At 51.8% G+C, this 144179-nt stretch overlaps 2 protein-coding genes across 2 annotated transcripts; one reads left to right on the top strand and one right to left on the bottom strand.

Annotated features, from left to right (window-relative positions):
• The first annotated feature begins 6490 nt into the window (after positions 1–6490).
• On the top strand, positions 6491–30600 carry LOC117438823 (hydrocephalus-inducing protein homolog). Its single transcript, XM_034074203.1, has 20 exons — positions 6491–6506; positions 10439–10659; positions 12325–12444; positions 13053–13187; positions 13738–13937; positions 14419–14543; positions 16014–16215; positions 17711–17882; positions 20877–20976; positions 22058–22131; positions 22543–22695; positions 23568–23705; positions 24534–24711; positions 25194–25324; positions 26052–26185; positions 26973–27109; positions 27958–28085; positions 29624–29680; positions 30121–30291; positions 30535–30600. Exons 2-20 carry the CDS (start codon positions 10453–10455, stop codon positions 30598–30600), a joined length of 2628 nt encoding a protein of 875 aa, XP_033930094.1. The 5' UTR covers positions 6491–6506; positions 10439–10452.
• Positions 30601–44189: 13589 nt separating this feature from the next.
• LOC117438833 (tenascin-X-like) lies at positions 44190–134563 on the bottom strand (the record flags this gene model as incomplete). The annotated part of the gene is given in 35 exon segments (XM_034074216.1): positions 44190–44270; positions 45642–45805; positions 47855–48016; positions 49130–49226; positions 49849–50000; positions 50497–50629; positions 50814–50879; positions 50881–50939; positions 52644–52934; positions 56877–57170; positions 58929–59222; positions 62058–62351; positions 64683–64970; positions 67332–67619; positions 69249–69542; positions 72668–72961; positions 76231–76518; positions 79650–79943; positions 83213–83506; positions 86962–87255; positions 89593–89880; positions 93372–93665; positions 98005–98298; positions 100659–100946; positions 103653–103946; positions 105379–105672; positions 108033–108320; positions 111055–111331; positions 113940–114253; positions 115903–115992; positions 116067–116927; positions 122292–122448; positions 130674–130786; positions 132433–132606; positions 134386–134563. Coding segments are annotated over 35 exon segments (8625 nt in total), but the record flags the coding sequence as incomplete, so codon positions are not given.
• Between the last annotated feature and the right edge of the window lie 9616 nt (positions 134564–144179).

The following is a 144179-nucleotide window of genomic DNA, read 5'->3' as shown; positions in this document are numbered from 1 at the left end:
CCCCAGCCCGGCCTGCGGCCTGCAGCTGGCCCTGGGCCTGCACAGGAGGAAAGGGGAGAGCACAGAGAGGCAGAGAAAGAAGGGCCTGGGCTGAAGAGGTTCCCTGGCAGGACGGAGAGCGGGAGCTGTGGTGAGTGCCCGGCCCTTGGGGCCGTGTCTGCCTCTCATCTCTCCAAGCTCCCGCTCCCTTTCCCCTTGCTGTCATTGTCTCCCTTCCCCAGACCTCTCTTCTATTCCTGTGCTGTCCTCCATGTCCCTCTCTTCTCCAAGTCCTTCTTTCTCTGTCTCTCTACCAGCCCCTTCTCCTGCTTGCAGCTCATTCTGTATCCCACCGTCTCTGTCTTTCTCCCTGCCTACTTCTCCTCTCTCTGGCTGTGTCTGCTGCTCCCAGACCCTTCCTCCATCACTCTGCAGGGCTTCTGATGCTTCTCTTTCTTTCTCCATCCCTCTGAGCTGCTCCTTGCTCCTGCACTTCTCTTTCTCTTAGTTGTTAGTCTTGTTTGTTGCTCTGGTTTTAGAATCCTAGAATAGTTAGGGTTGGAAAGGATGTTCAGATCATCCAGTTCCAAGCCTGTGCCATGGGCAGGAACACCTCACATTAAACCATGTCACCCAGGGCTCTGTCCAGGCTGGCCTTGAACACTGCCAGGGATGGAGCATTCCCAAGTTCCTTTGGCAGCCTGTGCCAGCCCCTCACCGCCCTCACAGGGAAGAACTTCTTCCTTATATCTAACCTAAACTTCCCCTGTTTCGGTTTGAACCCATCACCCCTTATCCTGTCACTCTGGTCCCTGATGAAGAGTTGCTCTCCCACATCCTTGTAGCCCCCCCTTCAGACACTGGAAGCTGCTCTGAGGTCTCCATGCAGCCTTCTCTTCTCCAGGCTGAAGACCCCAGTGTTCTCAGCCTGTCTCCATACAGGAGCTGCTCCAGCCCCTGATCGTTCTCGTGTCCTGCTCTGGACTTGTTCCAACAGCTCCGTGTCCTTTTGATGTTGGGAACACCAGAACTGCACCCAGTGCTGCAAGTGGGGTCTCAGAAGAGCAGAGCAGAGGAGCAGGATCACCTCCTTCGACCTGCTGGTCACACTCCTTTGGATGCAGCCCAGGACACAGTTGCTTTCTGGGCTGTGAGCACACACTCATGTTCATTTTCTCATTGACCGACACCCTCAAGTCCTTCTGGACAGGGCTGCTCTGAGTCTCCTCTCCACCCAACCTGTAGCTGGGATTGCTGGGATTGCTCTGACGCAGGTGTAGGAGCTTGCATTTGGCTTGGTTGAACTTCATGAGGTTGTCATTGGCCACCTCTCAGGCGTGTCAGGGTCCCTCTGGATGGCATTCCTTCCCTCCAGCGTATCGACCGAACCACACAGTTTGGTGTTGCTAGCAAGCTCTCCCTGCCCCTATTTGTTTTTTACCCACTCACCTTTCCTCTACCCACCACATCTTTTGATGATCTCTGTCAATCCTGTAGTCCTTACTTCTCTCTGCCCTGCTCCCTCTGCCACTGTTTGCCTCTCTTCCTCTTTCCCTGCTGCTTCTTTCTCCATCTCTGTGCAGATCCCTACTCTTTTATTCTTCTCATGTCTTTCTTTCTTTCTTTCTTTCTTTCTCTCTTTCTTTCTTTCTTTCTTTCTTTCTTTCTTTCTTTCTTTCTTTTTTCTTTCTTTCTTTCTTTCTTTCTTTCTTTCTTTCTTTCTTTCTTTCTTCTTTCTTTCTTTCTTTCTTTCTTTCTTTCTTTCTTTCTTTCTTTCTTTCTTTCTTTCTCCCTTTCTTTCTCCCTTTCTTTCTCCCTTTCTTTCTCCCTTTCTTTCTCCCTTTCTTTCTCCCTTTCTTTCTCCCTTTCTCTCCCTCCTTCCCTCCTTTCCCTTCCTTCCCTCCTTTCCCTTCCTTCCCTCCTTTCCCTTCCTTCCTTCCTTTTCCTTCCTGGAAAGCAGCAGCTGGATGTGATAAGGCTTGAAGTAGCTGAAGGTACTATTGGATTGTGTTTTCCCAGTGAGGTTCAGGCCCTGATGCAGCTGACAGAAATGTGGCAGGCCTGGCCATTGAGCAGCTAATGCAGTGCCTGCCCTCGGCTGCCCGGCAGCAGAGAGGGGCACGAACGCTTGGCCCCTGCACCCAGAGCCGAAGAGCCAGGAGGGGATACTTCCTGATGTGTCGGCCTTCCCTTTGCACATGAAGGCAGCACGGGCAAGTGGGGTGCCAGGAGGAGCTGTGCTTCAGTGCCCATCACTTGTGAAGCAGCTCGAAGCCCTTCAGAGCTGCCAGGATCTCTTTTTCAGGGGATATAACCAGCCTTGGATCCTGGGGATCCCCGACTCCGAAAGCCGAGGGGTCGACCTGGAGTCTGCGCTGGAGCTTTCTGCCAGAGGCTCCAGGTAAGCCCATTCTCCCCAGTGCGGTGCAGAGCACATTTCACATCTTGCCCAGTGCGCACTGCCCAAGGGCATGAACTATCTCCTGGTTCATTTGTTCAGAGGCTGTTGTTGCTCAGGGCCCCATCTGCAATTGTTCTTCCTTGGCTCACTTGCTGCAGTTTACAATCAGACTGTAATGTGGGTTGTGCACGGGCCCTGTGGGGCTCCTGAAGGGTGAGTGGGTCCTGCTGAGCACTCCTGGGCTCTCCAATCAATGCATCAGCTCATGGATGGCAATCAGGGAGTCTGGGTTGGTGCCATCTTGCCACCAGTGCACTGCTGTGGTAGTGATTGGCACTTGTTGTTCTTCTCCCTTCAGCAGCCCCAGCACAGAAGGATCCTGTGAGAGACCAGGCAAGGCAGAGCTGCTGCATTTCCTCTGTCTCCAAGACAGCTCTACCAACAGCTCCTCAGTCACCTTTGGGCAGTGCCTGTCACAGGGGTTGGAGCAGCCTCAGTGCCTGTTGCTGGCATTGAAATAGCTGTGCCACCTCGTGCTGAGGTAGCAGTTGCGGTGCCTGTTGTAGGGGTTGGAGTGGCTGCAGTGCCACATATCTTTTATTTGTATATGTGTGTCTGTATATTTCTGTGTACCCTGTAATGTGATGAGGTAGTGGATTTTTGCTGGAAGCTTCAGCCCAGCCCTGGATCTAGGGCTTTTCTTTAGGGTATCTTAGAGCTGCCTGTGAAGGAGAAGGGGTATTGCAGCACAGCAGAAATAATGGCAGAATCCCAGCCCCTCCAGCATGTCTGTGAAACCCTCCCACTGTCCCACACACCATTAGTCAGTGTCTCTTGCAGGACTGGTCCAGGGACATCTGAATCAATAGGCAGGAGCAGGACTGCAGCAGAAGTAGCATGAGCGCCTGGCAGGGTTTGACTAGGACTAATAATTGGTAGTGAGGGTGCTAGTGCTTGGTGCAAGTGTGTGGTACGTGACTGTTTGTATGGTGTGAGAACCCTGTGTAAAACCACATTTGGGGTTCCCCAGTGTGTCTGGGATACTCTGCTATCAGGGCAGTAGAATCTCCATGAAGGTTTCATACAACTTTAGGATAATACTGCACAAGAATGGGGAAAAAAGAAACGAAAACAAAGAAACCCCAACAAAACCAAACCACAAAACCTAAGTCAATGAAGAAATAATCGAAGCTTTTGTGCATTCTTTATAAAACAATCTGAACTCATTTGAGGTTGTCTGTTAAGAAGGAGGAAAAGAACTGTTAGAGCTGAACCCAGTGCAGTGATTGGGAGAAAACTCCAGGCACAAACTTGCCAACACAGTTTTCAAGCTGACAAGCAGGTATTCTTCATTGCGGCGCCGGGAGACACGGGGGAGAGCTCCTCCTGCCGTTGTGTCCCCCTGTTGCTCCACAGGCCATCCTTATGTAGTCCCTGGGCATACATACATAGTCATGAGGCTACGTGTGGATTATGTTGTTTTCCAGAAAGTTCCCTGCATGCGTACAAAAATGTGGTGGTCTCTGAGGGTATTTACTTCTTCCAACAATCTTCATCCCTTCTGGCAGAAGTTCTAATCCAGGTCCTGGAAGGATACCTGTCGGTAATAGTAAACTTGGGTATTACAGCACCTAAGGTGCCTGCCCCCTTCCAGCTGGGGGGGTAGAGTCTCATAAGCATTTTCTCCACATAACCAATACCATCCTTTCCCTTTAGGAATGGGCCACCACTGAACCAGGTTACCATCTATATTAATAGTGTGGTTGCAGTTTGAATGGTGACCCACATCTGTGGCATTTGAACAAGCATGATCTCCTGCCCTGGTTCCTGGTGTAATACATCTTTGTGCACAGGTGTGATATTTATTATCTGGATTAGGATTAACTGTTCCAAATGTTAACCTTTCGTTTGAATACAAATTGCTACTGTTCACCCACAGGTTTGTCCATGAAACAGTGTTAGGAATTGGAACTCCAGTTCATGGGAGTTCCAGGCTTTCTCCTGATTTAGGCAACTGTGCACACACCCAACAGCCACTACAATTAAAAACTTCAGTACCATTTTGCATTAATTTCAGGTATAAATTCTGGTCCCAAGCTTGTGCACCAGTTATCATACGAGTCCAAATTACGACTGACGCAAGTTCATACGTAAGGGTCCTGAAGGTTCCATCTGCCACGTCTTCTCTGGTTCTGGTGCTTTCTTTATTCTTGAATACTGTACCCGAGCAGGTTGTTCCTTTATCTTCCCTGCTGTAAAGGTGGTCAGTGATATCTGGTACGTTCCGCTCCACTTCTCCTGTAGAGCATCTCCTGAAAAATTCTTAACATAAACCCAGTCTCCAGATCTGAAAGGGTGAATGGGATAATCCAAACCTCTTGCTCTTGTCCCTGCTACTCTCTTATTTATCTCCTCCAATTCTTTTCCCAGATTGATCAAGAACTCACAGAGCTAGCTCTCTCCAACTTCCTGAAGACTTTCTGCTTTAAACTGGGACTGTTATGGTCTTCCATATAAAATTTCAAATGGGCTAACCTCTTCTTTTGACCGAGGTTTAGTTTGAATTCTTAATAGAGCCAGTGGTAAACCTTGGTACCAATAGAATTTCATTTCCTGACATATTTTCCTAATTTATTGTTTGATCAGATGGTTCATCTTTGTACGTGCTCACTGACCCGAGGCCTGTATGGAACATGTACTTGCCAATCAACTTCCCCCTGATCCCGGAGGATGGGAAGGAGAATGGAAAGAGTGTAACTCCCAGGGGCTGAGGTAAGTCAAGTAACTAAGGTATAACACAAACCACTGCTGCTACCACCAATAATAATAATGATAAGGGAAATAACAAGGGAAGAGAATACAGCTGCTCGTGAGGATCAATGTTTACAGATATGTAAAGGGTGGGTGTCAGAATGATGGTTTTTTTCAGTGATATCCATGATAGGACAAGGGGCAATGGGTGTAAACTGGAGCATAGGAGGTTCCATGTGAACATCAGGAAGAACTCCTTTACTGTGAGAGTGACAGAGCACTGGAAGAGGTTGCCCAGGGGGGTTGTGGAGTCTCCTCCACTGGAGATATTCAAGGCCTGCCTGGACAAGTTCCTGTGTGATGTACTCCAGGTTACCCTGCTCTTGCAGGGGGTTGGACTAGATGATCTTTTGAGGTCCCTTCCAACCCTTGGGATTCTGTGGAAAATGAAGATCTGCCCCTCTGCTCCCAGTGCCCAGAGGGGATGTGCTGGCAGTCAGCACAGAGGTCTCGATCCCATCAGAGCTGTAGAGTCTGACAGAACCTGCATGGCAGAGAGCAGAGGCTCTCGTAAGGGATGCACTGGCTGCCCTGTTTAAAAATCAAAGCCCTGGCTTGGGTTCCAGCCCAGGAGAGCCTCTGCACAGCTGTTGTTTGACAAAACTCACAGTGTTTTTGGCCAAAGACTTTCAGGTACAAATGCAGTCAAATAGTTGACTAAGCAAAAGGCAATCCAGTGGTCCATTCTTGAGCAGAGCAACGATTGCTTTGGGGTTTTGCTTGAGTTCAGACAGTTGTGGCTGTGACATGGTTGTAATGGGCCTGTGAAGGCACCTGCCCAGGGCAGGTAAAGCCACATTCATCTTTGCTTTTATTTCTTGGTGCCTGCTTCAGTTTGGAAGCTCCTTGCTCAGCAGGGCTTGTGCCTGCAGCCTGCCCAGCACCTCTGAGCACAGCGTGCGTGCTGCAGGGAGCTGCCCCAGCTGCCTGTCAGCAGCAAGAGATGGGCCTGTCCCTCCAGTGCTTCCCAAGTGATAAATAACCCAAGCTGCTCCTTTCACAGCTTCTGAAGAGCCTGTGGGGCTTCGTAGGTGCTGGGGTTGTGGCCGGTGCTCCTGTGGGCTCAGGTTGAAAGGCAGGTCACGGGCTGGGCTTGTCCCCTCCCTGTGTCTCCTGGTCTGATCTTTCTCTCCCTTGCTTCAAATCACAGACCCACGTGCCGGTGTTTGAAGGTGCCTCACAGGAGAAGTATTAGCCCTGCTGTGGATGACCAGCTTGCTGCAAAGGCAGGAGCCCAGGAGCCCAGTCCTGCTGCAAGTGGAGCTGCCATGGGATGTCTGAAGCTGCAGATGCCAACCAAGCTGTGGTGGAGCAGGTAAAGCACGTGAGGGCTGTTGTTTGTCTTGCTCAGGAGAAGGTGGAGGGAAGGAGTGCTTCTGGCAGCTGGTGTGGTCCTTGGAGCTGACCATGGGAGGATCCTGCTGGGCTGTGGGTGCTCGGGTGTAAGTGTGGTTTCAAATGTGTGTGATGCCAGGAAGTAAAGAGCTGCCATGTGCTCAGGCTCTGAAGGAAGCTCTGTATCTTGGGGGAGGAGAGGAGGAGCCTGTACTCCCTAGGCTGTGGTGTGTCTTGGTGCTGGGTGGCCTGGAGAAGTCCCTGGCAGGAGGGAGAGAAGAGCTGGGTGTGAGGGAAGAGAGACTGAGCCCTGCTCTGGCTGCGTGACTTTGACTAAGCCCTGGTCCTGCAGTGTGGGGGTACTGTAGGATGTTTCTGTCCTCAGTATCGTGGTGACTTTGATGGTTTTTAGCTGCCAGTGGAGACATGAGGCCAAGGCAGTTAGGATTAAGGCAGTGTCAGCCCCAGGAACGACTGTTGAACCATTCTGTAGCTGCTGCACAGTTATCAGTGCCCCTGACATCTGTCCCCTTTCCTGTTTAACCTGAGCCGTGGTGCCAGTACCTTGCTGAATTGGGCCCGAACCTCCATCCAGAATGCGCCCATCTTTCTGTGCCCTGTCTCCTGGCAGTCACAGCCTCGGTTGCTGCCCTGCTCGTGTCAGAGATTGCCCCTGAACTGTGAGTAACTTCTTGAATGTTCTGAAATCTGCAGCAAGGCAGCTGCTGGGTTAAATGGTTTCACAGTGTGAAGGGAGAAGAAGAGCAAGGAGGCATTACACTTGTTGGGCCCAAGTTACTTCTGTTTTGTTTTAAAAAGTGATGGAGGGAAAACAATTCCTCAGTTCAGATTTGACTGCACAGCTGACGTCAGGGTCTCCAAACTGGGGTATTTGAAATGCTGTCTGGATTTAGGAAAGGAGGAGAGAAGCCTTTGCTTGAGCTCTCCAGTTTTCACCTGGATTCGTGGCTGGACATGATGCGGGACATGTTTTGGAGTGTTTCCACAGACTGGCTGCCTGGAGAGCCAGTTAGCACTCGGGGCTCATTTCCTCCCTGGCTGGTTTGTAAACCCCCAGATGCTGAGTGTTGGTTTCAAAGTGAGGGCTCCACGATCCCCACCAAGCAGACGTGAGGATTTGCTTTGCCTGTGGCCGAGAGTCTCATGGGAAGCTTTTGTTTCTGGCAAAGGCTGTGCTGAAAACATGTGAGGCTCCTGGCAGCTGAGATGCCCCAGGAAGCTGGGTGGCCTTGGCTGGTGCGTGTGCCTGTGTGCGCAGGCTGAATGGGTACAAAGTGATGGATGGGTGCTCAGCAGGGACAGCAAGAGGGGTCACCCCAAAGGCAGCCTGGCCATGGCCCTGGTGTGAGTGGGCTCCTCCTGGGCCAGCGAAGTAGGAATTAAATGGTTGCTTTGTAGTCAGTGTGGAAGCTTTTTTCTTTACTCCTGCAGCAGGGAAATGATTGGCTCATGTGCAGTGTATAAACCAATTGATCTGCCGCTCACGGAGTGTGAACAACTGGTGCTGTAAGGTGCACTTTAATGGTGCTGCAGCCCTTCAGTGCGGGGCAGACATTGAAGGCGTAGGGGGGCTGCAGGGATCTGCAAGGCTGTAACTTTAGCAAGGCCCTGCAGTGGCCGTGGAAGCCAGCAGAGGAGAGACAAGGTGGCCGACAGTGATAGCGAGAGAGCTCAAGGCAGGAAGCAGCAGGGTCTCCACTCCAGCCTGGAGCTGGAGAAATCCCAGAGCCACAAGTGGTGGTGGCCTTGGTGTGGAAGTGGTGCGGGAGGGTGAGCACGTTCTTTCCGGGGGGTGTGGACCTCTCCTATTGTGACATAGAGGGAGCTGCTGCTGCTCAATGCACTGAGGCAGGAGCAGGCTTGAGCTACTGTCAGGCTCTGAGCTCTGCTTCGTGGAGGCGCTGGTGAAACCCTGCCCTAGCTGGCAAAGCCAGAGCGTTGAGGAGAGGGGCTGGGCAGCCCAGGTGCCAGCCCTGTCCTTTGGTGCCCAGGTTCCCCTGGCTGTTGGCAGCCCAGCTGCAGTTCCCTGCTGTGCTGGTGGGCAGCATCCCCACCGAGGCGGCTCCTGTCCCTCCAGCTGCCCACAGGTGCCGAGCAGCACGAGGGCATTGGGGAGCCAAGGCCCTGCGGGGAGGAATCCTCCAGGAGAAGCTGAATCAGCCGTGCTGAGGTAGCGTCTGGCCCTGGGCAGGGAGGAGGCAGCTCCGTTGGCAGCAGGGATGGGGCAGTTGTGTGATAGCCGCAGGATTTAAACATCCCTGGACTAAGAGCAGGGCTGGGCAGGTAGAAGGGCTTGAAGGGGCTGTGGAACTGCCGTGCAGCTTGCAGCGATGGTAGAGACTTGGAGCTAGGCTGTAGGTCCTGCAGCAAAGGGAGCCTTGTCTGTGTGAGGTGGGGAGCAGGGAGCCCCGGGGTGGTGGGCTGGAGGGGTGCTGTGTCCTGGGTGCTGGTTTGTCCTGCCCCTGCAGGGAGATGTGCCCGATTGCTCCGTTGTGCTCCTTTCCTGCTCCTCTGGGAGGCTGGTCCCTGCGGGCTCTGGGGCTGGGGAAGAGCCTTGCTCCAGGGCTCAGGGGAAGCTGCTGGGCTGGCCGGGCTGTGCAGGTTGGAAGCCCTCTGGAAATAAGCGTTGTGGGGGTGACGACAGGATTCGTTTCAAGTGAAGTGACATCACAGTTTGGAGAATTGGGACGAATAAGGCAGTTAAGAGCCGGTAATAAATCCTGAAATCAGATGAATGTTGGATCATCCCCATGAGGTTTCTCCCCTGACAAGCAGTTCTTTCCAGCTTTAAAGGCCAGCTCTTGCTGCAGCAGGTCCTCCTGAGCAGAGGCAGTGCAGAGCTCTGGTGTTTGTTGCAAGAACAAAAGGAACCGGTAGCCTTGTTTCCTGAAGCTGCCAAGGGCCCAGCACCACAAACACCGTTTGTGCCGTGCTGTAGCTGTCTTGGGCGTAAAGGCATGAAGTGATTGCCTAGCGTGCAGGGTGTGGGGGAGAGTCGAGGGGCAGGGAATGGCCATCTTTGCCTAGATGCTGTCTTGCTATGTAGAGCAAGTGCACACAACAGAGGTGCTGTGGAACACAGGGAAGCAGGAGGGAATATCCTCCTGGATTTTCCTTAGATTTGAGCTAATTGCTCCTGTGCCTTTGATGGTTTCCTGCTTCTTTCCTGCTGTGGCAGCCTGGAATGCCTGTAGGGAGCCTCGAGTTTGGGTGTTACCAAGTGACAATGAGGGCATCCTTCTGCATGGAGAAGTGCTCTTGGGCAGTGGGGTGGTTTCCTGCCTGGAAGGAGCCGTTTTTGCCAGCTAATCTTTGTAACTTCAAGCAGGCAAAGTAGCCTTGAGAAACTCTGGTTCTTAATCAGAGTCTTGAGCTCTGTGCTGAGTTAGTTAGAAACATCAGCAGGCTCCTTGCAGAAAGGGTGAGGAGTGCCAGCAGCCCCTGGTGTGTCTCCGTGGCTGGTGGGACTGCACCCAGAGCAAAAGGCTGTTTTGGCTCAGGGGCTGTCTGTTGTGGGGTTTTACGTCTATGAATGGAGCCTAAATGTGGTCTAATGATGAGTGAGGGTGGGGAGGGCCTGCGTTCTGCGCTTAGGAAGGATGCCAGAGGCTGGAGACATGTCTGTGTCCTTTGGGTGTGCCAGGAATGGCGAGGCCCTGGCACAGGTTGCCCAGAGAAGCTGTGGCTGCCCCAACCCTGGCAGTGTTCAAGGCCAGGTCAGATGGGCCTTGGAGCAAGCTGCTCTAGTGGAAGGTGTCTGTGGCCATGGCAGGGGGTTGGGAGTGGGTGAGTTTTAAGGGCCCTTCCCTAAGGTTGTGGGTTCCAGGCTTCCATGGGTGTGGGGTTTTAAGGTTCTGGGGTTGTGGATTGTCCAATTGTTGCTTCTTCCAGGTGAGCTCTGCGACATGGCCAGTGGCAAGACCCCCCGGCCCATGAGGTCCTCCAGAAGGGCGGATGGATTCCAGAGCAGAGTGGTAGCATCTCGTAATCCCAAGCTGGTCAGAGAGGCAGAAGAGTCTCTCAGCAGCAAGCAAAGGCTGGCGAGGCCTCGGGAGATGAGGCAGCCCCGGACTGCCCAGCTTCGGGACATGGGTGAAGTCTCCCATCAAAAGGTATCCTTTCCCTGGCCTTTTCCTTGCTGTTTGACGTGCTATTTGAAGAGGGCACGTGCTTGTGGCTGACTTGCCTCCAGCTCACCCAAGCAGCTTGGTGATTAGGTCCTGTTGTCATTTCCGAATGGTGATGGTGGAGTTCTTTCTGCTGGGGGAAAGGCAAAACATGTGTTTGCAGTGAGCCATTGAAGTCCTGATCTGCAGGAAGCCAATGGAACCTGTGCTGCAGTTGGTGGGTTTTGCTGGAGTTGAGCTACCGTCTCTAAAGCACGCTACTGGGGGTAGGGCTGGGGCAGGACACAAGGGCAGGAGCTGCTGTTTCTCACCCTGCTGTTCAAAGAGCCACCTCTGGCTTTGGTGTAGTCAACTGCCACGTGCTTGGGGTCACAGGACTCCCTCAATGGTGGCAGTAGTGGCCTTTGAAGGCTGAGGGCCTGTGACAAGTACTTAAGCTGTAAGAAACCCAATTGTGTCAATGCAAGAACGGGTTGGAAGAAGGCGTGGGAGCCTTCCAGGGTGTTTGAGTTTTCAGGCTGCTGGATAGCCGGGGAATCGCCCTGGGCAGAGGAGAGTGGATGCGCTTTCCCTGGATCAGTGCTCTCTTAGATGGATGTTTAAAGCTGCTTTTCTTGCAGGACTGCTCAGTGTAACAGCCAGTCCAGGTGGGTGGACGACTGAGGTAGGCTGTTGAGCAGAAAGTTGCCAGCAAGTGAGCTGTAGCACATCAGTTCAGGGTTGCCCCAGACAGCACACGAGGTGGGAACACGTAAGACGGGCGCCCAAATAACTGGCAGTGCTACAGCTTCTGGCCTCAGCCTGACCGTGGCTTTTGTGGGGCAGCAGGAGACCTGCCTGTGTGTCTCGAGTGGCAGCAGTGCAGCTGGGAGAGGGGAGACCAAGCAGGGAGGAATTATCTCCAAGTAAAGCCTCTGCTGGGTCAGCATTTGTTCTTTGTGTGTACTTTTCAGAGCTGCTTCTGCAGTGCTGTTAACTAAACCAGCAGTGATAGAATCCAGTGAAGCAGCAACTTTAAAGCTCCTGGGGAAAGGGGATACGAATTGCAGCCTAGCTCAAGTTGCCCAGTAATGCTGGGGAAAGAGCTGAATTTCATCCCCATCCAGCATTCACCTCATTTATCTGTTTCCCAACTGCCCTGTTACTTTCTTGTTGGCCTTTCCTCCCTGGTACTGGTGTCTTCCGCCTGGTTTCTTGGCTCTCCATCAAAAAAAGATATGTGGGATGTGTGGGACTCAGTGTCGCTGTCCCAGAGGGAAGTTCACCTGCAACTTGTTTCCTGTGGAGGCTCATGGAAACTGCTGGGTTTTGCTTGCTCCCCGAGTGCTGGTGGCTGTTCCAGCAAGTGTCTGGAGTTGAGCGAGCAGCTTAGCAGAGGGCTCTGCTGGAGGTGAGCGCTGCTTTGCCTTCTGGAGAAGGCAACCTGAAGAAAGAGCCTCCAAAAGAGCTTCTTAGCTTGAGGCTGCTCACCATGGTCCAGAACCCTTTGCTGAGCTGAGAGCAGAGGTGGGTGAGCTGCCATCTCCTAGCGTGAGCTGGGCAGATGTAGTCACCAAGAGACTGTATTTACTGGAGATGAGTGTGGGCTCTTCCTTCGTTAATCTTTCTCCCAGCAGCTGAAGCTCTCTCTGCTCTGTCTTGCATCTGCAGTTCTCAGCCGTTGAGCGGGACCAGAGGTCGTTCCAGCCTTTCCCATCCGAGGTGGTGTTTGAGAACTACATTCCCCACCAGTTCTACATAGCGTCGCTAGCTCTGAGGAACAAAGACAGGGTAAGTGCTGGGCTGTGGAGGTTGAGCACTGGGCTGGAAGAGGAGAGCAGTGGAATTCACATGGTGTGCAGCAGAGCAAGTTCCCTGCTGCAGGGCAGCGCATGCAGAATAAAATGTCTCACCAGCGTTATTCTGCAAGATGGGGAAATGTTCCCATGCTGGGGATTCTGGTTTTGGCCGTGCACTGGTGGTATCTACCCAAAGGAGCTCTTTGAGCCAGCATGCTTCCCCTTGAAAGCCCTGGACTGATGGGATTGTCGAGGGCTGTGCAGTTCTTGCCTGCTGTCATGCTTTACCTCGAGTGTGCACCATGTCCTGGTGGCTCTTTGGTCAGTCTTGGTTTCTGGCAGGCCATGTTTTCCTCTCTCAGCCTGTTCAGCCACCTGTGTGCAAGTGCCTGTCAAAGCACAGGGAAGAGCAGTGGAAAGAGGCTAGCTTAGCAGGAGCAGTTAAAGGGGATTCAAGTCCAGCCTTGTGTGTTCCGTGCGTGTACCTTCAGAGCTAAAAGTGTTTTGGGAAGGTGGTAAGGAGGCTGTCACGTGGCCTGTCCTGGTCCCTTCTCAAGTTTCCCCAAGTGACAAAATCATAGTTGTGTGTCTTTCGTGCAGGTTCCTCGTCTGCTGAACGTCATCCTGGGGAACTCTCCTTACTTTGAGTTGATCAGCCCGAGTGATGAGGACTATAAGGTAGCCCCGGGCACGTCTTCAACCTACCGCATCCTTTTCCGACCTGATGAGAACAAGGTGAGAGTGGAAGTCCCGAGAGATGGTGCCTTGAGGGGAAGGTGAACCTGCAGGGCTGGGTTCCAAAGCAGGCATCTGGTGTGGGTTTTGAAGAAGTGTCCTGGGTTCAGTGGGGTTGCACTGGATCTAGACCTGGGGGAGACTCTTTGCTGGTGCTGAAGGTTGTGCTCCCATAGGCTGGAGGCTCTTGCCTCTTTCAGGCTCTTTTGTCCTTCAGTGGTGGAATATTTCATGGAATGTCTGTTGGCTTGAGGGCTGAGAGTCTGCTGCCTGTGCATGGCCTTTTACTCATCTTGTGTTTGCTGCTTAAATGTAGTTGAATAGTCTGTCCTATCCTCAAGCAGCATGCCTCTAGAAAGGTACAGAGGATCTGCCCCATGGTCCCTGGCTGCCCCTGCTTGTGAAATAATCTGTAGTGAAAGGCCATGAAGGTAAAAAGTGCGAGTACATTATCGAATGCTACTGTGAGAGTCACAGAAACCAGCAGCAGTTCTTCTGGCACAGGCATGGTGCTAAAGGCACTGTGCTGAGCTTGTTTCTTTCCCTGCAGGATTATTTTGAGGAGCTTATCATCATCACAGAGAGGGAGAAGTTCTTTGTGCCTATCCGAGCCATAGGTGCCCGAGCCAGCCTGGACTTCCCTGAGCAGCTGAACTTCTCTGAGTGTCCAGTCAGGTTCAGCACCCAGAAGACTCTGCTGGTGCGCAACGTGGGGAAGCGGGAGGCTTGCTACAGCATCACCACTCTGAGGTAAAGGAGCTCATCTCTTGTGCAAAACACTGTTGCGTGCTTATGGAGTTGTAAACAGTGAGAAAAAGGAGGCAGAGCATGTGTTGAGAGCTCATTGGCAAGGGTTTTAAGAGCTCCCGAACTTCAGCAATGAACTATTTCAGTCCTGATTTGCAATAAAGAAATGGGAAGCATTACAAAAGTTTAAGTGAGCTACACAAAAACCGTAGAATTGTGAGTAACTGGATGGCAGAGGTGAAGAGCTGAGAAGTGTGTGCAGAGGATGGGGGGCTGAGGTCATGTTATACCACGGGATCCTCTGCAGGGTTCTTCTGCATGGGATTCTTCAGCAGGGAGAGTCACCCGCTCTGTTTCTGATCCTGGATGCTCTGGTTTTCTTGTGCCGCCTGTGGTTTGCTTGCTCCTTGCTTGCACAAGAGAGCTGAAGTGAACTAGACTGCAAAGTTAACGGAGGACCCAGATCTCTCTCTTTGTGTTGCAGCCCTTTCTCTGTGGATCCCTCCATTGGGACTCTTGGTGTTGGAGAAGCAATGCAAGTCACGGTGGAATTTCACCCACCAAAGACGGGTGTTTATACAAGTCCCATGATTGTTCACTATGACACAGGTAAGTGCTTGGTGCACCCTCGGTGTGTCCTTCCAAAGAGAGCAGTGTCTGCCATCATCGTCTGATGGCTTCATTGTCCTGTTGAATCCCTTCTGCAAGACTCCTTCACGCTGGGTAGAGCAAAGCTTCCATGCTGGCTCCCAGATATTGCTGTGCTGGAATATTTCAGCCTGTAACAAGGCAGCAGATCTTCCTAAGCACAGTGCACAGGGGGCGATGGGGAATATTCTGGGTGCTCCATTGGGGAAGAAGGCATAGCAAGGAGCCTGGTTGAAAAGGAGATGGCTTTTAACGTGCAAGAGAGCTGTCTGAAGAGCCTGCAACTTGTCCCATAGAGCTCTCCTGACTGGTCATTGCTTTTCATCCCGATGTGTTGTGTTACAGTTCCTGGCAAGGCCTTTGAGGTAGAGACCCTCTTCTTGTGATGTGATGCACGGGTACAGTGGGTGCTCTGCCGAGAGCTGGGCCACGCTGAGGTCTTGTGACTGTGAGGAACAGTAAGTGTGGCAGCGGTAGCCATTAGGGTGCTCTGAGCTTTGCTGTAGCCTGGGAATGATTCTGTAGAACCCCCCTTGTGAGCAGCAGTTATTTAATGGTGAGGTTTAGGAAGAAGCTGCTGCTAGGGCTGGAGTCAGTAATGTGAGGGTGTAATGATGTCTGCAGGTAGGTGGTGAACAGCACCTTGGAGAAACCCTTGGGAATGGCTGTGCTGCTGTGCGTGTTGCTCTGATGCTGGAAGTCTCCAGCTTTCCAGCGGACACTTACCCTAGTGAAGGGACTCACTTCTCCAGTGGTGAGGTGGTAACAGCAGCACATTTGACAAGGGAGAATGTGCTGGCAGTGGTGAGGCACTTGGCTGTGAGAGCAGCAGGAGCAAAAGAAGGAGTTGGCAGATGGATCCGAGGGCCCCATAGCACCCTGCTGAGTGCAGAGCTCAGCACAGAAGCTGCTCTGTACTTGCCATTGTTCTTTCTGCCCTTGTCCATTTCATTTCAAATGTTCCCGCTTGGTTTCTGAGATGAGAGCTATGGCCAATATTTGAGGAGCAGGAGATGAGGATGACACGAGAGTGGGGGCATCTCCTGCCTGCAGGAGAGCCTGGGCAAGCCATGACTGAGGTGGGCTCCTCAGCGTCACTGAGTGACTTGGATGTAGAATTCCCTATGACCTGAGTGGGATGGCAGCCCAAAGGGCACCCGGGCACATCTGCAAAGTCTCACTGTAAATGCTGTCACCTTGGGGATAAATCTCCACGAACACCCCCCAAAATAAGGTGCCTAAGGTGGTGCCAGGACATCCTCATGCCATCTCATGTGCAGCTGTCAGGATACGATAAATGTCCTGATCTGGGGAACTGCTGATGCAGCTCAGAACTGCAGCTCTTTCTCCTGTTGCCTGCAGATTGCCCTGTTCCTTGTACTTCCATCAGCAAGTGAGATGAGCCAAGACTTTGCCTTTGCTTTGTTCCAGGTGAAGATGTTCACAAAAGCCTCTGTGGAACAGCCGTAAATGCTGACATCAGGCTTGACAAGAGCTCCTTGACAGTTGAGAAGACTTCCCTCACGCTGTCAAAGCAAAGTTCCCTGGTCATCCACAATCAGAGTGGCATCACGGCCCACTTCCAGTGGAAGCGTTTTGTTGATGAGGAAGAGGAGGAGCGGCAGAAGCTGAGGTTTGTTTGAGAGATTCCTCCCAGCAAGATAGATGCCCCAGGGGAAAACTAACACACAGCCTCAGAGGGCTCTTGGGGCTTTTGAAGGGATTAGGGCAGACAGAGCCATGCACAGTGTGGAGCTTAACCCTTGCCATTCCAGTCCCACCCGTGCTACAGCTGAGGATGATGTTTTGGGGAGAGAAGGTTGATTGCAATCACTGGCTTGCCTCAGAGGGCAAATTCACGTTTGGGAGCCACAAACTATTGAGTTCAGAGCTGCGTGCACTGCGGAGGGTCCATGAGGCTGAGGCAGGTGTCAGCACTCGGTACCTGGGACTGCACTGAGCAGTAGCACTGAAGAGCTGCAGGTGGCACAACTCTTATGATACTCAAGCAGTTTCTTTGCTAAGGTGTCAGGCTCCTTTTCCAGCCACACGCAGGATACAGTGCTCGGTTGGCCCAGAAGGTGGAGGCCGTCCTGCTGTAGGCTGGGGAATTGCCTTCCAGTGTCCTGGTTTCTGGCCCAAGGAGGTGTTTCTGGCCTTGCTCCTCAGCTGGGCAGATGTGGAGGGGGAGGGCTGTGCAGGGAAGGGAGGGCAGCCAGGACTTGGAAGTGCTTTTGGGCTTCAGCAACCTGTGTCCTGGTGGTGAGAGATGGGGCAGGTTCTTCCAAGGGTGCCTCTGGTGAAGCTTTGAAATTGCCATTTCAGGCAGCAGAGAAACACTGACAGCCTGGGGGGATGAACTGGAAATGAGACTTAAAAGCTTCTGTGACTTGGGGAATCCTTGTGCGACTTTTCAGGCTCCCAGTAAGGAGCAACCACTGTGCAGCACTGCTCCCCTCTCATCTCCCGCTTGTGATCTCTAACCACTAGAATGATTTCTGCTGCAACCAGCAATAAAGGCAGAGGTTAACTGCATTGCAGCTCTGCAGAGGAGGCCAAAATGAGGGAAAAGATGAGGTGGTTCAAGTCTCAGCGTAGGGTTTGCATTCAGAGATGCTGGTCCTGACTTCTTTCCTGGGTGATGCTGGGCAAAGTCCCTTCCTCTCTTGGCACCTCTGTTTTCATGCACAGAAACACATTTGTGTCACTGAAGTGGTGGGATGCCAAACCCATTGGTTTGCTTTGGAAGTGCACCAGGATCCTCTGGCGCAAGGCAGTGCAGATACTGTCTCCTCATCCCTGTTGGGTGCAAAAGGGAAGGGGAAAAGTGTGCTGCTGGTAACGTGCAGCTGAAACCTGGTTGCTTCTCCCCTCCCAGTGCAGGAGGCTTTTTCTTGAGGGCTGCCAGCTTTAAGAAACCTCTGGTGAGCTTGTCAGTGAGGAGTAAAACTCGCTGCTGTGCTGGGAATAATGGGATCCATGGGGGAGCCTGTGTCTCAGGGTCAGCCCCGTGCTGAGCTGCTGCTCTTCCTCACCAAGTGCTTTGCTGGCCGTGCACGGACACGACAGGCTCTGCAAATCTGCTGCTTCTTCAATGATCTCCTTGGTTTGTCTCTCCCATGGCACAGGCTGCAGAGGCAGGAAGAGGACAAGCTGGTTGATGTTCCTAAGGAGCACGGGGTGGTCCCCCCTCTCAGAGAACACCCTTCCCTTCCCGTCTGCACCTCCCAGAGCCAGGGGACAGAGGTGCAGGGAGACTCCACGCCTTTCTGCAGTGATATTTTCACCATTGTGCCCATGGTAAGTGATGGCTGAGAACCTCCCTTCCTGCTCCTCGTCCTTCTCCTCTCTGAATGAGGTCCCTTGGCAGATCCCACCTCAGCTGCTCCATGTGCCAAGAGAGGAGGAGACATCAGGTTTCTGGTGAGGCTGGGGGCGCTTGTTGCAGAAAGCATTTCTGAGCAGCAGCAAGAGCCGACCCCAGGCTGGGCTCTGCTGCAAGGCCTGTGACTCAAGGGCACTTCATGAGTGTCCTCACAGTGTTCAGAGGTATCAGTTACTCTCTGTAAGGACACATTTCCATGTAGCGCATGGGGGTGAAGAAAGGCCACTGGTGCACTGTTAGTTCACATCCTGACCTGCAGAATGAAATGGTCTCCTGTGGAAAGGAGTCCAAATTGAGCCCAAGTTTAATCGGGGGGACAGCAATCCGTTCCTAAAACCTGGATGTATACCACATCTGAGTGTCCCTTCCAGTGCCGTCTGTGAGCCTGGACACGAGGCTGGCAGGTTTAAACAAGCTTTTTGAGTTCTACTGCAGATAGGTAGAGAAAACTGCTCACTTTCCTGGTGATGCAAGCAAAACCCCCATGTCCTTCAATCAGCCAGAGCCATTGTTGTGGGTATTCACATGGTCTGAGCTGAAGAATGGCTGCTGTCTGAGCAGTGCAACATCCCTTCTCATCTTGGAGTGAAGCCTGGAATAATCCCAACCTCTTCTTTCTTTTCCAGTGGGTGAAACTAGTTTATGTTTTGATTTTGTTTTTGAGGAAGGGGCTGCTGTTCTCTTCTTGCTTGCTCCTGCAGCGCATGTAAGGCTGAGAGCCACCAGTGCCAGCACAAGTGCGGTCTCACAGCACTGTAGCTGGCAGCAGCACGATGTGAGCAAGAGACTGTGTCAGAGCAGCAGGGATATTGGGGAGAGTGGGAGCTGCTGAGCTGAGCCTTCAGAGCATCCTGTGGTGTGTGAGCTGGTTCTGGAGTGTGCCCCAGGGCTCCTGCTTCATTCCAGTTGCTGTGTCTCCACAATGAGCTTAAGCTGCTCTTGAGCTCCTGAGGTGCATTAAGGGGAGGTCTGGAATTGTGGCTGAGTCCTGTCCACATCAAGATGCGATGATGCAGAGACGTGAAGTGTAGCTTGGCACCAAACTGTGAGTGGAAACCTTTCCTATATGGCCGTGTTCCTGTTAGACAGTTTGCTCTAGGGCTGAATCAAAGCAGGCTCCTACAGGAGTCTCTCCCCTGCTGTCTTGTGCAGTGTTATCAGTGTCTTGATTTCCATGAATTCCATTCTTTATGGAACAATCCTTTTCCCATGGAGAGTCTTGCTCTTGAGCCTGTTAAGTGTTGGGTCAGTTCTCTTGGGATAGAGGATATGAATGCAAGGCTCCAGTGGGGGTGCTGTATCAGGATTGTTCCTGAGAGCTGTGCCTATCCCTAGAAAAGGAGAGGCTTTAGTGCTAGCCCATAAGCTTTTTCCTCAGGTGCCTTAGAGAAGTCTAATCTGGCAGTGCCTTGGGACCCAGCAGCACCTTGGATGTATGGAGATGTGTCCCTTGTGATGATCGTGGTGCCTCACTGGATGGCTTCCTGGTGCTTGGTGGCCAGCAAGGCATCATCCCTGGCAAGGGGGTGTGTGTGCTGCACCCTCCTCTGATTAGCTTGTAAAGGAAGCAATGGCACGTGCCCAAAGCTCTAAGCTCCCTCCTGCACTAGTTAAAGAGTGTGTACAGAATGATGCCAGCAGTCAGTGTGGTCTCGGTATGGAGCAAATCATGCCCCCAGGGCCTTGGGCACTCGCAGTAACCCTGCCGGGCTCTCCTTTGCACTCCTCACTGTTTGAGATGCACCTTTGCAGTGTTCTCCAGGTTCTTGCTGAAGCTGTACTTTTTGGTGCAGTGGCAGCTCAGGGTTGTGATGTTGAGTTTGGGTTATCTGGGGCCGGGATCAACTGCAGAGTCAGACAGATGCCTTGAGGCCCTGAGCCAACTCCAGCTGCCCTGGCTAAGGAATGGGGATGCAGGAATGGGAGGAGGCTGGAGCAGCAAGGGCTTTGTGTCATGGGCAGTGTCTCCTGTCCCACATGAGGACTTGTGCAGGTTTTGAGAAGAATCCAAGTGACTTTACTCTTTCAGACTTTGCAGTTACTGGCGGTTGGTGTTTGAAAGGGTTCTTCTCTGCCCGTCCTTGCCTGTGTTCTCCTGACTCAGAGCAGGTTGTGCATCAGGGAACTACTTGCAGCTGCAGGCCAATAACTTCCCATGTTGTAGCTCTTTAATTTTTGTGGGGCTGTCCTCTAAGCTGTCAGTGCTGTGTCAGTGGCAGAACCGTAGCTAGTAAATACTGATGCTGCAGGAGTGCTGGAGGCTCCAGTCAGTTCAAGGCTCTTCTGGACAAATTCCTGAGAATAGCCAAGAGCAGAGTGGAATCAGAGCCTGGCTGTGCTGATAGAAAAATGACTCTGTTCTTTTTATCTGCTTCCATCAACTCAATATTGAATTCCTGTAGAGCGTTATTATGGTTGCCAGAGGTGTAGCTACTTACGTTAAGTGTATTTGTAATGCTGGGGCTGAAGGGCTGTACGAGGTGCCTTTGCTTCAGGCAGTTGGAGGAAGTGAGAGCAGATAGAAACCAGGGGTGCCTGCTGAAATGTGTGACAAAGCTTCCTGGGCCTGAGCACCAGTGCCAGGATCCTGTGGGAGAGCAGCAGAGAGAGAAGACCCTGAGGAAGCAGCAGACAGTTGCAGAAAGTGGTAGCGTGGCCCAGACTTAAATCCCTGAGCCAGAGCTCAGTCTCTTCTGAGGGTAACAAAAGCCCCTTCCGGGTGCCAGTAAAGGCGAGGGACTTTGGAAGGTGTTTCTGCAGCTGCTTCCAAGCTCTCCTCTAAATTCTGTTGACAAGTGTTGCTTGCTCCTTGCTCTTTGCTGATGCTCTAAATAAAGGCTTACAGGGCTGTAGTGACAACAAGAATGTGCTGTTTGAAGATAAATGGTTTGCTGTCACTTCTGTTTCAGGAGGGAGATATCTTGCCAAATTCTTCACTTGAAATCAATGTGATCTTTAAGCCCAAAGAAGCCAGAGTCTACCAAGAGGCAGCCTACTGTGACATCTCAGGTACAGCTCCTTCCTCCTGCTCCTGTACCCACAGAGGAGGTACAAACACTCTTCCAGCCCACTGGGATCTCGTGTAGCTCTGGAGGGCTCAAGAGGACAGTGCTGGCACATGCTGCTGTCCCTGCGGTTCCCAGTGGTCTCCTGTCCGAGGCCAGGGCTCAGGATGCCTGGCTCTGGCTTCCTGACCCCAGAAGAGACAAGGCAGTGAAGGAATAAGCTTTCCTGGCACGGGTTTGCCAGCATTTGCAACACACACAGCTTTAATGAAGGAGCACCAGGAGCCTGTAGACCATTTACCTCCAAGATGAGTCTTGGTTGCATGGCTCTCTCCTCCTCCTGGTGCTGCTCGCCTTGTGTGCAGAGTAGAATGGGATGGCAGTGAGATCTCGTCCAAAATTTGAGCCAGGATTCAGGCTTCAGTGGCTGAGAGCAGCTTTCAGACTGAAGGTCTTGTGCTCTGTCATCTCTAGCAAATCTAAGGGAAAGAAGCCACCCTGGAGTTTGGCTGTAAACCTTGAGGTCTCGGTTGCCTTTGCACCAAGGGATGTGCACGTTAGCAGTACATGTCTGGCTTATGTGATCTGCTCAGTGAGCGGGCTGGTTTTCCAGGGCTGGAGGGATGAGACAAGGGGTGATGGGTTTGAGCTTAAACAGGGGAGATTTAGTTTAGATATCCAGAAGGAATTGTTTGCTGTGAGAGTGGTGAGGCATTGGAACAGGCTGCCCAAGGACGTTGCTCCTTCCCTGGCAATGTTCAAGTTCAGGCTGGATGGGACTTGGAGCAGCCTGGTCTAGTGGAAGGTGTCGCTGTCCATGGCAAGGGGCTGGAAGTGGATGATCTTGAGGTCCTTTCCAACGCAAACCATTCTGTGGTTCTCTGAGACACCATCCCAGGGGGTTGGTTAGAAATGAGAAACCAGCCCCAAGGCTGATCTCCTGAGGGACGAGATGGGTCCCGTATCTTCTCCTGGAGCATCTGGAGGTGGTTCCATGCAGGCCAGGGACTGGCAGCAGCACTGAGACAACCTGGAAAGTGCCGGGTAGCAGAAGGAATTGCGCTCACAGAGATTTCCCTCCACAGGCTGTGAGACCAGGCTGCCCCTGTGCATCAGCGGGGAAGGCGTCGGGCCCCAGGTGGAACTCAGCTGCGACCAGGTGAGCGTCGGGAAGGTGTTTGTTGGCTCAAGCCACAGCTACGGGGTGAGCAGGACGGGTGGCAGGGCATGGGGTGGATCCGGATGGCTCGTGGGCAGCAGTGAGCCTGGTGGAGGTGTTGGATGGGTCTGAATCAGGTTGGTGGTGCTGAGCAGGTCCTTGCCACTGCAGGTCAAGTGGAGTGTTCTGTGTCAGGGGAATAAGGCCAGAGTGGCTCTGTTTGTGTGAAGTTATCCCTGCTTTGCATGAAAAAGCCCTGAGGCAGAACTTGTCCTGTTGTATTTGGCAGCAGCGCTCAGCATCTTCTGCCTTTTACAGATGTTAATTGCTAAAGTGGAAAAGAAGTGAGCCTTCAGTAAGTAAAGAGGATTCTTCATGTATTTCCATGTTGCTTTCTTGCTGCTGCTGCAGGTGCTCCTGCTCAACAGAGGAGTTCCTGAGGCTCCCTTCAGCGTGGTGTATCCGGAGAGAGCTCTGGACTCCTGCTACGAGGTGGCTCTGCGTGGGGAGGCCTCAGGCATCAGCTACCTCCTGGACACCACCGAGATCGACTGCGGGCTGCAGGTACCGCACGCTGCTCTTGTCAGAGCTCCTTGTCTCCAGCCATGACCGGTGGGCTGCTGCCCCCCCGGCTCGAGGGCTCTCCCCCCTTCCCAGCTGCTCTGCTGGCTCTGTGGCTCGGAAGTCCAGCGTTTGGGTGATAGCTCCAAGCTGGTGTTTAATGGCCATCTCCAGCCCAGCCCAAAGCTGGGAATCCCTCCTCTTGGAGGGAACTAACGCTGCCTCCTGGGACAGGCAGGATCCCAGTGGTGATCTCCAGAGGGACGTGTCCCTCAGATGTCCATCCGCTGATGGGCTCCTAAAGCCAGAGGTGCAAGGAGGTGCTCTCTTTTAATGCTCCTGATTCATCGGCCAAGGAGGCAGCTGACTTGGGCTTGCAGTCACTGTAGCTGGATAGAATGTCCCAGAATAACCCTCACTGTACTTCTTTCCAGTTACATCCCCACAGCTGTTTCCAGCTGTTGGCCATGTGTGTGTTGCCCTGTTTGTCTCCCTTTTGGCTTGTATTTTGCCCACAAATACTTGTGTGCAGGTGCTTTTCTCCTGAAATGCCTCAGTGTCTCCTCCTGTGTTTCAGCTCGCTGTTGGGTGACACCTTCAAGTGCAGAGGGCTTGTGTCCCCTACTTGGTTTCTTCCTGATCTTTCCATGGTTGTAATTGCACCTCTGCCACAAATACCTGTCCCTGTGTAGGGCTCAGAGGTACCCTGCAGTCGCGGGTTGCCCGGGTTAACCCAGAGAGCCCAGTGCCCATCTCTCCTGTGCGCTACCTGCTTCTGGGCTGTGTTCCTTTGCTTTCAACCCAATGGAAGAGGAATGAAATTGTGAGCAGCAGACGTGTGCCTGTAACTTCCTGCTCTTCTGTCCTCTCCTCAGGTGTTTAACAAAGTCTCGGAAGCAGCAGTGACCCTGCAGAACAGTGGGAAGCTGGGATTTGCCTTTGTGGTGCTGAGCCCCGGCACAGGCACTGCAGCCAGCCCTCTGCCTGGCGTGCCCCTGGTCGTGCCCAGCATGGTGAGTAGCACAAGGGCTTCACCCGGCCTGTGTCAGGCTGCCCAGGAGAGAGTTTTGGGGGAAAATAGGGGGAATGAGCACACAACCCCCGTCCAAAACCAGGCAGGAGAGACAGGGCTGTGAGCGATTGCTGCAGAGGCAGAGGAGGTGCATCGAGCACAATCCTAATGGAGCCCCTGACTGGCCTTGGCCGCTGCTGGCTCTGCTGTCCTACAGCAACCAGCAGTGGGAGGCACGATGGTTGCGGGAGCTCTTTGGAGCTGAGTGCTGAGCTCTCTGGTTGTGCCATCACTGGAGCATCACTCCATCCCAGTTGTCATCCTGCCTGGGTGTCTTAGAGCTGGAGCAGTGTTCCTGCCTTGGTGCCCTTCTGCAATGGGAAGAGGAAGCAAAGGGCCAAGTGGCTTCCACCTTCCTCAGTGCTTGTCCGCCTGAGGGATGACACACTGATGTCCTCTCCTGCAAGCTGCTGCCAGGAGCTGCTGGCCCTGCTGGAAGCGCAGGCCCTTCGGTGCTCTTCCAGAGCAGCTGGTGAAAGAGCTTTGGTTTGTTGTGCCTGGCTCTGGCTAGCAGAGGGTAAACCCTGTCAGCAGAAGAGCTGTGCTCATGCTGAGCAGAGAGCAGCCTTGCGAGGCCTCTGAAGGACATACTGCATCTTGGTGTAGGAGACTCGGGCGTTTGGGTACAAGAAAGTTGGAGGTGGTGATATCTGATGTTTCCTTATGTATGAGAAGCTGTCTTGTGTCCTCAGCGTGTCTGTGGTGTGAGCCATCCCTCCACTGAGTCCTCTTTGGTACACTACCTCCCTCCGTCTTCTGTGCCCCGCAGGGTTACATTGAACCTGGCAAGCAGCAAGTGCTGAAAGTCTATTACCTGCCAGGAGTGCCTGGAGTCTTCTGCAGGGCTTTCCAGATCCAAGTGGGTCACCTGGAGCCAGCAAAAATCTGCCTGAAAGGAGAAGGGACCTTTCCCAGGATCCACTTGGACCTGCCCAGGAACATCAAAGGTGAGCACTGCCTGTCTGCTCGCCAGGAAGGTCACCTGGCTTTCCCCCATGCCATATGCCCATAGGGCAGCTCACAGGCACCTGCGCCAGGCCTGGAGGTTTCAGGGCTGTCAGGCAAACTCAGCCCTCTGGTTGCTTCCTTGGTCTCTGGCAGACGAGCCCGTGTGGCTTTGCCGCAGGAACCATCCTGCACAGCTTGCCAGCGTATGGCAGAGGTCTGGGAAGATGAGGGCTGGGCAGAAAAGCACAGGGAAGCTGCAAGAGAGGCTGGCAGGGATTTTGACAGGGTTGGGTTTGCATCACGTTGTGGGGCTGAGATGCTCCTGTGTGGCGAGAAAGACGGCTGGGGGTGAGAAGCAGCAGGATCGCCTTTCTCTCCATTGCTGGAGCAGTTTGTGTCTGCGTGTTGGGGGAATGGGGCTTCCCGTCTTCCATGGGATTTGTGCTGCCCCACTGCTATTGGTGGTGTTCTGTGCTTTCAGGCAACGCCAAATATGAGAAGATCCTCCAAAAGGCCCAAGAAAAGCTGGACAAAGGCAGCCAGAGAGACGAGGCCATTGCTCTGGGGGAGGCTGTGGCAGCCGAGCCCCGCATGGACGACTCGGGCACCATGGTGAGTAGAGCTGCTGCCCTGTCCCACACGTGCCACCCTCCTGCGTGTCACTGGAGCCCCTGCGCCCCACGGCCCTGTGCCCAGGGCTCTGCTGGCACTGGGTGCCTCCCTGCACAGCCCTGGCCATGGACTGTGTCAGCTCAGCGTGCCCCATGGGCTGCCCACCTCTGGGAGTTGTCCCTCCTGGAGATGCACCAGCTCCTGACTACCCCAGGGAGATGCTAAGGGCTGTGCTCAAGCAGTTGGGTTTATGGTGCTCTGAAGGACATTCAGGTTGGTGCTGGGGGTTTTGTTGCTCACCGGCCAAGCCCTGCCAGCTTTACAGCGTGTAAAGCAGCAGCCTGAATGCACCCTGAGGCTGTGCTGTGTTCTGGATCTCCGAGAGGCTCCAGCTCTCTCATGGTTCCCTTTCCAGGAGAGCTTTTGTCCAAGCTGCTTTGGCACTAACTGGGGGCAGGGACATACTTGGAGCTTTGGAAGGTTTCTGGCTTGTCTGTCCATGTGTCCAGATCAGCTTTGATAACTGGGCAGGAAGAGACACTGGAGTTCATTTCTTTGGAGCTATGATCCTGCCTGAGAGAGCAGGAAGTGTCCCAGACACTGAGCAGTGAGACAGAATGACTCCATCGCCTCTCTCAACAAGAGCAGGGTCGGATCCTCCACCTGAGATAAGCTTGTGCCTTGGGAAGGACCTTTGCTAAGCAGCCCCTGTCTTTACTTTCCTCAGTGGGATGCTCAGCTGCAGATGCAGATGGAGGAGATGCTGATGGAGGAACATGCCGTGGAGCAGCAGAAAGCTCTCAGCTCCCGTCCCCCGGAGGACACTGCCTTTCACCAGCGTGTACATCGGAGGCTTCTCAAGTTAGTAGGGAGTCCTGTAGCCTGTGTGCAGGGGCCCCGAGGGTAGCAGCCAGCAGTGCAGGCCTGCTCCTGAGAGCTCCTTGTGTCTCAGAGCTGGGAACAGCTGAGGACTTCAGAAGGAGCCTGATGCTGAGAGCTATGATGTGCTCCCTGTGGGCAGCTCGGTGTCCTCGCTTGCACAGTGCTCCCCTGAGCTCTGGAGGTGCTCCCCTCCCCACAGTTGCTGGGTTCTGTTCTCAGAGCTGAGGGGTGCAGACGAGCAAGCCCTTGCAGACAGCACAGGCACCACCCCTGCTGACCAGCTCTGAAAGGGGCATCTCAAAGCTGGCGTCTTTGTGCCAAGAAACAGACCCCACTATGCAGGAAGAGCAGGGAATGGTCCAGATCCCTTATGCACTTTTCCAAATGGGATTGCCTGCCAAAGGCCTCTGCAAGGAAATGCTATGACAAGCCTGAAGCAGTTTCAGGCTTGGGCTGGACACCAGCTTAGCAGTTTGATTGAGATCAGTGGAGATGCAGTGGACTTCTCTGCAATGGCTTTTTGCAGCATAGGAACTGTGTCCAGTACCCACTTTAAAGTCACTTGAAGATCCCATTGGTGGCTGATAAATCCTAGGCCCTGCACTCCCCATGACTTAGCCAAGTGTTATTACTGGGTGCTCAGGCCTTGGGTTTCCTGGGCTTGGCTTGAGCTTTCAGAGCAGTGAATACAGAATTATCCACTCCATTTGCTTCTCCAGCCCACGCCATGCTGGGGTTTACAGAGTGTCCTTACTCCTCCTTTCAGAGCTGAGCTGCCCGAATACATCCTGGACCTTGGCTATGTCGTTCCCGGTGACATCCACACACACATGGTGAAGATCACCAACACCAGGCACTTCCCCGCATCTTTCCGTGTCGATGGATATGTCCTGTATAACACAGGTAACCTGTGGTGGAGAGGCTTCACGGGGGCTTGAAGGAGCTATCTCTGACACATCAGCTGAAGCCATTGGACACGGGGAGATTTGAGTACTTCCTTGGACAGCTTTTTCCTCCTTAGTACCCCCGTGCTGGGTGCCCTGTTCAAGAGCCTGACTTCTGGCGAGCAGTGCCCAGAGACCTGCTCTGCCTGTGGCTGCCCTACAATCTGATTGCAGGGGCCAGAAGGGCTGATCACCTTGATCGCCTCTCAGCATCTTCTGCTCTTGGCTCCCGTGAGCATCATCCCAGTTTCTTTGTGCACTCTGAGGGTTTATGTTGCAAACAGATGGACCCTCTGTGGTTCAGAAGTGCTTTGTTTAGAGTTCATAGTGCCAGAGCACTTCTGCTCAGCCTTTATTGACCAGTCTGTGGGATCCTCTGCTCTATGGAAACAGGCTTCCCAAAGAGGCCTTGAGGTAAGGCTGCAGCTCCACCACATGGTGACTGCTGTCTCTGCGGGGTGGCCAGTCGTCTCTTCTAACCTGCTGTCAGGGAACACCCCAGCATTTGGTATCTTAGGTGGCAATTCTCCTTTGGAGAGGTCTATGCATCCTTCCCTGAGACGCCTGATGAAGGAATTGCTGGAGTTCCTCAAGCAATGTGATTCCTTTTTACTATGTAACCCCTGGATTCTGGCTGTGAAAGTCCTTTTGCTTTGGGCAGTGCCAAAGGGAGAAGAGCAGCTTCTCTGGAGATGCAAAGGGGTCTTTCAGAGAGCTGCCAGCCAGGACACCCCTGTGGCCTTACCGTGCTTCTGAGCCATTTCCTGTTGCTTGCATATCTCAGCTGCTTTATTTTGCTGTGTTCAGGCTTCAGCGTGTGCCTGGAGCGTGTGAAGCGCCTGCCCTCCTGTGAGAGCAAGACATTTGAAGTGTGCTTCGACCCACAAAGTGCCAACGTGCCCCTGGGAAAAGTGGATGTGCTCCTGCCCATCAAGGTACTCCAGCTTCTGGGGCAGGTAGCAGGTTGGGCACAGCAGCGAGTATCGGGTAGGCTCTCAACTGGATGCTCTGTCCTTCTCTAGGTCAGAGGAGGCCCCACATTCCAGGTCCGCCTCCGTGCCATGGTGGCTGAGCCGTCCCTCTGCGTGTCCAGGGACAGGCTGGAGTTCTCTGCTGTCCAGTGTGGGCAGTGCCAGGAAGAAACCATCCAGCTCCACAACACGTTCCAGGTCCCCTGTAAATGGTCCATCAGCATGACTGATCCTGTTCAGGAGGTAAAGCACAGACAACGTGTAACACACAACTTCTCGGTTGGGTTCTCTTTGCCACTCTTGCCTTTTGTGCCCCTCTGGCTGCCTGAGCACTTGGGCTGCAGCTCGCTTGAGGAAGCTTTTGAGGGTACAGAGCAAGGCTGGTTCACCTGGGCCTGTTCACTAGCTGATGCTTCACTTCTCTGCCGTCTCACCCATTCCTCCTCCTCTGAGGACACTGCCTCCCCATCTGCCTGCCCTGCCAGCATGTTTGCCCTCCAGTTCTAGGCAGTGGTGGCCACGTCTGGGTGGGATGAAGGTGCTTCCTGCACCGTGCCAGCATCTCGGAGCACTGCAGGAACCGAGGGTCTGTCCTCACAGACCAAGGAGACCTCACGCCACTGGTTTCTGTGCGCAGGTGGACAAACATCTGCCAGGGAGCGAGCACCAGAAGCTGCTGGAGGAGATGAAGTCTGTGCCCTGTGGCTTTGAGGTGCTGCCCTCAGCTGGAAGCCTCGCTCCAGGACAGCAGTGCCACGTCCAAGTCCGTTTTTCACCCACGGAAGAGGTGAGATTGGTGGGTGTCACGCCAGGAGGTCTGGCAGGGCAGTGTGGTAAGGGGAGGCCAGCCCAGGGAGCGGGGGATGAGCTCTGCCTCCATGTGGAGCTTCCTGCACCTCAGTTTCCCCTGCACGTTCCCACGCAGTTCGGGAGTCAGCTTAAATGATGGAGCATTCCCAAAGGCAGTTTGCATGTGGCCACCGTGACTTGGAAACTGGTAGCGTGTGACAGGATGGACACAAGTGCTTCCATGCCTGGGGACAGTCCCAGGGATCTCAATTGCTCGTGGAGATTTCAGCGTCTCGTGTCTGGCTTTGACCAGAGGCAAGCACTGAGCAGAGAAGATGATCCTTATTTGTGTCCAGTGAGAGCTCAGGTGCCTCTTGCACACAGCTGATGTTTGCCTGGTGCTGCAGTGCCAGGACTGTGTCTGAGGAAGCAGACCTTTCTCATGAGCGTTGCGCTCCCCCGTGCCCAGGTGAAAACCTCTGAGAGCCCATTTTAGATCCACCTGGGAGCCAACTGTCCAGTTATGCTCCAGAGCAGGACTCGCTGCAGTTCCTGAGAGCCATGCAGATGCTGTAGCCCCTGCTCTAAGTAAATACCTGTTTTGGGTTCAGCTTGGAGGTGCTGACAAGACCCCTGACCCTGGGCGATTGTTGACTTGGAGATGCTGTCAGCTGGGGCTTCACGGAGGAGCTTTCTGTGCTGCTTCTTTGCAGAAGTGCTACCGGGGCGAGCTGCAGATCCAGATTTGCCAGAGCAGCCAACGCCTGCAGGTGCCGGTCTTGGGACGTGGTCTGGAGCCACGGCTGGAGTCCATCCCCGCAGAGCTGGAGCTGGGACCGCTGCTGCCCCAGAGCCATGGGGAAGAGGGGACAGTGGTGGTGAAGAAGCCCTGTGAGGTTTACTCAGTGCAGTTTGAGCAGCAGCACCTTGCTGAGGAGCAGGTGAGGGGGAAGGTCTGTGCACACTCTGTAGATTCCCAGCACTCCAGCATGGCCAGGCTTGTGCAGGGAGACGGGGGCAGTGCGCAGGGCAAAGCCTGGTGGCCTTCCAGGGTTAGCCAGCTCTGCTGGCAGGCTGCAGAGGGACTTGGATAATCCCTGCCCCTGGGGGGAAGGAATGTGGGAGGGGATGGCTTGGCTGGGGAGCCTGCTCACATGGTGAAGGTCAAGAAATTTATCCTGGCTACGGTTTCTCTTCCTTCTGTGCACAGCCCCTACAGACACCGAAAGATGACAACAGCCCCAACAGCTTGTTGCTGCCTCCGTGTGCCCCGGGAGAGAAGCTGACTGGTGAGGTCCAAGGTGGTCTCAAGCAGGCTGGTGGTCTCCTGCCCTGGGGGCTCCTGGATCTTCCACCTCCGGGGCCTGCCCTCCCCCCGCAAGTGAGCAGCTGCCCCCGGCCCTTCCTGCCATGTTCGTGCTCTCTGGAGCAAATAAATGTCATTTAACATCCTCCCACACGACGTCCTTGTCTCTAAATGGGAGAGACGTGAATTTGCTGGATGGACACCCGGTGGACAAGGAATTGGCTGGATGACTGCACGCAGAGAGCTGCGGTCAGTGGCTCTATGTCCAACTGGAGACCAGTGAGGAATGGTGTCTCTCAGGGGTCGGTGTTGGGGCAGACCCTTTTCAACGTCTTTGTCAGTGACACAGACAATGGGATCGAGCACCCTCAGCAGGTTTGCTGATGACACTGAGCTGTGTGGTGCAGTTAGCGTGCTGGAGGGAAGGGATGGCATCCAGAGGGACCTGGACATGCTGGAGAGGAGACCAACCTCCTGAAGTTCAGCAAAGCCGAGTGCAGCTCCTGCCCCTGGGTCAGGGCAATCCCAAGCACAGCTACAGGCTGCAGGGAGAAGTGATTCAGAGCAGCCCGAGGAGAAGGGCCTGGGGGTCGGAACATGAGCTGGCTTCAGCATGGGCTTGAGCCCAGAAACCCCCTGTGTCCTGGGCTGTATCACCACCAGCATGACCAGGTCAAGGGAGGTGATCCTGCTCCTCCACTCTGCTCTCATGAGACCCGCACTTGGAGCACTGGGTAGAGTTCTGGTGTCCTCACCAGAAGGACGTAGAGCTGTTGGAGCAAATCCAGAGGAGGGTCATGAGGATGCTAAGGGGGATGGAGCAGCTGCTGTACAAAGACAGGCTGAGAAAGTTGGGGCTGTTCAGCCTGGAGAAGAGAAGCTGCATGGAGACCTCATAGCAGCTTCCAGTATCTGAAGGGGGCCTATGAGGATACTGAGGAGGGACTCTTCATTAGGGACTGCAGTGACAGGACAAGGGGTAATGGGTTAAAACTTAAACAGGGGAAGTTTAGACTGGATATAAGGAAGAAATTCTTTCCTGTGAGGGTGCTGAGCACTGGAATGGGTTGCCCAGGGAGGTTGTGAATGCTCCATCCCTGGTAGTGTTCAAGGCCAGGCTGGACGTGGCTTGAGCACCATGATCTTGTGTGAGGTGTCCCTGCCTGTGGCAGGGTGTTGGAACTAGATGATCTTTAGGTCCTTTCCAATCCAAACAGTTCTATGATTCTGTTATTCTCTAAGATTCTTTGGGAAAGCATGGTTAAGACTTCAGGTGGTTCCCCTTAAAGGTAAAAAGTGGAGAATGAAGACCTTAGGCCCACTGTAGGAGAGGATCTGGTTCGAGACCATCTTAAGAACCTGACCGTGCACAAGTCCATGGGACCTGATGAAATCCGTCTGCGGGTCCTGAAGGAGCTGGCAAATGAAGCTGCTAAGGCACTGTCCATCATATTTGAACAATCATGGCAGTCAGGTGAAGCTCCCAACGACTGGAAAAAGGGAAATACAAGCCCCATGTTCAAGAAGGGGAAAATGGATGACCCAGGGAATTACAGACCAGTCAGTGTCACCTCTGTGCCTGGCAACATCTGGGAGCAGATTCTCTTGGAAGGCATGCTAGGGCACATGAAAAACAACCAGGTGCTTGGTGACAGCCAGCAGGGCTTCACTAGGGGGAAATCCTGTCTGATCAATAGGGTGGCCTTCTATGATGGGGCTACAGAACGAATGGACAGGGTTAGAGCAGTTGATGTCACCGACCTGGACTTGTGCAAAGCGTTCAACACTGTCCCACACGACATCCTTGTCTCTAAATTGGAGAGACATCAATTTGATAGGTGGAGCACTCGGTGGGTAAAGAACTGGCTGGATGGGCGCACGCAAAGAGTTGTGGTCAATGGCTCAGTGTCCAGCTGGAGAGCAGTAATGAGTGGTGTTCCTCAGGGATCGGTGTTGGGACCGGTCTTGATGGACATGGACAGTGGGATTGAGTGTGCCCTCAGCAAGTTTGCCAATGACACCAAGCTGTGTGGTTCGGCTGATCCACCAGAGGGAAGGAATGCCATCCAGAGGGACCTTGTGAGGTGAGCTGATGCCAACCTCATCAAGTTTAACCATGCCAAGTGCAAGGTCCTACACCTGGGTTGGAGCAATCCCAGGCACAGCTACAGGTTGGGCAGAGAAGAGATTCAGAGCAGCCCAAGGAGAAGGACTTGGGGGTGTTGGTTGATGAGAAAATGAACACGAGCCAGCTTCAGTGTGTGCTTACAGCCCAGAAAGCAACTGTATCCTGGGCTGTATCCAAAGGAGTGTGACCAGCAGGTGAAGGAGCTGATCCTGCCCCTCTACTCTGCTCTCGTGAGACCTCACCTGGAGCATTGTGCACAGTTCTGGTGTCCTCAGCATGAAAAGGACATGGAACTGTTGGAACAAGTCCAGAGGAGGTCACGAGGATGATCAGGGGCTGGAGCAGCTCCTGTATGGAGACAGGCTGAGAAAGTTGGGGCTGTTCAGCCTGGAGAAGAGAAGCTGCATGGAGACCTCATAGCAGCTTCCAGTATCTGAAGGGGGCCTATGAGGATACTGAGGAGGGACTCTTCATTAGGGACTGCAGTGACAGGACAAGGGGTAATGGGTTAAAACTTAAACAGGGGAAGTTTAGACTGGATATAAGGAAGAAATTCTTTCCTGTGAGGGTGCTGAGCACTGGAATGGGTTGCCCAGGGAGGTTGTGAATGCTCCATCCCTGGTAGTGTTCAAGGCCAGGCTGGACGTGGCTTGAGCACCATGATCTTGTGTGAGGTGTCCCTGCCTGTGGCAGGGTGTTGGAACTAGATGATCTTTAGGTCCTTTCCAATCCAAACAGTTCTATGATTCTGTTATTCTCTAAGATTCTTTGGGAAAGCATGGTTAAGACTTCAGGTGGTTCCCCTTAAAGGTAAAAAGTGGAGAATGAAGACCTTAGGCGCACTGTAGGAGAGGATCTGGTTCGAGACCATCTTAAGAACCTGAACGTGCACAAGTCCATGGGACCTGATGAAATCCATCTGTGGGTCCTGAAGGAGCTGGCAAATGAAGCTGCTAAGCCACTGTCCATCATATTTGAACAATCATGGCAGTCAGGTGAAGCTCCCGATGACTGTAAAAAGGGAAATATAACCCCCATGTTCAAGAAGGGGAAATGGATAACCCAGGGAATTACAGAGCAGTCAGTGTCACCTCTGTGCCTGGCAACATCTGGGAGCAGATTCTCTTGGAAGGCATGCTAGGGCACATGAAAAACAACCAGGTGCTTGGTGACAGCCAGCAGGGCTTCACTAGGGGGAAATCCTGTCTGATCAATAGGGTGGCCTTCTATGATGGGGCTACAGAACGAATGGACAGGGTTAGAGCTGTTGATGTCACCGACCTGGACTTGTGCAAAGCGTTCAACACTGTCCCACACGACATCCTTGTCTCTAAATTGGAGAGACATCAATTTGATAGGTGGAGCACTCGGTGGGTAAAGAACTGGCTGGATGGGCGCACGCAAAGAGTTGTGGTCAATGGCTCAGTGTCCAGCTGGAGAGCAGTAATGAGTGGTGTTCCTCAGGGATCGGTGTTGGGACCGGTCTTGATGGACATGGACAGTGGGATTGAGTGTGCCCTCAGCAAGTTTGCCAATGACACCAAGCTGTGTGGTTCGGCCGATCCACCAGAGGGAAGGAATGGCATCCAGAGGGACCTTGTGAGGTGGGCTGATGCCAACCTCATGAAGTTTAACCATGTCAAGTGCAAGGTCCTACACCTGGGTTGGAGCAATCCCAGGCACAGCTACAGGTTGGGCAGAGAAGAGATTCAGAGCAGCCCAAGGAGAAGGACTTGGGGGTGTTGGTTGATGAGAAAATGAACATGAGCAGCTTCAGTGTGTGCTTACAGCCCAGAAAGCAACCGTATCCTGGGCTGCATCAAAAGGAGCGTGACCAGCAGGTCAAAGGAGGTAATCCTGCCCCTCTACTCTGCTCTTGTGAGACCTCACTTGGAGCATTGTGTGCAGTTCTGGTGTCCTCAACACAGAAAAAGAACATGGAACAGTTGGAACAAGTCCAGAGGAGGCCACGAGGATGCTCAGGAACTGGAGCAGCTCCTGTATGGAGACAGGCTGAGAAAGTTGGGGCTGTTCAGCCTGGAGAAGAGAAGGCTGCGTGGAGACCTCATAGCAGCTTCCAGTATCTGAAGGGGGCCTATGAGGATACTGAGGAGGGACTCTTCATTAGGGACTGTAATGATAGGACAAGGGGTAATGGGTTAAAACTTAAACAGGGGAAGTTTAGATTGGATATAAGGAAGAAATTCTTTCCTGTGAGGGTGCTGAGCACTGGAATGGGTTGCCCAGGGAGGTTGTGAATGCTCCATCCCTGGCAGTGTTCAAGGCCAGGTTGGATGAAACCTTGGGTGCCATGGTTTAGTGTGAGATGTCCCTGCCCATGGCAGGGGGGTTAGAACTGGATGATCTTAAGCTCCTTTCCAACCCCAACTATTCTATGATTCTATGAAAGAGCTACATGGGGAAATAAATCTGATAGAGAAACTGGTCAAATAGGCTGCAGATCTCAATGTGTATTCTGTAATACCTGCTACTCCACTGATGAGCTGACTCTTACCGTGGTGGAAGTGATCTTGGAATGATAATGGAATGTCCTGAAAGCATCAGCTCAATGCTTCAAGAGCAGCTGAAGCAAATGAGGTGCTGGCAATCTTCAAAGCAGGAATTCAAGATAAAACAGAAGGCACTGGTATGCCACCAAACCAATAGTGTGCTCTCAGCTGGAGTGCAGCATGTCACTTGACTCCCTCATCTCACTTAAAGGGTACAGCTGGACAATGGGTACAATAAAGGGTACAACTGGACAATGGGTACAATAAAGGGTACAACTGGTACAATGGGTACAATAAAGGGTACAACTGGACAATGGGTACAATAAAGGGTACAACTGGTACAATGGGTACAATAAAGGGTACAACTGGACAATGGGTACAATAAAGGGTACAACTGGTAAAATGGGTACAATAAAGGGTACAACTGGTACAATGGGTACAATAAAGGGTACAGCTGGACAATGGGTACAATAAAGGGTACAACTGGTACAATGGGTACAATAAAGGGTACAACTGGTACAATGCAGTACAACTGGAAGGAGTCTGGAAAAGAGTGGCAGGGATTATTTTAGCCATGGGATAACTTCAGTAGGAGGAACCAACTTGTTTTCTTCATCCTGGATCTTTGCCCCATTTGGCCTGAGCAAGAAGGAGGAATGAAAAAGTCTGTTCCTCTTTCTCTGTAGTTTTAAGACAATAAGCAGCATACAAAAGTTAACAGCAACTGTTATTCACTGGCCCTCCCAGTAAGGAAACAAAGGAGTGTGGGATGCAGGTAATAAGTGGTGGGTGCAAAACAATAGTTATCCCATTTTATAGGAGGGGCTAGGAAAGTGCACATGAAGAGATGTCATAGGTAGTGACAATAAAGGGCCTTGAGCAGCAGGAATCCTAATTCAAAAGCACACAAAAGCTCTGAAAAATAAAAGAAAGTGGAGATTGAGGTTGTTCTTAATTATCCTTTAGTGTGTCCCGATAGACTAAATGGCATTTCTTTGTATTCTTAAAGACACAGCCCTTGAGTCTAGTGCTTTCAAACACTGTAGCCACTAACTGATGGCTTCCTTGTATGTGAAGTTGTACCTTTTGAAAGCATATTTTATTTTATTAGCATAGATTAGCATATAAAGCATATTTGATTAAAATCAAAACCTGTAAGTAACAGAAGGTAAAGGTGTCTTTAGTATTTAGTTGTTTATCTTCCTGGTTTACAGCTTTAGTTTACTGTTAACTGCTTTATGGGTAATCCTTGTCCCTGGCATTTGTGGAAAGAGATGGAGCTAACAGCTGTCACGTTTCCATTAGATAAGAACTGAAAGATCTGGAACAGAGGGCAAAGAAAAATCTTCTGCACTTATGGAAATAACACTTGTAGACATCATTTGTGATGTCTTGTTTCTTGCACTTGCAAAATGTTGTGTGGCTAGAAATGCCTCCTGTCAGTCATCGGTGTATAAGTTTGTAATAGTTTTGATAGCAGATTGTATTTACATGACGTGTTGCTTCTTCCCAGATTCTGCAGCAGGTGGTGCATGGGTGCAGTGAGAGCATGCTAGGGACAATGGCACTGACAGCTTGCCAGTTCATGGAAGAACCCGGAATGGCAGTGCAGAGGCATTAATCTAAACATCCTTCTAACAACAATAGCAAGTTTGAGGTAAGTTAGACCTGCAGTGTAGTACAGTGCATTTGCATGGCTTGAAGAGTTCTAAACCATCACGGTGGTTGGAGCAGAAATGTCAGTGGTCCATGTGTTTACCTGTGGGACTTGGTTCTTGAAGCCCCTATGAAATACCCATTCAGCCTTGCTTTTGGAAGGGCTGCTGCTGGATGAGTGGGGCCCTGCCCTGTAGAGAAATAGGTTCAATAAGTCTCTTTTATTTAATCTCCTTCAATCATGTGAAAAGTGCATAACTTCAGTGGTTTTGCTGTGTGTGTGTTTGCAGCAGATCATATTCTTAAATGGTCTCAGGGCCTTAATGAACAAATATTTCTACCCTTTCATCCCAAGGTTCATTTCCATTTGCCTGTTACTTCCTTGTGCTGTTATATGAAAGCTGGGAATGGAGTCTCATTTTTCTTGTCTTCTCATTTTAGGCTATCTTATCCTGACACAAACAAGTCTTATTTTCTTCTCTTGAGGTTGTTTGAAAGCCTTTTCCTAATACACTTTAGTGAGTAATTGTTGCCTCTGGGCAGTCTTGGGGTTGTTCATTTATCTGCAGCTCTGACCCTCCTGATTTTTGTTGTTTAAAATGCATAGAAACCTTTAGGTTGTGGCAGTGGAGATCAGTATCAGCCACAATTACCACTTCTAATAAAACCCTAGCAATTAGTTTTACATACATGATGTACATGGTAAGTGCATGGCAATGTCCTTGGCCCTTCAGGACAGAGCAAATGGCACCAGATTTCTGTATGAGGGCAACCAAACCTGACCTGGGGCATTTCACTGCATCTGTCTCCTTCCTTGCTACTTAAGGGACAGTTTCCACCACCACTTACAGGAAAACATGTAAAAAATGTGGTTTTTTAGTTCATAAATTATCTTTTTTTTTTTCCTTTATAAAGTTTTAGTCCAACTGAGAGGAAAACTAAAATAAAGCTTCTAAGACTGTTGGAAGGAGGGATTAGATCTGAAATAGTTTAATCTTCTTAAAATTCAGATGAACAAAAGTTGAGTCCTTAAAATCAGAGTTTTGTGCCTCCATCTGTGCTCATGAAGGTGTTTCTATATCTCTAGTATTTGTTCAGATAAAGAGCACAGTTTCAAGAGTCCAAGTTCTGCACATGTCATGAAGACAAGGATGTCTCTTTAAAGAGAGAGTATGACCAAGCTTATACGGGCACAGAAAGCCCTCCAGCAGCCCTGAGATCCAGGCTTTCACAACACAAACAGTCACAGCTATTTCCATCCCAAGTGATGCTGCTCACTTCCCCAAAGCAGGAACTGCTCAGGAGTCATCAGCTTTAACAAGATCTTCTGGGCTTTACCAAGGAAGTTTCCTAATCACCACAAAAGCCTCTCAGAAGACTTGGATGCCACTTGCTCATTCTTCATAACAAGCCATCAGAGATTAAATAGCTGGGGATAACAAGAAAGAAACTTTCTTCTTTGTTAACAAAGTTCACTTCTACAGCTGCCTTGCTTGACAAAGACAGCTCATGCCCAAAGCCAATGAGTTGGAGGGTCAGTGTGTTGGCATGTCTCTGTAGGAAGGACAATTCCATGGGCCTGGATCATAGAAACCCAGGCTGGTTTGTACTGGAAGGGACCTTAAAGCTCATCCAGTTCCAACCCCTGCCACAGGCAGGGGCACCTTCATCTAGAGCAGGATGCTCCAAGCTGTGTCCAACCTGGCCTTGAGCACTGCCAGGGATGGGGCAGCCACAGCTTCTCTGGGCACCCTGTGCCAGCGCCTCTGCACCCTCACAGGGAACAGCTTCTGCCTCAGAGCTCAGCTCAGTCTCCCCTTGGGCAGGTTCAAGCCATTCCCCTTGGCCTGGCCCTCCAGGCCCCTCTCCATCTTTCTTTTAGCCCTTAAGGCACAGCCAGGTTTATGGAGAAAGGTTTCTCTCTTATTGCTCTCAAAAGAGCAAACCAACACTGGTATTTTCTAAGGAGTAATTCCCTATCCTTTTATGCAGAATATAAGCCCTGTTTTCAGGAAGTCAGTATCTGCTACCAGCAGCCTTTAGAAAAGCAAAAGCACAGCCAGGACACTGCCTACATTCATTTTGCTTTCCTATTCTGGCCAGAAAGTGGTTTTTCTACTGCATTAGAAATTACTGTTCAATAGAATTGATTGAGGCCAGGTTGGACACAGGGGCTTGGAGCAAGCTGCTCTAGTGGAATGTGTCCCTGCCTGTGGCAGGGGCTGCAACTGGGGGAGCTTTAAGCTCCCTTCCAACCCAAACTATTCCATGGTTGTATGAAAAGCTGCTTTCACCTTCCCACTTTTGAATGGGGTTTCCGAAGGATCCCAAACCATGAGCATGGTGAGCTGATGTTTCCCATTAGAGGCTTAAACTGGCTCTTCAGGCTGTGGCCTGTGTCTGCTCTGAACACAACCCACATTGGAGCTGTGTCTGCCCATCACTCTTCACTGCAAGTAGAGAGAACCATCCACTTTTCCCCAGAAGAAACCCCTGATATAGATGTTTAAAACAGAGCCAAGCTCAATCAAAGCCCCCAGATGCATCCTTGACTCTTTAAGGGGAACCTTCAGTGAATAATGAGTCAGCTGCAGCTGGGGTGGAAAAGAAGCTTTGCCTGGATGGACAGACATAAGGAGAAGAGGAAGTGATGGGGGAGTTCTAGACAACACTGGGAGTCTTTGAGCCATGAAACATGTTGGGCACATCTGAATACAACACAGGGTCAGAAGCATGGAGCATCTGTGTCATCAGCACCAGATGACATCCAAGGAAAAGCCAGCACTGCTCAGACAGGGTCTTGAAAGGCTGTTCCTGGACCAAGCTGCTTATCACAGGGCATGAAATTCCACTGTTCTTAGGTCGCATGGTGGCAACTTTCCATGGGGCAAGCCCATCCAGGAAGGCAAGATGCCCAGCTACATCCTAGGGAGGAAATAAGTAGATGGGCACATGAAGCTGAGAGCTGGTCTTGATAAGGTTCCCACCACCATGGTGATGGAGATGAGGAAACCAGGCACAAAGAGAAGCTTCTGCAGGTTGGTGACTTGAGTGTGACCACATTTGTCACACTCAAGTGGTTTCCTCCAGTCACTCTCTTGGCAGCAGGAGACAAACATGGCAAGAGGTTAAATCACCTCTGACAGCTCAGAGGAACACACAATGCATGAGTTGAATGCAGTATTTGGGATTTCCTTTATGAATGCACCCAATTACTTGGAGATAAAAACATGATGGTTGAAGGTCCTAAATAATATATTGGAAAAAATACCTTGATAAAATAATATCTAGTCATTCCTATATGGAAAAACTAATCTTAAGGCTTAAATGCTAAAGGCCTGGCTGGCCTGTTATGGAAAGAATTGGTCCTGCAAAACATAAGCATCTGCCCATGAACATCCATATTCCTTGTAAGTAAGTGAGTTTGGGATGATTTCTTCCCTGTTTTGGGGGGGGGGGGGGGTGTTTTTACATAAGGACAAGTAAATACAAAAATGCCTTAATTTACCACATCAATTAGTGTTGCATTAAATAGAGATCACATTGGAGTGACTGTCTGACTCTGTGGTGATGTTTGGGTCAACTAAAGAGAGACCAGAAACCCTGATTGCCATTCCATGTACATGTAGCTTCAAGGGAAAACCCACCCCTCCTCCTCATCTGAATTGTACTTGCATATATTTCTTCCTCTGTTCTTATGTATATTTAAAGAACGTGTGTGCATATGAATCTATATGACAAGGTGCCCTCTGCTCATGTTATCCTTAAATATGCATTGACCTTAAAACAATGAGAAGATGACCTTAAAATACACATACTGCCTGTTGAGAAACGAGCATCACTCCTCCTTCCCCTCCCACTTCCCTCTGTCCATCAGCCCCTTTTCCAGCCATGTCTGCAGCACAATTCACCCTTCCCACAGCAGCTTTTCCTTCCCCATTCCCCAGCCTGTGCTCACATGTTCATTGCAGGAAGTCCCTTGACCCACCAATGCTCTTCTCAGGGTGCTGTGGGTGCCTTTCCTACAAGGACACATTGATGGCTCATTGCAGCTCTGTGGCCACCACAAGCACTGTGTCCCTCTCTGCTAAGCTGCCCCCAGCCGGTCCTGGTGCTTGGAGCAGCTCCTCCCCATGGGCAGGACTCAGCATTTCCCCTTTCTGAAGTCTGTGTGATTCCATCTGCTCATGTTATGAATGGGTTCAGAAGATCCAGCTGAAGTTGCTGCACCCAGTGTGATATACCCAGTGTGATATACCCAGTGTGATATACCAACTGTGATATACCCACTGTGATATACCCACTGTGATACACCCAGTGTGATATACCCACTGTGATATACCCACTGTGATATACCCACTGTGATATACCCACTGTGATACACCCAGTGTGATACACCCAGTGTGATATACCCATTGTGATATACCCACTGTGATATACCCATTGTGATACACCCAGTGTGATACACCCAGGGGGATATACCATGTGTGATACACCCAGTGTGATGTACCCAGTGTGATATACCCAGTGTGATACACCCAGGGGGATATACCATGTGTGATACACCCAGTGTGATGTACCCAGTGTGATATACCCAGTGTGATATAACCACTGTGGTATACCCACTGTGATACACCCAGTGTGATACACCCGGCGTGATATCCCCAGATTGATATACTCTGTGTGATACACCCACTGTGTTATACCCAGTGTGATATACCCACTGTGATATACCCACAGCAGACAATTGAAGACAACTGCTGTCTCCCATTACTAATGGCTCACACACTCAAAGTCCATCTCCTCATCCTCATGCATCTCCTTCACTTCTGGAGTACTTATAGAACTAAGTTATAGTTACATAAAGAGCAGGCATCTCAAACACACACCTTGCATCTGACAACAACCAAACCAGCCATTCTTAATAACACAGCTTGTCTAAGCAGTGCAAAACATCACCCATCCCACATCAAATACCCACATCTTATCACACACACAAGCATCCCTGTCTCTGTGGTGTCTGCTTCGCTGACACATGCTGACACTGCAGGTGTCTAAAGCTAGCTGGGATGAGTCCTGCCCATGGGTCTGTGTCCCATGGGTCTGTGTGTCTTTGCTCAGCCCAACCTTCCCCTTCTCACTTTCACCCTTTGCCAAGATACAGGAAACGCAAACTGGTTTTTCTTGGGTTCAAAAACCATCAATGAGAATCCCAGACTGGTCTGGACTGGGAGGGAGATTAAAGCTCATCCAGCTCCAACACCTTCCACTGGAGCAGCTGCTCCAAGCCCCTGTGTCCAACCTGGCCTTGAGCACTGCCAGGGATGGGGCAGCCACAGCTTCTCTGGGCACCCTGTGCCAGCGCCTCAGCACCCTCACAGGGAACAGCTTCTGCCTCAGAGCTGAGACAAGGAGGCACAAAATAAAAGACAAACCTTCATTAAAAAGTAGAATCAGTTCTAAATAACATGAATTGTGGTGGGTTTGGAACAGGAGTCATAGAAGATATCTGAGGTACATGTTTCACAGAAGAAAGAAAGAGATAGAGTGCAGTTAGAGAACATAATGAGAACCCTTGTATAAGATAAACCATTGTAGTTGATGTAGTTTTAGGCCCTTATGGCCTTAGTACAAACATAAATGTAAGAGAAAAGGACAGAAAACCAGGAAGTGTCGATAACCAGTATCTAACCCTTGCAGATGGCCAGGATGGGCTGCAGCTGAGCTAACTGAGCAGAAGGACAGGATGATTACATGGGCAGTGTTCCCCAATCCCTTCAGCTGGTGTAAGTATTGCCTACTGTGTGTGCTTCAAGGACTGGAGATGTCTCCAAATCAGAGCTTATCTCAACCCATCCCCATGTCTTTCCAAGCCATAAACAGTGATAAAGGCAGATGAACTCACCAGTGTTTGATGAAGATCTTGCTTCTTCCACCAGGACCTCAGCAGGGCTCTTTGCTCCAGGATAGCAATGGCATCTAAAAGAAGCCAGTCTAATACCTCCCAATTCCTCCTTATCTATCTATGAGCCAAGGTCCCATGACAGCTGATGAGACTCAGGCCAATGCAATCAGCAGACTTCACCCAGATCTCTTCAGCTGGAGCAATGGAGGTGTCTGCATTGCAGTGAGAGGCATGAACCCCACCAAATCTCCCTCAACAATAAAGGGAGCTCATGGACCCAGTAAACACATAGGGGTGACCTGGTGCATTCAAATGTAAGCAGATAAGTCCTTGCCTAAAGACGTTTGAGCTGACTCCTAAATCCAGTCACTAAGTACCCAAAGAAGGGGCAGCAGCTCCTGCCCAGCATTTGCTCAGCTGCCTTTAAACCAGATTTAACTCCAATGAAAGCAGCTCCACTTGCAAGTGGAGAGCTAAAGCCATTAGGAGCTCATCAGCAGCAATGCCAGAAGCCACCTCATTGCCTGCTCATCATGACCCACCAGGAAGATGCATCATTGCAATGCTGCTGCTGCTTCTGCTTCCTACAATGTCACCTTGTGTTTCCTCTGCTCTCCTGCTCAGATGATAACCCCATTGAAGGCAGTGGCATCCCTTTGACACCCCAAAACACTGCTTGCCTTAAATACACACAACAAGGAGCAAAAGCTTTTGGTCTTGAGAGCAGCAGCTCCAACAGGTGCTGGGAGTCAACCCATTGATTCCTAAAGACCCCTATGGACACCTATGGGGACCCATTGACTCCCACTGATCCCTATGGACCCCTATGGGAACCCATTAACCCCCATTGACCACTATGGACCCCATGGACCCCTTTTGGAGCCCATTAACCCCCAATGACCCATATGGGCCCCTGTGGGAGCCCATTGACCCCTATGGACCCTACAGGGGCCCACTGACCCCTATGGACGCCAACAGGACACCATTTACCCCTATGAACCCCTATGGACCCCTATGGACACCTATGGGACCCCATGGGCCCCATTGACCCCCATTGACCCCTATGGACACCACAGACCCCAGTGGGACACCATTAACCACTATGGACCGGCTATGAACCCCTATGGACCCCTGTGAAAGCCCGTTGACCCCCATTGACCCCCATTGACCCTAATGGACCCCATGGGCCCCATTAACCCCCATGGGACCCAATTGACTGTTATGGACCACAGTGGGACCCCACTGACCCCTATGGGTCCCTATGGACCCCTATGGGAACCCATTGACCCCTATGGACCCCAATGGGACTACACTGATTCCCACTGACCACAACACCCTCTATGGGACCCCAACACCCCCCATGGGACCCCATGGGACCCCATGGGAGAACCCCATAGGTCCCCCCAGCCCCTAATGGGGACGACCCCCCCCGTGACCCCCAACCTCCCCTGGACACCCCCAAGGGCCCCATCCCCCTATAGGGGACCCCTATGGGCCCCCCATTGCCTTCTGCCTCCAATAAACATCCATTGGACACCAGACTGGTGTCACTGGTGCCCATGCTGGTACCTGCCCCACACCTGCCCCACACCTGCCCACACCCCACACATTGCACAGGACCAGGGGGGGTTCAGGCATCGTTTATTACCCCCCTCCCCATAGAAAAGGTTCTTTCCCCCCCCCAAAGTCCTTTCTGGGTGCCCCCAGTCCATGGGGTGCCCCAATCCATGGGGTGCCTTGGATCTATGGGGCGCCCCCCAAGTGTGGGTCCCCCTCAGTCGCGCTGGGGCCGCAGCTTCATCTCGGTGAAGGGGATGGAGAACTCGAATCCTTTCCATGGGAACCAGGTGATGCCCTTTTGGGGGGGGGGGAACGGGGGGTCAGACCCCATAGAGCCCCATGGACACCCATAGAAACAAGGAGACCTCCAGAGACCCCATGGATGCCCATAGAGCCCCCACAGAACTGCCATAGGTCCCCATTGACCCAATTTCCCCCATTGACCACACTGACCCCATTGCCCCCAGGGGCCCCCATTGCCCCCATTGATCCTCATTGATCCCCATTCATCCCAATTGATCCCCATTATCCCCTATGGCAGTACCTGGTGGTGCAGGGGGGTGTCGTAGCGCCCATTCAGGTTGGCGTAGTAGCAGTTATGGTACCATTGATCCCCATTGATCCCCATTGCTCCCATTGATCCCCATTGATCCCCATTGACCCCATTGATCTCCATTGACCCCCACTGACCACCATTGACCCCATTGACCCCCACTGATCCCCATTGACCCCTATTGATCCCCATTGATCCCCATTGATCCCCATTGACCCCAATTGACCCCCATTGATCCCCATTGATCCCCATCACCCCATTGCAGTACCTGGTGGTGCAGGGGGGTGCCATAGCGCCCGTTCAGGTTGGCGTAGTGGCAGTTATGGTACCATTGATCCCCATTGACCCCCATTGCCCCCATTGATCCCCATTGATCCCCATTGACCCCATTGATCCCCATTGATCCCCATTGACCCCCATTACCCCCTATGGCAGTACCTGGTGGTGCAGAGGGGTGCCGTAGTGCCCGCTCAGGTTGGCGTAGTAGCAGTTGTAGTACCATTGATCCCCATTGATCCCCATTGATCCCCATTGCCCCCATTGATCCCCATTGATCCCCATTGATCCCCATTGCCCCCATTGATCCCCATTGATCCCCATTGCCCCCATTGATCCCTATTGATCCCCATTGACCCTATTGATCTCCATTGACCCCCACTGATCCCCATTGACCCCCATTGATCCCCATTGATCCCCATTGACCCCCATTGACCCCCATTGCTCCCATTGATCCCTATTGATCCCCATTGACCCCCATTACCCCCTATGGCAGTACCTGGTGGTGCAGAGGGGTGCCGTAGTGCCCACTCACGTTGGCGTAGTAGCAGTTGTAGTACCATTGATCCCCATTGATCCCCATTGATCCCCATTGCCCCCATTGATCCCCATTGATCCCCATTGATCCCCATTGCCCCCATTGATCCCCATTGATCCCCATTGCCCCCATTGATCCCTATTGATCCCCATTGACCCTATTGATCTCCATTGACCCCCACTGATCCCCATTGACCCCCATTGATCCCCATTGATCCCCATTGACCCCCATTGACCCCAATTGATCCCCATTGATCCCCATTGATCCCCATTGACCCCCATTACCCCCTATGGCAGTACCTGGTGGTGCAGGGGGGTGCCGTAGCGCCCGTTCAGGTTGGCATAGTGGCAGTTATGGTACCACCAGGCCCCCATATAGGCAACAGCGCAAGGACGGGGGCGGCCGCGGGGGTCCCGGTCCCGCGTGGAGAACGGGCTCCCGGCGTGGTAGGAGAGGGCGTCCCCTGTGGGAGCCATAGAGACCCATAGGGACACATAGGGACACATAGAGAGCCATAGAGACCATAGAGACCCATAGAGACCATAGAGACACATAGAGACACATAGAGACCATAGAGACCATAGAGACACATAGAGACCCATAGAGACCATAGAGACACATAGAGACACATAGAGACCATAGAGACCATAGAGACCATAGAGACACATAGAGACCCATAGAGACCATAGAGACCATAGAGACCCATAGAGACCATAGAGACCTATAGAGACCATAGAGACCCATAGAGACACATAGAGACACATAGAGACCATAGAGACCATAGAGACACATAGAGACCCATAGAGACCATAGAGACCATAGAGACACATAGAGACCCATAGAGACCATAGAGACCATAGAGACCCATAGAGACCTATAGAGACCCATAGAGACCTATAGAGACCATAGAGACCATAGAGACACATAGAGACCCATAGAGACCATAGAGACCATAGAGACACATAGAGACCCATAGAGACCATAGAGACCATAGAGACCCGTAGAGACCATAGAGACCCACAGAGACCATAGAGACCATAGAGACCCATAGACATGCATAGAGACCCATAGAGATCATAGAGACCCATAGACACCCATAAACAAGGACCCATAGGGACCCATAGGTACACAGAGAGATCCATAGGGACCCATAGGGACCATAGAGACCATAGAGACCCATAGAAACCATAGAGACCGTAGAGACCCACAGAGACCCATAGAGACCCATAGAAACCATAGAGACCATAGAGACCCATAGAGACCCATAGGGACCATAGAGACCCATAGAGACACATAGGGAACCCATAGAGACCATAGACAACATAGAGATCAATAGAGACCTCGTGGGGACCCATAGAGACCATAGAGACCCATACAGACCATAGGGACCCATAGAGACCCATACAGACCATAGAGATCATAGAGACCCATAGAGCCCAATAGAGCGCATAGACACCATAGGAACTCATAGAGACCATAGATAACATAGAGACCCATACACACCTCATAGCGGCCCATAGAGACCATAGGGACTCATAGAGTTCATACACACCTCATAGAGACCCATAGAGACCCATAGAGACCATAGAGACCCATAGAGACCATAGAGACCATAGAGACCCATAGAGACCATAGACACCAAAGACATCCATAGACATCCCATAGGCTCTTATAGGCACCCATGGACATCCCGCAAACACCCATAGAGACCCATAGACCCCCATAGACCCCATAGACCCCCATAGACCCCCATAGACACCCACAGAACCCACAGACCCCCATAGACACCATAGATGCCAATAGACACCCATAGACTCCCATAGACACCCATAGACACACATAGACACCCATAGACATCCACAGATCCCCAAAGACCCTCATAGACCCTCATAGACACCCACAGACCCCCACAGACCCCCATAGACACCCATAGACTACCACAGACCCCCATAGACACCCATAGACCCCATAGACCCCCATAGACCCCCATAGATCCTCATAGACACCCATAGACCCCCACAGACCCCATAGACCCCATAGACCCCACAGCGCCCCCCACCGCACCGGCGGTGCCGCTGTATGCCCCCAGCTGCAGCCCATAGTGCTGCCCGTGCCCATCCATAGACCCCCATAGACACCCATAGACACCCATAGACACCATAGACCCCATACACCCCACAGACCCCATAGACCCCATATCCCCACACGCCCCCCACCGCACCGGCAGTGCCGCTGTACGCCCCCAGCCGCAGCCCATAGTGCTACCCGTGCCCATCCATAGACCCCCATAGACCTCCACAGACCCCATAGACCCCATAGACCCCCATAGACCCCCATAGACCCCACAGACCCCATAGACCCCCATAGACCCCATAGACCCCCGTAGACACCCACAGACCCTCACGGACCCTATAGACCCCCATAGATCCCACAGACCCCATAGACCCCATAGACCCCATAGACCCCATAGCCCCCCACAGACCCCATAGCCCCACAGCGCCCCCCACCGCACCGGCAGTGCCGCTGTACGCCCCCAGCCGCAGCCCATAGTGCTGCCCGGGCCCATCCACATGGAAGTCCCGGTAATGGGCGAAGGCAGCGTCGGGACCGGAGCGGAGATCCACGCGGAGCTCCGTGCGGGAGGAGGACGTGAGGGCGTGGAGGGCGGCGTTACCTATGGGGGTATGGGGATAGAGGGATAGAGGGGTATAGGGGTATAGGGATATGGGGATAGAGGGATATAGGGATATAGGGGTATAGGGATAGAGGGATATGGGGATAGAGGGATATAGGGATAGGGATATAGGGGTATAGGGATATAGGGATATGGGGATATAGGGATAGGGATATAGGGGTATAGGGATATAGGGATATAGGGATATAGGGATAGAGGGATATAGGGATATAGGGATAGAGGGATACACGGATATAGGGATATAGGGGTATAGGGATATAGGGATATAGGGATAGAGGGATACATGGATATAGGGGTATAGGGATATAGGGATAGGGATATAGGGATAGAGGGATATAGGGATATAGGGATATAGGGATATAGGGGTATAGGGGTATAGGGATATAGGGATATAGGTATATAGGGATATAGGGATATGGGGATAGAGGGATATAGGGATATAGGGATACAGAAATATAGGGATATAGGGATAAAGGGATATAGGGATTTAGGGATACAGGGATAGGGATATAGGGGTATAGGGATAGAGGGATACACGGATATAGGGATATAGGTGTATAGGGATATAGGGATATAGGGATATGGGGATAGAGGGATATAGGGATATAGGGATAGGGATACGGGGATAGGGATATAGGGGTAGGGATAGGGATACAGGGATAGGGTTATAGGGATAGAGATACAGGGATACAGGGAGAGGGATATAGGGATAAGGATATAGGGATAGGGGTAGGGATATAGGGGTACAGGAATAGGGATACAGGGATATGGGCACACAGGGATACAGGAATATAGGGATATAGGGATATATGGATAAAGGGATATAGGGATACATGGATAGGGATAGAGATACAGGGATACAGGGATATGAATACAGGGATAGGGAGAGGGATACAGTGATGAGCACAGGGATACGTGGACAGGAATAGGGACAGAGACATGGATACAGGGATGCTCACAGGGATACAAGGGTGAGAACAGGGATAGGGGGAGCACAGGGATACAGGGATGCTCAGAGGATACAGGGATGCTCACAGCACACACAGGGATACCCCCCCCCCCATTCCCTGCTCCCTGCCCCCCTGCACTCACCGAGCCAGAATTCCCCGCTCACATTCCCAAATCCCCTCTCGTACTCATCCCATCCCCGCCAGAAATCAGTGCCCCCATCCTGGCGCCGCTGGAAAACCTTTGGGATCGGGGGTGAGACACCATCAGCCCCATGGAGACCCCCATGCACCCCATAGACATCCCCCTTCCCCCCCCCTCCAACCCCATTGGTCACCCATAAACTTCCCCTATCCCCCATGCACCCCATAGGGATCCCCCTTTCCCCCCCTCCAACCCCATTGATCACACATAAACTTCCCCTATCCCCCCATGCACCCATAGAGATCCCCTTTCCCCCCCCCGACCCCATTGATCCCCCATAAACTTCCCCTATCCCCCCATGCACCCCATAGACATCCCCCTTTCCCCCCCTCCAACCCCATTGATCCCCCATAAACTTCCCCTATCCCCCCATGCACCCCATAGAGATCCCCCTTTCCCCCCCTCCAACCCCATTGATCCCCCATAAACTTCCCCTATCCCCCCATGCACCCCATAGAGATCCCCTTCCCCCCCTCCAACCCCATTGATCCCCCATAAACTTCCCCTATCCCCCCATGCACCCCATAGAGATCCCCCTTTCCCCCCCTCCAACCCCATTGATCACCCATAAACTTCCCCTCTCCCCCCATGATCCTCCCCCCAACAGAGATCCATTCCCATTGCCCCCCCCATTGGCCCCATAGAGCCCCATAGCGCACCAGCCACCCGCCGCCATCCGTGTCCATGTCGCAGAAGACACGCAGGGGTCTCGCGGGGTCCCCCCCGAGGAAGATGAGGGTCGGGCGCGAAGGCCCCGGCCCATTGAGCTGCTCCTCGGCGCAGTCTCGGGGGTGTGGGTGGGGAAGTGGGGCTGGGGGGGACACGGGGGGGGGGGTGGCACCCGGAACCCCTTCAAAACCTATGGACTTGGGGGTCACGGTGCCCCCCACACCCCCCAGGAAAGGACCCAACATCCCCCATAACCCAATGACCATGGGTCTGGGTGCCCCCCCACTCAATGACCCAACATCCCCCATCCCCCAATGAACATGGGTTTGGGTGCCCCCCACCCAATCACTCAACATCCCCCATCACCCAATGGCCATTGGTCTGGGTGCCCCCCATTCAATGACCCAACATCCCCCATCACCCAATGACCATTGGGTTTGGGTGCCCCCCACCCAATGACCCAACACCCTCCATTACCCAATGACCATGGGTTTGGGTGCCCCCCACCCAGTGACTCAACATCCCCCGTCACCGAATGACCATGGGTCTGGGTGCCCCCCACCCAATGACCCAACATCCCCATCACCCAATGACAATGTGTCTGGTGCCCCCCCCAAGGACTCAGGCCCCCAGCTCACGTGTGTCAAAGGTGGTCTCCAGGAGGATTGGGTGGGCATCTTCTCCCCTGCCCCGTAGCTGCACCCCATAGCTCCCCTTGGGCTCCAGGCCCCACAGCTCATGGGACGTTGCCTCAGGGGGAAGCTGCAGTGTCTAGGGGGTGGGAGAGGGGCACAGGGGATGTTTGGGGTGCCCCAAGGGGTGATTGGGGCATCCCAAGAAGGCACAAGGGGGCCCCATAAGAGATATTGGGGTGCTTGGGGAGGTATTGATGACCCAAGGGGATACTGGGGACTGCAGGGAATGGTGGGGTCCCCAAAGTGGGGGGGGTCGTTACCTTCTGGGGTCCTCCAGGGGGGCCATAGACAAGGTCGTAGCCGCCGGGGGGAGAGTGGGGGGGGGTCCCAGTGCAGGCGGGCGCTGCGGGGCCACACGGAGCCAACCCACAGGGTCCCTGGGGCGCCTGTGGAGGGGCCTGATGGTGACTGTGGCCAAGGGGCAACCCAGGCACAACAGTCCAACAGTGAAAGTACCCAATAGTGCAAGCATCCAACAGTGCAAGTGTCCAACAGTGCAATTATCCAACAGTGCAAGCATCCAACAGTGCAAGCATCCAACAGTGCAAGCATCCAACAGTGCAAGCGTCCAACAGTGCAAGCATCCAACAGTGCAAGCATCCAACAGTGCAATTATCCAACAGTGCAAGTGTCCAACAGCACAAGCATCCAACAGTGCAAGTATCCAACAGTGCAAGTATCCAACAGTGCAAGTATCCAACAGTGCAAGCATCCAACAGTGCAAGCGTCCAACAGTGCAAGCGTCCAACAGTGCAAGCATCCAACAGTGCAAGTATCCAACAGTGCAAGCATCCAACAGTGCAAGTGTCCAACAGTGCAATTATCCAACAGTGCAAGTATCCAACAGTGCAAGCATCCAACAGTGCAAGCATCCAACAGTGCAAGCATCCAACAGTGCAAGCATCCAACAGTGCAAGCGTCCAACAGTGCAAGCATCCAACAGTGCAAGCATCCAACAGTGCAATTATCCAACAGTGCAAGCGTCCAACAGTGCAAGTGTCCAACAGTGCAAGCATCCAACAGTGCAATTATCCAACAGTGCAAGCATCCAACAGTGCAAGCATCCAACAGTGCAAGCGTCCAACAGTGCAAGTGTCCAACAGTGCAAGTGTCCAACAGTGCAAGTGTCCAACAGTGCAAGCATCCAACAGTGCAAGCGTCCAACAGTGCAAGCATCCAACAGTGCAAGCATCCAACAGTGCAAGCATCCAACAGTGCAAGTGTCCAACAGTGCAAGTGTCCAACAGTGCAAGTGTCCAACAGTGCAAGCATCCAACAGTGCAAGTGTCCAACAGTGCAAGCATCCAACAGTGCAAGCATCCAACAGTGCAAGCATCCAACAGTGCAATTATCCAACAGTGCAAGCGTCCAACAGTGCAAGCATCCAACAGTGCAAGCATCCAACAGTGCAAGCATCCAACAGTGCAAGTGTCCAACAGTGCAAGCATCCAACAGTGCAAGCATCCAACAGTGCAAGTGTCCAACAGTGCAAGCATCCAACAGTGCAATTATCCAACAGTGCAAGCATCCAACAGTGCAAGCACAGACCCTCCAACATTCTGGCCACATCCCCGTGAACGGTGCAGCCAACCGTTAGTCACACCAGCAGAGAAAACACCCACCTGTTGTTACAGCCGTAAAAACAGGCATCAAGACTATCCAGCCATGCACCAAAACTACCATCATCCATCCGTCATCCACCCATCATGCATCCATTATTCATCCATCATCCATCCATTGTCCATCATCCAAACATCATCCATCCATCATCCATCCATCATGCATTCATCCTCCATCCACCCATCATCCATCCATCTGTATATACACCCAGTTATCCATCCGTCCTTCCATCCATCATCCATCCATTATCCACCCATTCAACTAGCCATGCATCCATCCATCATCCACTCACCCATCCATCCATCCTTGCATTCAACCACCCCTCCATCCTTCCTACCTGTCACACCCCATCCTTCCATTGATCCCACATCCCCTCCCACCCCTCTTCTCCATTGCACCAGCACGGGCCCTGCCCAAGCTCCTGTCCCCTCCCAAGCGCTTCAGCGGGGCTGGTGCCAGAGCCCCCTCACCTGTGACAGTGTCGGTGGAGACGGGGCCCAGGCGTGTGCGACCCCACAGCCCGTACAGGTTGAACTTGTAGCGGCGGGACGGGGACAGCCCCGGCACCGTCAGCGTGCGGGAACCCCCGTCCACGGGCAGCACCTGGGGCTGGCCTTGTGCATCGCGGTACTGCAGCGTGAAGGAGTCAAAGGTGCCCTCGGGGACGCTCCACTGCAGCTGCACCGAGTCAGGGCTGACATGAGGTGCCTTCAGCTCGCCCAGGCGGGGCTTGGTTGGTGGCTTCTCTTGTGGAGCTGGGGCTGCAATGGAGAGGACACCGTGCAGGAAATAAACATCAACGCATGGATTTAATGACTGATCCAGCATTCCTCTGACTGACCGTCCATCCATCCATCCACCCATCCCTCTGTCTATTCATCCATCCATCCATAGATCCACCATCCATTCCTCTGTCACTCTGTTCATCCGTTCATCCATCATCCATCCATACGTCATCCATTCATCCATCATCCATTCCTCCATAAAACCTTCCATTCGTCCATCATCCATCCATTCATCCATCCAGCCAGCCATACATCCTTCCACACACCCATCCATCTACCCATCCATCCATCCACCAATACATTCATCCATCCATGCACCAACCCATCCATCCATCCACACATACATACATCCATCATCCATCCATTCATCGTTCCACCCACCCATCCATCGACCCACCCATCCATCCATCCACCAATCCATTCATCCATCCATGCACCAACACATCCATCCATCCACACATACATACATCCATCATCCATCATCCATCCACCCAGCAATCCATTCATCCATCCATGCATCATCCATCCATCCACCCATCCATCAATACATCCACCTATCCATCTACGCACTCACCATCCATACACCAATCCACCCATTCATCCATTAATACATCCACCAACAAAGCCATCCATCCATTCATCCATCCATCCATGTATCCACCCACCAATCCATCCATCCACCCGTCATCCATTCATCCATCATCCATTCATCCATCCATCCATCATCCATCCATCCATCATCCAGCCATCCATCCTTCCACCCACCCATCCATCTACCCATCCATCCATCCACCAACCCATTCATCCATCCATGCACCAACCCATCCATCCATCCACACATACATACATCCATTATCCATCATATATCCATCCATCCTTCCACCCACCCATCCATCTACCCATCCATCCATCCACCAACCCATTCATCCATCCATGCACCAACCCATCCATCCATCCACACATACATACATCCATTATCCATCATATATCCATCCATCCTTCCACCCACCCATCCATCTACCCATCCATCCATCCACCAACCCATTCATCCATCCATGCACCAACCCATCCATCCATCCACACATACATACATCCATCATCCATCCACCCAGCAATCCATTGACCCATCCATGCATCATCCATCCACCAACCCATCCATCCACCCATCCACCCATTCATCCATTAATACATCCACCCACAAAGGCATCTATCCATCCATCCATCCACCCATCCATCCATCTATCCACACACCAATACTTCCATCCATCCACCCATCCGTCCCTCACATTCTCCATCCATCCCACCATCCCTGCATGCTCCCAGGCATCCATCCATTCCCCACTCAGCACCCAAGAGATGTTCAAACTTCCCCACAAGCCGAAGGCACCAGTACAAGCTCTGCCCCAGCAACCTCCCCCCCTCATCCCCAGCACCCAAGGGGCCAAAGCCATGGCAGCAAAACCCTCCTGACCTGTGAGAGTGTCAAGGGAGATGGGGCCCAGGCGCTTCTGCCCAATCACCCCATAGAGGTAGAAGTTGTAGCGCTGGGAAGGTGACAGCCCCGGGACCGTCACCCTGCGGGACCCCCCGTCCAAGAGCAGAGACTCAGGTTGGCCTTGAGCATCGCGGTACTGCAGTGTGAAGGAGTCAAAGGTGCCCTCGGGGACGCTCCACTCCAGCTGCACGGAGTCAGAGGTGATGTGAGGGGCCCTCAGCTCGCCCAGCACTGGTGGAGATGATGGTTCCTCCTCCTGTGGAGCTGCGGCTGCAATGGAGAGGATGCAATGCCGGGCATGAACATCTGCGTTTGTATCCTTCCATCCATCCATCCATCCATCCATGCATTCAAATATCCATCCATCCATTACTTATCCTCCATTCAAACCTTCCTTCCAGCCATGCAGCTATGAATTCCTGTCAATGACTTAATACAGGATCAGCGACAAACTCAAACATCCACCATCTGACTATTCATCTGTTCACATATCTACACATCCATGCAACCCTCAGTGCATCACATTGGGATACAGCTCTCCAGGACTACGTATTGAAAGGTTAATTTTATCCATCCATCTACTCATAAATCGAAATACAACCATTCATCCATCCATGCATCCTTCCATCTGTCCATCTGTCTCTCCATCCCACAGGCAGCCATGCTGCTCTAAAGACCTTTCAACCACTCAACACGTGATCAGGGACAACCTACACAGTCCGCCTTCTTTACAATCATTCACACATTCAGCACAGTCAAACCTGCCCTTGAAGGCTTTCATGGTCTATCAGCCATTCATCAATCCAAGCATCCATTGCTGTATCCATTCATCCATGCAGCCCTCCACTCATTCCAACAGCATCCAGCTCTCCACACATTCAACAAACATTGTTTCAGTCTACTCATCCTTCTGCTCATAAATCGTTTTTCCATCCATCCATGCATCCATTCTTGAATCTGTCCATGTATCCATCCATCGTTCCATCCACGCATCCTTCCATGCATCCATCCATCTGGCCATCCATCATCTATTCATCCATCCATCCATCCATCCACCTGTCCATGCATCCATCCTTCCATCCATCCTTTCATCCATCCATCCTACATCTTCTCCTCCATCTTTACATCCAGCCATGCATCTATAAAGTCCTATTGAACGCACAATACACGATCAACAACATACTCAAAATCTACCATCTGACCACTCATCCACCTGTGTATTTATTCATCCATGCAACCCTCAACACATCTCACTGGGATAAAGCTCTCCAGGCATTCCATATTCCATGCAGCTTTCTATCCATCTATCTACTCATAAACCCAAATTCATCCATCCATCCACCCATCCCACAGGCAGCCATTCTGGTCTACAGACCTTCAACCACTCAATACATGCTCAAGCACAAACTCCACCATCTGCCTTCTGTACATGCAATCACTGTTCAAGCACAGTGTCCTGCTTTGAGCAGTAGCAGTCATTTTTCTCCTCCTTGGTAGCTGGTGCAGTCTGTGCTCTGACTTTCGGGCTGAGAACGGTTGCTGAGAGCAAGTATGTTTTGAGTTACTGCTCAAAGGTTTGGTTTGTCCAAGGCCTTTTCTGAGCTCCTGCTCTGCCAGGGAGGAGGGGAGGCCGGGAGGAAGCAGAGACAGGACACCTGAGCCAGGCTAGCCAAAGAGGTATTCCATACCATAGCAGGACATAGCCAGGATAGAACGGGGAGAGACCTGGAAGAACTGGAGCTTGGGGGGGGATGGAGGAGGTATGGGTCGGTGCTCAGACGGGCAGGCTTGGGTGAGTTATGCGTCGGTGGCTGGTGAGGTGTTGTATTCTCTTCACCTGTTGTTTGCTTTATCATTATTATTTGTAGTATTAGTAGCAGTAGTGATTTGTGTTCTACCTTAGTTACTAAACTGTTCTTATCTCAACCCGTGGGGGCTAGATTCTTTGGATTCTCCTTCCTAAATCTCTGGGAGTTGGGGGAGTGAGGGGGGGAGTGAGTGAATGAGCTGTGGGTGTGGACTGGATTTAAACCACGACAAGTGCCCATTTACATATTCATTGTTTAAGTATACTCATACTTCTACTCATAAATCCTGCCATCCATCAATCCAACCAACAATCCATAAATCCATCCTTCCACCTATCCATCCATTCATCCTTCCACCCATCCGTCCATCCTTTCATCATCCATTTATGTAACCATTCATCCGTTAATCCATTCATCCGTTCATCCGTCCATCCATCCATCCATCCACCCACAACCACCCCTCCATCCTTCCAACCCCTCACTCCCCATCCTCCCATTGATCCCACATCCCCTCCCACCCCTCTCCCCCATTGCCCAAGGCACCAGCACGGGCCCTGCCCAAGCTCCTGTCCCCTCCCAAGCGCTTCAGCGGGGCTGGTGCCAGAGCCCCCTCACCTGTGACAGTGTCGGTGGAGACGGGGCCCAGGCGTGTGCGACCCCACAGCCCGTACAGGTTGAACTTGTAGCGGCGGGACGGGGACAGCCCCGGCACCGTCAGCGTGCGGGAACCCCCGTCCACGGGCAGCACCTGGGGCTGGCCTTGTGCATCGCGGTACTGCAGCGTGAAGGAGTCAAAGGTGCCCTCGGGGACGCTCCACTGCAGCTGCACCGAGTCAGGGCTGACCTCGGACACCCTCAGCTCACCCAGCACTGGCTGCGCTGCTGGTTCCTCCTCCTGGGGAGCTGGGGCTGCAATGGAGAGGACACAATGTGGGGAATGAGTATCTGCATGTACATGCATCCATCCATCCATCATCCATACCTCTATCATCCATCCACCCACTGATCTACCCATCCACCCACCAATCCATCCATTTATCCATGCATCATCCATCCACCTATCCATTGACACATCCATTCACATATCCATCCATCCAGCCACCCACCCATCCATCCATGCATCATCCATCCATCCATCCACACATTCTTCCATCCATCCACCCATCCTTTGACACATCCATTCACATATCCATCCATCCACCGACCCACCCATCCATCCATGCATCATCCATCCATCCATCCGTACATTCTTCCATCCTTCCACCCATCCATCAACCTATTCATACATCCATACATCCATCAGTACATCCACCAACCAATCAATCAATCCATCCATCCACCCACCCATCGATCCATCCAACCATGCATCATCCATCCATCCATCCATGCACACGTCTACTCACCCCTCTATCCATCATCCATCCATCCACTGATCCATTCAACCACGCACTCATCCATCCATCTACAAATCATGCACCCTTCCATCCATCCATCCATTATTTATCTTGTCTTCAATCCGTCCTTCCAGCCATGCCTCTATGAATTCCTATCAACTACTCCATACAGAATCCACAACACACTCAAACATCCACAATCTGACTGTCCAACTGTTAAAGTAACTCCACATCCATCCAACACACAGAGCTTCACACTGGGATACATCTCTCCAGGATTCCATACTGAAAGATTCATTCTACCCATCCATCTACTGATAAATCCAAATACATCCATTCATCTACCCATTTGTTCATCCATGCATCCATCCAGCCATCTATTCATCCATCATCTATCCATCCATCCATCCATTCATCCTTCCATCCCACCTCTTCCATTCCATCTTTTCATCCAGCCATGCATCCGTAAAGTCCTATTGAGCACACAATACACGATCAACAACATACTCCAAATCTACCATCTGACCACTCAGCCACCCATGTCTTTATTCATCCATGGAACCCTCAACACATCTCATTGGGATAAACCTCTCCAGGCATTCCATATTCCATGCAGCTTTCTATCCATCTATCTACTCATAAACCCAAATTCATCAATCCATCCACCCATCCCACAGGCAGCCATTCTGGTCTACAGACCTTCAACCACTCAATACATGCTCAAGCACAAACTCCATCATCTGCCTTCTGTACATGCAATCACTGATCAAGCACAGTCAGACCTGGCCCTGAACACCTTCAGAATCAATCATGCATCAATCAATCCAAGCATCCATTGCTGTATTCATTCACCCATTCATCCCTCCATGCATTCCTTTCACATCCAGCTCTACAGGCTTTCAACAAATATTGTTTTTTCACTCATCTATCAGCTCAGAAATCTTTTCTTCCATCCATCCCTCCATCCAGCCACCTATGCACCTTTCAACCATCCACCTTTCCATCCATCCATGCATCCATGTGTTCTTCCATTGGCGTATCCAATAATCCGTCAATCATCCATCAATCATCCACCCACCATCAATCCATCCATCCATCCATCCACCCACAACCACCCCTCCATCCTTCCAACCCCTCACACCCCCATCCTCCCATTGATCCCACATCCCCTCCCACCCCTCTCCTCCATTGCCCAAGGCACCAGCACGGGCCCTGCCCAAGCTCCTGTCCCCTCCCAAGTGCTACAGCGGGGCTGGTGCCAGAGCTCCCTCACCTGTGACAGTGTCGGTGGAGACGGGGCCCAGGCGTGTGCGACCCCACAGCCCGTACAGGTTGAACTTGTAGCGGCGGGACGGGGACAGCCCCGGCACCGTCAGCGTGCGGGAACCCCCGTCCATGGGCAGCACCTGGGGCTGGCCTTGTGCATCGCGGTACTGCAGCGTGAAGGAGTCAAAGGTGCCCTCGGGGACGCTCCACTGCAGCTGCACCGAGTCAGGGCTGACCTCGGACACCCTCAGCTCACCCAGCACTGGCTGCGCTGCTGGTTCCTCCTCCTGGGGAGCTGGGGCTGCAATGGAGAGGACACAATGTGGGGAATGAGTATCTGCATGTACATGCATCCATCCATCCATCATCCATACCTCTATCATCCATCCACCGACCAGTCTATCCATCCATGCATCGTCCATCCATCCATCCAACTACCCATCATCCTTCCACCCATCCATCCATCATCCATCCATCCATCCATCTATCCATTATTTATCCTCTCTTCAACCCTTCCTTCCACCCATGCATCTATGAATTCCTATCAACTACTCCATACAGCATCTGCAACACACTCAAACATCCACCATCTGACTGTTCATCTGTTCACATATCTAGACACCCATCCAACCCTCAGTGCATCACATTGGGATACAGCTCTCCAGGACACCGTATTGAAAGGTTAATTCTATCCATCCATCTACTCATAAATCCAAACACATGCATTCATCCATCCAAGCATCCTTCCATCTGTCCATCTGTCCATCCATCCCACAGGCAGCCATGCTGCTCTAAAGACCTTTCAACGACTCAACACATGATCAGGCACAAACTCCACCATCAGCCTTCTGTACAATCATTCACGCATTCAGTACAGTCAAACCTGCCCTTGAAAGCTTTCATGCTCTATCAGCCATTCATCAATCCAAGCATCCATTGCTGTATCCATTCATCCATGCAGCCTTCCATTCATTCCAACAGCATCCAGCTCTCCAGACATTCAACAAACATTGTTTCAGTCTACATATCCTTCTACTCATAAATCCTGTTTTCCATCCATCCATGCATCCGTTCTGCAATCTGTCACTGTATCCATCCACACTTCCAACCATGCATCCATCCACGCATCCACCCATCAGTGCATTCATCATCTATCCATTCATATATCCATTCATCCTTCCATCCATCCTAACTCTTCTTTCCATCTTTGCAATCAGCCATTAATCTATATAGTCCTACTGAACACACAATACACGACCAACAGCATACTCAAAATCTACCATCTGACCACTCATCCACCCGTGTATTTATTCATCCCTGCAGCCCTCAACACATCTCACTGGGATAAAGCTCTCCAGACATTCCATATTCCATGGAGCTTTCCATCCATCTGTCTTCTTATAAACCCTAATACATTTACCCGTCCATCCACCCATCCATCCATCCACCCATCCCACAGGCAGCCATTCTGATCTACAGACCTTCAACCACTCAAAACATGCTCAAGCACAAACTCCACTATCTGCCTTCTGTACTTGTAATCACTGATCAAGCACAGTCAGACCTGGCCCTGAACACCTTCAGGTTCCATCATCCATCAATCTATCCAAGAATCCATTGCTGTATTCATTCATCCATCCATCCCTCCATGCATTCCTTTCACATCCAGCTCCTCAGGCTTTCAACAAACATTGTTTGTCCACTCATCCTTCTACTCAGAAATCCTTCCTTCCATCCATCCCTCCAGGCAGCCACACATGCACCTTTCAACCATCCACCTTTCATCCATCCATGCATCCATGCGTTCTTCCATTGACGTATCCATTAATCCCTCAACCATCCATCAATCATCCACAAACCATCAATCTATTCATCAAAATATTAATCTATCCATGCATACATCCATACATTCACTGACCCACATTCCATCCATTAATTATACTCTTTTCAACACTTCCTTCCAGTCTTGCATCTATGAATTCCTCTCAATAGCTTAATACAGGAACAGTGACATGCTCAATCATCTACAATCTGACTGTTCATCCATCTACTTATCTATTCGTCCATCCAACCTTCAATAAATCTCATTGGCATACAGCTTTAAATGATTCCATTGTCATGGGTCATTCTATCCATCCTTCTATCCATAACCCAAAATGCATCCCTCCATGCATCTGTCCATCCACCCATCCCACAGCAGCCATGCTGCTCTGAAGACCTTTCATCCACACAACACATGATCAAACACAAACTCCATCATCTGCCTCATTTACATTCAATCACTTATTCAGCAAAGTGTAACCTGTCCTTGGAGACTTTCAGGTTCTATCAACCATCCGTCAATCCAACCATCCATTGCAGTATCCATTCTTCATTCAGCACTCAGTGCATTCCATCAGCATCCAACTCTCCAGGCATTCAACAAACATTGTTCCCCTCTACTTATCTCTCTATCCATAAATCCTTTTTTCCAAACATCCATGTCTTCACCTAAACAAACATCCATCCATCCGTTCATCCATCCATCAATCCAATATCCAGGCATTCATCCGTCCGTCCTTCTAGACGTCCACCCTTCCATCCGTTATCCATCTATTATCCATCCATCCATACATTAAATATCCTCTCGTCCATCCATCCTTCCAGCCTTGCACCTATGAATTCCTATCAACTGCTCAATACAGGAACAGTTACATAATCAATCATCTGCCATCCGGCTGTCCATCCATGTTGTTATCCATTCATTCATCCAACATTCAACGTGTCTGACTGGGATACAGCTCTCCAGGATTCCATAGTCAATGGGTCATTCTATCCTTCCTTCTAAGCATAAATTCAAATACATCCCTCCATTCATCCGTCCATCCACCCATGTGTTCTTCCACTGCTATATCCATTATTCCATCAACCATCCATCAATCATTCACCCACCATCCATCCATTCATGAATCCATCCATCCATGAATCCATGCACCCACCCCTCCATCCTTCCAACCTCTCACACCCCCATCCTCCCATTGATCCCACATCCCCTCCCACCCCTCTCCCCCATTGCCCAAGGCACCAGCACAGGCCCTGCCCAAGCTCCTGTCCCCTCCCAAGCGCTTCAGCGGGGCTGGTGCCAGAGCCCCCTCACCTGTGACAGTGTCGGTGGAGACGGGGCCCAGGCGTGTGCGACCCCACAGCCCGTACAGGTTGAACTTGTAGCGGCGGGACGGGGACAGCCCCGGCACCGTCAGCGTGCGGGAACCCCCGTCCACGGGCAGCACCTGGGGCTGGCCTTGTGCATCGCGGTACTGCAGCGTGAAGGAGTCAAAGGTGCCCTCGGGGACGCTCCACTGCAGCTGCACCGAGTCAGGGCTGACCTCGGACACCCTCAGCTCACCCAGCACTGGCTGCGCTGCTGGTTCCTCCTCCTGTGGAGCTGGGGCTGCAATGGAGAGGACACAATGTGGGGAATGAGTATCTGCATGTACTTGCATCCATCCATCCATCATCCATACCTCTATCATCCATACACCCATCAATCCATCCATACATGCATCATCCATCCATTCATCCATCCACCCATCCATACACCCATCTGTTCACCCATCCCTCCATCATCCTTCCTTCCAACCTTGCATCCAACCACGCACTCATCCATCCATCCATCATCCATTCACCTATCCAGCCACCCAGCCACGCACCCATCCATCCATCTACCAATCATTCACCCAGCCATCCATTCATTCATTATTTATCCCCTCTTCAACCCTTCCTTCCAGCCATGCAGCTATGAATTCCTATCAACTACTCCATACAGAATCTGCAACACACTCAAACATCTACCATCAGATTATCCATCTGTTCACATATCTACACACCCATCCAACCCTCAGTGAATCACATTGGGATACAGCTCTCCAGGATTCCATGCTGAAAGGGTAATTCTATCCATCCATCTACTCATAAATCCAAAGACATCCATTCATCCATCCATGCATCCTTCCATCTGTCCATCTGTTCGTCCATCCCACAGGCAGCCATGCTGCTCTAAAGACCTTTCAACCACTCAACACATGATCAGGAAGAAACTCCCCCATCCACCTTCTGTACAATCAATGACGGATTCAGCAAAGCCAAACCTGCCCTTGAAGCCTTTCATGGTCTATCAGCCATTCATCAATCCAAGCATCCATTACTGTATCCATTCATCCATGCAGCCCTCCCCTCATTCCAACAGCATCCAGCTCTCCAGACATTCAACAAACATTGTTTCAGTCTACTCATCCTTCTACACATAAATCGGTTTTCCATCCATCCATGCATCCATTCTTGAATCTGTCCATGTATCCATCCATCGTTCCATCCACGCATCCTTCCATGCATCCATCCATCTGGCCATCCATCATCTATTCATCCATCCATCCATCCATCCATCCTTTCATCCATCCATCCTACATCTTCTCCTCCATCTTTACATCCAGCCATGCATCTATAAAGTCCTATTGAGCACACAATACACGATCAACAACATACTCAAAATCTACCATCTGACCACTCACCCACCCGTGTATTTATTCATCCATGCAGCCCTCAACACATCTCACTGGGATAAAGCTCTCCTGGCATTTCATATCCCATGCAGCTTTCTATCCATCTATCTACTCATAAACCCAAACTCATCCATCCATCCACCCATCCCACAGGCAGCAATTCTAGTCTACAGAATTTCAACCACTCAATACATGCTCAAGCACAAACTCCACCATCTGCCTTCTGTACATGCAATCACTGTTCAAGCACAGTGTCCTGCTTTGAGCAGTAGCAGTCATTTTTCTCCTCCTTGGTAGCTGGTGCAGTCTGTGCTTTGACTTTCGGGCTGAGAACGGTTGCTGAGAGCAAGTATGTTTTGAGTTACTGCTCAAAGGTTTGGTTTGTCCAAGGCCTTTTCTGAGCTCCTGCTCTGCCAGGGAGGAGGGGAGGCCGGGAGGAAGCAGAGACAGGACACCTGAGCCAGGCTAGCCAAAGAGGTATTCCATACCATAGCACGTCATAGCCAGGATAGAACGGGGAGAGACCTGGAAGAACTGGAGCTTGGGGGGGGATGGAGGAGGTATGGGTCGGTGCTCAGACGGGCAGGCTTGGGTGAGTTATGCGTCGGTGGCTGGTGAGGTGTTGTATTCTCTTCACCTGTTGTTTGCTTTATCATTATTATTTGTAGTATTAGTAGCAGTAGTGATTTGTGTTCTACCTTAGCTATTAAACTGTGCTTATCTCAACCCATGGGGGCTAGATTCTTTGGATTCTCCTTCCTAAATCTCTGGGAGTTGGGGGAGCGAGGGGGGGAATGAGTGAAGGGGCTGTGGGTGTGGACTGGATTTAAACCACGACAAGTGCCCATTTACATATTCATTGTTTAAGTATACTCATACTTCTACTCATAAATCCTGCCATCCATCAATCCAACCAACAATCCATAAATCCATCCTTCCACCTATCCATCCATTCATCCTTCCACCCATCCGTCCATCCTTTCATCATCCATTTATGTAACCATTCATCCGTTAATCCATTCATCCGTTCATCCGTCCATCCATCCATCCATCCACCCACAACCACCCCTCCATCCTTCCAACCTCTCACACCCCATCCTCCCATTGATCCCACATCCCCTCCCACCCCTCTCCTCCATTGCCCAAGGCACCAGCACGGGCCCTGCCCAAGCTCCTGTCCCCTCCCAAGCGCTTCAGCGGGGCTGGTGCCAGAGCCCCCTCACCTGTGACAGTGTCGGTGGAGACGGGGCCCAGGCGTGTGCGACCCCACAGCCCGTACAGGTTGAACTTGTAGCGGCGGGACGGGGACAGCCCCGGCACCGTCAGCGTGCGGGAACCCCCGTCCACGGGCAGCACCTGGGGCTGGCCTTGTGCATCGCGGTACTGCAGCGTGAAGGAGTCAAAGGTGCCCTCGGGGACGCTCCACTGCAGCTGCACCGAGTCAGGGCTGACCTCGGACACCCTCAGCTCACCCAGCACTGGCTGCGCTGCTGGTTCCTCCTCCTGGGGAGCTGGGGCTGCAATGGAGAGGCCAAAATGTGGGGAATGAGTATCTGCATGTACATGCAGCCATCCATCCATCATCCATACCTATAATATCCATACACCCATCCATCCATCCATACATGCATCATCCATCCATTCATCCATCCACCCATCCATACACCCATCTGTTCACCCATCCCTCCATCATCCGTCCTTCCAACCTTGCATCCAACCACGCACTCATCCATCCATCCATCATCCATTCACCTATCCAGCCACCCAGCCACGCTCCCAACCATCCATCTACCAATCATTCACCCAGCCATCCATTCATTCATTATTTATCCCCTCTTCAACCCTTCCTTCCAGCCATGCAGCTATGAATTCCTATCAACTACTCCATACAGAATCTGCAACACACTCAAACATCTACCATCAGATTATCCATCTGTTCACATATCTACACATCCATCCAACCCTCAGTGAATCACATTGGGATACAGCTCTCCAGGATTCCATGCTGAAAGGGTAATTCTATCCATCCATCTACTCATAAATCCAAAGACATCCATTCATCCATCCATGCATCCTTCCATCTGTCCATCTGTCTCTCCATCCCACAGGCAGCCATGCTGCTCTAAAGACCTTTCAACCACTCAACACATGATCAGGAAGAAACTCCCCCATCCACCTTCTGTACAATCAATGACGGATTCAGCAAAGCCAAACCTGCCCTTGAAGCCTTTCATGCTCTATCAGCCATTCATCAATCCAAGCATCCATTACTGTATCCATTCATCCATGCAGCCCTCCCCTCATTCCAACAGCATCCAGCTCTCCAGACATTCAACAAACATTGTTTCAGTCTACTCATCCTTCTGCTCATAAATCCTTTTTTCCATCCATCCATGCATCCTTTCCGCAATCCATACTTGTATCCATCCACCCTTCCATCCCTGCATCCATCCACGCATCCACCCATCTGTCCACCCATCACTGATCCTCTCATCTATCCATCCATCCACCTGTCCATGCATCCATCCTTCCATCCATCCATCCATCCTACTTCTTCCCTTCCATCTTTACATCCAGCCATGCATCTATAAAGTCCTATTGAGCACACAATACACGATCAACAACATACTCAAAATCTACCATCTGAGCACTCATCCACCTGTGTATTTATTCATCCCTGCAACCCTCAACACATCTCACTGGGATAAAGCTCTCCAGGCATTCCATATTCCATGGAGCTTTCTATCCATCTATCTACTCAAAAACCCAAATTCATCCACCCATCCATTGATCCACCCATCCCACAGGCAGCCATTCTGGTGAACAGACCTTCAAGCACTCAATACATGCTCAAGAACAAACTCCACCGTCTGCCTTCTGTACATGTAATCACTGTTCAAGCACAGTGTCCTGCTTTGAGCAGTAGCAGTCATTTTTCTCCTCCTTGGTAGCTGGTGCAGTCTGTGCTTTGACTTTCGGGCTGAGAACGGTTGCTGAGAGCAAGTATGTTTTGAGTTACTGCTCAAAGGTTTGGTTTGTCCAAGGCCTTTTCTGAGCTCCTGCTCTGCCAGGGAGGAGGGGAGGCCGGGAGGAAGCAGAGACAGGACACCTGACCCAGGCTAGCCAAAGGGGTATTCCATACCATAGCAGGACATAGCCAGGATAGAACGGGGAGAGACCTGGAAGAACTGGAGCTTGGGCGGGGATGGAGGAGGTATGGGTCGGTGCTCAGACGGGCAGGCTTGGGTGAGTTATGCGTCGATGGCTGGTGAGGTGTTGTATTCTCTTCACCTGTTGTTTGCTTTATCATTATTATTTGTAGTATTAGTAGCAGTAGTGATTTGTGTTCTACCTTAGCTATTAAACTGTGCTTATCTCAACCCGTGGGGGCTACATTCTTTGGATTCTCCTTCCTAACTCTCTGAGAGCTGGGAGAGCAAGGGGGGGGAGGGAGTGAGTGAATGAGCTGTGTGTGAACTGGATTTAAACCATGACAAGTACCCATTTACATATTCATTGTTTAAGTATACTCCTACTCACAAAACCTGCCATCCATCCATCCAACCAACAATCCATAAATCCATCCTTCCATCTACCATACATCCAATCGTCCAACCAATCATCCATCATTTAATCATCCATATATGTAACCATTCTTCCGTTAACCATCCATCCATTCATGAATCCATCCATCCATCCATCCACCCACAACCACCCCTCCATCCTTCCAACCCCTCACACCCCATCCTCCCATTGATCCCACATCCCCTCCCACCCCTCTCCTCCATTGCCCAAGGCACCAGCACGGGCCCTGCCCAAGCTCCTGTCCCCTCCCAAGCGCTTCAGCGGGGCTGGTGCCAGAGCCCCCTCACCTGTGACAGTGTCGGTGGAGACGGGGCCCAGGCGTGTGCGACCCCACAGCCCGTACAGGTTGAACTTGTAGCGGCGGGACGGGGACAGCCCCGGCACCGTCAGCGTGCGGGAACCCCCGTCCACGGGCAGCACCTGGGGCTGGCCTTGTGCATCGCGGTACTGCAGCGTGAAGGAGTCAAAGGTGCCCTCGGGGACGCTCCACTGCAGCTGCACCGAGTCAGGGCTGACCTCGGACACCCTCAGCTCACCCAGCACTGGCTGCGCTGCTGGTTCCTCCTCCTGTGGAGCTGGGGCTGCAATGGAGAGGACACAATGCACAACATGAATATCAATGCGCTCATCTCTTGTCCCTTCAATCATTCAATCCTCCATTAGAAGATCTATCCATCCACGTAATCCTACTCCATCCACTCTTTCCTCTATTCAATTCCCTTTCATTCATCCATTATTGTATCCATTCATCCATTAAGCCCTCCAACCATTCTATCAGTATCACTCTCTCAAAGCATTAAGTAGAAATTCCTTCCGTCTATTCACCCTTGTACTCATAAATCCTTTCCTGCATACATCTACCCATCCACCCATCCATCCTTTCAACCATCAATTCATCCGTCCATCCATCCATCCATCCATCCATTATCCATCCATTCATTTATCCACATTCTATCCATTAAATATAGAATCTTAGAATCATAGGATAGTTAGGGTTGGAATATCCTCTCTTCAATCCTTCCTTCCAGCCTTGCATCTATGAATTCCTATCAATTGCTCAACACAGGAACATTGACATACTCAATCGTCTACCATCTGACTGTTCATCCACCTACTTATCCATTTCTCCATCCAACAAGCAAAGAATCTCACTGGGATACAGCTCTCCAGGATTCCATACTCATGGGTCATTCTATTCATCCTTCCACCCATAAATCCAAATTCATCCCTCCATGCATCCATCCATCCACCCACCCCACAGCAGCCATGTTGCTCTGAACACCTTTCATCCACACAAAACATGATCAAGCAGAAACTCCATCATCTGCCTCATTTACATTCAACCACTTATTCAGCAAAGTGAAACCTGTCCTTGGAGACTTTCAGGTTCTATCAACCATCCGTCAATCCAATCATACATTGCAGTATCCATTCTTCATTCAGCACTCAGTGCATGCCAGCAGCATCCAACTCTCCAGGCATTCAACAAATATTGTTCCTCTCTACTTATCTCTCTATCCATAAATCCTTTCTTCCATCCATCCATGTGTTCACCTAAACAAACATCCATCCATCTGTTCATCCATCCATCCATCAATCCAATACCCATGCATTCATCCATCCGTCCTTCTAGACGTCCACCCTTCCATCCGTTATCCATCTATTATCCATCCATCCATACATTAACTATCCTCTCTTCAATCCGTCCTTCCAGCCTTGCATCTATGAATTCTTATCAACTGCTCAATACAGGAACAGTGACATACTCAATCATCTACCATCTGGCTGTTCATCCATCTACTTATCCATTTGTCCATCCAACCTACAACGCGTCTGACTGGGATACAGCTCTCCAGGATTCCATAGTCAATGGGTCATTCTATCCTTCCTTCTAAGCATAAATTCAAATACATCCCTCCATACATCCGTCCATCCACCCATGTGTTCTTCCACTGCTATATCCATTATTCCATCAACCATCCATCAATCATTCACCCACCATCCATCCATTCATGAATCCATCCATCCATGAATCCATGCACCCACCCCTCCATCCTTCCAACCCCTCACACCCCCATCCTCCCATTGATCCCACATCCCCTCCCACCCCTCTCCTCCATTGCCCAAGGCACCAGCACGGGCCCTGCCCAAGCTCCTGTCCCCTCCCAAGCGCTTCAGCGGGGCTGGTGCCAGAGCCCCCTCACCTGTGACAGTGTCGGTGGAGACGGGGCCCAGGCGTGTGCGACCCCACAGCCCGTACAGGTTGAACTTGTAGCGGCGGGACGGGGACAGCCCCGGCACCGTCAGCGTGCGGGAACCCCCGTCCACGGGCAGCACCTGGGGCTGGCCTTGTGCATCGCGGTACTGCAGCGTGAAGGAGTCAAAGGTGCCCTCGGGGACGCTCCACTGCAGCTGCACCGAGTCAGGGCTGACCTCGGACACCCTCAGCTCACCCAGCACTGGCTGCGCTGCTGGTTCCTCCTCCTGTGGAGCTGGGGCTGCAATGGAGAGGACACAATGTGGGAAATGAGAATCTGTGTGTACATGCATCCATCCATCCATCATCCATACCTCTATCATCCATCCACCGACCAGTCTATCCATCCATGCATCATGCATCCATCCATCCAACCACCCATCATCCATCCACCCTTCCATGCATCATACATCCATCCATCCATACTAACATCCATCTATACATCTATTCACCAATCCATCCATCCATTTATCCAATTCACACACTCATCGATCCATCCATCCATGCATCATCCATGCATCCATCAACCCATCTATTCACCCATCTGTCCATCATCCATCCATCCATCCATCCACAGACCAATCTATCCACTCATGCATCCAACCATGCACCTATCCATCAACCCATCTATCCACCCATCCATCCATCTATCCAGACACCCAGCCACCCAGACACGCACCCATCCATCCATCCATTCATTATTTATCCTCTCTTCAACCCTTCCTTCCAGCCATGCATCTATGAATTCCTATCAACTACTCCATACAGCATCTGCAACACACTCAAAAATCTACCATCAGATTATCCATCTGTTCACATTATCTACACACCCATCCAACCCTCAGTGCATCACATTGGGATACAGCTCTCCAGGATTCCATGCTGAAAGGTTAATTCTATCCATCCCTCTACTCATAAATCCAAATACATCCATTCATCCATCCATGCATCCTTCCATCTGTCCATCTGTTCGTCCATCCCACAGGCAGCCATGCTGCTCTAAAGACCTTTCAACCACTCAACACGTGATCAGGCACAAACTCCACCATCAGCCTTCTGTACAATCATTCATGGATTCAGCACAGTCAAACCTGCCCTTGAAGGCTTTCATGCTCTATCAGCCATTCATCAATCCAAGCATCCATTGCTGTATCCATTCATCCATGCAGCCCTCCCCTCATTCCAACAGCATCCAGCTCTCCACACATTCAACAAACATTGTTTCAGTCTACTCATCCTTCTACTCATAAATCCTTTTTTCCATCAATCCATGCATCCGTTCTGCAATCTGTCACTGTATCCATCCACACTTACAACCATGCATCCATCCACGCATCCACCCATCAGTGCATTCATCATCTATCCATTCATATATCCATTCATCCTTCCATCCATCCTAACTCTTCTTTCCATCTTTGCAATCAGCCATTAATCTATATAGTCCTACTGAACACACAATACACGACCAACAACATACTCAAAATCTACCATCTGACCACTCATCCACCCGTGTATTTATTCATCCCTGCAGCCCTCAACACATCTCACTGGGATAAAGCTCTCCAGACATTCCATATTCCATGGAGCTTTCTATCCATCTGTCTTCTTATAAACCCTAATACATTTACCCGTCCATCCACCCATCCATCCATCCACCCATCCCACAGGCAGCCATTCTGATCTACAGACCTTCAACCACTCAAAACATGCTCAAGCACAAACTCCACCATCTGCCTTCTGTACTTGTAATCATTGATCAAGCACAGTCAGACCTGGCCCTGAACACCTTCAGGTTCAATCATCCATCAATCAATCCAAGCATCCATTGCTGTATTCATTCATCCATCCATCCCTCCATGCATTCCTTTAGCATCCAGCTCCTCAGGCTTTCAACAAACATTGTTTGTCCACTCATCCTTCTACTCAGAAATCCTTCCTTCCATCCATCCCTCCAGGCAGCCACACATGCACCTTTCAACCATCCACCTTTCATCCATCCATGCATCCATGCGTTCTTCCATTGACGTATCCATTAATCCCTCAACCATCCATCAATCATACACCCACCATCAATCTATTCATCAAAACATCCATCTATCCCTCCATACATTCATTTACCCACATTCCATCCATTAATTATCCTCTCTTCAATCCTTCCTTCCAGCCTTGCATCTATGAATTCTTCTCAATTGCTTAATACAGGAACAGTGACATACTCAATCATCTACCATTTGACTGTTCATTCATCTACTTATCCATTCGTCCATCCAACCTTCAATAAATCTCATTGGCATACAGCTTTAAATGATTCCATTGTCATGGGTCATTCTATCCATCCTTCTATCCAGAACTCCAAATGCATCTCTACATGCATCCGTCCATCCACCCATCCCACAGCAGGCCAATGCTGCTCTGAAGACCTTTCAACCACACAACACATGATCAAGCACAAACTCCATCATCTGCCTCATTTACATTCAATCACTTATTCAGCAAAGTGAAACCTTGGAGACTTTCAGGTTCTATCATCCATCCACCAATCCAACCATCCATTGCAGTATCCATTCTTCATTCAGCACTCAGTGCATTCCATCAGCATCCAACTCTCTATGCATTCAAGAAGTATTGTTCCTGTCTACTTATCTCTCTATCCATAAATCCTTTCTTCAACCCATCTATGTGTTCACCTAAACAAACATCCATCAATCTGTTCCTCCATCCATCCATCAATCCAATATCCATGCATTCAACCGTCCTTCCTTCTAGACCTCAACCCTTCCATCCATTATCCATCTATTATCCATCCATCCATACATTAAATATCCTTTCTTCAATCTGTCCTTCCAGGCTTTCATCTATGAATTCCTATCAACTGCTCATCACAGGAACAGTGACATACTCAATCATCTACCATCTGGCTGTTCATCCATCTACTTCTCCACTCATCCATCCAACATTCAACGCGTGTGACTGGGATACAGCTCTCCAGGATTCCATAATCAATGGGTCATTCTATCCTTCCTTCTAAGCATAAATTCAAATACATCCCTCCAACCATCCGTCCATCCACCCATGTGTTCTTCCACTGACACATCCATTATTCCGTCAACCACCCATCAATCATCCACACACAATCAACCCATTCATCCATCCATCGATCCACATATACAGTCATGGTTCAATATCTCCAGCCATCCACCCACAACCACCCCTCCATCCTTCCAACCTCTCACACCCCATCCTCCCATTGATCCCACATCCCCTCCCACCCCTCTCCCCCATTGCCCAAGGCACCAGCACGGGCCCTGCCCAAGCTCCTGTCCCCTCCCAAGCGCTTCAGCGGGGCTGGTGCCAGAGCCCCCTCACCTGTGACAGTGTCGGTGGAGACGGGGCCCAGGCGTGTGCGACCCCACAGCCCGTACAGGTTGAACTTGTAGCGGCGGGACGGGGACAGCCCCGGCACCGTCAGCGTGCGGGAACCCCCGTCCATGGGCAGCACCTGGGGCTGGCCTTGTGCATCGCGGTACTGCAGCGTGAAGGAGTCAAAGGTGCCCTCGGGGACGCTCCACTGCAGCTGCACCGAGTCAGGGCTGACCTCGGACACCCTCAGCTCACCCAGCACTGGCTGCGCTGCTGGTTCCTCCTCCTGTGGAGCTGGGGCTGCAATGGAGAGGCCGCAGTGTGGGGAATGAGTATCTGCATGTACATGCATCCATCCATCCATCATTCATACCTCTATCATCCACCTACCCACTAATCCATCCATCCATGCATCATCCATCCAACCATCCATCCATCCATCGATCCATGGAACATCCATCCATCCATCCACTCATCCACCCACACATCCATCCACCCATCCATCCATCTATGCGTCATCCATCCATCCATCCGTATATCCAACCATGCATCCACGCATCCATACATCCATCAATCTATCCATCCATGCATCATCCATCCATACATCTATCCATCCATCCATCTATCCACCCATCTATTCACCCATCTATCCATCATCTTTCTATCCATCCATCCAACCATGCACTCATCCATTCATCCACCCATCATCCATCCATCCATCCACACATCAGTTCATCCACAAGTCCATAAACTCATCCATCCACCATCCATCCATCTATCCATCCATCAATCCACACAGCCATGCACCCAACCATCCATCTACCCATCATCCACCCAGCCATCCATCCATCCATTATTTATCTTGTCTTCAATCCGTCCTTCCAGCCATGTCTCAATGAATTCCTATCAACTACACCTTACAGTATAAGCAGCACACTCAAACATAAACCACCTGACTGTCTATCCGGTAACATAACTACACATCCATCCAACACTCAGAGCTTCACACTGGGATACAGCTCTCCAGGATTCCATATTGAAAGGTTCATTCTATCCATTCATCTACTGATAAATCCAAATACATCCATTCATCTATCCCTTCATCCATCTATCCATCCATCCAACCATCTATTCATCCATCATCCATCCATCCATCCATCCATCCTTCCATCCTACCTGTTCACTTCCATCTTTACATCCAGCCATGCATCTATAAAGTCCTATTGAACGCACAATACGCGATCAACAACATACTCAAAATCTAACTTCTCACCACTCATCCACCCATTCTGTACAATCATTCACGCATTCAGCACAGTCAAACCAGCCCTTGAAGGCTTTCATGGTCTATCAGCCATTCATCAATCCAAGCATCTATTTCTGTATCCATTCATCCATGCAGCCTTCCATTCATTCCAACAGCATCCAGCTCTCCAGACATTCAACAAACATTGTTTCAGTCTACTCATCCTTCTACGCATAAATCCTGTTTTCCATCCATCCATGCATCCGTTCTGCAATCCATCACTGTATCCATCCACCCTTCCATCCATGCATCCATCCACGCATCCACCCATCTGTGCATTCATCATCTATCCATTCATATATCCATTCATCCTTCCATCCATCCTAACTCTTCCTTCCATCTTTGCATCCAGCCATTAATCTATATAGTCCTATTGAACGTACAATACACGACCAACAACATATTCAAAATCTACCATCTGAACACTCATTCACCCGTGTATTTATTCATCCATGCAACCCTCAACACATCTCACTGGGATAAAGCTCTCCAGGCATTTCATATTCCATGCAGCTTTCTATCCATCTATCTACTCATAAACCCTAATACATTTACCCGTCCATCCATCCATCCACCCATCCCACAGGCAGCCATTCTGATCTACAGACCTTCAACCACTCAATACATGCTCAAGCACAAACTCCACTATCTGTCTTCTGTACTTGTAATCATTGATCAAGCACAGTCAGACCTGGCCCTGAACACCTTCAGGTTCAATCATCCATCAATCTATCCAAGAATCCATTGCTGTATTCATTCATCCATCCATCCCTCCATGCATTCCTTTAGCATCCAGCTCCCCAGGCTTTCAACAAACATTGTTTGTCCACTCATCCTTCTACTCAGAAATCCTTCCTTCCATCCATCCCTCCAGGCAGCCACACATGCACCTTTCAACCATCCACCTTTCCATCCATCCATGCATCCACGCGTTCTTCCATTGACGTATCCATTAATCCCTCAACCATCCATCACTCATCCACAAACCATCAATCTATTCATCAAAATATTCATCTATCCATGCAAACATCCATACATTCACTGACCCACATTCCATCCATTAATTCTCCTCTTTTCAACACTTCCTTCCAGCCTTGCATCTATGAATTCTTCTCAATTGCTTAATACAGGAACAGTGACATACTCAATCATCTACCATCTGACTGTTCATCCATCTACTTATCTATTCGTCCATCCAACCTTCAATAAATCTCATTGGCATACAGCTTTAAATGATTCCATTGTCATGGGTCATTCTATCCATCCTTCTATCCATAACCCAAAATGCATCCCTCCATGCATCTGTCCATCCACCCATCCCACAGCAGCCATGCTGCTCTGAAGACCTTTCATCCACACAACACATGATCAAACACAAACACCATCATCTGCCTCATTTACATTCAATCACTTATTCAGCAAAGTGAAACCTGTCCTTGGAGACTTTCAGGTTCTATCAACCATCCGTCAATCCAACCATCCATTGCAGTATCCATTCTTCATTCAGCACTCAGTGCATTCCATCAGCATCCAACTCTCTATGCATTCAACAAACATTGTTCCCCTCTACTTATCTCTCTATCCATAAATCCTTTTTTCCAAACATCCATGTCTTCACCTAAACAAACATCCATCCATCCGTTCATCCATCCATCAATCCAATATCCATGCATTCATCCGTCCGTCCTTCTAGACGTCCACCCTTCCACCCATTATCCATCTATTATCCATCCATCCATACATTAAATATCCTCTCTTCCATCCATCCTTCCAGCCTTGCACCTATGAATTCCTATCAACTGCTCAATACAGGAACAGTTACATAATCAATCATCTGCCATCCGGCTGTCCATCCATGTTGTTATCCATTCATTCATCCAACATTCAACGTGTCTGACTGGGATACAGCTCTCCAGGATTCCATAGTCAATGGGTCATTCTATCCTTCCTTCTAAGCATAAATTCAAATACATCCCTCCATCCATCCGTCCATCCACCCATGTGTTCTTCCATTGACGTATCCATTAATACATGAACCATCCATCAATCATTCACCCACCATCCATCCATTCATGAATCCATCCATCCATGAATCCATGCACCCACCCCTCCATCCTTCCAACCTCTCACACCCCATCCTCCCATTGATCCCACATCCCCTCCCACCCCACTCCTCCATTGCCCAAGGCACCAGCACGGGCCCTGCCCAAGCTCCTGTCCCCTCCCAAGCGCTTCAGCGGGGCTGGTGCCAGAGCCCCCTCACCTGTGACAGTGTCGGTGGAGACGGGGCCCAGGCGTGTGCGACCCCACAGCCCGTACAGGTTGAACTTGTAGCGGCGGGACGGGGACAGCCCCGGCACCGTCAGCGTGCGGGAACCCCCGTCCACGGGCAGCACCTGGGGCTGGCCTTGTGCATCGCGGTACTGCAGCGTGAAGGAGTCAAAGGTGCCCTCGGGGACGCTCCACTGCAGCTGCACCGAGTCAGGGCTGACCTCGGACACCCTCAGCTCACCCAGCACTGGCTGCGCTGCTGGTTCCTGCTCCTGTGGAGCTGGGGCTGCAATGGAGAGGACACAATGTGGGAAATGAGAATCTGTGTGTACATGCATCCATCCATCCATCATCCATACCTCTATCATCCATCCACCGACCAGTCTATCCATCCATGCATCATGCATCCATCCATCCAACCACCCATCATCCATCCACCCTTCCATGCATCATACATCCATCCATCCATACTAACATCCATCTATACATCTATTCACCAATCCATCCATCCATTTATCCAATTCACACACTCATCGATCCATCCATCCATGCATCATCCATGCATCCATCAACCCATCTATTCACCCATCTGTCCATCATCCATCCATCCATCCATCCACAGACCAATCTATCCACTCATGCATCCAACCATGCACCTATCCATCAACCCATCTATCCACCCATCCATCCATCTATCCAGACACCCAGCCACCCAGACACGCACCCATCCATCCATCCATTCATTATTTATCCTCTCTTCAACCCTTCCTTCCAGCCATGCATCTATGAATTCCTATCAACTACTCCATACAGCATCTGCAACACACTCAAAAATCTACCATCAGATTATCCATCTGTTCACATTATCTACACACCCATCCAACCCTCAGTGCATCACATTGGGATACAGCTCTCCAGGATTCCATGCTGAAAGGTTAATTCTATCCATCCCTCTACTCATAAATCCAAATACATCCATTCATCCATCCATGCATCCTTCCATCTGTCCATCTGTTCGTCCATCCCACAGGCAGCCATGCTGCTCTAAAGACCTTTCAACCACTCAACACGTGATCAGGCACAAACTCCACCATCAGCCTTCTGTACAATCATTCATGGATTCAGCACAGTCAAACCTGCCCTTGAAGGCTTTCATGCTCTATCAGCCATTCATCAATCCAAGCATCCATTGCTGTATCCATTCATCCATGCAGCCCTCCCCTCATTCCAACAGCATCCAGCTCTCCACACATTCAACAAACATTGTTTCAGTCTACTCATCCTTCTACTCATAAATCCTTTTTTCCATCAATCCATGCATCCGTTCTGCAATCTGTCACTGTATCCATCCACACTTACAACCATGCATCCATCCACGCATCCACCCATCAGTGCATTCATCATCTATCCATTCATATATCCATTCATCCTTCCATCCATCCTAACTCTTCTTTCCATCTTTGCAATCAGCCATTAATCTATATAGTCCTACTGAACACACAATACACGACCAACAACATACTCAAAATCTACCATCTGACCACTCATCCACCCGTGTATTTATTCATCCCTGCAGCCCTCAACACATCTCACTGGGATAAAGCTCTCCAGACATTCCATATTCCATGGAGCTTTCTATCCATCTGTCTTCTTATAAACCCTAATACATTTACCCGTCCATCCACCCATCCATCCATCCACCCATCCCACAGGCAGCCATTCTGATCTACAGACCTTCAACCACTCAAAACATGCTCAAGCACAAACTCCACCATCTGCCTTCTGTACTTGTAATCATTGATCAAGCACAGTCAGACCTGGCCCTGAACACCTTCAGGTTCAATCATCCATCAATCAATCCAAGCATCCATTGCTGTATTCATTCATCCATCCATCCCTCCATGCATTCCTTTAGCATCCAGCTCCTCAGGCTTTCAACAAACATTGTTTGTCCACTCATCCTTCTACTCAGAAATCCTTCCTTCCATCCATCCCTCCAGGCAGCCACACATGCACCTTTCAACCATCCACCTTTCATCCATCCATGCATCCATGCGTTCTTCCATTGACGTATCCATTAATCCCTCAACCATCCATCAATCATACACCCACCATCAATCTATTCATCAAAACATCCATCTATCCCTCCATACATTCATTTACCCACATTCCATCCATTAATTATCCTCTCTTCAATCCTTCCTTCCAGCCTTGCATCTATGAATTCTTCTCAATTGCTTAATACAGGAACAGTGACATACTCAATCATCTACCATTTGACTGTTCATTCATCTACTTATCCATTCGTCCATCCAACCTTCAATAAATCTCATTGGCATACAGCTTTAAATGATTCCATTGTCATGGGTCATTCTATCCATCCTTCTATCCAGAACTCCAAATGCATCTCTACATGCATCCGTCCATCCACCCATCCCACAGCAGGCCAATGCTGCTCTGAAGACCTTTCAACCACACAACACATGATCAAGCACAAACTCCATCATCTGCCTCATTTACATTCAATCACTTATTCAGCAAAGTGAAACCTTGGAGACTTTCAGGTTCTATCATCCATCCACCAATCCAACCATCCATTGCAGTATCCATTCTTCATTCAGCACTCAGTGCATTCCATCAGCATCCAACTCTCTATGCATTCAAGAAGTATTGTTCCTGTCTACTTATCTCTCTATCCATAAATCCTTTCTTCAACCCATCTATGTGTTCACCTAAACAAACATCCATCAATCTGTTCCTCCATCCATCCATCAATCCAATATCCATGCATTCAACCGTCCTTCCTTCTAGACCTCAACCCTTCCATCCATTATCCATCTATTATCCATCCATCCATACATTAAATATCCTTTCTTCAATCTGTCCTTCCAGGCTTTCATCTATGAATTCCTATCAACTGCTCATCACAGGAACAGTGACATACTCAATCATCTACCATCTGGCTGTTCATCCATCTACTTCTCCACTCATCCATCCAACATTCAACGCGTGTGACTGGGATACAGCTCTCCAGGATTCCATAATCAATGGGTCATTCTATCCTTCCTTCTAAGCATAAATTCAAATACATCCCTCCAACCATCCGTCCATCCACCCATGTGTTCTTCCACTGACACATCCATTATTCCGTCAACCACCCATCAATCATCCACACACAATCAACCCATTCATCCATCCATCGATCCACATATACAGTCATGGTTCAATATCTCCAGCCATCCACCCACAACCACCCCTCCATCCTTCCAACCTCTCACACCCCATCCTCCCATTGATCCCACATCCCCTCCCACCCCTCTCCCCCATTGCCCAAGGCACCAGCACGGGCCCTGCCCAAGCTCCTGTCCCCTCCCAAGCGCTTCAGCGGGGCTGGTGCCAGAGCCCCCTCACCTGTGACAGTGTCGGTGGAGACGGGGCCCAGGCGTGTGCGACCCCACAGCCCGTACAGGTTGAACTTGTAGCGGCGGGACGGGGACAGCCCCGGCACCGTCAGCGTGCGGGAACCCCCGTCCATGGGCAGCACCTGGGGCTGGCCTTGTGCATCGCGGTACTGCAGCGTGAAGGAGTCAAAGGTGCCCTCGGGGACGCTCCACTGCAGCTGCACCGAGTCAGGGCTGACCTCGGACACCCTCAGCTCGCCCAGCACTGGCTGCGCTGCTGGTTCCTCCTCCTGTGGAGCTGGGGCTGCAATGGAGAGGCCGCAGTGTGGGGAATGAGTATCTGCATGTACATGCATCCATCCATCCATCATTCATACCTCTATCATCCACCTACCCACTAATCCATCCATCCATGCATCATCCATCCAACCATCCATCCATCCATCGATCCATGGAACATCCATCCATCCATCCACTCATCCACCCACACATCCATCCACCCATCCATCCATCTATGCGTCATCCATCCATCCATCCGTATATCCAACCATGCATCCACGCATCCATACATCCATCAATCTATCCATCCATGCATCATCCATCCATACATCTATCCATCCATCCATCTATCCACCCATCTATTCACCCATCTATCCATCATCTTTCTATCCATCCATCCAACCATGCACTCATCCATTCATCCACCCATCATCCATCCATCCATCCACACATCAGTTCATCCACAAGTCCATAAACTCATCCATCCACCATCCATCCATCTATCCATCCATCAATCCACACAGCCATGCACCCAACCATCCATCTACCCATCATCCACCCAGCCATCCATCCATCCATTATTTATCTTGTCTTCAATCCGTCCTTCCAGCCATGTCTCAATGAATTCCTATCAACTACACCTTACAGTATAAGCAGCACACTCAAACATAAACCACCTGACTGTCTATCCGGTAACATAACTACACATCCATCCAACACTCAGAGCTTCACACTGGGATACAGCTCTCCAGGATTCCATATTGAAAGGTTCATTCTATCCATTCATCTACTGATAAATCCAAATACATCCATTCATCTATCCCTTCATCCATCTATCCATCCATCCAACCATCTATTCATCCATCATCCATCCATCCATCCATCCATCCTTCCATCCTACCTGTTCACTTCCATCTTTACATCCAGCCATGCATCTATAAAGTCCTATTGAACGCACAATACGCGATCAACAACATACTCAAAATCTAACTTCTCACCACTCATCCACCCATTCTGTACAATCATTCACGCATTCAGCACAGTCAAACCAGCCCTTGAAGGCTTTCATGGTCTATCAGCCATTCATCAATCCAAGCATCTATTTCTGTATCCATTCATCCATGCAGCCTTCCATTCATTCCAACAGCATCCAGCTCTCCAGACATTCAACAAACATTGTTTCAGTCTACTCATCCTTCTACGCATAAATCCTGTTTTCCATCCATCCATGCATCCGTTCTGCAATCCATCACTGTATCCATCCACCCTTCCATCCATGCATCCATCCACGCATCCACCCATCTGTGCATTCATCATCTATCCATTCATATATCCATTCATCCTTCCATCCATCCTAACTCTTCCTTCCATCTTTGCATCCAGCCATTAATCTATATAGTCCTATTGAACGTACAATACACGACCAACAACATATTCAAAATCTACCATCTGAACACTCATTCACCCGTGTATTTATTCATCCATGCAACCCTCAACACATCTCACTGGGATAAAGCTCTCCAGGCATTTCATATTCCATGCAGCTTTCTATCCATCTATCTACTCATAAACCCTAATACATTTACCCGTCCATCCATCCATCCACCCATCCCACAGGCAGCCATTCTGATCTACAGACCTTCAACCACTCAATACATGCTCAAGCACAAACTCCACTATCTGTCTTCTGTACTTGTAATCATTGATCAAGCACAGTCAGACCTGGCCCTGAACACCTTCAGGTTCAATCATCCATCAATCTATCCAAGAATCCATTGCTGTATTCATTCATCCATCCATCCCTCCATGCATTCCTTTAGCATCCAGCTCCCCAGGCTTTCAACAAACATTGTTTGTCCACTCATCCTTCTACTCAGAAATCCTTCCTTCCATCCATCCCTCCAGGCAGCCACACATGCACCTTTCAACCATCCACCTTTCCATCCATCCATGCATCCACGCGTTCTTCCATTGACGTATCCATTAATCCCTCAACCATCCATCACTCATCCACAAACCATCAATCTATTCATCAAAATATTCATCTATCCATGCAAACATCCATACATTCACTGACCCACATTCCATCCATTAATTCTCCTCTTTTCAACACTTCCTTCCAGCCTTGCATCTATGAATTCTTCTCAATTGCTTAATACAGGAACAGTGACATACTCAATCATCTACCATCTGACTGTTCATCCATCTACTTATCTATTCGTCCATCCAACCTTCAATAAATCTCATTGGCATACAGCTTTAAATGATTCCATTGTCATGGGTCATTCTATCCATCCTTCTATCCATAACCCAAAATGCATCCCTCCATGCATCTGTCCATCCACCCATCCCACAGCAGCCATGCTGCTCTGAAGACCTTTCATCCACACAACACATGATCAAACACAAACACCATCATCTGCCTCATTTACATTCAATCACTTATTCAGCAAAGTGAAACCTGTCCTTGGAGACTTTCAGGTTCTATCAACCATCCGTCAATCCAACCATCCATTGCAGTATCCATTCTTCATTCAGCACTCAGTGCATTCCATCAGCATCCAACTCTCTATGCATTCAACAAACATTGTTCCCCTCTACTTATCTCTCTATCCATAAATCCTTTTTTCCAAACATCCATGTCTTCACCTAAACAAACATCCATCCATCCGTTCATCCATCCATCAATCCAATATCCATGCATTCATCCGTCCGTCCTTCTAGACGTCCACCCTTCCACCCATTATCCATCTATTATCCATCCATCCATACATTAAATATCCTCTCTTCCATCCATCCTTCCAGCCTTGCACCTATGAATTCCTATCAACTGCTCAATACAGGAACAGTTACATAATCAATCATCTGCCATCCGGCTGTCCATCCATGTTGTTATCCATTCATTCATCCAACATTCAACGTGTCTGACTGGGATACAGCTCTCCAGGATTCCATAGTCAATGGGTCATTCTATCCTTCCTTCTAAGCATAAATTCAAATACATCCCTCCATCCATCCGTCCATCCACCCATGTGTTCTTCCATTGACGTATCCATTAATACATGAACCATCCATCAATCATTCACCCACCATCCATCCATTCATGAATCCATCCATCCATGAATCCATGCACCCACCCCTCCATCCTTCCAACCTCTCACACCCCATCCTCCCATTGATCCCACATCCCCTCCCACCCCTCTCCTCCATTGCCCAAGGCACCAGCACGGGCCCTGCCCAAGCTCCTGTCCCCTCCCAAGCGCTTCAGCGGGGCTGGTGCCAGAGCCCCCTCACCTGTGACAGTGTCGGTGGAGACGGGGCCCAGGCGTGTGCGACCCCACAGCCCGTACAGGTTGAACTTGTAGCGGCGGGACGGGGACAGCCCCGGCACCGTCAGCGTGCGGGAACCCCCGTCCACGGGCAGCACCTGGGGCTGGCCTTGTGCATCGCGGTACTGCAGCGTGAAGGAGTCAAAGGTGCCCTCGGGGACGCTCCACTGCAGCTGCACCGAGTCAGGGCTGACCTCGGACACCCTCAGCTCACCCAGCACTGGCTGCGCTGCTGGTTCCTCCTCCTGGGGAGCTGCGGCTGCAATGGAGAGGACACAATGCACAACATGAATATCAATGCGCTCAACTCTTGTCCCTTCAATCATGCATTCTTCCATTAGAAGATCTATCCATCCACGTAATCCTTTCTCCTTCCACTCTTTCTTCTATTCAATCCCCTTCCATTCATCTGTTGTTGCATCCATTCATCCATTGAACCCTCCATCCATTCCATCAGTATCCATCTCTCCAAGCATTAAACAGAAATTGTTTCTATTCTTCCTTGTACTCATAAATCCTTTCCTCCATACATCTACCCATCCATTCACCCATTCCTTTTCCTTATACCCTCTACGTCAATCCATTCTTCATTTCATTCTTCAATTCACATATCCATCAATCCACCCACCAATCCATCCATCCACCCACCCACCCATCCATACATACATCATCCATCCATCCATCCATCCATGCAACCAACCATCCATCCATAAAGCCATCCATCCACCCATCCATTCAACCACTCATCTATCCATCCATTCATGCATCATCCATGCAACATCCATCCACCCATCTATTCACCCATCCGTCCGTCATCCATCCATACTCCCACCCATCCACACATCCATCTATCCACACACTAATCCATTCACTCATCCATCCAACCACGCACCCATCCATCCGCCCACCAATCATCCATCCATCCATCTACCCATCCATCCATCCATCCATTCACACACCAATCAATCAAAACACCTATTCACTTATCCACCCATCATACACACATCTATCCAGCCACCCAGACACGCACCCATCCATCCATCCATCCATCTAACCGTCAACCTCCCAGCCAACCATCCATCCATTATTTATCCTCTCTTCAAGCCTTCCTTCCAGCCATGCAGCTATGAATTCCTATCAACTACTCCATACAGCATCCGCAACACACTCAAACATCCACCATCAGATTATTCATCAGTTCACATATCTACACATCCATCCAACCCTCAGTGCATCACATTGGGATACAGCTCTCCAGGACTACGTATTGAAAGGTTAATTCTATCCATCAATCTACTCATAAATCCAAATACAACCATTCATCCATCCATGCATCCTTCCATCTGTCCATCTGTCTCTCCATCCCACAGGCAGCCATGCTGCTCTAAAGACCTTTCAACCACTCAACACATGATCAGGCACAAACTCCCCCATCCGCCTTCTGTACAATCATTCACGAATTCAGCACAGTCAAACCTGCCCTTGAAGGCTTTCATGGTCTATCAGCCATTCATCAATGCAAGCATCCATTGCTGTATCCATTCATCCATGCAGCCCTCTCCTCATTCAACAGCATACAGCTCTCCAGACATTGAACATTGTTTCAGTCTACTCATCCTTCTGCTCATAAATCCTTTTTTCCATCTATGCATACATCTGTTCTTCAATCTGTCCATGCATCCATCCATGCATCCATCCTTCTGGCCATCCATCATCTATCCCTTCATCCATCCATCCATCCATTCGTTCATCGATCCATCCTTCCATACATCCATCCTACCTCTTCCCTTACATATTTATATGCAGGCATGCATCTATAAAGTCCTATTGAGCACACAATACACGATCAACAACATACTCCAAATCTAACATCTGACCACTCATCCCTCCATGTATTTATTCATCCATGGAACCCTCAAAACATCTCACTGGGATAAAGCTCTCCAGGCATTCCATATCCCATGCAGCTTTCTATCCATCTATCTACTCATAAATCCAAACTCATCCATCCAGCCACCCATCCACCCATCCCTCAGGCAGCCATTCCGATCTACAGACCTTCAACCACTCAATACATGCTCAAGCACAAATTCCACCATCTGCCTTCTGTACATGTAATCACTGATCAAGCACAGTCAGACCTGGACCTGAACACCTTCAGGTTCAATCATCCATCAATCAATCCAAGCATCCATTGCTGTATTCATTCATCCATTCATCCCTCCATGCATTCCTTTAGCATCCAGCTCTCCAGGCTTTCAACAAACATTGTGCACTCATCCTTCTGCTCAGAAATCCTTTCTTCCATCCATCCCTCCAGGCAGCCACACATGCACCTTTCAACCATCCACCTTTCATCCATCCATGCATCCACGTGTTCTTCCATTGACGTATCCATTAATCCCTCAACCATCCATCAATCATCCACAAACCATCAATCTATTCATCAAAATATTAATCTATCCATGCAAACATCCATACATTCACTGACCCACATTCCATCCATTAATTCTCCTCTTTTCAACACTTCCTTCCAGCCTTGCATCTATGAATTCTTCTCAATTGCTTAATACAGGAACAGTGACATACTCAATCATCTACCATCTGACTGTTCATCCATCTACTTATCTATTCGTCCATCCAACCTTCAATAAATCTCATTGGCATACAGCTTTAAATGATTCCATTGTCATGGGTCATTCTATCCATCCTTCTATCCATAACCCAAAATGCATCCCTCCATGCATCTGTCCATCCACCCATTCCACAGCAGGCCAATGCTGCTCTGAAGACCTTTCATCCACACAACACATGATCAAACACAAACTCCATCATCTGCCTCATTTACATTCAATCACTTATTCAGCAAAGTGTAACCTGTCCTTGGAGACTTTCAGGTTCTATCAACCATCCGTCAATCCAACCATCCATTGCAGTATCCATTCTTCATTCAGCACTCAGTGCATTCCATCAGCATCCAACTCTCCAGGCATTCAACAAACATTGTTCCTCTCTACTTATCTCTCTATCCATAAATCCTTTTTTCCAAACATCCATGTCTTCACGTAAACAAACATCCATCAATTCGTTCTTCCATCCATCCATCAATCCAATATCCAGGCATTCATCCGTCCGTCCTTCTAGACGTCCACCCTTCCATCCGTTATCCATCTATTATCCATCCATCCATACATTAAATATCCTCTCGTCCATCCATCCTTCCAGCCTTGCACCTATGAATTCCTATCAACTGCTCAATACAGGAACAGTTACATAATCAATCATCTGCCATCCGGCTGTCCATCCATGTTGTTATCCATTCATTCATCCAACATTCAACGTGTCTGACTGGGATACAGCTCTCCAGGATTCCATAGTCAATGGGTCATTCTATCCTTCCTTCTAAGCATAAATTCAAATACATCCCTCCATCCATCCGTCCATCCACCCATGTGTTCTTCCATTGACGTATCCATTAATACATGAACCATCCATCAATCATTCACCCACCATCCATCCATTCATGAATCCATCCATCCATGAATCCATGCACCCACCCCTCCATCCTTCCAACCTCTCACACCCCATCCTCCCATTGATCCCACATCCCCTCCCACCCCTCTCCTCCATTGCCCAAGGCACCAGCACGGGCCCTGCCCAAGCTCCTGTCCCCTCCCAAGCGCTTCAGCGGGGCTGGTGCCAGAGCCCCCTCACCTGTGACAGTGTCGGTGGAGACGGGGCCCAGGCGTGTGCGACCCCACATCCCGTACAGGTTGAACTTGTAGCGGCGGGACGGGGACAGCCCCGGCACCGTCAGCGTGCGGGAACCCCCGTCCACGGGCAGCACCTGGGGCTGGCCTTGTGCATCGCGGTACTGCAGCGTGAAGGAGTCAAAGGTGCCCTCGGGGACGCTCCACTGCAGCTGCACCGAGTCAGGGCTGACCTCGGACACCCTCAGCTCACCCAGCACTGGCTGCGCTGCTGGTTCCTCCTCCCTTGGAGCTGGGGCTGCAATGGAGAGGACACAATGTGGGGAATGAACATCTGCATGTACTTGCATCCATCCATCCATAATCCATACCTCTATCATCCATACACCCATCCATCCATCCATACATGCATCATCCATCCATTCATCCATCCACCCATCCATACACCCATCTATTCACCCATCCCTCCATCATCCGTCCTTCCAACCTTGCATCCAACCACGCACTCATCCATCCATCCATCATCCATTCACCTATCCAGTCACCCAGCCACGCACCCATCCATCCATCTACCCATCATCCATCCATCCATCCATTCATTCATTATTTATCCCCTCTTCAACCCTTCCTTCCAGCCATGCAGCTATGAATTCCTATCAACTACTCCATACAGAATCTGCAACACACTCAAACATCTACCATCAGATTATCCATCTGTTCACATATCTACACACCCATCCAACCCTCAGTGAATCACATTGGGATACAGCTCTCCAGGATTCCATGCTGAAAGGGTAATTCTATCCATCCATCTACTCATAAATCCAAAGACATCCATTCATCCATCCATGCATCCTTCCATCTGTCCATCTGTTCGTCCAACCCACAGGCAGCCATGCTGCTCTAAAGACCTTTCAACCACTCAACACATGATCAGGAAGAAACTCCCCCATCCACCTTCTGTACAATCAATGACGGATTCAGCAAAGCCAAACCTGCCCTTGAAGGCTTTCATGGTCTATCAGCCATTCATCAATCCAAGCATCCATTACTGTATCCATTCATCCATGCAGCCCTCCCCTCATTCCAACAGCATCCAGCTCTCCAGACATTCAACAAACATTGTTTCAGTCTACTCATCCTTCTGCTCATAAATCCTTTTTTCCATCCATCCATGCATCCTTTCCGCAATCCATCCCTGCATCCATCCACGCATCCACCCATCTGTCCACCCATCACTGATCCTTTCATCTATCCATCCATCCACCTGTCCATGCATCCATCCTTCCATCCATCCATCCATCCTACTTCTTCCCTTCCATCTTTACATCCAGCCATGCATCTGTAAAGTCCTATTGAGCACACAATACACGATCAACAACATATTCCAAATCTACCATCTGAGCACTCATCCACCTGTGTATTTATTCATCCATGCAACATTCAACACATCTCACTGAGATAAAGCTCTCCAGACATTCCATATTCCATGGAGCTTTCTATCCATCTATCTACTCAAAAACCCAAATTCATCCACCCATCCATTGATCCACCCATCCCACAGGCAGCCATTCTGGTGAACAGACCTTCAACCACTCAATACATGCTCAAGCACAAACTCCACCATCTGCCTTCTGTACATGCAATCACTGTTCAAGCACAGTGTCCTGCTTTGAGCAGTAGCAGTCATTTTTCTCCTCCTTGGTAGCTGGTGCAGTCTGTGCTTTGACTTTCGGGCTGAGAACGGTTGCTGAGAGCAAGTATGTTTTGAGTTACTGCTCAAAGGTTTGGTTTGTCCAAGGCCTTTTCTGAGCTCCTGCTCTGCCAGGGAGGAGGGGAGGCCGGGAGGAAGCAGAGACAGGACACCTGAGCCAGGCTAGCCAAAGAGCTATTCCATACCATAGCAGGACATAGCCAGGATAGAACGGGGAGAGACCTGGAAGAACTGGAGCTTGGGGGGGGATGGAGGAGGTATGGGTCGGTGCTCAGACGGGCAGGCTTGGGTGAGTTATGCGTCGGTGGCTGGTGAGGTGTTGTATTCTCTTCACCTGTTGTTTGCTTTATCATTATTATTTGTAGTATTAGTAGCAGTAGTGATTTGTGTTCTACCTTAGCTATTAAACTGTGCTTATCTCAACCCATGGGGGCTAGATTCTTTGGATTCTCCTTCCTAAATCTCTGGGAGTTGGGGGAGCGAGGGGGGGAGTGAGTGAAGGGGCTGTGGGTGTGGACTGGATTTAAACCACGACAAGTGCCCATTTACATATTCATTGTTTAATTATACTCATACTTCTACTCATAAATCCTGCCATCCATCAATCCAACCAACAATCCATAAATCCATCCTTCCACCTATCCATCCATTCATCCTTCCACCCATCCGTCCATCCTTTCATCATCCATTTATGTAACCATTCATCCGTTAATCCATCCATCCGTTCATCCGTCCATCCATCCATCCATCCACCCACAACCACCCCTCCATCCTTCCAACCTCTCACACCCCCATCCTCCCATTGATCCCACATCCCCTCCCACCCCTCTCCTCCATTGCCCAAGGCACCAGCACGGGCCCTGCCCAAGCTCCTGTCCCCTCCCAAGCGCTTCAGTGGGGCTGGTGCCAGAGCCCCCTCACCTGTGACAGTGTCGGTGGAGACGGGGCCCAGGCGTGTGCGACCCCACAGCCCGTACAGGTTGAACTTGTAGCGGCGGGACGGGGACAGCCCCGGCACCGTCAGCGTGCGGGAACCCCCGTCCACGGGCAGCACCTGGGGCTGGCCTTGTGCATCGCGGTACTGCAGCGTGAAGGAGTCAAAGGTGCCCTCGGGGACGCTCCACTGCAGCTGCACCGAGTCAGGGCTGACCTCGGACACCCTCAGCTCACCCAGCACTGGCTGCGCTGCTGGTTCCTCCTCCTGTGGAGCTGGGGCTGCAATGGAGAGGACACAATGCACAACATGAATATCAATGCGCTCAACTCTTGTCCCTTCAATCATGCATTCTTCCATTAGAAGATCTATCCATCCACGTAATCCTTTCTCCTTCCACTCTTTCTTCTATTCAATCCCCTTCCATTCATCTGTTGCTGCATCCATTCATCCATTGAACCCTCCATCCATTCCATCAGTATCCATCTCTCCAAGCATTAAACAGAAATTGTTTCTATTCTTCCTTGTACTCATAAATCCTTTCCTCCATACATCTACCCATCCATTCACCCATTCCTTTTCCTTATACCCTCTACGTCAATCCATTCTTCATTTCATTCTTCAATTCACATATCCATCAATCCACCCACCAATCCATCCATCCACCCACCCACCCATCCATACATACATCATCCATCCATCCATCCATCCATGCAACCAACCATCCATCCATAAAGCCATCCATCCACCCATCCATTCAACCACTCATCTATCCATCCATTCATGCATCATCCATGCAACATCCATCCACCCATCTATTCACCCATCCGTCCGTCATCCATCCATACTCCCACCCATCCACACATCCATCTATCCACACACTAATCCATTCACTCATCCATCCAACCACGCACCCATCCATCCGCCCACCAATCATCCATCCATCCATCTACCCATCCATCCATCCATTCACACACCAATCAATCAAAACACCTATTCACTTATCCACCCATCATACACACATCTATCCAGCCACCCAGACACGCACCCATCCATCCATCCATCCATCTAACCGTCAACCTCCCAGCCAACCATCCATCCATTATTTATCCTCTCTTCAAGCCTTCCTTCCAGCCATGCATCTATGAATTCCTATCAACTACTCCATACAGCATCCGCAACACACTCAAACATCCACCATCAGATTATTCATCAGTTCACACATCTACACATCCATCCAACCCTCAGTGCATCACATTGGGATACAGCTCTCCAGGACTACGTATTGAAAGGTTAATTCTATCCATCAATCTACTCATAAATCCAAATACAACCATTCATCCATCCATGCATCCTTCCATCTGTCCATCTGTTCATCCATCCCACAGGCAGCCATGCTGCTCTAAAGACCTTTCAACCACTCAACACATGATCAGGCACAAACTCCCCCATCCGCCTTCTGTACAATCATTCACACATTCAGCACAGTCAAACCTGCCCTTGAAGGCTTTCATGGTCTATCAGCCATTCATCAATGCAAGCATCCATTGCTGTATCCATTCATCCATGCAGCCCTCTCCTCATTCAACAGCATCCAGCTCTCCAGACATTGAACATTGTTTCAGTCTACTCATCCTTCTGCTCATAAATCCTTTTTTCCATCTATGCATACATCTGTTCTTCAATCTGTCCATGTATCCATCCATGCATCCATCCATGCATCCATCCTTCTGGCCATCCATCATCTATCCCTTCATCCATCCATCCATCCATTCGTTCATCGATCCATCCTTCCATACATCCATCCTACCTCTTCCCTTACATATTTATATGCAGGCATGCATCTATAAAGTCCTATTGAGCACACAATACACGATCAACAACATACTCCAAATCTAACATCTGACCACTCATCCCTCCATGTATTTATTCATCCATGGAACCCTCAAAACATCTCACTGGGATAAAGCTCTCCAGGCATTCCATATCCCATGCAGCTTTCTATCCATCTATCTACTCATAAATCCAAACTCATCCATCCATCCACCCATCCACCCATCCCTCAGGCAGCCATTCCGATCTACAGACCTTCAACCACTCAATACATGCTCAAGCACAAATTCCACCATCTGCCTTCTGTACATGTAATCACTGATCAAGCACAGTCAGACCTGGACCTGAACACCTTCAGGTTCAATCATCCATCAATCAATCCAAGCATCCATTGCTGTATTCATTCATCCATTCATCCCTCCATGCATTCCTTTAGCATCCAGCTCTCCAGGCTTTCAACAAACATTGTGCACTCATCCTTCTGCTCAGAAATCCTTTCTTCCATCCATCCCTCCAGGCAGTCACCCATGCACCTTTCAACCATCCACCTTTCCTTCCATCCATGCATCCATGCGTTCATCCATTGACGTATCCATTAATCCGTCAACCATCCATCAATCATACACCCACAATCAATCTATTCATCAAAACATCCATCTATCCCTCCATACATTCATTTACCCACATTCCATCCATGAATTATCCTCTCTTCAATCCTTCCTTCCAGCCTTGCCTCTATGAATTCCTATCAACTGCTGAACACAGGAACAGTGACATACTCAATCATCTACCATTTGACTGTTCATTCATCTACTTATCCATTCGTCCATTCAACCTTCAATAAATCTCATTGGCATACAGCTTTAAATGATTCCATTGTCATGGGTCATTCTATCCATCCTTCTATCCAGAACTCCAAATGCATCTCTACATGCATCTGTCCATCCACCCATCCCACAGCAGCCATGCTGCTCTGAAGACCTTTTATCCACACAACACATGATCAAGCACAAACTCCATCATCTGCCTCATTTACATTCAATCACTTATTCAGCAAAGTGAAACCTGTCCTTGGAGACTTTCAGGTTCTATCATCCATCCGTCAATCCAACCATCCATTGCAGTATCCCTTCTTCATTCAGCACTCAGTGCATTCCATCAGCATCCAACTCTCTATGCATTCAAGAAGTATTGTTCCTGTCCACTTATCTCTCTATCCATAAATCCTTTCTTCAACCCATCTATGTGTTCGCCTAAACAAACATCCATCAATCTGTTCCTCCATCCATCCATCAATCCAATATCCATGCATTCAACCGTCCTTCCTTCTAGACCTCAACCCTTCCATCCATTATCCATCTATTATCCATCCATCCATACATTAAATATCCTTTCTTCAATCTGTCCTTCCAGGCTTTCATCTATGAATTCCTATCAACTGCTCATCACAGGAACAGTGACATACTCAATCATCTACCATCTGGCTGTTCATCCATCTACTTATCCACTCATCCATCCAACATTCAACGCGTGTGACTGGGATACAGCTCTCCAGGATTCCATAATCAATGGGTCATTCTATCCTTCCTTCTAAGCATAAATTCAAATACATCCCTCCAACCATCCGTCCATGCATCCATGCGTTCTTCCACTGACACATCCATTATTCCGTCAACCACCCATCAATCATCCACACACCATCAACCCATTCATCCATCCATCGATCCACATATACAGTCATGGTTCAATATCTCCATCCATCCACCCACAACCACCCCTCCATCCTTCCAACCTCTCACACCCCCATCCTCCCATTGATCCCACATCCCCTCCCACCCCTCTCCTCCATTGCCCAAGGCACCAGCACGGGCCCTGCCCAAGCTCCTGTCCCCTCCCAAGCGCTTCAGCGGGGCTGGTGCCAGAGCCCCCTCACCTGTGACAGTGTCGGTGGAGACGGGGCCCAGGCGTGTGCGACCCCACAGCCCGTACAGGTTGAACTTGTAGCGGCGGGACGGGGACAGCCCCGGCACCGTCAGCGTGCGGGAACCCCCGTCCACGGGCAGCACCTGGGGCTGGCCTTGTGCATCGCGGTACTGCAGCGTGAAGGAGTCAAAGGTGCCCTCGGGGACGCTCCACTGCAGCTGCACCGAGTCAGGGCTGACCTCGGACACCCTCAGCTCACCCAGCACTGGCTGCGCTGCTGGTTCCTGCTCCTGTGGAGCTGGGGCTGCAATGGAGAGGACACAATGTGGGGAATGAATATGTGCATGTACATGCAGCCATCCATCCATCATTCATACGTCCATTATCCATCCACCCATTTATCTATCCATCCAAGCACCAATCCATCAATGCGTCCGTGCATCATCCATCCATCTACCCATCCATCCACCTATCCATCCACCCATCCATCCACCCATCCATCGACACATCCATCCATATATCCATCCATCCATATATCCATCCATCCACCCATCCATTCATCATCCATCCAAAGATACATACATTCTTCCGTCCATCCACCCATCCATCATCCCATTAATACATACATACATACATACATACATCCACCAACCAATCGATCCATCCATCCACCCACCCATCGATCCATCCAACCATGCATCATCCATCCATCCACACGTCTACTCACCCATCTGTCCATCGTCCATCCATCCACCGATCCACCCAGCAACGCACTCATCCATCCATCTACCCATCATCCACCCAGCCATCCATCCATCCATTATTTATCTTGTCTTCAATCCGTCCTTCCAGCCATGCCTCTATGAATTCCTATCAAATACTCCTTACAGCATAAGCAGCACACTCAAACATCCACCACCTCACTGTCCATCAATTAACATAACTCCACATCCATCCAACACTCAGACCTTCACATTGGTATATGTCATGGGTTGAGCAGTAGCAGTCATTTTTTCTCCTTCTTGTAGCTGGTGCAGTCTGTGTTTTGACTTCTGGGCTGGGAACAGTTGCTTGATAGCGAGCATGTTTTGGGGGTGTTTTTGTTCAAGGCCTTTTCTGAGCACGTGCTCCAGCCAGGTGGAGGAGGGGAGGCCGGGAGGAAGGAGAGACAGGACACCTGGCCCAGGCTAGCCAATTAGGTATTCCATACCATAGCACGTCATGCCCAGGATGCAACTGGGAGAGGGCTGGAAGGGGGGGGAGCACTGGGGGGGGTAATGGAGGAGGTAGCACACGGTGCTCGGCCGGGAAAGGTGGAGTGAGTTATTGGTCGGTGGCTGGTGAGGTGTTGTATTCTCTTCGCTTGTTGTTTGCTTTATTTGTAGTAGCTTATTTCTATTAGTAGTAGTAGTAGTAGTAGTAATAGTAGCAGTAGTGATTTGTGTTATACCTTAGTTATTAAACTGTTCTTATCTCAACCCGTGGGGGCCACATTCCTTGGATTCTCCTTCCTAACTCTCCGGGAGATGGGGCAGCAAGGGGGGGGAGTGAGTGAACGAGCTGTGTGTCGACTTGGTTTAAACCACGACAATCATCCATACAAACATACATACATTCTTCAATTCATCCACCCAACCATCAACCCATTAATACATCCATCCATACATCCACCCACCAATCCATTCAACCACCCACCCATTGATCCATACATCCATGCATCATCCAACCATCCATCCATCCATCCACACGTCTACTCACCCATGTGTCCATCATCCATCCATCCATACACCCATCCATCCACCCATCTATTCACCCATCCATCCATCATCTATCCATCCACCAATCCATCCAAACACGCACTCATCCGTACATCTACCCATCATGCACCAAGCCATCCATCCATACATTATTTATATTGTCTTCAATCCGTTCTACCAGCCATGCCTCTATGAATTCCTATCAAATACTCCATACAGCATCCGCAACAGAAACATCCACCACCTCACTGTCTATCTGTTAACGTAACTCCACATCCATCCAACACTCAGCGCTTCACATTTGGATACAGCGCTCCAGGAATCCATTTTGAAAGGTTAATTCTATCCATCCATCTACTGATAAATCTAAATACATCCATTCATCCATCCATCCATCAATCCATCCATTCATCCATCCATCCTTCCATCCTACCTCTTCCATCTTTACATCCAGACATGCATCTATAAAGTGCTATTGAGCACACAATACACGATCAACAACATACTCAAAATGTAACATATGACCACTCATTCACCCGTGTATTTATTCATCCATGCAACCCTCAACACAACTCACTGGGATAAAGCTCTCCAGGCATTCCATATTCCATGCAGCTTTCTCTCCATCTATCTACTCATAAACCCAAACTCATCCATTCATCCATCCATCCACCCATCCCACAGGCAGACATTCCGGTGAACAGACATTCAACCATTCAATTTCCTGCTCAAGCACAAACTCCACCATCTGCCTTCTGTAAGTGTAACCACTCATGAAGCACAGTCAGACCTGGCCCTAAATACCTTCAGGTTCCATCACGCATCAATCAATCCAAACATCCATTGCTGTATTCATTCATCCATTCATCCCTCCATGCATTCCTTTCACACCCAGCTCCCCAGGCTTTAAACAAACATTGTTTGTCTGCTCATCCTTCTGCTCAGAAATCCTTTCTTCCATCCATCCCTCCATCCAGCCAGACATGCACCTTTCAACCATCCACCTTTCCATCCATCCATGCATCCATGTGTTCTTCCATTGACGTATCCATTATTCCGTCAACCATCCATCAATCATCCACCCACCATCAATCCATCCATCCATCCATCCACCCACAACCACCCCTCCATCCTTCCAACCCCTCACACCCCATCCTCCCATTGACCCCACATCCCCTCCCACCCCTCTCCTCCATTGCCCAAGGCACCAGCACGGGCCCTGCCCAAGCTCCTGTCCCCTCCCAAGCGCTTCAGCGGAGCTGGTGCCAGAGCCCCCTCACCTGTGACAGTGTCGGTGGAGACGGGGCCCAGGCGTGTGCGACCCCACAGCCCGTACAGGTTGAACTTGTAGCGGCGGGACGGGGACAGCCCCGGCACCGTCAGCGTGCGGGAACCCCCGTCCACGGGCAGCACCTGGGGCTGGCCTTGTGCATCGCGGTACTGCAGCGTGAAGGAGTCAAAGGTGCCCTCGGGGACGCTCCACTGCAGCTGCACCGAGTCAGGGCTGACCTCGGACACCCTCAGCTCACCCAGCACTGGCTTTGATTCTGGTTTCTCTTCTTGTGGAGCTGGGGCTGCAACGGAGAGGACACAATGAAGGCCATGAACGTCTGCATATGTATCCATCTATCCATTCACCCACCCATCCATCATCGGTCCATTATCCATCCATCCATCCACTAATTATCCTGTCTTCAATCCTTCCTTCCAGCCTTGCTCTATGAATTCCTATCAAATGCTCAACACAGGAACAGTAACATACTGAATCATCTTCCACCTGTCTGTTCATCCATCTACTTATCCATTCGTCCATCCAACCTTCGATGCGTCTCACTGGGATTCAACTCTCCAGGATTCCATAGTCAATGGGTGAATCTATTCATTCTTCTACCCATAAATCCAAATGCATCCCTCCATGCCTCCATCCATCCACCCATCCCACACCAGGCAGGCTGCTCTGAAGACCTTTCATCCACACAACACAGGATCAAGCACAAACTCCATCATCTGCCTCATTTACATTCAATCACTTATTCAGCAAAGTGTAACCTCCACTTAGAGACTTTCAGGTTCTATCATCCATCCGTCAATCCAACCATCCATTGCAGGATCCATTCTTCATTCAGCACTCAGTGCATTCCATCAGCATCCAACTCTCCAGGCATTCAACAAACATTGTTCCTATCTACTTATCTCTCTATCCATAAATCCTTTCTTCAACACATCCATGTGTTCACCTAAACAAACATCCATCAATCCGTTCCTCCATCCATCCATCAATCCAATACACATGCATTCATCCGTCCGTCCTTCTAGACGTCCACCCTTCCACCCATTATCCATCTATTATCCATCCAGACATACATTAAATGTCCTCTCTTCAATCCGTCCTTCCAGCCTTGCACCTATGAAATCCTATCAACTGCTCAATACAGGAACAGTGACATAATCAATCATCTGCCATCCGGCTGTCCATCCATGTTGTTATCCATTCATTCATCCAACATTCAACGTGTCTGACTGGGATACAGCTCTCCAGGATTCCATAGTCAATAAGTCATTCTATCCTTCCTTCTAAGCATAAATTCAAATACATCCCTCCATTCATCCGTCCATCCACCCATGTGTTCTTCCATTGACGTATCCATTATTCCATCAACCATCCATCAATCATTCACCCACCATCCATCCATTCATGAATCCATCCATCCATGAATCCATGCACCCACCCCTCCATCCTTCCAACCTCTCACTCCCCATCCTCCCATTGATCCCACATCCCCTCCCACCCCTCTCCTCCATTGCCCAAGGCACCAGCACGGGCCCTGCCCAAGCTCCTGTCCCCTCCCAAGCGCTTCAGCGGGGCTGGTGCCAGAGCCCCCTCACCTGTGACAGTGTCGGTGGAGACGGGGCCCAGGCGTGTGCGACCCCACAGCCCGTACAGGTTGAACTTGTAGCGGCGGGACGGGGACAGCCCCGGCACCGTCAGCGTGCGGGAACCCCCGTCCACGGGCAGCACCTGGGGCTGGCCTTGTGCATCGCGGTACTGCAGCGTGAAGGAGTCAAAGGTGCCCTCGGGGACGCTCCACTGCAGCTGCACCGAGTCAGGGCTGACCTCGGACACCCTCAGCTCACCCAGCACTGGCTGCGCTGCTGGTTCCTCCTCCTGTGGAGCTGGGGCTGCAATGGAGAGGACACAATGTGGGGAATGAGTATCTGCATGTACATGCATCCATCCATCCATCATCCATACCTCTATCATCCATACACCCATCCATCCATCCATACATGCATCATCCATCCATTCATCCATCCACCCATCCATACACCCATCTGTTCACCCATCCCTCCATCATCCGTCCTTCCAACCTTGCATCCAACCACGCACTCATCCATCCATCCATCATCCATTCATCTATCCAGCCACCCAGCCACGCTCCCAACCATCCATCTACCAATCATTCACCCAGCCATCCATTCATTCATTATTTATCCCCTCTTCAACCCTTCCTTCCAGCCATGCAGCTATGAATTCCTATCAACTACTCCATACAGAATCTGCAACACATTCAAACATCTACCATCAGATTATCCATTTGTTCACATATCTACACATCCATCCAACCCTCAGTGAATCACATTGGGATACAGCTCTCCAGGATTCCATGCTGAAAGGGTAATTCTATCCATCCATCTACTCATAAATCCAAAGACATCCATTCATCCATCCATGCATCCTTCCATCTGTCCATCTGTCCGTCCATCCCACAGGCAGCCATGCTGCTCTAAAGACCTTTCAACCACTCAACACATGATCAGGCACAAACTCCCCCATCCACCTTCTGTACAATCAATGACGGATTCAGCAAAGCCAAACCTGCCCTTGAAGGCTTTCATGGTCTATCAGCCATTCATCAATCCAAGCATCCATTACTGTATCCATTCATCCATGCAGCCCTCCACTCATTCCAACAGCATCCAGCTCTCCAGACATTCAACAAACATTGTTTCAGTCTACTCATCCTTCTACTCATAAATCCTTTTTTCCATCCATACATGCATCATTTCCGCAATCCATCCTTGTATCCATCCACCCTTCCATCCCTGCATCCATCCACGCATCCACCCATCTGTCCACCCATCACTGATCCTTTCATCTATCCATCCATCCACCTGTCCATGCATCCATCCTTCCATCCATCCATCCATCCTACTTCTTCCCTTCCATCTTTACATCCAGCCATGCATCTGTAAAGTCCTATTGAGCACACAATACACGATCAACAACATACTCAAAATCTACCATCTGACCACTCACCCACCCATGTATTTATTCATCCATGCAACCCTCAACACATCTCACTGGGATAAAGCTCTCCAGACATTCCATATTCCATGCAGCTTTCTATCCATCTATCTACTCAAAAACCCAAATTCATCCACCCATCCATTGATCCACCCATCCCACAGGCAGCCATTCTGGTGAACAGACCTTCAAGCACTCAATACATGCTCAAGCACAAACTCCACCGTCTGCCTTCTGTACACGTAATCACTGTTCAAGCACAGTGTCCTGCTTTGAGCAGTAGCAGTCATTTTTCTCCTCCTTGGTAGCTGGTGCAGTCTGTGCTCTGACTTTCGGGCTGAGAACAGTTGCTGAGAGCAAGTATGTTTTGAGTTACTGCTCAAAGGTTTGGTTTGTCCAAGGCCTTTTCTGAGCTCCTGCTCTGCCAGGGAGGAGGGGAGGCCGGGAGGAAGCAGAGACAGGACACCTGAGCCAGGCTAGCCAAAGAGGTATTCCATACCATAGCAGGACATAGCCAGGATAGAACGGGGAGAGACCTGGAAGAACTGGAGCTTGGGCGGGGATGGAGGAGGTATGGGTCGGTGCTCAGACGGGCAGGCTTGGGTGAGTTATGCGTCGGTGGCTGGTGAGATGTTGTATTCTCTTCACCTGTTGTTTGCTTTATCATTATTATTTGTAGTATTAGTAGCAGTAGTGATTTGTGTTCTACCTTAGCTATTAAACTGTGCTTATCTCAACCTGTGGGGGCTAGATTCTTTGGATTCTCCTTCCTAAATCTCTGGGAGTTGGGGGAGCGAGGGGGGGAGTGAGTGAATGAGCTGTGGGTGTGGACTGGATTTAAACCACAACAAGTGCCCATTTACATATTCATTGTTTAAGTATACTCATACTTCTACTCATAAATCCTGCCATCCATCAATCCAACCAACAATCCATAAATCCATCCTTCCACCTATCCATCCATTCATCCTTCCACCCATCCGTCCATCCTTTCATCATCCATTTATGTAACCATTCATCCGTTAATCCATCCATCCATTCATGAATCCATCCATCCATCCATCCACCCACAACCACCCCTCCATCCTTCCAACCTCTCATTCCCCATCCTCCCATTGATCCCACATCCCCTCCCACCCCTCTCCTCCATTGCCCAAGGCACCAGCACGGGCCCTGCCCAAGCTCCTGTCCCCTCCCAAGCGCTTCAGCGGGGCTGGTGCCAGAGCCCCCTCACCTGTGACAGTGTCGGTGGAGACGGGGCCCAGGCGTGTGCGACCCCACAGCCCGTACAGGTTGAACTTGTAGCGGCGGGACGGGGACAGCCCCGGCACCGTCAGCGTGCGGGAACCCCCGTCCACGGGCAGCACCTGGGGCTGGCCTTGTGCATCGCGGTACTGCAGCGTGAAGGAGTCAAAGGTGCCCTCGGGGACGCTCCACTGCAGCTGCACCGAGTCAGGGCTGACCTCGGACACCCTCAGCTCACCCAGCACTGGCTGCGCTGCTGGTTCCTCCTCCTGTGGAGCTGGGGCTGCAATGGAGAGGGCACAATGTGGGGAATGAGTATCTGCATGTACATGCAGCCATCCATCCATCATTCATACGTCCATTATCCATCCACCCATTTATCTATCCATCCAAGCACCAATCCATCAATGCGTCCGTGCATCATCCATCCATATATCCATCCATCCACCCATCCATTCATCATCCATCCAAAGATACATACATTCTTCCATCCATCCACCCATCCATCATCCCATTAATACATACGTACATACATCCACCAACCAATCGATCCATCCATCTACCCACCCATCGATCCATCCAACCATGCATCATCCATCCATCCACACGTCTACTCACCCATCTGTCCATCGTCCATCCATCCACCGATCCACCCAGCAACGCACTCATCCATCCATCTACCCATCATCCACCCAGCCATCCATCCATCCATTATTTATCTTGTCTTCAATCCGTCCTTCCAGCCATGCCTCTATGAATTCCTATCAAATACTCCTTACAGCATAAGCAGCACACTCAAACATCCACCACCTCACTGTCCATCAATTAACATAACTCCACATCCATCCAACACTCAGACCTTCACATTGGTATATGTCATGGGTTGAGCAGTAGCAGTCATTTTTTCTCCTTCTTGTAGCTGGTGCAGTCTGTGTTTTGACTTCTGGGCTGGGAACAGTTGCTTGATAGCGAGCATGTTTTGGGGGTGTTTTTGTTCAAGGCCTTTTCTGAGCACGTGCTCCAGCCAGGTGGAGGAGGGGAGGCCGGGAGGAAGGAGAGACAGGACACCTGGCCCAGGCTAGCCAATTAGGTATTCCATACCATAGCACGTCATGCCCAGGATGCAACTGGGAGAGGGCTGGAAGGGGGGGGAGCACTGGGGGGGGTAATGGAGGAGGGAGCACGCGGTGCTCGGCCGGGCAAGGTGGAGTGAGTTATTGGTCGGTGGCTGGTGAGGTGTTGTATTCTCTTCGCTTGTTGTTTGCTTTATTTGTAGGAGTTTATTTGTAGTAGTAGTAGTAGTAGTAGTAGTAGCAGTAGTGATTTGTGTTATACCTTAGTTATTAAACTGTTCTTATCTCAACCCATGGGGGCCACATTCCTTGGATTCTCCTTCCTAACTCTCCGGGAGATGGGGCAGCAAGGGGGGGAGTGAGTGAACGAGCTGTGTGTCGACTTGGTTTAAACCACGACAATCATCCATACAAACATACATACATTCTTCAATTCATCCACCCAACCATCAACCCATTAATACATCCATCCATACATCCACCCACCAATCCATTCAACCACCCACCCATTGATCCATACATCCATGCATCATCCAACCATCCATCCATCCATCCACACGTCTACTCACCCATGTGTCCATCATCCATCCATCCATCCATACACCCATCCATCCACCCATCTATTCACCCATCCATCCATCATCTATCCATCCACCAATCAATTCAAACACACACTCATCCATCCATCTACCCATCATGCACCAAGCGATCCATCCATACATTATTTATATTGTTTTCAATCCGTTCTACCAGCCATGCCTCTATGAATTCCTATCAAATACTCCATACAGCATCCGCAACACAAACATCCACCACCTCACTGTCTATCTGTTAACGTAACTCCACATCCATCCAACACTCAGCGCTTCACATTTGGATACAGCGCTCCAGGAATCCATTTTGAAAGGTTAATTCTATCCATCCATCTACTGATAAATCTAAATACATCCATTCATCCATCCATTCGTTCATCCATGCATCATCCATTCATCCATCCATCCATCAATCCATCCATTCATCCATCCATCCTTCCATCCTACCTCTTCCATCTTTACATCCAGACATGCATCTATAAAGTCCTATTGAGCACACAATACACGATCAACAACATACTCAAAATGTAACATATGACCACTCATTCACCCGTGTATTTATTCATCCATGCAACCCTCAACACAACTCACTGGGATAAAGCTCTCCAGGCATTCCATATTCCATGCAGCTTTCTATCCATCTATCAACTCATAAACCCAAACTCATGCATCCATCCACCCATCCCACAGGCAGCCATTCCGGTGAACAGACATTCAACCATTCAATTTCCTGCTCAAGCACAAACTCCACCATCTGCCTTCTGTAAGTGTAACCACTGATCAAGCACAGTCAGACCTGGCCGTGAACACCTTCAGGTTCAATCTTCCATCAATCAATCCAAGCATCCATTGCTGTATTCATTCACCCATTCATCCCTCCATGCATTCCTTTCACACCCAGCTCCCCAGGCTTTCAACAAACATTGTTTGTCTGCTCATCCTTCTGCTCAGAAATCCTTTCTTCCATCCATCCCTCCATCCAGCCAGACATGCACCTTTCAACCATCCACCTTTCCATCCATCCATGCATCCATGCGTTCTCCCATTGACGTATCCATTAATCCATCAACCATCCATCAATCATCCACCCACCATCAATCCATCCATGCATCTATCCATCCACCCACCATCAACGCACCCATCCATCCACCCACAACCACCCCTCCATCCTTCCAACCTCTCACACCCCATCCTCCCATTGATCCCACATCCCCTCCCACCCCTCTCCCCCATTGCCCAAGGCACCAGCACGGGCCCTGCCCAAGCTCCTGTCCCCTCCCAAGCGCTTCAGCGGGGCTGGTGCCAGAGCCCCCTCACCTGTGACAGTGTCGGTGGAGACGGGGCCCAGGCGTGTGCGACCCCACAGCCCGTACAGGTTGAACTTGTAGCGGCGGGACGGGGACAGCCCCGGCACCGTCAGCGTGCGGGAACCCCCGTCCACGGGCAGCACCTGGGGCTGGCCTTGTGCATCGCGGTACTGCAGCGTGAAGGAGTCAAAGGTGCCCTCGGGGACGCTCCACTGCAGCTGCACCGAGTCAGGGCTGACCTCGGACACCCTCAGCTCACCCAGCACTGGCTGCGCTGCTGGTTCCTCCTCCTGTGGAGCTGGGGCTGCAATGGACATGACGCAATGAAGACCATGAACATCTGCATATGTATCCTTCCATTCATGCATCCATCCGTCCTTCCTTCCATCCATTATCCACCCATCCTTCCTTTCTTCCTTCCTTCCTTCCTTCCTTCCTTCCTTCCTTCCTTCGTTCCTTCCTTCCTTCCTTCCTTCCTTCCTTCCATCCATCCATCCATTATACATCCATTATCCATCCATCCACCCACTAATTATCCTGTCTTCAATCCTTCCTTCCAGCCTTGCATCTATGAATTCCTATCAACTGCCCAATACAGGAACAGTGACATACTCAATCATCTACCATTTGACTGTTCATCCATCTACTTATCCATTCGTCCATCCAACCTTCGATGCGTCTCACTGGGATTCAACTCTCCAGGATTCCATAGTCAATGGGTCAATCTATTCATCTTGCTACCCATAAATCCAAATTCATCCCTCCATGCATCCATCCATCCACCCACCCCACAGCAGCCAGGCTGCTCTGAAGACCTTTTATCCACACAACACATGATCAAGCACAAACTCCATCATCTGCCTCATTTACATTCAATCACTTATTCAGCAAAGTGAAACCTGTCCTTGGAGACTTTCAGGTTCTATCATCCATCCGTCAATCCAATCATACATTGCAGTATCCATTCTTCATTCAGCACTCAGTGCATTCCATCAGCATCCAACTCTCTATGCATTCAAGAAGTATTGTTCCTGTCTACTTATCTCTCTATCCATAAATCCTTTCTTCAACACATCCATGTGTTCACCTAAACAAACATCCATCAATCCGTTCCTCCATCCATCCATCAATCCAATACACATGCATTCATCCGTCCGTCCTTCTAGACGTCCACCCTTCCACCCATTATCCATCTATTATCCATCCAGACATACATTAAATATCCTCTCTTCAATCCGTCCTTCCAGCCTTGCACCTATGAAATCCTATCAACTGCTCAATACAGGAACAGTGACATAATCAATCATCTGCCATCCGGCTGTCCATCCATGTTGTTATCCATTCATTCATCCAACATTCAACGTGTCTGACTGGGATACAGCTCTCCAGGATTCCATAGTCAATGGGTCATTCTATCCTTCCTTCTAAGCATAAATTCAAATACATCCCTCCATTCATCCGTCCATCCACCCATGTGTTCTTCCACTGCTATATCCATTATTCCATCAACCATCCATCAATCATTCACCCACCATCCATCCATTCATGAATCCATCCATCCATGAATCCATGCACCCACCCCTCCATCCTTCCAACCTCTCACACCCCATCCTCCCATTGATCCCACATCCCCTCCCACCCCTCTCCCCCATTGCCCAAGGCACCAGCACGGGCCCTGCCCAAGCTCCTGTCCCCTCCCAAGCGCTTCAGCGGGGCTGGTGCCAGAGCCCCCTCACCTGTGACAGTGTCGGTGGAGACGGGGCCCAGGCGTGTGCGACCCCACAGCCCGTACAGGTTGAACTTGTAGCGGCGGGACGGGGACAGCCCCGGCACCGTCAGCGTGCGGGAACCCCCGTCCACGGGCAGCACCTGGGGCTGGCCTTGTGCATCGCGGTACTGCAGCGTGAAGGAGTCAAAGGTGCCCTCGGGGACGCTCCACTGCAGCTGCACCGAGTCAGGGCTGACCTCGGACACCCTCAGCTCACCCAGCACTGGCTGCGCTGCTGGTTCCTGCTCCTGTGGAGCTGGGGCTGCAATGGAGAGGACACAATGTGGGGAATGAACATCTGCATGTACTTGCATCCATCCATCCATCATCCATACCTCTATCATCCATACACCCATCAATCCATCCATACATGCATCATCCATCCATTCATCCATCCACCCATCCATACACCCATCTGTTCACCCATCCCTCCATCATCCGTCCTTCCAACCTTGCATCCAACCACGCACTCATCCATCCATCCATCATCCATTCACCTATCCAGCCACCCAGCCACGCTCCCAACCATCCATCTACCAATCATTCACCCAGCCATCCATTCATTCATTATTTATCCCCTCTTCAACCCTTCCTTCCAGCCATGCAGCTATGAATTCCTATCAACTACTCCATACAGAATCTGCAACACACTCAAACATCTACCATCACATTATCCATCTGTTCACATATCTACACATCCATCCAACCCTCAGTGAATCACATTGGGATACAGCTCTCCAGGATTCCATGCTGAAAGGGTAATTCTATCCATCCATCTACTCATAAATCCAAAGACATCCATTCATCCATCCATGCATCCTTCCATCTGTCCATCTGTTCGTCCAACCCACAGGCAGCCATGCTGCTCTAAAGACCTTTCAACCACTCAACACATGATCAGGCACAAACTCCCCCATCCACCTTCTGTACAATCAATGACGGATTCAGCAAAGCCAAACCTGCCCTTGAAGGCTTTCATGGTCTATCAGCCATTCATCAATCCGAGCATCCATTATTGTATCCATTCATCCATGCAGCCCTCCCCTCATTCCAACAGCATCCAGCTCTCCAGACATTCAACAAACATTGTTTCAGTCTACTCATCCTTCTACTCATAAATCCTTTTTTCCATCCATCCATGCATCATTTCCGCAATCCATCCTTGTATCCATCCACCCTTCCATCCATGCATCCATCCACGCATCCACCCATCTGTCCACCCATCACTGATCCTTTCATCTATCCATCCATCCACCTGTCCATGCATCCATCCTTCCATCCATCCATCCATCCTACTTCTTCCCTTCCATCTTTACATCCAGCCATGCATCTGTAAAGTCCTATTGAGCACACAATACACGATCAACAACATACTCAAAATCTAACATCTGACCACTCATCCACCTGTGTATTTATTCATCCATGCAACCCTCAACACATCTCACTGGGATAAAGCTCTCCAGGCATTCCATATTCCATGGAGCTTTCTATCCATCTATCTACTCAAAAACCCAAATTCATCCACCCATCCATTGATCCACCCATCCCACAGGCAGCCATTCTGGTGAACAGACCTTCAAGCACTCAATACATGCTCAAGCACAAACTCCACCGTCTGCCTTCTGTACACGTAATCACTGTTCAAGCACAGTGTCCTGCTTTGAGCAGTAGCAGTCATTTTTCTCCTCCTTGGTAGCTGGTGCAGTCTGTGCTTTGACTTTCGGGCTGAGAACGGTTGCTGAGAGCAAGTATGTTTTGAGTTACTGCTCAAAGGTTTGGTTTGTCCAAGGCCTTTTCTGAGCTCCTGCTCTGCCAGGGAGGAGGGGAGGCCGGGAGGAAGCAGAGACAGGACACCTGACCCAGGCTAGCCAAAGAGGTATTCCATACCATAGCAGGACATAGCCAGGATAGAACGGGGAGAGACCTGGAAGAACTGGAGCTTGGGCGGGGATGGAGGAGGTATGGGTCGGTGCTCAGACGGGCAGGCTTGGGTGAGTTATGCGTCGGTGGCTGGTGAGGTGTTGTATTCTCTTCACCTGTTGTTTGCTTTATCATTATTATTTGTAGTATTAGTAGCAGTAGTGATTTGTGTTCTACCTTAGCTATTAAACTGTGCTTATCTCAACCCATGGGGGCTAGATTCTTTGGATTCTCCTTCCTAAATCTCTGGGAGTTGGGGGAGCGAGGGGGGGAGTGAGTGAATGAGCTGTGGGTGTGGACTGGATTTAAACCACGACAAGTGCCCATTTACATATTCATTGTTTAAGTATACTCATACTTCTACTCATAAATCCTGCCATCCATCAATCCAACCAACAATCCATAAATCCATCCTTCCACCTATCCATCCATTCATCCTTCCACCCATCCGTCCATCCTTTCATCATCCATTTATGTAACCATTCATCCGTTAATCCATCCATCCATTCATGAATCCATCCATCCATCCATCCACCCACAACCACCCCTCCATCCTTCCAACCTCTCACTCCCCATCCTCCCATTGATCCCACATCCCCTCCCACCCCTCTCCTCCATTGCCCAAGGCACCAGCACGGGCCCTGCCCAAGCTCCTGTCCCCTCCCAAGCGCTTCAGCGGGGCTGGTGCCAGAGCCCCCTCACCTGTGACAGTGTCGGTGGAGACGGGGCCCAGGCGTGTGCGACCCCACAGCCCGTACAGGTTGAACTTGTAGCGGCGGGACGGGGACAGCCCCGGCACCGTCAGCGTGCGGGAACCCCCGTCCACGGGCAGCACCTGGGGCTGGCCTTGTGCATCGCGGTACTGCAGCGTGAAGGAGTCAAAGGTGCCCTCGGGGACGCTCCACTGCAGCTGCACCGAGTCAGGGCTGACCTCGGACACCCTCAGCTCACCCAGCACTGGCTGCGCTGCTGGTTCCTCCTCCTGGGGAGCTGGGGCTGCAATGGAGAGGACACAATGTGGGGAATGAGTATCTGCATGTACATGCAGCCATCCATCCATCATTCATACGTCCGTTATCCATCCACCCATTTATCTATCCATCCAAGCACCAATCCATCAATGCGTCCGTGCATCATCCATCCATCTATCCATCCATCCACCTATCCATCCACCCATCCATCCACCCATCCATCGACACATCCATCCATATATCCATCCATCCACCCATCCATGCATCATCCATCCAAAGATACATACATTCTTCCATCCATCCACCCATCCATCATCCCATTAATACATACATACATACATACATCCACCAACCAATCGATCCATCCATCCACCCACCCATCGATCCATCCAACCATGCATCATCCATCCATCCACACGTCTACTCACCCATCTGTCCATCGTCCATCCATCCACCGATCCACCCAGCAACGCACTCATCCATCCATCTACCCATCATCCACGCACCCATCCATCCATCCATTATTTATCTTGTCTTCAATCCGTCCTTCCAGCCATGCCTCTATGAATTCCTATCAAATACTCCTTACAGCATAAGCAGCACACTCAAACATCCACCACCTCACTGTCCATCAATTAACATAACTCCACATCCATCCAACACTCAGACCTTCACATTGGTATATGTCATGGGTTGAGCAGTAGCAGTCATTTTTTCTCCTTCTTGTAGCTGGTGCAGTCTGTGTTTTGACTTCTGGGCTGGGAACAGTTGCTTGATAGCGAGCATGTTTTGGGGGTGTTTTTGTTCAAGGCCTTTTCTGAGCACGTGCTCCAGCCAGGTGGAGGAGGGGAGGCCGGGAGGAAGGAGAGACAGGACACCTGGCCCAGGCTAGCCAATTAGGTATTCCATACCATAGCACGTCATGCCCAGGATGCAACTGGGAGAGGGCTGGAAGGGGGGGGAGCACTGGGGGGGGTAATGGAGGAGGGAGCACGCAGTGCTCGGCCGGGCAAGGTGGAGTGAGTTATTGGTCGGTGGCTGGTGAGGTGTTGTATTCTCTTCGCTTGTTGTTTGCTTTATTTGTAGGAGTTTATTTGTAGTAGTAGTAGTAGTAGCAGTAGTGATTTGTGTTATACCTTAGTTATTAAACTGTTCTTATCTCAACCCGTGGGGGCCACATTCCTTGGATTCTCCTTCCTAACTCTCCGGGAGATGGGGCAGCAAGGGGGGGAGTGAGTGAAGGAGCTGTGTGTGGACTTGGTTTAAACCACGACAATCATCCATACAAACATACATACATTCTTCAATTCATCCACCCAACCATCAACCCATTAATACATCCATCCATACATCCACCCACCAATCCATTCAACCACCCACCCATCGATCCATCCATCCATGCATCATCCAACCATCCATCCATCCATCCACACGTCTACTCACCCATGTGTCCATCATCCATCCATCCATACACCCATCCATCCACCCATCTATTCACCCATCCATCCATCATCCATCCATCCACCAATCAATTCAAACACGCACTCATCCATCCATCTACCCATCATGCACCAAGCCATCCATCCATACATTATTTATATTGTCTTCAATCCGTTCTACCAGCCATGCCTCTATGAATTCCTATCAAATACTCCATACAGCATCCGCAACACAAACATCCACCACCTCACTGTCTATCTGTTAATGTAACTCCACATCCATCCAACACTCAGCGCTTCACATTTGGATACAGCGCTCCAGGAATCCATTTTGAAAGGTTAATTCTATCCATCCATCTACTGATAAATCTAAATACATCCATTCATCCATCCATTCGTTCATCCATGCATCATCCATTCATCCATCCATCCATCAATCCATCCATTCATCCATCCATCCTTCCATCCTACCTCTTCCATCTTTACATCCAGACATGCATCTATAAAGTGCTATTGAGCACACAATACACGATCAACAACATACTCAAAATGTAACATATGACCACTCATTCACCCGTGTATTTATTCATCCATGCAACCCTCAACACAACTCACTGGGATAAAGCTCTCCAGGCATTCCATATTCCATGCAGATTTCTCTCCATCTATCTACTCATAAACCCAAATTCATGCATCCATCCACCCACCCATCCCACAGGCAGCCATTCTGGTGAACAGACATTCAACCATTCAATTTCCTGCTCAAGCACAAACTCCACCATCTGCCTTCTGTAAGTGTAACCACTGATGAAGCACAGTCAGACCTGGCCGTGAACACCTTCAGGTTCCATCACGCATCAATCAATCCAAACATCCATTGCTGTATTCATTCATCCATTCATCCCTCCATGCATTCCTTTCACACCCAGCTCCCCAGGCTTTAAACAAACATTGTTTGTCTGCTCATCCTTCTGCTCAGAAATCCTTCCTTCCATCCATCCCTCCATCCAGCCACACATGCACCTTTCAACCATCCACCTTTCCATCCATCCATGCATCCATGTGTTCTTCCATTGACGTATCCATTATTCCGTCAACCATCCATCAATCATCCACCCACCATCAATCCATCCATCCATCCATCCACCCATAACCACCCCTCCATCCTTCCAACCTCTCACACCCCATCCTCCCATTGACCCCACATCCCCTCCCACCCCTCTCCTCCATTGCCCAAGGCACCAGCACGGGCCCTGCCCAAGCTCCTGTCCCCTCCCAAGCGCTTCAGCGGGGCTGGTGCCAGAGCCCCCTCACCTGTGACAGTGTCGGTGGAGACGGGGCCCAGGCGTGTGCGACCCCACAGCCCGTACAGGTTGAACTTGTAGCGGCGGGACGGGGACAGCCCCGGCACCGTCAGCGTGCGGGAACCCCCGTCCACGGGCAGCACCTGGGGCTGGCCTTGTGCATCGCGGTACTGCAGCGTGAAGGAGTCAAAGGTGCCCTCGGGGACGCTCCACTGCAGCTGCACCGAGTCAGGGCTGACCTCGGAAACCCTCAGCTCACCCAGGCGGGGTTTGGTTGGTGCCTTCTCCTGTGCAGCTGGGGCTGCAATGGAGAGGGCGCAATGTGAGGAATGAACATCTGCTTTTGGATCCATGCATCCATCATCCATACCTCTATCATCCATTCACCCATCTATCTATCCATCCATCCACCAATCCATCCATCCACCAATAATCCATACATCATCCATCCATCCATCGACACATCCATCCACATATCCATCCATCCACCCACCCATCCATCCATGTATCATTCATCCATACATACATACATTCATCCATCTACCCACCCATCCATACATCCACCCACCAATCGATCCATCCATTCATGCATCATCCATCCATCCATCCACCCATCTATTCACCCATCCGTCCATCGTCTGTCCTTCCAACAATCCATCCAACCACGCACTCAGCCATTCATCCATCCATCACCATCCATCCATCCATTCACACACCAATCCATCCACCCATCCATCGACTCATCCACCCATCCATCTATCCATCATCCATTCATCTATCCATCCATCCACCAATCCACCCAGCCACGCACCAATCCATCCATCTACCCATCATCCACCCATCCATCCATCCATCCATTATTTAACCTCTCTTCAACCCTTCCTTCCAGCCATGCAGCTATGAATTCCTATCAACTACTCCATACAGCATCCGCAACACACTCAAACATCCACCACCTGACTGTCCATCTGTTAACGTAACTCAACACCCATCCAACCCTCAGTGCATCACATTGGGATACATCTCTCCAAGACTCCATATTGAAGGGCTCATTCTAAGCATCCGTCTACTCATAAATCCAAATACACCCTCAGCTCACCCAGCACTGGCTTCCATTCTGGTTTCTCCTCTTGTGGAGCTGCGGCTGCAATGGAGAGGCCACAATATGGGTAATGAACATCTGCATTTGGATCCATCCATACATACATTCATTCATTATCCATCCTTCCATCCATCCACACATCCATTCATTAATTATCCCCTCTTCAAACTTCATCTGCATTTGGATCCATCCACCCATTATACAACCACTCCCAATCTTACATTTACAAGCTTTCCACCTCCCAACACTCATCCCATATTCCTGCTTTCCATGTAAACATCGCTCCATTCCTCTCACCTCCCAAGTTCCCACCTCCCAAAACCCAGGGCCAGATGTTCCTCCCTAAGCCTAACCCCAACCCTAACACTAAACTAAGCCTAACCCAAACCTAACCCTAAACATAACCCTAAACCTAACCCCAAAACTAACCAGAACACTGACCCTAACACTTCCATGTCAACACCCCTCCATTCCTCTCACCTCCCATGCTCCCAGCTCCCAAAAGCCAGGGCCAGATGTTCCTCCATAAACCTAACCCCAAACAAAACCCTAACCTAACCCTAAACCTAACCCCAACCCGAACCCTAACCCTAACACTAACCCCATCCCTAACCCTAAACCAAACCCAAAGCCAAACCCTAACACCAACACTAACCCTAACCCTAAGCCCAACCATAAACCTAACCCTAACCCCAACCGCAAACCTAACCGTAAATCCAACTGCAACCCTAACCCTAACTCAAACCCAATCTTACATTTCCCAGCTTTCTACCTCCCAACACTCATCCCATATTCCAGCCTTCCATGTCAACATCTCTCCATTCCTCTCACCTCCCATGTTCCAACCACCCAAAGCCAAGGCAAGATGTTCCTCACTAACCCTAATCCTAACCCGAACGCTTACCCTAACCCCGACCCTAACCCCACCCCCAAACATAACCCTAACCATAACCCCAAACCCAACAGTAACCCTAACCATAACCCCAAACCTAACCCTAACCACAACACTAACCCTAAGCCTAACGATAACTCCAACCCTAACCCCAACTCTAACCCTAACCCTAAACCCAACCCTAACACTAAACACAAGCCCAAACCTAACCCCAACCCTAACCCCAACCCTAACCCTAACCCCAACCTAACCCTAAACCTAACCCCAAAACTAACGCCAAAACTAAACCTAACCCAAACCATAACTCCAACCCTAACCCTAACCCTAAACCCAACCCTAACCCTAACCCCCAACCCTAATCCTAACCATAACCCCAACCCTAACCCTACCCCCAACCCTAACCCTACCCCCAACCCCAACCCTAATACCAAAACTAATGCTAACCCTAACCCTAAACCCAACCCTAACCATAACCCTAATCCAATCTTAAATTTCCCAGCTTTCCACCTCCGAACACTCATCCCATATTCCTGCCTTCCATGTCAACATCTCTCCATTCCTCTCACCTCCCATGTTCCCACCTCCCAAAAGCCAGGGCCAGATGTTCCTACCTAAACCTAACCCTAACACTAACCCTCACCCTAACCTAACCCCAACCCAACCATAACCCTAACCCCAACCCTAACCCTAACCATAACCCCAACCCTAACCCTAACCCCAAACCTAACCCTAACCCTAACCCCAACCATAACCCTAACCCTAACCCCAACCCTAACCCTAACCATAACCCTAACCCCAACCCTAACCATAACCCTAACCCTAACCCCAACCCTAACCCTCCATCTCAGTGGACCTCCCAATGCTCTTGATCTTCCCTATACCTGCTTGGTACATGGTCAGCCCTGGGTCTGTCCTCACCTGTAACAGTGTCAGTGGAGATGACACCAACCCTCTTCCGTCCCCACACCCCGTACAGGTTGAACTTGTAGCGTCGGGACGGTGACAACCCCGACACCGTCACCGTGCGGGAGCCACCATCAACCGCCAGTGCCTGGGGTTGGCCTTGAGCATCGCGGTACTGCACAGTGAAGGAGTCAAAGGTGCCTTCGGGGACGCTCCAGTTCAGCTGCACGGAGCTGGGGGTGACATTGAACACCCTGAGCTCGCCCAAGCGGGGTTTGGTTGGTGGTTCCTCCGATGGTGGGACCGGTTCTGCTGTGGGATGGGTGATGGAGAACGTGAAGATACACCCAACACTATGTGCTTCATCATCCATCCACCCCATGGATGCTCATCACCCGTCCAGCCTCCCATTGACACAAGTGGGTCGTGGTGTCACCCATCCAACTGTCCATTCCTTCTGGTGTTTGTCCTTTGTTCATTGTCTGTCCCTTAATTTAACCATGCGGAATTCCCAGTTTCTGTCCATGGAATGACCTGGTTTTCCACTCAGTTCTCCTTACATTAGCCTTTGAATCAAGCCACCCGGTTCCCAACTTGCCATCCACCTACCCAACCATCCATCCTTCTTTCCATCCATCACCCAACCATCCGTCCATTCCTCTATCCTTCCACTCACTCATCACCTCCACCTCCAGCATCCAACTGGATGGATGGAAGAATCCAACTTCCCATAGAATCATGGAATGGTTTGGGTTGGAAGCGATCTCATAAAGCTCATCCAGTTCCAACCCCCACCATGGGCACGGACACCTTCCACTAGTGTGGGTTGCTCAAACCCCTGTTGATACAACCCATTCCAATGTCCTACCACCCTCATGGTGAAGAACTCCCCAATATCCCATCCAACTCTATCCTCTTCTAGTTGGAAGCTGTCCCATCCTTAGGTGCTGTCATAGAATCCCCTCTCCGTGTTTCCAGCAGCCCCTTCAGGCAGTGGAGCTGCTCTCAGGTCTCCCCTTCAGGAGCCTTCTCTTGTCCAGGCTGCCCCAGCCCAGCTCTCTCAGCCTGGCTCCAGAGCAGAGCTGCTCCAGCCCTCGCAGCTGCTCCATGGCCTCCTCTGCACTCGCTCCAACAGATCCAGCTCATGGATCCATGTATCCATCCATCCACCCATCTACCAACCCATCCATCCATCATCCATTCATCATCCATCCATCATCCATCCATTCACCCATCCATCCATCATCCATCCACCCATCCATTCATCCATACATCCATCCACCCACCCATCCATCATCCATCCATCATCCATCCATCCATCATCCATTCATCATCCATCCATCCATCCATCCATTCACCCATCCATCCATCCATTCACCCACCCATCCATCATCCATCCATCATCCATCCATCCATCATCCATCCATCCATCATCCATCCATTATCCATCCATCATCCATCCATCCATCCATCCATCCATCCATCATCCATCCATCATCCATCCATCATCCATCCATCATCCATCCATCCATCATCCATTCATCATCCATCCATCATCCATCCATCATCCATCCATCATCCATTCACCCATCCATCCATTATCCATCCATCATCCATCCATCATCCATCCATCATCCATCCATTATCCATCCATCATCCATCCATCATCCATCCATCATCCATCCATCATCCATCCATTATCCATCCATCATCCATCCATCATCCATCCATCCATCATCCATCCATCATCCATCCATCATCCATCCATCATCCATTCACCCATCCATCCATCATCCATCCATCATCCATCCATCATCCATCCATTATCCATCACCCACCCGTCATCCATCCATCCATCATCCCTCCCTCCCTCCCCCATCCCACCATCCCCACCTTATCTCCCAAGCACCCCTCATCCCGGACCCCCACATCTCCCCATTCTCCCCATGGATCCTCTCTACCTTCTTTCCCTGTGTCTCCATGCGTCTCCTTTGGCTCCATCTCAAACATCTGCTCCCATCCCAGCGCCGGCTCCTCGGTGCCTCCCACCCCTGCATTGGGATCACAATGGGTCATTATGGTCTTCCCCATGCCCCATATCCCCATCCCCATCCCCATCACCCACCTGCAGTCACCAGGAACGTGTAGGACTTGGACACATGGCCCCTCACCAATCCATGCACCTCCATCCGGTACCTCCCCCCCGGCACCAACCCCGGCACCCGCGCCAGCGCCGCGTCCCCCGGCACCCTCATCTCCCCCTCGGTGCCCTCCGGGTCCTCCAGGAGCCGGTACCGGATCACCACAGCCTCCACATGGCCCCGTAGCCCTTCCAGGTCCACCAGGGCCTCTCCGGCAGCGCCCGGCATCAGATGGGGCTTGGGATGCTGGAGGAGCCGGTTCCGGAGCGCGGCAGGGCTGCGGCGCAGCAGGTACGTGAGGATGGCTCTGGCCACTGCCGGCACCGTTTGGTTGCCACGTAGGGGGAAGTTGGTGGCCCGGAGGTGGCTTTCCAAGCGCTGGAGCAAGGACCCATTGTAAGGGGCGAGTTTGGCCTCGAGGTCATGCAGGGATGGGGCACCGGGGAGCCCTGGGGACCATGGGGCCGGGGGTGCCATAGGGGACAATGGTGGTGCTGGGGGGCCTCGAGGCACTGGGGCCAATGGAAGCCGTGGTGAGGCCGAAGGAGAGCCCGGTGAGGCCATGGAGGCATCTGGTGAGGCTGAAGGAGAGCCCGGTGAGGCCATGGAGGCATCCGGTGAGGCTAAGGAGGCATCCGGTGAGGCTGAAGGAGAGCCCGGTGAGGCCATGGAGGCATCCGGTGAGGCTGAAGGAGAGCCCGGTGAGGCCAATGGGGCATCCAGTGAGGCCAAGGGGGTATATGGTGAGCCCGGCGATGCTGCTGGCAATGGGGACCTCGGGGGTGGTGGGGACGCGATTGGTGGCACTGGGGACCCCCCGCGCCGGGGCAGGGTCTGGGCATGCTCTGTGAGAGCAAAGAGAGGTCCAGTTACCACCAGTGTGGTCCAGTAGGGATATGGGGATGGGAGGAGCCATGGGGACAGATGGGAGGCATCTGGATGCAGCAGGGATATGGGGACCCATGGACCCATGGGGCAGAGAGCAGGGACCCACAGAGCCATGGGGACCCATGGACATGTGGGGACAGACAGAGGCTGCTGCATCTCCCATCCCATCCCTGCCCCATCCCTGTGTCATCCCCTCTCTCCCCATAGGGATCCCCCAATTTCCCCCTATGGCATTGTCCCAATGGCCCCCATGTCCCTAATATCCCCGTATACCGTATACCCATATCCTCCTGTCCCCATGTTCCCATGGACACATAGCCCCATATCCCCATATTCCCATATCCCATTGTCCTCGATATACCCATGTCCCCCAAATCCCCATGTCCCCCAAATCCCCATGTCCCCCATATCCCTGTATCCCCATGTCCCCATATCCCCATATTCCCATATCTCAATGTCCCCATATCCCCAAAATCTCCATATCCCCACATCCCTGTAAACCCACATCCCCATATGCCCAAATCCCTGTATCCCCACACCCTGTATCCCATAAACCCACATCCCCACATCCCCATATAACTGTACACATGTACAGCCCCATCCCTGTATCCCCATATCCCTGTATCCCTGTATCCACATATGCCTGTATCACTGTCACCCTGTATTCCTATATCCCTGTATCCCCATATCCCTGTATCCCCGTATCTCTGCATCCCCGTATCCCTGTATCCCTATATCCCCATATCCCTGTATCCCCGTATCCCTTTATCCCGTATCCCTGTATCCCTGTATCCCGTTATCCCTATATCCCCGTATCCCTGTATCACCATATCCCTATATGCCCGTATCCCTGTATCCCTGTATACCCGTATCCCTGTATCCCCATATCCCTGTATCCCTGTATCCTTGTATGCCTGCATCCCTGTATCCCTGTATCCCCTTATCCCTATATCCCCTTATCCCGGTATCCCTGTATCCTTGTATCCCCGTATCCCAGTATCCCTGTATCCCAATATCCCTGTATCACTGTATCCCCATATCACTATATCCCCATATCCCTGTATCCCCATATACCGCTATCCCCATATCTCTGTATCCCTGTATCCCTGTATGACCTTATCCCTATATCCCCGTATGACTGTATCCCTGTATCCTTGTATCACCGTATCCCCGTATCCCCGTATCCCTCTATCGCCATATACCTGTATCCCTGTATCCCCTTATCCCTATATCCCCGTATCCCCATATCCCTATATGCCCGTATCCCTGTATCCTTGTATCCCCGTATCCCTGTATCCCCATATCCCTGTATCCCCTTATCCATGTATCCCCGTATCCCTGTATCCCGGTATTCCGGTATCCTTGTATCCCTATATCCCCATATCCCTGTATCTCGGTATCCCTGTATCTCCGTATCCCTACATGCCTGTATCCCCATATCCCTGTATTCCTGTATCCCTGTAACCCCGTATACACACATGCCTGTATCCCCGTATCCCTGTATCCATGTATCCCTGTATCCCCATATCCCTGTATTCCTGTATCCATGTATCCCTTTATCCCCTTATCCCTGTATCCCCTTATCCCTATATCCTCGTGCCCCTGTATCCCTGTATACTTGTATCCCCATATCCCTGTATCCCTCTATCCCTGTATCCCCGTATCCCCATATACCTGTATCCCTGTATCCCGATATCCCTGTATCCCCATATCCCTGTATCCACACATCCCTGTATCCCCGTATCCCTGTATCCTTACATCCCTGTATCCCCGTATCCCCGTATCCCTGTATCCCTGTATCCCCATATCTCTGTATCTATGTATCCCTCTATCCCAATATCCCTGTATCCCCATCTAACTGTATCCCCATATCTCTCTATACCCGTATCCCTGTATCCCCATATCCCTGTATCCCTATATCCCCGTATCCCTGTATCCCTGTATCCCCATATACCTGTATCCCCGTATCCCCGTATCCCTATATCCCTGTATCCCCAAATACCTGTATCCCCATATCCCTGTATCCCAGTATCCCTATATCCCAGTATCACTGTATCCCCATATCCCTATATGCCCATATCCCTGTATCCCTGTATTCTTATATCCCCGTATCCCTCTCTCCCTACGTCACTGTATCCCCGTATCCCCACATCCCTGTATCCCCGTATCCCGTTATCCCTGTATCCCCGTATGCCTGTATCCCCATATCCCTGTATCCCTGTATCCCCTTATCCCTACATCCCCGTATCCCTGTATCCCCGTATCCCTGTATCCCCACATCCCTGTATCCCCTTATCCCTATATGCCCATATCCCTGTATCCCTGTATCCTTGGATCCCCATATCCCTGTATCCCCATATACCTGTATCCCCATATCCCTGTATCCCTGTATCCCCTTATCCCTATATCCCCGTATACCTGTATCCCGGCATCCTTGTATACCCGTATCCCTCTCTCCATACATCCCTATATCCCCGTATCCCCACATCCCTGTATCCCTGTATCCCTGTATCCCCGTATCCCTGTATCCCCGTATCCCCGTATCTCTGTATCCCCATATCCCTGTATCCCTGTATCCCCTTATCCCTACATCCCCATATCCCTGTATCCCCGTATCCGTGTATCCCCATATCCCTGTATACCCTTATCCCTATATGCCCGTATCCCTCTATCCCTGTATCCTTGGATACCCATATCCCTGTATCCCCATATACCTGTATCCCCATAACCCTGTATCCCTGTATCCCATTATCCCTATATCCCGGTATCCCTGTATCCCTGTATCCTTGTATCCCCGTCTCCCTCTATCCCCATATACCCGAACCCCCGTATCCCTGTATGCGGTATCCCTGTATCCCTGTATTCCCGTATCCCTGTATCCCTGTATACCCATATACCTTTATCCCCGTACCCCCGTATACCTGTATCCCTGTATCCCTGGATCCCCATACACCTGTATCCCAATATACCTGTATCCCCGTATCCCTATATCCCGTATCCCTGTATCCCGTTATCCCTATATCCCGGTATCCCCTTATCCCTATATCCCCGTATCCCTGTATCATTGTATCCCCGTATCCCAGTATCCCCATATCCCCATATCCCTGTATCCCCGTATCCCTGTATCCCCATATGCCTGTATACCTGTATCCATGTATCCCTGTATCCCTGTATCCCCTTATCCCTATATCCCTGTATCCCTGTATCCCCATATACCTATATCCCTGTATCCCTTTATCCCCATATACCTGTATCCCCATATCCCTGTATCCCTGTATCCCGGTATCCCTGTATCCCTCAATCCCATATCCCCGTAACCCTGTATACCTGTATCCTTGTATCCCCTTATCCCTGTATCCCCATATCCCTGTATCCCCGTATCCCTGTATCCCCGTATCCCGACATGCCTGTATCCCCGTACCCCTGTATCCCAGTATCCCGGTATCTCTGTATCCCTGTATCCCTATATTCCCGTATCTCTGTATCCCCATATCCCTGTATCCCTGTATCCCTCTATCCCCTTATACCTATATCCCCGTATCCCTCTATCCCTGTATCCTTCTATCACTATACCCCTATATCCCTGTATCGCAGTATCCCCGTATCCCCATATCCCTGTATCCCCTTATCCCTGTATCCCCATATCCCTATATCCCTGTATCTCTGACTCCCCTTATCCACATATCCCCGTATCCCTGTATTCCTCTATCCTTACATCCCTGTATCCCCATATCCCCGTATCCCCGTCTCCCTGTATACCTGTATCCCTGAATCCCTGTATCTATGTATCCCTGTATCTCCATATCCCTGTATCCCTGTATCCCAGTATCCATGTATCCCCGTGTCCCTGTATCCCTGTATCCCCATATCCCTGTATCCCTGCATCCCTGTATCCCCGTAGCCCTGTATCCCTGTATCCCCATATCCCTGTATCCCTGTATCCCATATCCCCGTAAACCTGTATCACCATATCCCTGTATCCCCGTGTCCCCGTATCCCCCTATCCCTGTATCCTTTTATCCCCGTATCCCTATATCCCTGTATCCCATATCCCCGTATCCCTGTATCCCCGTATCCATGTATCATTGTATCCCCGTTTCCCTGTATCCCCATATCCCTGTAACCCCATATCCCTGTATCCCTGTATCCCTGTATCCCTGTATCCCCATATTCATGTATCACTGTATCCCTGTATCCCTGCATCCCTGTAACCCTGTATCCCATATCCCCGTATCCCCGTATCCCTGTAGCCCCATATCCCCTTATCCGTTATCCCCATACACCCGTATCCCCATACCCCATACCCCATATCCCATACGCCATACCCCATATCCCATATCCCATACCCCATATCCCATACCCCATACCCCATATCCCATACCCCATACCCCATATCCCATATCCCATATCCCATACCCCATATCCCATACCCCATACCCCATACCCCATATCCCATACCCCATACCCCATATCCCATACCCCATATCCCATATCCCATACCCCATACCCCATACCCCATATCCCATACCCCATACCCCATATCCCATACCCCATACCCCATATCCCATACCCCATATCCCATACCCCATATCCCATATCCCATACCCCATATCCCATATCCCATATCCCATACCCCATACCCCATACCCCATATCCCATACCCCATACCCCATATCCCATATCCCATACCCCATATCCCATATCCCATACCCCATACCCCATATCCCATATCCCATACCCCATATCCCATACCCCATACCCCATATCCCATACCCCATATCCCATATCCCATACCCCATACCCCATATCCCATATCCCATACCCCATATCCCATATCCCATACCCCATACCCCATATCCCATATCCCATACCCCATATCCCATACCCCATACCCCATATCCCATACCCCATATCCCATATCCCATATCCCATATCCCATACCCCATATCCCATACCCTATATCCCATACCCCATATCCCATATCCCATACCCCATATCCCATACCCCATATCCCATATCCCATACCCCATACCCCATATCCCATATCCCATACCCCATACCCCATACCCCATATCCCATACCCCATATCCCATATCCCATACCCCATACCCCATATCCCATATCCCATACCCCATATCCCATACCCCATACCCCACACCGCATATCCCATACCCCATATCCCATATCCCATATCCCATACCCCATATCCCATACCCCATACCCCATATCCCATATCCCATATCCCATATCCCATACCCCATAACCCACACCCCACACCCCATATCCCATACCCCACACCCCACACCCCCATCCCCACTCACGTGTTCTCACTCTCAGGGTCGCGGCTGCCCCAAAGTTCTGCTCCCGACGAGCCTGAACCTGCAGCTCGAAGGTGGATCCTGGATCCAGCCCCGAGGCCTCGAAGGAGAGCGCGGAGCCAGGGAGGTCATGATGGAGAACGGGAGCACCGGGAGAGGCCTGCGGGGATGGACTGGGATGGACTGGGATGGACTGGGATGGACTGGGATGGACTGGGAGGGAACTGGGATGGACTGGGATGGACTGGGATGGACTGGGAGGGAACTGGGATGGACTGGGATGGACTGGGATGGACTGGGAGGGAACTGGGATGGACTGGGATGGACTGGGATGGACTGGGATGGACTGGGATGGAACTGGGATGGACTGGGAGGTAACTGGGATGGACTGGGATGGGGAAGGAGAGCGCGGAGCCAGGGAGGTCATGATGGACAGCGGGGGCACCGGGAGAGGCCTGCGGGGATGGACTGGGATGGACTGGGATGGACTGGGATGGACTGGGAGGGAACTGGGAGGGACTGGGATGGACTGGGATGGGGAAGGAGAGCGCGGAGCCAGGGAGGTCATGATGGAGAATGGGAGCACCGGGAGAGGCCTGCGGGGATGGACTGGGATGGACTGGGATGGACTGGGATGGATTGGGAGGGAACTGGGATGGACTGGGATGGACTGGGATGGACTGGGAGGGAACTGGGATGGACTGGGATGGACTGGGAGGGAACTGGGATGGGGAAGGAGAGCGCGGAGCCAGGGAGGTCCTGATGGAGAACGGGAGCACCGGGAGAGGCCTGCGGGGATGGACTGGGATGGACTGGGAGGGAACTGGGATGGACTGGGAGGGACTGGGATGGACTGGGATGGACTGGGATGGGGAAGGAGAGCGCGGAGCCAGGGAGGTCCTGATGGACAGCAGGGGCACCGGGAGAGGCCTGCGGGGATGGACTGGGATGGACTGGGATGGACTGGGATGGACTGGGAGGGACTGGGATGGACTGGGATGGACTGGGATGGACTGGGAGGGAACTGGGATGGACTGGGATGGACTGGGATGGACTGGGAGGGAACTGGGATGGAACTGGGATGGACTGGGATGGACTGGGATGGACTGGGATGGACTGGGATGGAACTGGGATGGACTGGGAGGTAACTGGGATGGACTGGGATGGGGAAGGAGAGCGCGGAGCCAGGGAGGTCATGATGGACAGCGGGGGCACCGGGAGAGGCCTGCGGGGATGGACTGGGATGGACTGGGATGGACTGGGATGGACTGGGAGGGAACTGGGAGGGACTGGGATGGACTGGGATGGGGAAGGAGAGCGCGGAGCCAGGGAGGTCATGATGGAGAATGGGAGCACCGGGAGAGGCCTGCGGGGATGGACTGGGATGGACTGGGATGGACTGGGATGGATTGGGAGGGAACTGGGATGGACTGGGATGGACTGGGATGGATTGGGAGGGAACTGGGATGGACTGGGATGGACTGGGAGGGAACTGGGATGGGGAAGGAGAGCGCGGAGCCAGGGAGGTCCTGATGGAGAACGGGGGCACCGGGAGAGGCCTGCGGGGATGGACTGGGATGGACTGGGATGGACTGGGAGGGAACTGGGATGGACTGGGATGGACTGGGATGGACTGGGATGGGGAAGGAGAGCGCGGAGCCAGGGAGGTCCTGATGGACAGCAGGGGCACCGGGAGAGGCCTGCGGGGATGGACTGGGATGGACTGGGATGGACTGGGATGGACTGGGAGGGGCTGGGATGGACTGGGATGGACTGGGATGGACTGGGAGGGAACTGGGATGGACGGGGATGGACTGGGATGGACTGGGAGGGAACTGGGATGGACTGGGAGGGACTGGGATGGACTGGGATGGACTGGGATGGACTGGGAGGGACTGGGAGGGAACTGGGATGGACTGGGATGGACTGGGATGGGGAAGGAGAGCGCGGAGCCAGGGAGGTCCTGATGGAGAACGGGAGCACCGGGAGAGGCCTGCGGGGATGGACTGGGATGGACTGGGAGGGAACTGGGATGGACTGGGAGGGACTGGGATGGACTGGGATGGACTGGAATGGACTGGGATGGACTGGGATGGACTGGGAGGGAACTGGGATGGACTGGGATGGACTGCGAGGGACTGGGAGGGAACTGGGATGGACTGGGATGGACTGGGAGGGAACTGGGATGGACTGGGAGGGAACTGGGATGGACTGGGAGGGACTGGGATGGACTGGGATGGGGAAGGAGAGCGCGGAGCCAGGGAGGTCCTGATGGAGAACGGGAGCACCGGGAGAGGCCTGCGGGGATGGACTGGGATGGACTGGGAGGGACTGGGATGGACTGGGAGGGACTGGGATGGGGAAGGAGAGCGCGGAGCCAGGGAGGTCCTGATGGAGAACGGGAGCACCGGGAGAGGCCTGCGGGGATGGACTGGGATGGACTGGGATGGACTGGGATGGACTGGGAGGGAACTGGGAGGGACTGGGATGGACTGGGATGGACTGGGATGGACTGGGATGGGGAAGGAGAGCGCGGAGCCAGGGAGGTCATGATGGAGAATGGGAGCACCGGGAGAGGCCTGCGGGGATGGACTGGGATGGACTGGGATGGACTGGGATGGACTGGGAGGGACTGGGATGGATTGGGAGGGAACTGGGATGGACTGGGATGGACTGGGATGGACTGGGAGGGAACTGGGATGGGGAAGGAGAGCGCGGAGCCAGGGAGGTCCTGATGGAGAACGGGGGCACCGGGAGAGGCCTGCGGGGATGGACTGGGATGGACTGGGATGGACTGGGATGGACTGGGAGGGAACTGGGATGGACTGGGAGGGACTGGGATGGACTGGGATGGGGAAGGAGAGCGCGGAGCCAGGGAGGTCCTGATGGACAGCAGGGGCACCGGGAGAGGCCTGCGGGGATGGACTGGGATGGACTGGGATGGACTGGGAGGGAACTGGGATGGACTGGGAGGGACTGGGATGGACTGGGATGGGGAAGGAGAGCGCGGAGCCTGGGAGGTCATGATGGAGAACGGGAGCACCGGGAGAGGCCTGCGGGGATGGACTGGGATGGACTGGGATGGACTGGGAGGGACCTGGGATGGACTGGGAGGGACTGGGATGGACTGGGATGGGGAAGGAGAGCGCGGAGCCTGGGAGGTCCTGATGGAGAACGGGAGCACCGGGAGAGGCCTGCGGGGATGGACTGGGATGGACTGGGATGGACTGGGATGGACTGGGAGGGACTGGGATGGACTGGGATGGACTGGGATGGACTGGGAGGGAACTGGGATGGACTGGGATGGACTGGGATGGACTGGGAGGGAACTGGGATGGACTGGGAGGGACTGGGATGGACTGGGAGGGACTGGGATGGACTGGGATGGACTGGGAGGGACTGGGATGGACTGGGAGGGAACTGGGATGGACTGGGATGGGGAAGGAGAGCGCGGAGCCAGGGAGGTCCTGATGGACAGCGGGGGCACCGGGAGAGGCCTGCGGGGATGGACTGGGATGGACTGGGATGGACTGGAATGGACTGGGATGGACTGGGATGGACTGGGATGGACTGGGAGGGACTGGGAGGGAACTGGGATGGACTGGGAGGGACTGGGATGGGGAAGGAGAGCGCGGAGCCAGGGAGGTCCTGATGGAGAACGGGAGCACCGGGAGAGGCCTGCGGGGATGGACTGGGATGGACTGGGAGGGAACTGGGATGGACTGGGAGGGACTGGGATGGACTGGGATGGACTGGGATGGACTGGGATGGACTGGGATGGACTGGGAGGGAACTGGGATGGACTGGGATGGACTGCGAGGGACTGGGAGGGAACTGGGATGGACTGGGATGGACTGGGAGGGAACTGGGATGGACTGGGAGGGAACTGGGATGGACTGGGATGGACTGGGATGGACTGAGATGGGGAAGGAGAGCGCGGAGCCAGGGAGGTCCTGATGGAGAACGGGAGCACCGGGAGAGGCCTGCGGGGATGGACTGGGATGGACTGGGATGGACTGGGAGGGAACTGGGATGGACTGGGATGGACTGGGATGGACTGGGATGGACTGGGAAGGAACTGGGATGGACTGGGATGGACTGGGATGGACTGGGATGGACTGGGAGGGAACTGGGATGGATTGGGATGGACTGGGATGGACTGGGATGGACTGGGATGGACTGGGGAGGAACTGGGATGGACTGGGATGGACTGGGATGGAACTGGGATGGACTGGGATGGAATGGGATGGACTGGGAAGGAACTGGGATGGACTGGGATGGACTGGGATGGACTGGGATGGGGAAGGAGAGCGCGGAGCCAGGGAGGTCCTGATGGAGAACGGGAGCACCGGGAGAGGCCTGCGGGGATGGACTGGGATGGACTGGGATGGACTGGGAGGGAACTGGGATGGACTGGGAGGGACTGGGATGGACTGGGAGGGAACTGGGATGGACTGGGAGGGAACTGGGATGGACTGGGATGGACTGGGATGGACTGGGAGGGAACTGGGATGGACTGGCAGGGACTGGGATGGACTGGGATGGACTGGGAGGGAACTGGGATGGACTGGGAGGGAACTGGGATGGACTGGAATGGACTGGGATGGACTGGGATGGACTGGGATGGACTGGGAGGGACTGGGAGGGAACTGGGATGGACTGGGAGGGACTGGGATGGACTGGGATGGACTGGGAGGGAACTGGGATGGACTGGAATGGACTGGGATGGACTGGGATGGACTGGGATGGACTGGGATGGGGAAGGAGAGCGCGGAGCCAGGGAGGTCCTGATGGAGAACGGGAGCACCGGGAGAGGCCTGCGGGGATGGACTGGGATGGACTGGGAGGGAACTGGGATGGACTGGGAGGGACTGGGATGGACTGGGATGGACTGGGATGGACTGGGAGGGAACTGGGATGGACTGGGATGGACTGGGATGGACTGGGATTGACTGGGAGGGACTGGGATGGACTGGGAGGGAACTGGGATGGACTGGGAGGGAACTGGGATGGACTGGGATGGACTGGGATGGGGAAGGAGCACGCGGAGCCAGGGAGGTCCTGATGGAGAACGGGAGCACCGGGAGAGGCCTGCGGGGATGGACTGGGATGGACTGGGATGGACTGGGATGGACTGGGAGGGAACTGGGATGGACTGGGATGGACTGGGATGGACTGGGATGGACTGGGAGGGAACTGGGATGGACTGGGATGGACTGGGATGGACTGGGATGGACTGGGGAGGAACTGGGATGGACTGGGATGGACTGGGATGGACTGGGATGGAACTGGGATGGACTGGGATGGAACTGGGATGGACTGGGATGTATGGGGATGGACTGGGATGGACTGGGATGGGGAAGGAGAGCGCGGAGCCAGGGAGGTCCTGATGGACAGCGGGGGCACCGGGAGAGGCCTGCGGGGATGGACTGGGATGGACTGGGATGGACTGGGAGGGAACTGGGATGGACTGGGATGGACTGGGATGGGGAAGGAGAGCGCGGAGCCAGGGAGGTCATGATGGAGAACAGGAGCACCGGGAGAGGCCTGCGGGGATGGACTGGGATGGACTGGGATGGACTGGGATGGACTGGGAGGGACTGGGATGGACTGGGATGGGGAAGGAGAGCGCGGAGCCTGAAAGGTCCTGATGGACAGCGGGGGCACCGGGAGAGGCCTGCGGGGATGGACTGGGAGGGACTGGGATGGACTGGGAAGGAACTGGGATGGACTGGGATGGACTGGGATGGAACTGGGATGGACTGGGATGGACTGGGATGGGGAAGGAGAGCGTGGAGCCTGGGAGGTCCTGATGGAGAACGGGAGCACCGGGAGAGGCCTGCGGGGATGGACTGGGATGGACTGGGATGGACTGGGATGGACTGGGATGGACTGGGATGGACTGGGAGGGACTGGGTGGGACTGGGATGGACTGGGATGGACTGGGATGGGGAAGGAGAGCGCGGAGCCTGGGAGGTCCTGATGGACAGCGGGGGCACCGGGAGAGGCCTGCGGGGATGTACTGGGATGGACTGGGAGGGAACTGGGAGGGAACTGGGATGGACTGGGATGGACTGGGATGGGGAAGGAGAGCGCGGAGCCTGGGAGGTCCTGATGGACAGCGGGGGCACCGGGAGAGGCCTGCGGGGATGTACTGGGATGGACTGGGATGGACTGGGAGGGAACTGGGATGGACTGGGATGGACTGGGATGGACTGGGATGGAACTGGGATGGACTGGGATGGACTGGGATGGGGAAGGAGAGCGCGGAGCCTGGGAGGTCCTGATGGACAGCGGGGGCACCGGGAGAGGCCTGCGGGGATGGACTGGGATGGACTGGGATGGACTGGGATGGACTGGGGAGGAACTGGGATGGACTGGGAGGGACTGGGATGGACTGGGATGGGGAAGGAGAGCGCGGAGCCAGGGAGGTCCTGATGGAGAACGGGAGCACCGGGAGAGGCCTGCGGGGATGGACTGGGATGGACTGGGAGGGACTGGGATGGACTGGGAGGGAACTGGGATGGACTGGGATGGACTGGGATGGACTGGGATGGACTGGGATGGGGAAGGAGAGCGCAGAGTCTGGGAGGTCCTGATGGAGAACGGGAGCACCGGGAGAGGCCTGCGGGGATGGACTGGGATGGAACTGGGATGGACTGGGAGGGAACTGGGTTGGACTGGGATGGACTGGGATGGGCTGGGAGGGAACTGGGATGGACTGGGATGGACTGGGATGGGGAAGGAGAGCGCAGAGCCTGGGAGGTCCTGATGGACAGCGGGGGCACCGGGAGAGGCCTGCGGGGATGGACTGGGATGGACTGGGATGGACTGGGATGGACGGGGAGGGAACTGGGATGGACTGGAGAGGAACTGGGATGGACTGGAATGGAGTGGGAGGGAACTGGGATAGAACAGGATGGACTGGGATTGACTGGGGAGGAACTGGGATGGACTGGGAGGGAACTGGGATAGAACAGGATGGACTGGGATGGACTGGGGAGGAAGTGGGATGGACTGGAATGGACTGGGAGGGAACTGGGATAGAACAGGATGGACTGGGATGGACTGGGGAGGAACTGGGATGGACTGGAATGGAGTGGGAGGGAACTGGGATAGAACAGGATGGACTGAGATGGACTGGGGAGGAACTGGGATGGACTGGGATGGACTGGGGGAGAACAGGATGGAAACGGGATGGAACGGGATGGATTGTATGGACTGGGATGGACTAGGGAGGAACTGGGATGGACTGGGGGGGGAACGGGATGGGAATGGGATGGGAATCGGATGGGTACGGGATGGGAACGGGGTGGGAACGGGATGGACTGGCGGGGAACTGGGATGGACTGGAATGGACTGGGAGGGAACAGGATGGACTGGGATGGACTGGGGAGGAACTGGGATGGACTGGGGGGGAATGGGATGGAACGGGATGCAAATGGGATGGAAACAGGATGGAAATGCGATGGAATGGGATGGGAATGAGGTGGGAATGGGATGGGAACAGGGTGGGAATGGGGTGGGAATGGGATGGGAAGGGGATGGGAACGGGATGGGAACGGGGTGAGAATGGGATGGGAACGGGATGGGAACAGGGTGGGAATGCGGTGGGAATGGGATGGGAATGGGATGGATTGGGATGAACTGGGAAGGAACTGGGATGAACTGGGATGAATTGTATGGACTGTTGGGGAACTGGGATGGGCTGGGGAGGAACTGGGATGGACTGGGATGGGAATGGGATGAAAGAGGATGGAACGAGATGGATTGTAGGGACTGGGGGGGAACTGGGATGGACTGGGGAGGAACTGGGATGGACTGGGATGGTCTGTGTCAAACGGGATGGAACGGGATGGGAACGGGATGGGAATGCGATGGACAGTAATGGAATGGGATAGAAACCCGATGGAGAGCAGAGGCAGCAGGAGCGGCCTGCGAGGAATGGGATGGGAATGGGGTGGGAATGGGATGGACTGGGGAGGAACTGGGGGGGAAATGGGATGGAGTGGGAGGGAATTGGGAGGGACTGGGATGGACTGGGGGGAACTGGGAATGAACTGGGGGGAAGTGGGTTGAACTGGGGGGAACTGGGGGGAAACTGGGGTGAACTGGACATGGACTGTGGATGCACTGGGGTGAACTGGGGGGAACTAGGAGGGAACTGGGGTGAACTAAGGATGGACTGGGGATACACTGGGGTTTACTGGGGATGGGTTGGGGGTGCAATGGGGTTCAATGGGGATGCCCTGGGGACCCTCCATAGGCATCAGGATGCGGCCCACCCCCCCCCCCCTCAGGTCCCATTGGGGCACCCTAAGAACCCCCATTGGTGTCCCTATGGGGCAGCAGCAGCACCCATGGGTGCCCCCCCCCCACACTCACCAGTGGCACCAGTGACACCCGGTACCCGTCTACTGGTTGAACTGGTGCAGGCCACGACACCCGCAGCGAGGACGAGGTGCGGGACAGGAGGCGAGGGCGCACCGAGGGGGGGGCTGTGGGATAGAGTATTATGGGATGGGGATGTTATGGGATGGGGATGTTATGGGATGGGGATGTTATGGGATGGGGGTGTTATGGGATGGGGATGTTATGGGATGGGGGTGTTATGGGATGGGGATGTTATGGGATGGGGGTGTTATGGGATGGGGATATTATGGGATGGGGATGTTATGGGATGGGGGTGTTATGGGATGGGGATATTATGGGATGGGGATGTTATGGGATGGGGATGTTATAGGACAGGGACACCCCTGGGACATGGAGATTATGGGAAATGGTCATTATGGGACATGGACATTATGGGATGGGGACACCCCTGGGACAGTTTCATTGGGATGGGGACACCCCTGTGACATGGACATTATGGGATGGGGACATTATGGGATGGGGAAACCCCTGGGACATGGACATTATGGGATGGGGACATTATGGGATGGGGAAACCCCTGGGACATGGACATTATGGGATGGGGACACCCATGGGATTGGGACACCCGTGGGACATGGATATTATGGGATGGGCACCCATGGGACAGGTTCTTTATGGGATGGGGGCACCCATGGGACAGGTTCATTATGGGATGGGGACACCCCTGGGACATGGACATTATGGGATGAGGTTGTAATGGGATGGGGATATTATGGGATGGGAACATTATGGGACATGGACATTATGGGATGGGGTCATTATGGGATGGGAACATTATGGGATGGGGTCATTATGGGATGGGGGCATTATGGGATGGGAATATTATGGGATGGGGTCATTATGGGATGGGGGCATTATGGGATGAGAACATTATGGGATGGGGTCATTATGGGATGGGAACATTATGGGATGGGAACATTATGGGATGGGGGCATTATGGGATGGGGTCATTATGGGATGGGGGCATTGTGGGATGGGTATATTATGGGATGGGGTCATTATGGGATGGGGTCATTATGGGATGGGGTCATTATGGGACATGTTCATTATGGGATAGGGTCATTATGGGATGGGGTCATTATGGGATGGGGATGTTATGGGATGGGGACACCCATGTGACATGGACATTATGGGATGGGGTTACCCCTGGAATGCAGATATTATGGGATGGAGATATTAGGGGATGGGAATATTATGGGATGGGAGCACCCCTGGGACATGTTCATTATGGGATGGGTTCATTATGGGACATGGACATTATGGGACATGTTCATTATGGGATGGGGTCATTATGGGACATGGACATTATGGGACATGTTCATTATGGGATGGGGTCATTATGGGACATGGACATTATGGGACATGTTCATTATGGGATGGGGTCATTATGGGACATGGACATTATGGGACATGTTCATTATGGGATGGGGTCATTATGGGATGGGGTCATTATGGGATGGGGGCATTATGGGATGGGGGCATTATGGGATGGGAACATTATGGGATGGGGTCATTATGGGATGGGAACATTATGGGATGGGAACATTATGGGATGGGAACATTATGGGATGGGGGCATTATGGGATGGGGTCATTATGGGATGGGGGCATTGTGGGATGGGTATATTATGGGATGGGGTCATTATGGGATGGGGTCATTATGGGATGGGGTCATTATGGGATGGGGTCATTATGGGATGTTCCGCACTCACCCTCCTCGCAGTCTCCCCCCCCACACCCGGGGGTCCCACAGTCCTCCCCACTGTACCCAGGGTAGCAGAGGCAGCGGCCGGAGCGGCACCTGCCCTGGTCACTGCAGCCGCGGGGGCAAGGGGGGGAGGGGGAGGGGGGGGAGGGGGGGCACAGCTCACGGGACACGGTGAGGCCTGAGGGACATAGAGACATAGTAACACATACAGACCATAATAACACATACCCCATACCCCATATCCCATAATAACACATACCCCATATCCCATAATAACCCATACCCCATATCCCATAATAACACATACCCCATATCCCATAATAACCCATACCCCATATCCTATAATAACCCATATCCCATAGTAACCCATACAGACCATAATAACACATACCCCATATCCCATATCCCATAACCCATACCCCATATCCCATAATACCCCATATCCCATAATAACCCATATCCCATAATAACCCGTATCCCATATCCCATAATAACCCATATCCCATAATTACCCATACCCCATATCCCATAATAACCCATTTCCCATAATAACCCATACCCCATATCCCATAATAACCCATACCCCATAGTCCATAATAACCCATACCCCATATCCCATAATAACACATACCCCATATCCCATAATAACCCATATTCCATATCCCATAATAACACATACCCCATATCCCATAATAACCCATACCCCATATCCTATAATAACCCATATCCCATATCCCATAGTAACCCATATCCCATATCCCATAATAACACGTATCCCATATCCCATAATAACCCATATCCCATATCCCATAATAACACATATCCCATATCCCATAATAACCCATATCCCATATCCCAGAGTAACCCATATCCCATATCCCATAATAACACGTATCCCATATCCCATAATAACACAAACCCCATATCCCATAATAACCCATATCTAATAACCCATAATAACCCATATTCCATAATAACCCATACCGCAAATCCCATACCCCCCACCCCATACCCAATACCCCATACCCCATATCCCATACCCCATACCCCATATCCCATACCCCATATCCCATACCCCATACCCCCCACCCCATACCCCATATCCCATACCCCATACCCCCCACCCCATACCCCATACCCCATATCCCATACCCCATACCCCATATCCCATACCCCATATCCCATACCCCATCCCCCCCACCCCATACCCCATATCCCATACCCCATCCCCCCCACCCCATACCCCATATCCCATACCCCAAATCCCATACCCCATACCCCATACCGCATATCCCATACCCCATACCCCATACCCCATATCCCATTTCCCATACCCCATATACCCCATATACACCCCATAGACACCCCATATACACCCCATAGACACCCCATAGACACCCCATATACACCCCATAGATACCCATAGACCCCATAGACACCCATAGACACCCCATATACCCCATATACACCCCATGGACACCCCATAGACACCCCATAGACACCCCATAGACACCCATAGACACCCATAGACACCCCATATACCCCATATACACCCCATAGACACCCCATATACACCCCATAGACACCCATAGACCCCCATAGACCCCATAGACACCCATAGACACCCATAACCACCCCATAGACACCCCATAGACACCCATAGACACCCATAGACACCCATAGACCCCCATAGACACCCATAGACCCCATAGACACCCATAGACACCCATAGACCCCCATAGACACCCATAGACACCCATAGACACCCCATATACCCCATAGACACCCCATAGACACCCCATATACACCCCATAGACACCCATAGACCCCCATAGACCCCATAGACACCCATAGACACCCATAACCACCCCATAGACACCCCATAGACAACCATAGACACCCCACAGACCCCTCAGACCCCTCAGACCCCATACCCCCCATCCCCCCCCATAGGTACCGGTTCCTGCCTGCGGCCCGGGGCTCTCCCCACACCTCCCCTGCAGCTCCAGGACCGTCCCCTCCAGCTCCCGCAGCCGCTCCAGGACCTCCCGCAGCGACCGGACACAGCCGGGATCGGGAGCGGACCCCACAGCGACACATAGCGGCAGGAGCAGGAACAGCAGCGGGGGCATGGCCTGGAACGGGACAATGGGATTGGGATATGGGATATGGGATATGGGATATGGGGATGGGATGGGATGGGGATGGGGATGGGATGGGGATGGGGATGGGGATGGGGATGGGGATGGGGATGGGATGAGATGGGATGGGATGGGGATGGGATGGGGATGGGATGGGGATGGGATGGGGATGGGATGGGGATGGGATGGGGATGGGATGGGATGGGATGGGGATGGGATGGAATGGGATGGGATGGGATGGGGATGGGATGGGATGGGGATGGGGAAGGGGATGAGATGGGATGGGATGGGATGGGATGGGGATGGGATGGAATGGGATGGGATGGGATGGGATGGGATGGGATGGGGATGGGGAAGGGGATGAGATGGGATGGGATGGGGATGGGATGGGGATGGGATGGGGATGGGATGGGGATGGGATGGGGATGGGATGGGATGGGATGGGGATGGGATGGAATGGGATGGGGTGGGATGGGGATGGGATGGGATGGGGATGGGGATAGGATGGGGATGGGGATGGGATGGGGATGGGATGGAATGGGATGGGGTGGGATGGGGATGGGATGGGATGGGGATGGGGATAGGATGGGGATGGGGATGGGATGGGGATGGGATGGGATGGGGATGGTATGGGATGGGATGGGGATGGGATGGGATGGGATGGGATGGGATGGGATGGGATGGGATGAGGATGGGGATGGGATGGGATGGGATGGGGATGGGGATGGGATATGGGACGGGATGGGGATGGGATGGGATGAGATGGGGATGAAATGGGGATGGGGATGGGGATGGGATGGGGATGGGATGGGATGGGATGGGATGGGGATGGGGATGGGGATGGGATGGGATGGGGATGGGATGGGATGGGGATGGGGATGGGATGGGATGGGATGGGTGGGATGGGAATGGGGATGGGATATGGGACAGGATGGGGATGGGATGGGATGGGATGGGGATGGGATGGGGATGGGGATGGGATGGGGATGGGATGGGGATGGGGATGGGGATGGGATGGGAATGGGATGGGATGGGATGGCATGGGATGGGATGGGGATGGGATGGGGATGGGATGGGGATGGGATGGGGATGGGATGGGGATGGGGATGGGATGGGGATGGGATGGGATGGGATGGGGATGGGGATGGGGATGGGGATGGGGATGGGGATGGGATGGGATGGGATGGGATGGGATGGGGATGGGGATGGGGATGGGATGGGATGGGATGGGATGGGATGGGATGGGATGGGGATGGGGATGGGGATGGGATGGGATGGGGATGGGGATAGGGATGGGATGGGATGGGATGGGGATGGGATGGGAATGGGGATGGTATGGGATGGGGATGGGGATGGGGATGGGGATGGGGATGGGGATGGGATGGGGATGGGATGGGATGGGATGGGATGGGATGGGATGGGGATGGGGATGGGGATGGGGATGGGATGGGATGGGAATGGGATGGGATGGGATGGGATGGGATGGGAATGTGGATGGGATATGGGATGGGATGGGATGGGAATGGGGATGGGATATTGGATGGGATGGGGATGGGATGGGATGGGATGGGAATGGGGATGGGATATGGGACGGGATGGGGGTGGGATGGGATGGGATGGGGATGGGATGGGGATGGGGATGGGGATGGGGATGGGGATAGGGATGGGATGGGATGGGATGGGGATGGGATGGGGATGGGGATGGGATGGGGATGGGATGGGATGGGATGGGATGGGATGGGATGGGGATGGGGATAGGGATGGGATGGGATGGGGATGGGGATGGGATGGGGATGGTATGGGATGGGGATGGGGATGGGGATGGGGATGGGATGGGGATGGGATGGGGATGGTATGGGATTGGGATGGGGATGGAGATGGGGATGGGGATGGGATGGGGATGCGATGGGATGGGATGGGATGGGATGGGATGGGATGGGGATGGGATGGGGATGGGATGGGATGGGATGGGGATGGGGATGGGGATGGGGATGGGGATGGGATGGGAATGGGATGGGATGGGATGGGATGGGATGGGGATGGGATGGGAATGGGATGGGATGGGATGGGATGGGATGGGGATGGGATGGGGATGGGATGGGGATGGGCATGGGATGGGGATGGGATGGGATGGGATGGGATGGGGATGGGATGGGGATGGGGATGGGCATGGGATGGGGATGGGATGGGATGGGATGGGATGGGGATGGGATGGGATGGGGATGGGATGGGATGGGATGGGGATGGGGATGGGGATGGGGATGGGATGGGATGGGAATGGGATGGGATGGGATGGGATGGGGATGGGATGGGGATGGGGATGGGATGGGATGGGATGGGAATGGGATGGGATGGGATGGGGATGGGATGGGGATGAGATGGGGATGGGGATGGGATGGGGATGGGATGGGATGGGATGGGATGGGGATGGGATGGGATTGGATGGGGATGGGATGGGGATGGGAATGGGATGGGATGGGGATGGGATGGGATGGGGATGGGGATGGGATGGGATGGGGATGGGGATGGGATGGGATGGGATGGGGATGGGATGGGCATGGGGATGGGATGGGGATGGGATGGGAATGGAGATGGGGATGGGGATGGGATGGGAATGGGGATGGGGATGGTATGGGATGGGGATTGGATGGAGATGGGGATGGGATGGGATGGGGATGGGATGGGGATTGGATGGGATGCGGATTGGATGGGGATGGGGATGGGATGGGATGGGGATGGGATGGGGATGGGATGGGATGGGGATTGGATGGGGATGGGGATGGGATGGGATGGGGATGGGGATGGGATGGGATGGGGATTGGATGGGGATGGGGATGGGATGGGATGGGGATGGGATGGGGATTGGGATGTGGATGGGGATGGGATGGGAATGGGGATGGGGATGGGATGGGATGGGGATGGGGATGGGGATGGGGTGGGATGGGGATGGGGATGGGGTGGGATGGGGATGGGATGGAGATGGGGATGGGATGGGATGGGATGGGATGGGATGGGGATGGGGATGGGATGGGATGGGGATGGGATGGGATGGGATGGGGATGGAGATGGGGATGGGGATGGGGATGGGGATGGGGATGGGAATAGGGATGGGATGGGATGGGGATGGGATGGGGATGGGGATGGGATGGGGATGGGATGGGATGGGATGGGATGGGATAGGATGGGATGGGATGGGATGGGGATGGGGATAGGGATGGGATGGGATGGGGATGGGGATGGGATGGGGATGGTATGGGATGGGGATGGGGATGGGGATGGGATGGGGATGGGATGGGGATGGTATGGGATGGGGATGGGGATGGAGATGGGGATGGGGATGGGATGGGGATGCGATGGGATGGGATGGGGATGGGTATGGGGATGGGATGGGATGGGATGGGGATGGGTATGGGGATGGGGATGGGGATGGGGATGGGATGGGATGGGAATGGGATGGGATGGGATGGGATGGGATGGGATGGGATGGGATGGGATGGGGATGGGATGGGAATGGGATGGGATGGGGATGGGATTGGGTTGGGGATGGGGATGGGGTTGGGATGGGATGGGATGGGGATGGGGATAGGGATGGGATGGGATGGGATGGGGATGGGATGGGGATGGGCATGGGATGGGGATGGGATGGGATGGGATGGGATGGGGATGGGATGGGATGGGGATGGGATGGGATGGGATGGGGATGGGGATGGGGATGGGGATGGGATGGGATGGGAATGGGATGGGATGGGATGGGATGGGGATGGGATGGGGATGGGGATGGGATGGGATGGGATGGGATGGGAATGGGATGGGATGGGATGGGGATGGGATGGGGATGGGATGGGGATGGGGATGGGATGGGATGGGATGGGATGGGATGGGATGGGGATGGGATGGGATTGGATGGGGATGGGATGGGGATGGGAATGGGATGGGATGGGGATGGGATGGGATGGGGATGGGGATGGGATGGGATGGGGATGGGGATGGGATGGGATGGGATGGGGATGGGATGGGCATGGGGATGGGATGGGGATGGGATGGGAATGGGGATGGGGATGGGATGGGATGGGGATTGGATGGAGATGGGGATGGGATGGGATGGGGATGGGATGGGGATTGGATGGGATGGGGATTGGATGGGGATGGGGATGGGATGGGATGGGGATGGGATGGGGATGGGATGGGATGGGTATTGGATGGGGATGGGGATGGGATGGGATGGGGATGGGGATGGGATGGGATGGGGATTGGATGGGGATGGGGATGGGATGGGATGGGGATGGGATGGGGATTGGGATGTGGATGGGGATGGGATGGGAATGGGGATGGGGATGGGATGGGATGGGGATGGGGATGGGGATGGGGATGGGGTGGGATGGGGATGGGGATGGGATGGGATGGGATGGGATGGGGATGGGGATGGGATGGGATGGGGATGGGATGGGATGGGATGGGGATGGAGATGGGGATGGGGATGGGTATGGGGATGGGGATGGGGATAGGGATGGGATGGGATGGGATGGGGATGGGATGGGGATGGGGATGGGATGGGGATAGGATGGGATGGGATGGTATGGGGATGGGATGGGATGGGATGGGATGGGGTTGTGATGGGATGGGATTGGGATGGGATGAGATGGGGATGGGATGGGATGGGATGTGATGGGATGGGGTTGGGATGGGGATGGGGATGGGGAAGGGATGGGGATGGGATGGGGATGGGATGGGGGTTTGATGGGGATGGGGATGGGATGGGATGGGATGGGATGGGATGGGATGGGATGGGGATGGGGATGGGGAAGGGATGGGGATGGGATGGGGATGGGATGGGATGGGGATGGGATGGGGATGGAATGGGGGTTTGATGGGGATGGGGATGGGATGGGATGGGATGGGATGGGGATGGGATGGGATGGGATGGGATGGGGATGGGATGGGGAGGGAATGGGATGGGGATGGGATGGGGATGGGATGGGGATGGGATGGGATGGGATGGGGATGGGATGGGATGGGATGGGGATGGGATGGGATGGGGATGGGATGGGATGGGATGGGATGGGGATGGGATGGGGAGGGAATGGGATGGGGATGGGATGGGGATGGGATGGGGATGGGATGGGATGGGATGGGGATGGGATGGGGATGGGAATGGGATGGGATGGGGATGGGATGGGATGGGGATGGGGATGGGATGGGATGGGGATGGGGATGGGATGGGATGGGATGGGATGGGGATGGGATGGGCATGGGGATGGGATGGGGATGGGATGGGAATGGGGATGGGGATGGTATGGGATGGGGATTGGATGGAGATGGGGATGGGATGGGATGGGGATGGGATGGGGATGGGATGGGATGGGGATTGGATGGGGATGGGGATGGGATGGGATGGGGATGGGATGGGGATGGGATGGGATGGGGATTGGATGGGGATGGGGATGGGATGGGATGGGGATGGGGATGGGATGGGATGGGGATTGGATGGGGATGGGGATGGGGATGGGGATGGGGATGGGATGGGATGGGATGGGGATGGGGATGGGATGGGGATTGGGATGTGGATGGGGATGGGATGGGAATGGGGATGGGGATGGGATGGGATGGGGATGGGGATGGGGATGGGGTGGGATGGGGATGGGGATGGGGTGGGATGGGGATGGGATGGAGATGGGGATGGGATGGGATGGGATGGGATGGGGATGGGGATGGGATGGGATGGGGATGGGATGGGGATGGGGATGGGATGGGATGGGGATGGAGATGGGGATGGGGATGGGGATGGGGATGGGGATAGGGATGGGATGGGATGGGATGGGGATGGGATGGGGATGGGGATGGGATGGGGATAGGATGGGATGGGATGGTATGGGGATGGGATGGGATGGGATGGGATCGGGATGGGATGAGATGGGGATGGGATGGGATGGGATGTGATGGGATGGGGATGGAATGGGGGTTTGATGGGGATGGGGATGGGATGGGATGGGATGGGATGGGGATGTGATGGGTATGGGGATGGGATGGTAATGGGATGGGATGGTATGGGGATGGGATGGGATGGGATGGGGTTGGGATGGGATGGGGATGGGAAAGGGATGGGGATGGGATGGGATGGGATGGGGATGGGTTGAGATGGGATGGGATGGGATGTGATGGGATGGGGATGGAATGGGGGTTTGATGGGGATGGGGATGGGATGGGATGGGATGGGATGGGGATGGGGATGGGATGGGATGGGGATGGGATGGGATGGGATGGGGATGGAGATGGGGATGGGGATGGGGATGGGGATGGGGATGGGGATAGGGATGGGATGGGATGGGGATGGGATGGAGATGGGGATGGGATGGGATGGGATGGGATGGGGATGGGGATGGGATGGGGATGGGATGGGATGGGGATGGGATGGAGATGGGGATGGGATGGGATGGGATGGGGATGGGATGGGATGGGGATGAGATGGGGATGGGGATGGGATGGGGATGGGATGGGGTTGGGATGGGGATGGGGATGGGGAAGGGATGGGGATGGGATGGGGATGGGATGGGATGGGGATGGGATGAGATGGGGATGGGATGGGATGTGATGGGATGGGGATGGAATGGGGGGTTTGATGGGGATGGGGATGGGATGGGATGGGATGGGATGGGGATGGGATGGGATGGGGATGGAATGGGGGTTTGATGGGGATGGGGATGGGATGGGATGGGATGGGATGGGATGGGGATGGGATGGGATGGGGATGGGATGGGGATGGGGATGGGATGGGTATGGGATGGGATGGGATGGGGTTGGGATGGGGATGGGGAAGGTATGGGGATGGGATGGGATGGGGATGGAATGGGGGTTTGATGGGGATGGGGATGGGATGGGATGGGATGGGGATGGGATGGGATGGGATGGGATGGGGATGGGATGGGATGGGATGGGGATGGGATGGGGAGGGAATGGGATGGGATGGGATGGGATGGGGATGGGGATGGGATGGGATGGGATGGGGATGGGATGGGGATGGGTTGGGATGGGATGGGGATGGGATGGGATGGGATGGGATGGGGATGGTATGGGATGGGGATGGGATGGGGATGGGTTTGGGATGGGATGGGATGGGATGGGGATGGGGATGGGATGGGGTTGGGATGGGGATGGGATGGGCATGAGTTGGGGATGGGATGGGATGGGGATGAGGATGGGGATGGGGATGGGATGGGGATGGGGATGGGATGTGGATGGGATGGGGATGGGGATGGGATGGGGATGGGATGGGATGGGATGGGATGGGATGGGGATGGGATGGGGATGGGATGGGGATGGGGATGGGGATGGGATGGGATGGGATGGGATGGGATGGGATGGGATGGGGATGGGGATGGGATGGGGTGGGGATTGGATGGGATGGGATGGGCATGGGGATGGGATGGGGATGGGATGGGGATGGGATGGGATGGGATGGGGATGGGGATGGGGATGGGGATGGCATGGGATGGGATGGGGATGGGGATGGTGATGGGGATGGGATGGGGATGTGGTTGGGATATGGGGTATGGGAATGGGATTGGGATGGGATGGGAATGGGATGGGGATGGGGATGGGATATAGGGTATGGGAATGGGATGGGGATGGGATGGGAATGGGGATGGGACAATGGGATGGGTTGGGGATGGGATGGGGATGGGGATGGGAATGGGATGGGGATGGGGTGGTATGGGGATGGGATGGGGATGGGATGGGATGGGATGGGGATTGGGATGGGATGGGATGGGGAAGGGATGGGATGGGGATGGGATGGGATGGGATGGGATGGGATGTTGATGGGATGGGGATGGGATGGGGATGGGATGGGATGGGATGGGATGGGGATGGGGATGGGGATGGGATGGGGATGGGATGGGATGGGGATGTGATGGGGATGGGGATGGGGATGGGATGGGGATGGGGATGGGGATGGGATGGGATGGGATGTAATGGGATGGGCATGGGGATGGGGTTGGGATGGGGATGGGATGGGGATGGGGTTGGGGTTGGGATGGGGATGCGATGGGATGGGATGGGATGGGATGGGATGGGATGGGATGGGATGGGGATGGGATGGGATGGGGATCGGGATGTGGATGGGGATGGGGTTGGAATGGGGATGGGATTGGATGGGGATAGGGACATGGGGTTGGTATGAATAGGGATATGGATATGGGTATTGGTATGATTATGGGTATGGGTATTTATATGGGTATGTGCATGGGCATGGTTATAGGTATGGGTAGGGATATGGATATGGGTATGGGTATGAATATGGATGTAGTTTCGGGTATGGATATGGGTGTGGTTATGGATGTTGTTATGGGTATGGTTATGGATATGGGTATAGTATGGATGTGGGTATGGATAGTTATAGGGTTATGGATATGGCTATGGGTATTTGTATGGGTATGGATATGGGTATGGATATTGGTATGGGTATGTGTATCGTTATGGGTATGGGTATTGGTATGGGTATGAATATCTGTATGGATATGGGTATGGGTATGGGTATGGGTATGTATATGTGTATGTGTGTGTAGATGGATATGGATATAGGCATGGATATGAATAGGGATATGGGTATGTATATGGGTACGGGTTTGGGTATGGGTATCAATAGGGGTATGGCTATGTGTATGCTTATGGGTATTGTTATCGATATGAGTATGGGTATAGATATGGCTATGGATATATATGGGTATTGGGATGGGTATGGTTATGGATATGGGTATGGGTGTGTGTAGGGATATGGATATGGGTATTGGTATGTTTATGGGTATGATTATGGTTATGTGTATAGATATGTGTAAGAGTATGGGTATGGATATGGATACGGTTATGGGTATTCATATGGATACGGATATCAGTATGTATATGGTATGGGTATGGTTATTAGTACGGGAACCTATATGGGATATGGATATGGATATGGGATATGGATATGGGTATGGATATGGATATGGGATATGCGTATGGGATATGGATATAGGATATGGATATGGATATGGGATATGGATATGGATATGGATATGGTATATGCATATGGGATATGGATATGGATATGCATATAGATATGGATATGGGATATGGATATGGGTATGGATATGGATATGGGATATGCATATGGGATATGGATATGGATATGGATATGGGATGCAGGGACATAGGGGGGGGCACAAGCAGAGCCTACTCACAGCCCCACATGTGCCCAGTGCCACCAGTGCCTCCTGTCACCCTGCACCAGTCACACCAGTAACACACCAGTCACACCAGTAACAGCTTCAGTGCTACCAGTGTCTGCTCCCACCCTGCACCAGTCACACCAGTAACAGCTCCAGTGCCACCAGTGACTGCTCCCACCCTGCACCAGTCACACCAGTAACAGCCCCAGTGCCACCAGTGACTGCAGACACCCTGCACCAGTCACACCAGTAACACCTCCAGTGCCACCAGTGACTGCAGACACCCTGCACCACTCATACCAGTAACAGCTCCAGTGCCCCCAGTGACTGCAGTAATGGTGACACCAGCGCTCCCAACCCCCTCCAGTCCCCTCCAGTGACACCAGTAACACACCAGTAACACACCA

Source organism: Melopsittacus undulatus, unplaced genomic scaffold, assembly GCF_012275295.1.
Source record: "Melopsittacus undulatus isolate bMelUnd1 unplaced genomic scaffold, bMelUnd1.mat.Z mat_scaffold_65_arrow_ctg1, whole genome shotgun sequence".
NCBI lineage: Eukaryota > Metazoa > Chordata > Aves > Psittaciformes > Psittaculidae > Melopsittacus > Melopsittacus undulatus.
The sequence above is the reverse complement of the archived record's forward strand: the minus strand, read 5'-3'. Positions and strand labels throughout refer to the sequence as shown.

Bases quoted from the DNA above. Each gene is read 5' to 3' on its own strand.
- LOC117438823 (XM_034074203.1), top strand. From the start codon at position 10,453: ATGGCCAGTGGCAAGACCCCCCGGCCCATGAGGTCCTCCAGAAGGGCG. The intron at 22,696-23,567 runs GTACCGCACGCT...TCCTCTCCTCAG, and splicing joins AGATCGACTGCGGGCTGCAG to GTGTTTAACAAAGTCTCGGA. The intron at 28,086-29,623 runs GTACTCCAGCTT...GCTTCTTTGCAG, and splicing joins ATGTGCTCCTGCCCATCAAG to AAGTGCTACCGGGGCGAGCT.